General features: G+C 55.5%; 4 protein-coding genes across 26 annotated transcripts in view; 1 reads left to right on the forward strand and 3 right to left on the reverse strand.

The window, feature by feature from the left end:
* The first annotated feature begins 6092 nt into the window (after positions 1-6092).
* Positions 6093-17381, forward strand: HCRTR1 (hypocretin receptor 1). Of its 11 annotated transcripts, none has more exons than XM_079103362.1 (9): positions 6093-6306; positions 7261-7320; positions 7587-7799; positions 7976-8154; positions 9236-9479; positions 9710-9825; positions 11384-11610; positions 12746-12867; positions 14442-15555. In XM_079103362.1, the coding sequence occupies exons 3-9, from the start codon at positions 7601-7603 to the stop codon at positions 14630-14632; spliced, it is 1278 nt and encodes a 425-aa protein (XP_078959488.1). In that variant the 5' UTR covers positions 6093-6306; positions 7261-7320; positions 7587-7600; the 3' UTR covers positions 14633-15555. The 11 variants fall into 11 exon arrangements, 10 of the variants coding, with proteins under 10 accessions (XP_078959488.1, XP_078959486.1, XP_078959487.1 ...); XM_079103360.1 differs by having other exon boundaries at positions 6094-6306; positions 7467-7799; XM_079103361.1 differs by having other exon boundaries at positions 6094-6306; positions 7562-7799.
* Positions 17382-17565: 184 nt separating this feature from the next.
* Positions 17566-33158, reverse strand: PEF1 (penta-EF-hand domain containing 1). Its single transcript, XM_079103447.1, has 5 exons — positions 33041-33158; positions 23777-24077; positions 20920-21075; positions 20298-20441; positions 17566-18580 (listed from the first exon to the last, which is right to left on the reverse strand). Exons 1-5 carry the CDS (start codon positions 33062-33064, stop codon positions 18351-18353), a joined length of 855 nt encoding a protein of 284 aa, XP_078959573.1. The 5' UTR covers positions 33065-33158; the 3' UTR covers positions 17566-18350.
* Positions 33159-39453: 6295 nt separating this feature from the next.
* COL16A1 (collagen type XVI alpha 1 chain) lies at positions 39454-87274 on the reverse strand. The gene is made up of 72 exons (XM_079153109.1): positions 86947-87274; positions 85260-85366; positions 83244-83318; positions 83023-83140; positions 82181-82304; positions 81677-81943; positions 81041-81121; positions 80770-80895; positions 79985-80038; positions 79714-79740; positions 79091-79126; positions 78051-78077; positions 76967-77029; positions 76689-76730; positions 76539-76583; positions 76411-76446; positions 76030-76092; positions 75645-75689; positions 75471-75566; positions 75246-75284; positions 74638-74682; positions 74446-74481; positions 73736-73846; positions 73308-73343; positions 73055-73090; positions 72871-72981; positions 72527-72562; positions 70701-70736; positions 70508-70552; positions 70081-70212; positions 69300-69335; positions 68978-69085; positions 68566-68688; positions 68402-68455; positions 68166-68207; positions 67798-67833; positions 67656-67709; positions 67395-67463; positions 65175-65228; positions 65065-65091; positions 64323-64382; positions 64089-64136; positions 63896-63949; positions 60957-61010; positions 60701-60733; positions 58351-58467; positions 58224-58265; positions 58054-58140; positions 57348-57392; positions 56459-56503; positions 54763-54816; positions 54193-54246; positions 53668-53721; positions 52179-52223; positions 52022-52075; positions 51835-51870; positions 51466-51528; positions 49692-49763; positions 49479-49532; positions 48815-48859; positions 48578-48622; positions 48229-48282; positions 47856-47909; positions 45858-45908; positions 45434-45523; positions 43980-44015; positions 43035-43079; positions 42015-42203; positions 41615-41681; positions 40789-40965; positions 40556-40633; positions 39454-39844 (listed from the first exon to the last, which is right to left on the reverse strand). Exons 2-72 carry the CDS (start codon positions 85330-85332, stop codon positions 39642-39644), a joined length of 4869 nt encoding a protein of 1622 aa, XP_079009235.1. The 5' UTR covers positions 85333-85366; positions 86947-87274; the 3' UTR covers positions 39454-39641.
* Positions 87275-106303: 19029 nt separating this feature from the next.
* The window catches only part of ADGRB2 (adhesion G protein-coupled receptor B2), a 35430-nt gene continuing 3289 nt past the window's right edge, over positions 106304-138444 (reverse strand). For 2 of the 13 annotated variants that reach the window (XM_079151540.1, XM_079151543.1), the window contains 29 exons: positions 133871-134690; positions 122970-123053; positions 122515-122679; positions 121231-121395; positions 120446-120610; positions 120196-120363; positions 120018-120119; positions 119768-119874; positions 118813-119007; positions 118574-118642; positions 118382-118490; positions 117759-118089; positions 117358-117463; positions 117151-117194; positions 116763-116889; positions 116242-116345; positions 116053-116155; positions 115224-115374; positions 114985-115054; positions 114564-114630; positions 114321-114406; positions 113926-114024; positions 111722-111893; positions 111302-111397; positions 111000-111039; positions 109730-110349; positions 107687-107722; positions 107287-107385; positions 106304-106780 (listed from right to left, as the gene is read on the reverse strand). In XM_079151540.1, the coding sequence (XP_079007666.1) occupies positions 106595-106780; positions 107287-107385; positions 107687-107722; positions 109730-110349; positions 111000-111039; positions 111302-111397; positions 111722-111893; positions 113926-114024; positions 114321-114406; positions 114564-114630; positions 114985-115054; positions 115224-115374; positions 116053-116155; positions 116242-116345; positions 116763-116889; positions 117151-117194; positions 117358-117463; positions 117759-118089; positions 118382-118490; positions 118574-118642; positions 118813-119007; positions 119768-119874; positions 120018-120119; positions 120196-120363; positions 120446-120610; positions 121231-121395; positions 122515-122679; positions 122970-123053; positions 133871-134675 (4671 nt within the window). In that variant the 5' untranslated portion in view covers positions 134676-134690 and the 3' untranslated portion in view covers positions 106304-106594. Of the gene's footprint in view, positions 106781-107286; positions 107386-107686; positions 107723-109729; positions 110350-110999; positions 111040-111301; positions 111398-111721; positions 111894-113925; positions 114025-114320; positions 114407-114563; positions 114631-114984; positions 115055-115223; positions 115375-116052; positions 116156-116241; positions 116346-116762; positions 116890-117150; positions 117195-117357; positions 117464-117758; positions 118090-118381; positions 118491-118573; positions 118643-118812; positions 119008-119767; positions 119875-120017; positions 120120-120195; positions 120364-120445; positions 120611-121230; positions 121396-122514; positions 122680-122969; positions 123054-133870; positions 134691-135886; positions 136012-136810; positions 136844-138190 lie in introns of those variants that run through there. The other 11 variants (XM_079151542.1, XM_079151541.1, XM_079151535.1 and 8 more) reach the window with 11 other exon arrangements.

The following is a 138444-nucleotide window of genomic DNA, read 5'->3' on the forward strand; positions in this document are numbered from 1 at the left end:
TAACAAATTATCACAAGCTCAGTGGCTTAAAACAACTCATATTTATCCTCCTACGGTTCTGGAGGTCAGACATCGGAAATGGAAGCCGCTTCCAGTGGCCGCCTGCCGTCCTTGGCTCGTGACCCCTCCTCATCACCACCACTGTGTGCCTCCCTCGCACAGCCAGTTATGACTCTGGTTTCCTGTATCCCTCTTGCAAGGACTCTTGGGAGTATATTGAGCCCACCCCTACATTCTCACTTCAAAATTCTTAACGTAATCACCTCTGCAAATGCCATTTGGCCACAGATTCTAGCAGTTAGGATGTAGACATCTTTGGGGAACATTATTCTCCCTCCTACAGATTGATATTCTATGATTTTCATTTTATACATGGTGAAACCCAAGCACAGAGAAGGTAAGTAGCATGCTCAGGGTCACACAGCAAGTATGACCCATGATTTAAAGCCAAACAGTGTGACCCTGGCATCTGTGCACATAACCGTGATGCTCTTCAACCTTGGTATAATGCTGGCTTCCTGATAACAGTGGAGCCACCTTACCTGTTCCAGGTGGTCCACAGGGAGAAAGGAAGTTTGGTCTTTCTAACCCACTATCATTTGGAGGTAGTTGGGGGGCGGAGGTGATTCTTCATTGACAGTTATCAGTCAGTAGCTTCTCCACATAATTAAAAATCAGATTTTTCCCCCTTTATTCTGAATGGTTTGATTATTTTGCAAGGAAAATGTCTTCTTTATTAATTTCATATGTGTTTAAGCTTTAGAACAAGAGTGCCAGTCTGCCTGCATTGGACCCTCTCTCAGCCCCTCCAGGGACCCCCCGCCTTTGGGATGGATTGAGTCCAAGCTCCTCAGCCTACGCCCGAGGCCAGCACTTCACCTGTCTTTCTTTTCCTCCTTACCCCTCCTCACAGAAGCATCCAGGGGTCAAACTTGTAAGCTCGGAGGGTGTGGGGGGCACGGTTAGTGGCCAAATAAAATCAGACAGAAAGTGGCCGAAGCAAGCTTTATTGGAATTTGGCTCTCGGGTGAAATCCCCAGCCCCCCGGGGTACAGGTCAGGGTGGGGAGCTGGAGAAAATCGCACATGGTCCCGGCTGCCCAGGGTCTTTCTAGGCCGGAATGGGCGGGGGTCCTGATGAGTGACAGGTGGAGGTAAGGGTCAGTGGAGTTTTCCTGCCCGTTTGATTGTCACCGTGTGCTACGCTGCCCTTTGCCTCAGTTGCTCTGCTCTCCCTCATATAGTTGCCCAAATTCTGACCTAACAAAACTAGCATTTATTATGTCCCCAGAACAAACCTTTCACCATGCCCACCAGTGACCTGGGCTCGCTCTGTCCCCTCTGCCTGGAATACCACCCCTTCTTCCCCTCTCACTCCCGCCCAGCCTGTCTCAAAGCCCACAAGTGAACTCCTATTCATCCTTCAAGACCCAGCCTGTATTGCCTCTGGAACTTTTATCTCGGTCTGTCTCTTATGTGTTTAAGATTTTCCTTAAATATCCTGTGATCCGGGTCAGTTAGAAAACCCCCAACTCTCCACCTGCCCCAGGACACACACATGCGCGTACACACACACACACACACACACACACACACACACACACCTCCCAGGAAGAACAGGCCTCTCCTTTTCCTTCCTCTGGTGTGTTCCTGTGTTGATATAACCACGCAAGCACACTCTTACTATGATCATTGTTTATTACTGATATTGTTTATTATTTTAGGGTTTAGAGCTCTAGCAGCCCCCAGCACTGGTACGTGCTTCAAGATACAAACAATACCGATCCACCAGTTAAGGGTAAGGTGCTCAGCCCAGCCCGGCTTCTTCCCTGATGGCCAGTTTTAAAGCATGAACGCCCGTTGAATGGTTGTGCACCTGCTTGTTTCGGTCCCTGCCCCACGGCTCTGCACCCCTCTCTGGTTTGGGTCTCACACGACCTCCATGTGACAAAGGCTCCTGTTACAACCGATGACAGGGGGCGCTCCTTTCTAGCTGCTTCTCTAACAGATCACCACAAATTCAGTGGCTCAAAGCAACGCACCTTCCGTGATGAGCCCCATGGGGCTCACATGGAGAAATGGGCTGCGCTCCTTCTGAAGGCTCTGGGGCCCGGCTCTCGCCGTTCCAGCTCCTGAGGCCGCTGGTCCCTTCCAGCACTGGCATCGCCCCCAGCCCTGTGGCCTTCATCTTATCTCCTCTTTCTGACGCATCTGCCACCCTCTTATAAGGATGCCGGTGGCTCGCTGGGCCTCCCGGATGACCCGGGGTCCCCTACCCATCTCGCCGTCCTTAACTTAGTCACATCTGCAAAGCCCCTTTTGCCATGTAACATAGTCGCAGGTATTATTGAGACGTGGGTTTTGAGACGTAGGTTTCGTTCGTTTGTTTGTTTGTTGCAGTGCCAGGGGTCAAACCCAGGGCCTTGCACTGCTAGGCACGGGCTCTCCCACGGAGCTACACCCGGGCATGAGCATCACTGGGGGCCCAGATTCAGCCTGTCACGGAGGCTAAGGAAGTGACTAATGCAGGGTCACACAGTAGTGAGTGGCAGAGTGGGCATCCTAGGCCAGGTCTTTGTGGTCCTGAGGTCTGTGTTCCTGACCTGGACTTGGCACCTCTGGGGCTGTTGGTTTTCCCCTGGCTTCACAGGCACTACCACTGTTGGCCTCAATCCCCATCTGCCCTCTCTCTGCCTCCACAGGTGCCAGCCTAATGCATTTGGCAACCCCACCCCTTGACTGCACGAGGGCTCCCAAGCCTAATCAGCAGAGCCCCGCTCTGCGGCCTGCTGGGCGTTAGTGTTTGTGGGCGCAGGGGGCTGCCTCCTCCAGCCCTGGCTCCGGATGCTCCCTAGCTTTTAAGGCCCATGAGGAGGCCGGATTCTGGGCCCTGGGCTCCTGCTCTCCCTGTGGTGCCAGTCCCTTCGAGTCACCGAGAACTGACGGAGGAGTCTCTCCCTGAGGAAAGAAGAACGAAGGCTGGTGGTGAGGTACCTGACCTCTGACTCCCTCCCAGGGGCATGAGCGCAAGGCTAGGAGTTCCTGGAGGCCAGCGCCATGGGGCCCAAGGATAAAAACCCACGACCTGGCCTTCAGAACCCCTTTCTGGACCCACAGCCCAGTCCTGGCCGCCTCCCCCACCTCTGCTTGTTTTCTGATCTCTGTCCTTCGGAAGCATGCTGCCCCGAGTCTCCCGCCCACAGCCCCAGGCTGCAGCAGCATTAGCAAGTTGCAAACCCAATTACATTTCAATTGCTCTAGTCCCAGCCAGACAGAGGTTACTGTAAGTCTCATCAGAATTGGGATGGAGGGGGAGCTAGCACCTGGGGCCACTGCCCGGCTGACACTTGAAGATGGATGTGACAGGGACCTGTGGCTCAGAGGCTTAGGATTAGATCAACAAGGCTGGGGCTGGCTGGTTCCAGGAAAGAGGTCATATGGGCGCTGGTTGATAGACAGCTCCAGCAAAGCCAAGGCCTCAAGCTGGCCCTCCCTGGGTAGCGGAGGCGCCAGGCTGAGGGCCCAGCCTGAGATGGGTGACCCGAGGTCCCTGGGTCTCTTCTAGGCACAGGCATTTTGGCGGGAGCTCCCCAGGCCTGTGCCGCCACGCCCGAGGACTAAGCAACCAGGCTCTCCTGGGTCTTCTAGAGTGTCACCGGCCTTTTGGCCACAGGTTTTCCTCTGAGCACACCAGGGTGTCTCCCTCATGCACAAATAGGGCCACTGAATAGCTTCTCCCACTCTCAGGTGTAGCTGAGTGGGCCAGATTCAGGAGCAGAGGGACATGGGGCCCAGAGCCTCCTGCCTGCCCGGGTCTGATAGCAGAGGGAAAGAGATCTGCTTCCTTCAGGAGTTGCTCATTGTCCCTTGTCCTGGGGAGCAGCTATCTTTGGGGTACCAAAGGATCAAAGGGGGAAAGGTTGGCGGTTGGGAAGACCTTGTAAGAGGAGATGGGCTGTGTGAAATTGGCTATTCTGGATGGGGTTGGGCGAATCTCAGTTTGTCTGTAAGGAGTATGTGTGGCGGGGGCACCTGCCTCTCTCTGTGTATCTGAATGTGCACACATGGACACATGCACCCCCTTGCTCACTCCAGTCCAGGGTGTCTGGAGTTGTGGAGTTCCGGGTTTGATTTTACGCCTGGCTGTGCTGGGCTCAGCTAGTACCCACCGCCCACGCAGACGCACATGGATCTGTACCTTCCACATGGCTGGCTGTACCTTGTTTGCTGCAGCTGTCATTTAAGTGTCCCTGCAGGATTTGCCTCCCATCCCCCCATGTGCTGCAGCCCCCTCCCCACCCCTGAATGGCAAAGCCTGTCACAGTTCTTGGTGGGGGGAGGGGGTTAACATGGAGGGATGAGTCATCATCACGGGAACAGATGTACCGAGTTCCACATTCCCACACTCACAGAGCCATGGACACAAAGGCAGGACCACACTCACATTTTCACACCCACAGGGAAACACCGGCAAGCCAAGGCTAGTCAAAGCCATAGTGGCACATTGAGACCCACAAAAAGAGACAGACATGCCCACCCCCAACACACTCCTAACTGCCACAAACACGGAACACAGGGATACATCAAGATCCATACAGACGCATCCCCCCCAGGTGACCCCAGTCACCGACTCAGCACCTGTCCTCTACCCACATGCACACACACGCACCACCAGCCCCTCTCCTTTTGGTCCCTCATCCATTCCCCTACCTCTCCACACCTAGGGCAGGACAGACAGTTCTGGAATCATAGGGATCTATTACCCTCCAGGCCCATGCTGTAGCTCCCCACGGACAACGCTCTGCCTTAGGGTCAGCTCCAGGGCTCCTTGCTGTCTTGCAGAAGAGGTCACAGTGCCCATTCCGTGGCTGCCCAGCTCCCCGCCCGCGTGTTCCATGCCTAATGTGCAGGGGAAATGGTGATATCTCACAGCCAAGATCTAGGAGGGGAGGAGTGTGAGCCTCGGGATGAGAGAGGAGGGGGCTTTCATGTTCTGAGACAGGGAATGGATGTCGGAGGCCCAAGAGGCCACCCTTCACCTACCTGCCATTTCCAGAAAGTCCAACCTGCAAACCTTTCACCTGTAACTTCCTCTACCATGAGGACCCACTACCACCCCTCTCCCCTGCAGGCCACCTTCTTGTCCTTTAGCTCTCTGTGTTGGTGCGTGTCCTGCTCTCAGAAGCCCTGGCCCAGCCCACCTGCTCTGCTGGATCCCAAGCCCACCTCCCAGCTCTGTGGGAACCACAGGTGAATTCCCTGGCTGTGCACCTGCCTTCCTCCAGAACCAGAGAGCCTTCGGAGGTCGGGGAGCTTCTGGTGGGCAGGACTGGTAGATCTGAGAGGAGTACAGGCTTGAACCCAGCTCTGCCTCTGCTGCGTGACCTTGGGCAAATCACTGAACCGAGTGTGTCCAGGGTCCTCATCCGTAAAGTGGGAACAAAAACAGTCTCACCAGGTTGATGTGACGTTTACATGAGGTCACGTTTCATCACCCTGTAGGAATGGAGCTGTATTGTTACAGTTCTTTGCCCAGCACACAGTTGGTAAATATTTGTTGAATTAATGAGCCTCTCTGGTTCCCCCTCTCTTGCCTCCAACTCGTGTCGGTCTTGGGAGGGGGAAGTAGGCATGAATAGAAAGAAGGGTTTGGGGCAGATGGAATGAGAGATGAGCGAGCAGGGCTTTCTGGCATCTCTGGAGCCAGTTGCTCAGGCAGCACCAGAGCTTGGCTGGAGGCGGTGCAGGCATCCTTAACCCGAGACCCACCTGTGCCGTCATCCTCATCAGCTAGGTGAGGTAGCCAGAAGAGGTGGCGCTGTATCCACCTCTGCCCTGTGGCCCCCCAAAACTGCCCTGAGGGTGCACTGGATGCGCCCTGAATGCGGGGTGGCGGGGGAATAAACCTTGAATGAATGCCGAGGGTATGAATGAATGGATGGACGCATGAATGGAGGTGGGATGGAAGCGCGAAGTGACAGGCCAGGAGGAATGAGCTTCTCCCTCCGCCCTCCGGGTCTCGGGCTGGGAGACGGGCTGGGGCTCCCCTCCCCGCCTGCCCCTCCCGCCCCGGCCCCCCCTCCCCGCGGCGCGCAGCCCGGCGGAGCCCGCGCCGAGCCACAGCCCGCGCTGGAGACGGGCTCGCTCCCAGCCAGCGAGCCAGGCAGCGCCGCCTCGGGAGGGGGTTCCCCGGCCCCCTTCCCTAGCCGGGTTCTCCAGGCGTCGGGTCTTCCCCGGAGAAGGCGGAGTCCCGGCTGCAAGGTCTGGAAACCAGCAACCGAGAACGCCCGGGTCCCGGAGCCAACAGGTGCGGGGAGTGGGAGACCCCCAGGCCGGGGATAGGGGTTCCAAAGGACCTGCGGCGGGAGCTGGGTGGACCTAGAGTCTTCGGGAGTAACCTGAGTGCTGGGAGGCTGGGTCACCATCCGACTCTGCTCGCCTCCAGGCCGGCTCCTGCGGAACCCTAGGGGTCTTGCACCCTTGCACCCCCTTGCCATCAGCCCTCGAGGTGCAGGGAGGTCCCGCTGAGGGAACTGTTCGACCCCCTGTGCCCTCGCTCCCAGAGGGGTCCCGAGGGACCTCAACCCTCCTACACGTCCCGGGTCCTTTTGCCCAAAGGAAGGAGGGGTTTGAGGGAGGGAGGAGGGAGGGGCCGGGAGCGAGCACGGATTTATGAATGGAGAGCGCAGCTCGCGCGCCCAAGGACCCCTAGCGGCCGCCCTGGAGCATCGCAGCCCCGGCGATTCAAGAGGGGCCTAGCAGGGGGTCTTGAGGCCCCGGCCGCTGGGTCCTGGGCTCTCCTCTCGCTCGCAAGGAGGTCAACTGTTCCTCCCCGCACCCTTCCTGGTGTGTGCGTGCATGTGTGTGTGTGTGGGGGGGGGTGCGCGCCCCAGCCCACTGGGGCGGGTCAGGTCGCCTGGAGGGCGGGGCTGTATCTCTAATACCTGCCTCAATTCTTTTTCCAATCAAAAATTAAGGCCCTTGAGCTAACTCAAGAGAGAATCTTCGTAATCCGTACGGCTTCCCTGCCCACCTCTGTGGTGTTCGGTGTATTCAGACAGACCCGACTTAGTAGATTTGTGACCTTGAGCAAGGGGCTCGACCTCTCTGAGCTAGCATCTGCTCCTTCGCAAAGCAGGGCTCCCTAACAAGGGTATTCGGCAACGTCCGTGAGGCTGGCTTCCAGTGCCAGGCTCTGGGCAAAGCGCTTAGCACGCATCAGGACTCATTCATTACTCCTCACCGCCGTCCTGGGAGGTAGGTACCGTTATTACTCCGCTGGACTCCATTGAATGGGGAAATCGAGGCTGAAAGAGGCGAGGTAAGTAACCCATGAGCAACTTTGTGGAATTGGGATGCGAACCAGGTCTGCCTTCCTCCATGGATTTTACAGCTGAGAATTAAGAGGGAGCGCTTATGCAAAGTGCCAGGCACACTCCCTAATGTCTCCTTCCTTCCTTCCTTCAGGAAGTTTGGGCTGGGACCCCAAAGACCTGGGTGCGAGAAGCGGGACCCCTGAGGGGAGTGGGCTGAGGGCTGGCCGGGCTCCCCTCCCTTCGCAGAGCCCAGGGTACCCCTCGGCTGCAGCGGCTCCTGAGCTCATGGAGCCCTCGACAGCCCCAGGGGCCCAGACGGAGGTCCCCACTGGTAGCGGGGAAGCGTCCCGCGTGCCTCCAGACTACGAAGACGAGTTTCTCCGCTATCTGTGGCGCGATTATCTGTACCCGAAGCAGTACGAATGGGTCCTCATCGCAGCCTACGTGGCCGTGTTCCTCGTGGCCCTGGTGGGCAACACTCTGGGTAGGTCTCGGCCGGCCCCTCTCCGGTAATGCTTTGGCCTTCCCCCGGGGATTGGGGGCAAGTCCCGGGTCTCGCGGGCCTCTCTCCTCTCGCGGGGACCAGGGCTCGCTGGCAGGCGGGGCGGGGTGGGCGTGGCTCTGACTCCAGCTTCACTGCTCCCGGGCCGCGCGCTGCAGTCTGCCTGGCCGTATGGCGGAACCACCACATGAGGACCGTCACCAACTACTTCATTGTCAACCTGTCCCTGGCTGACGTGCTGGTGACGGCTATCTGCCTCCCCGCTAGCCTACTAGTGGACATCACCGAGTCCTGGCTCTTTGGCCATGCCCTCTGCAAAGTCATCCCCTATCTACAGGTGAGCTCTCCAGGCACCCGTCGCCAGCCCCTGTCGCACCTGCACAAAAACCACCACCTTCAGTAGGTGACTCTAAGGCTTGCCTTTCAGGCAGGACACAATGGCTAAGGACCCCTACAGAGTCATCCCCTACTGCCACCAAGGGCCGGTTACATTTGGGGACGCAGCCACAGCTCCACATGCTCATACAGAGAACTCCTCCTACTCACAGACATACACCGACATGTATGCATCCACAGTGACCTCCAGGTACACAGGGACCCAGTAGAGAAGAGAGGCACAAGCCCACAGTGACACAGACACAACACTTCCTGGGCCTGCCCCCGATTCCAAGGGGGGCAGATTTGAGGGGACCTGGTGGAAACTGTCCACCACCTTCCCTGCGGTGGCAGGGGAACCAGGGTGCCCAGATCAGGTTTGTGGAGAAGGAATACCAGCCAGAGGCTGATGGGACCTCTCAGTTGTATCTCCTGACCCCTCTCCCTGCACCACAAAAGGCAGCGGGCAGCCCTGGAGGCCATGCCTACCCACACTACTAGTCCAGACCCATCTCTCCTTCCCAGAATGAGGAGTTTTTCCTGACAGCTTAGAGAAGGGGTGGCATTCCAGGTGAGAGGAATGCTTCTTGCATTTCCCACTGTATCGAGGCTTTCCATTCAATTGATTAACTCTGGCGACTTTGATGAGAGACAGATGAGAGAATTTCATGCCCAGTTTCTTCATTTGTAACACAGCACCCACCTCCTGGGTTGTTGTGAGAATGAGGAGAATGGAGCCTGCCACACAGTGAGTTCCATAAATGGAAGTAATTATTCACAGTAGGGGGACACCCACTGTATGCAGGTCTCCGGCCGAGCATTTCCATTCACAATTTCATTGATTCTCAGGAGAATCCTGCCAGGTACATGGTATATTCCCATTCTGCATATGAGGCTCAGAGAGGGTGAGTGGCTTGCACAAATTCACACAGCCATTAAATGGAGTTAAGATTTGCACCACACTGGGATGCTTGTTGTCTCTGGGCTGTGCCCCCTTCACTTGCCACCCCTCACATCTCTGATGCTGTGTCCCCATGGGGCAGGCCGTGTCAGTGTCAGTGGCAGTGCTGACTCTCAGCTTCATCGCCCTGGACCGCTGGTATGCCATCTGTCACCCACTGTTGTTCAAGAGCACCGCCCGGCGTGCCCGTGGCTCCATCTTGGGCATCTGGGCCGTGTCCCTGGCTGTCATGGTTCCCCAGGCTGCTGTCATGGAATGCAGCAGTGTGCTGCCTGAACTAGCCAACCGTACCCGGCTCTTCTCTGTCTGTGACGAACGCTGGGCAGGTAATGGTGGGCACCTCTAGGACAATACCTGCAGGGCAAACGTCTCTCTATCCCTAGGGGGGTCCCTCCAGGATAGACACTGCAGGTGGGTGACTCCAGGCTCTCTCCCTGCCATGGTGCCAGCATGGGGGATCCAGCTGCACCCGGGTCTTGCCCTGGTTAGGACAGGTGGCATTGCCATCTGGGGCCCCCATGCTGGACTTGACCCTTACATCTCTTGGTCCCTACAGATGACCTCTACCCCAAGATCTACCACAGTTGCTTCTTCATTGTCACCTACCTGGCCCCACTGGGCCTCATGGCCATGGCCTATTTCCAGATCTTCCGCAAGCTCTGGGGCCGCCAGGTGAGGCCAACTCTGATGGCACCATCTGTGCTGGGTGCAGTGGGGGGCTACTGGCCTCAGGGAGTAGACAGCCCTCTGCCTTCAGAACAGGCTGTCCTGGCTGAAACTGGAAAGAGGCAAGGCCCAGGGACGTGGGGACCTGGGGGAACTTGAAACCCAAAGTGCCAGTGCCTAACCTGGAGCACTGCTCCACCACCAGCCACTGCCATTTATGTACCATCTAACCACTAATCCTGCAGCCTCTCATCCCCATGAAATATGTGAGAAAACAGAGACCCAGAGAAGCCGCATAATGTCCCCCAAAGCCCTCAGCTAGCGGGTAGAAAATCCGGGATTGAACCTGATCTGTGAGTCTCTAATGCTCACTTTAGCTCTGGAACAATAACAGCAGCTGAGTTTTCTGCCAGATAAAGCTCTGCATGCAGGGTCTTAACCACTACCTAAAAAAGAGGCGTTGCTGCCCACTGCACAGTGCTGAGCAAGGGCAGTCGCCTGCCAAGGCCAATGAGGGGCAGACCCTGCCAGTCCCGGGCCTGACTTCTTTCCTCTGTTACAAATGGCTCTGCAGTGGATTTCATGGTGGGGGTCGTGGGGAGAGGGGTGCTCAGAGGCCCTCAGCACTAGTAGGATTGAGCCCTGGGTCAGTGCTGGGCATCAGAGGATGCAGGCCAAAGAGTGACCAGGCTTGGGCAGGGACACTGGGTTCTGGAATGCCACCTACATTCCACACAGCGTTGACCTGCACCCAGGCCGTTCAGGGTGGCTGGTGGTGAGACGGATTGGTTGGACCCAAGCCCTGCCTTGGAGAAACACCAGGTCAGATGGGGCCTTTCCCCCTGCCCTGCCTGGCAGGCCCCCGACACCTGCCGTCTTCCCCCTCAGGCCCCGTGTCAAGCAGGGCAGAGGCACTGACCTCATCTGACAGACAAGAAACCAAGCCTTGGAAAGGTCACACAGCTCGTGAATGTTCCACGGGCCCTAGTTTCCTGCACTCTAGCCCCATTCCCCTCTGCTGCGGGGTGGTTCAGGTGTTGAGTGGCAGGAGGGCCTTGGAGGATGTCTCCGGCTGTTCCGAGAGCCCAGAACTACACCAGGGTTATGGGCATCGACCCAGGTGGGGGCCCATGCTCTGAGGCCCAGGCCATTCCCTGGCGCCCTCCTGCTTACCCCTCACCTAGGCCTCCCCAGAGCTCACCCCACCTGTACCTTGACCCCAGAGATGTAGCTGGAGATTGAAGGAGGATGAGTGAGCAGCCAGGAGGGGTTCAGACTCAAGGCTGTGGCCTGGGGCTCCACCTCTCTGAGTTTCAATGATCTCATCTACAGCAGAAAGCCAATAATGCCTTTTCAAAAGCATGCTATAGGTGGGTTCACAGCGAGCTAATGGGAAATGGAGTATATTGCTCACCAAGTCCTCAGCGTCATCTTTATTGTGAATATCGGGTTCCCTTGCCACCTCCACCCTGCCCAGGGTCCAGCCAGGAGCGGGCCCAGCAAAAAAGTTGGGTCCTGCCAGAGAGCTATGCCCACTGGGGCTGTGTGTGTGTGTGCTGGACAGATCCCAGGCACCACCTTGGCACTGGTACGGAACTGGAAGAGACCCTCGGACCAGCTGGAGGACCAGGGGCAGGGCCCCAGTGCACAGCCCCAGCCCCGGGCCCGCGCCTTCCTGGCTGAGGTGAAGCAGATGCGGGCTCGGAGAAAGACAGCCAAGATGTTAATGGTGGTGCTGCTGGTCTTCGCCCTCTGCTACCTGCCCATTAGTGTCCTCAACGTCCTCAAAAGGTGAGAGCACAAGGTGGGTGGGAGGGCGGGGAGGAGCGGTGGGTCAGGGGAGAGCTCTAGCGCTCCACCACTTCACATGGGGACAGGTCCTCTTCTGAGCCCCTGCACCTCCCTGCCCTCGCTCATTAAATGGGCATAGCAACAGTCCTGGCTCTAGGTCTGTCGTGCAAGCCTGTTCCTTCACTCCTCGGGCGTCCGGTTCTAGGGTGAACAAGACCAAGTACCTGTCTTCGTGGAGGCTACACTCTAGTGGAAGAGGAGGAAAATAGAAAAACTCATGTATGTTATCAGGCAGCGATCCTTGCTATGAAGAAAAATAAAATAGGCAAAGTGGTTTTTTTGTTTTAGTTTTTTTTTTTTTTTTTTTTTTTTTTTGGTAGCAGGGATTAAAGCCAGGGGCACTTAACCACTGAGCCACATCCCCAGCCCATATATATATATATTTTATTTATAGACAGGGTCTTGCAAAGTTGCTTAGGGACTTGCTAAATGGCTGAGGCTGGCTTTGAACTCATGATCCTCCTGCCTCAGCTTTCCAAGTGGCTGGGATTACAGGTGTGTGCCACCGTGCCTGGCTTGATTTAGATTTAATTAAAAAAAAAAAAAAACCTCCCCAAGGAAGTGACACTTGGAGACTTGGAGGAAGTGAGGGAGCCAGCCTGCGGGGAGCAGCCTGTGGGGATCTGGAGGGACAGCAGTCTAGACAGAGGGACACAGGGACACAGCAAATGAGGGGCTCAGAATGCTGGGGAAGTATGTGGGCTACTGGAGAGGAGACAGCCTGTTTGTGTGATCTTGGGACTTCACCTCTCAGAGCCTCAGTGTCCTCAGCTGAAAAGTAGATGATGTCTGTGACTCATCACGTGGCTAGAGGTTAGAGGAGCAGGTGGATGTGGACTCCAGGGACCAGGTAGCTGGAGACTGGGTGCATATACCGGTCTCTGTCCCTAGGCCCACTGTGGTCATGCTTTCTGTGCTTGAGAACCCAAAACTATGGGCAAAACCTCAGACCCAGAGGCCCAGGGAAGGGCACCGAGTGGAGAGAAGCGGGCAGTGGGAACCCTGCTCTTCACAGCCGGAGTTCTGTGAGTACCCCCTAACCTAGCCCTTTCTGACTCCTCCACCCTGACACTAGGGTGTTCGGGATGTTCCGCCAAGCCAGCGACCGCGAAGCTGTATACGCCTGCTTCACCTTCTCCCACTGGCTGGTGTATGCCAACAGCGCCGCCAACCCCATCATCTACAATTTCCTCAGTGGTGAGTGGGCTGGGCAGAGTGAATGGGGGTGGCCAGCAGTCCTGGGACAAGTCCCCCCACCCGCAATCCAGGGCCCAAGGGAAAGATAGTGGAAAGGTATGCCTGCTCTCTCCTGAGCACAATGCCTCTGTTCTGGGCACCTCCACTCAGGAAGATTGGGCTGTACCCAGAAACCCATGCTCCAGAATGGAGTCTGGCAGATCCTGCAGACCAGTGATTGTGTGGAAGGGCAAGGGCTGGGCCTGTTGCCTCCACTTCCCTCCCCAGACCAGGGGCATGTCCCTCTCTGGCCAATACAGGAAGAATAGTTCATTTTCCCCAGAGGGAGCCAGGTCTGGGGGAGGAAGGCCCAGGAGCCCCTACCTGAGGGGATGATGCATCATCCAGGGCTGGGGCGTGGGGGAGCTACCAGCAGAGGCAGCTCAGTCCCACAAAAGGGCCCCCCAACCCTGCCCAGCCAACACCCCCAGAATCTTGGGGCTTCCCTTGGATCCATGGGCCTCCAGCAGTGCCCTCCCATTCTCCTCTCTGGAAGTCAGGCCCCCCGGCCCTCATTTCTTCCTGTCTGTTTCCTGTAGTCCCCACCTCCACACTCCGAGGTCCAGCCTCAGAGGGTGGTAATGGCCTGACTCCACAGGCTTGGCGCAGTAGAAGTGACTCACTAGACCTCACATTTGGCACTCGGCTTCTAAGGAGCTGGTTTAGATGACTGTTCAAGCCCGGACACAAATACTTTTTCAGAAACAGTTACGAAGTTCAAGAAGCTCTCAGAGGTCAACATGTAACCCTCCATGCCCCACAAAATTACTCAACAAATGCTGCCTGGCTGGTTTCCAGCTTAGAGGAGAGAACACAAGAGATGAGCACTGCAGGGGAGGAAAGGCCGGCAGACTCCCTGAATCACATCCCTTTGTTTGGCCTGTTTACTGAGCACCTACTGTGTGCTTGGGCCTATGCTGGGTACTGGTGAGGCTGGCAGGCTAATGACGCATGGTCCAGGAGGGTTTGGTCCTGCCATTCCCCTGGTCATGTTGGGCTGAACCGGTGTGATGGTCACTCTTCTCTCTTGCTGGTGGCCTTGGGTAAGCTGCTGTGCCTCTGTGCCTCTCCTCTGTGAGGTGGGGATAAAGCACCGTGACCTCTCAGGGTGCTGGGATGCTCTGGGGGCAGATGCTGAGGAAGCTGGCACCATGCCTGGTGCAGAGGGACTGCCACAGGCAAGGGCTGCTGCTGTCATCTCATCATCATACGGCAGAGCTGGGGAAGCCGAGCAGCCGAGGAAGCTGAGAGCTGTCCATGTACACATAGAGCCAGACGCCATGCCTTGAGCCAGGCTCTGAGCCAGAGTGCAAAGAATCAGATGACAATCCCGTTTTTCCATGGGAACCCGCTTGGGCCTCCATCCTCACTCTCCCCTCAGTGCCCAGGTTGCCGGACCCTCCATCCCAGCTCTACCCCTCCCTCCCAGCCTCTTCTCAGGCAGCTCGGCTGGAGCTCTGTGGGTGTCCCTTGGACTCAAGGTCCCTTCCTGCTGCATTTGTCTCCTTATGGCTGTCTTTTGTCTCCCAATCAAGGCAAATTCCGGGAGCAGTTTAAGGCTGCCTTCTCCTGCTGCCTGCCTGGCCTGGGTCCCTGCAGCTCTCTGAAGGCCCCCAGTCTCCGCTCCTCTGCCAGTCACAAGTCCTTGTCCTTGCAGAGCCGGTGCTCCGTCTCCAAAGTCTCCGAGCACGTGGTGCTCACCAGCGTCACCACAGTGCTGCCCTGAGGGAGGGCTCCCTGGAGGCTCTGGCAGGTGCTGTGGGCCCTGCCTGGGCTGCTGCTCCGGCTCCTGGTATTCATCCCTGTGCCTCCTGGAGAGGCTGCTGGATGCAGTGAGAGGCTGGGGCTGCAGCCCTGGTTTCTCCCATGTGACTGGGCAAGTCATTCTCCCTCTCTGAGCTTGTGATCCCTAGGCAGGGTTGACATGAGGCTTAAGCATGCTCTAGAGAGTGGAAAGCTCTTTGTCAACTGTGAAGTGCTGTGGACTTGGTTGCTGTTGTACTTCTCTCACTTGGCCAAACCCTACGGTATCATCCACCCCCATCATCCTTCCAGAGCTTGGCCTTCCTCCCAAAGAACTTTCTCCTGCCCAATTATAAGCCTTCCCTGGAGTCTGCTCTAAAGGTCTCCACAGGTGTTTCCATCTGGTCCAGGGGCTCCCTAATGCTCAGGGCTGCACTTGGCCAGCTGCTTTGTGCCCACTGAACTAATCTGGACCCAGGCCTTCCCCGGTGGGCCCATGAGCACAGCCCCATGTCACCAGGTGCCCAGTACACATACCATAGCTGGAACTTGTTGCCTTTGTGGTGTGATAAAACATCTATGTGTGGCCATTCGGCTTGGAGGCCAGCAGCCCAAAGCAATTGTAATTAAAAGCCTGGCACTGAATGTTCCCTTTCCCTGTCATTACACAAAATCTGTGCTGCTTAGGTTAGGAGTGGAGGAAGGTGGGGCAGCTGCAGGAGGTTAAGACAAGAAGACACTGGAATGCTGCTATCTGTTGCCTCCTACCCCCATTGGATCCCAGATGGACTCAGAGTCAGGACTTGAGGACACTCAGTGCTGCCTCTGCAGTGGTGCCAAACCCGGTGCCCAAGACCTTAATCCTTGACACATTTGTTTGCTCCCCGCTTGGTGGTCTCTGGAAGGTAAGGGGATAGGGTGGGCAGACAGTGGGTTAACAGACTGATTTACTGTTCCCTCACCTTCTTGGAAATCAGGGTTTCATTTATTTTCTGTGAACTCACAGGATAAAAAGAGAAAGCCACAGACTTGGCTGGACGTGCTCCGGCTGCCACCAGGCTGATTACAGGGCTGCCAGAGGCCCTGATCCTCGTTGCCAGAGCAAGATGGGAGTGCAGTCTGGAGTGCTATCTGCTGAGGGGAATGGGGGGGCATCCGGCCAAGGCCGATGTGACCATGCCTTCCACCAGCTCTGCTTAACTTGATTAATGGTGCCTCGGGCTCCCCAACCTCACCCGTCAAGAGCAGGGCAAGCTGGGGGCCCAGCCCAGGAGCACCTGGGCGCAGCTTCTCTTAGGCCTCCCACCTTACCAGGAGCTGGTGGGCAGTGTGCTGTTTGTCACAGGCTCTCCACAGACTCACCAGCCCAGCTCCAGCTGTCAGCGGACCATGCAGTCATTTCCAGAGTGACAGGCTCCCACTACCCTTGGGGTCCGAGGCTGTTGGCAAAGTTTGTAGGCAGGGCTGGAGGTGCACGGTACAAGAAGCAAGTGTGAGGCCCAGGCTCCAACCCCAGACCCACCAGGAGAAACCAGGCCTTGGGCCCCTCAGCCTCCCTGAGCACAGAAATAGGGACTGTGATTGGCACCATTCTTAAAGATAGGTTGGAGCTAGGGCTGTAGGTCAGCGCTAGTGTCCTTGCCTGGCACGTGCAAGGCTCTGGATTTGATCCCCAGCACCATGTAAAAAGAGAAAAATAAAGATGAGCATCAGTGGACACTCGGCTCAGCAGGAACAGAGACAGCAGGCGCTTCCTCTAGCGGCTGCAGTTCTGCTCTCTGCTCTGCTAGCTGGAGCCAGAACCACAGGGGTCTTAGGCTTCCACTTTGGGGACTGACGAACTGGAGGACATCTGGTGGTGGTTGTAACCAAGATGCAAGGGGAGTGATGCTCAGTGAGGAGGGGTTGAAGAACTTGGGGTTTCCTTGACCTAGAGGACTTGGGGTAATGGTTAGCAGCTTTCGTATCCAGAGGACTGGCAGGCAGAAGAGGGAATATTTGTCCTGGGTGGCCCGAAAGATAAAACTAGAGCCAATGGCTGGTGTTTCCAAGGTGGCAGAATTAGGATCCACATCAGGAAGTTTCTACCAGTAAAGGAGGAAATGGGCTACCTGGAAAAGCCCTGAGTTTTTTGTCACTGGAGAATGGCAAGCAGAGACCTGACTCCCGGGGGTCCTGGAGGGGAACTAGCTCTGGATGGGGTTGTCCTCTGGGAACTAGCTCCATCTAATTGTGGGATTCCAGTGCCACAGAGCCCAGAGGAGAGGAAGAAGCCTGCATTGACTGAGCCTGCCAGGCCTGCCCAGCCTCACTGGCCTGCAGAGCAGTCACACTACCCCTCGCCCTCTGCAGGAAGGACAGCCCTGCTGAGGTCCTCAGAACTCTTATCTCCATCTCCAAAAGCCAAAGGCTAATCACACTATCACCTGTGATAAGGTCCCCCTGGTACACTAGGATGTCTGGTGTCTTCAGCTTTTGATTGAAATTCTATAATTCATTACAGACACCCAGTGTAGACTGGGTGTCATGCTGATCTAGAGATCCAACTGGCAGGTACAGACGTCTGTACTTAATAAAAATGGGGAGAAGTTCTGACTTCATAAATGAAGTTTGTCTGGAAGATAAAACTCAGACCTGAGATAATAAAAAGGCCGTGCTGTGAAAAGTTTGGGATGGCTGCTTCCAGCCCAGGCCAGCCCCACAACTTCCATGAAACAGTCGGACTCTTGGCTGATCCCTGACAGGGCCCAGGAGCTACCCAACACCTCAGGTTCACGCTGGCAAGTGAGAGGAGCCTGTATCGGTCCCAGGCCCCCAGGCTGCTGCTTTCTGCATGGCGTGGTATACAGTATGCACTTAAATATCCACTGAATGAAAAAGAATAAATGAGTAAATGAATGAATGAGTATGCAGTGGTGGCTGGGAAGTCACTTCTTTTATTGAAGCTTACGGTTTCACTGGACTTTTGGCCCCAAATGAAAGATCACACATTAAAAAAAACAAAACAGCATTGGCAGTGGGAGGTAACATCTGTCCTCCAGGAACTAAAGCAGAGCAGAGCATGGCAGGCAAGTGAAGGGTCCACGCTTCAGAGGGCAGTAGCCTGGCCGAAGATACCCAGAGGGCAGACAGTTCCAGCTCCCTGAGCAGGGACAGTCCCAAACAGAAGTTAATACACAAGGACTGGTGGGTGTGAAGGAGCAGGAATCCGAGCCACTGGTCCCACAGGCAAATCCCACTCAAGCTTGGTCAAATTCCATTTTGGAGAAGCTGGGCTCATCTGCAGGACAGCCTGCTGAGGGGAGGAGATGCTAACGGTAAGAGGCTGCTGAACACTGATCACTGGTGTCAGTGCACAGGGCAAAGCCCGAGGCCAGAGGCACAACCGACCAGACACTAACTCCACTGCCATGACTGGCATCTCTTGCTCTTGGCGCAAAGCTGTGCCCTTCAACTGCTCAGGCCTGTCAGGACATTCACTCTCCAGTCCTCTCCTAGCTCAGGCTCCTACCTGTATGGCCACAGTCCACTATTTGGTGGCTCTGATGCAGAATCCCCAACCCTCTTTGGGAACAATGCTGCATCAAGCAAGGGAGAATCTTTTTAGGAGGGGCAAGAAAAGAAGAGAGGCTCACATGCTTCTCCCACTCAAAGGAGCCAGAAAAGGTCCTTGGTGTGCTCCACTCTACAGACAGGCTGGGTCACAGCATCCGAGAGGCTGTCATGGTGACGAAGTCTTCGAAGCTGAGCCGAATGTTGCCCTGCACAGCGGTGTCCTTCTCTCGGAAGGCCTCAGTCAGCACCTGTAGCTGGGTGCACACCTGAATGAAGCGGTCGAGCTGCATGGCAGGATTGGCAGAGCGTGGGCAGTAGCGGGAGACCAGGAGCTGGGTGAACTGGGGGCTCAGGTTGTAGCCCATTTGGGACAGAGCTAGAGATGAGGGGCACAAAAAGCAGACACACAAAAACCTGCTTTGAGCACCTCCACTAACCAGCAACACCGGAGGACACAGATCAGGGGACTTCCAGGATATGGGCATGGAAGCACGAAGAGGACAAAGAAGTCCTAAGGGTCTGTTCAGGTGACCAGGCCACAAGAGAGGCTCTGTCTGGAGGTTCCCCTTCGCTGGAAGGTCCCTCTCCCTCTTTCTCCAAATCTCCCTTAGAGATGGTAGTGGTCCGTCTGTGATCATCTCAGATGTGTCTGCATACATAAGGCATTCTGAACCCCAGGGGCCGCCCTGCCTGGGGCAGCCATTAGAGGCAGTGCAGTATGCGGTTATGGGGCCGGCTCTGGAGTCAGAAAGCCCCTGGGGAAGTTGCTTGGCCTCACTATCCCTGTCTTATTACCACTAAAATGGGGCTGACACTTTACTTACCTCACGGATTATAGTAAGGATTAAGGAGTGGTTATGTCCTGTACTTAGCACGGTGCCCAGCACTGTGTTATTTTAATAAAATCATCATCTTCCTTCATGAGGTTGCTGGGCATTTCCAAAGTCACGGCCTGCATGCTGCTCCCTGTCCCACTGAGAAGCTTCCTGCCCTCATCTCCACATAACTTACTAGCCCAGGCTAAAGTCTCAGCTCTTGTTTGCTCTGTGGGCTCTTAGGCAAGTTATGTACTCTAAGGCTCAGTTTTCTCATTTGTAAAAGGCAGACCATCAGGGATCCCTCACCAAAGGGTGTGGAGTAATAAATAGGATGATAGCACATGGGAAGAATTAATTATATAAACCTATTAAAAATGTTTACTGCAGGGTCTGGAGCACAGCTTCATTCAATAAATGTTAGTTTTGTTGTTGTTAGTATCACTCTTACCAATGTTCATGACAGAAGCTGTCAATAGTGGTGCTAGTGCCAATCACCTCCCTCCCTTTTACCAGGGGCAGATATGGTGTTCTTACCACCCACACACCTATTTAGCCTGACTGAAACCCATGGCCAAGGCAAAGGACCAGATCCTCTGCAGCTTCTTCCCTCTCCTAGGTGACAAAACTCCCCATTGGGTTCTCACCCTTAGCTAACCCCATTCTAACAGGTCACATAAGCTACCTGTCGTCTTACCCACCGGTCTGGGCTCAGACGGCAGGCTCTGGTGCCAGAGTTAGATTAGAACCTGACCTGGAGCTGTGGTCTTCAGTCATCTTACTCAGCTTCAACTTTTATGTCATTCCACCTCCCCCACCCACCCCCGTACTGGGGACTGAACCCAGAAGCGCTTTACCAGCGAGCTGCATTCCTAGTCCTTTTCATTTTTTGAGATAGTACCCTGTTAAGTTGCCAAGGCTGGCCTCACACCTGCAATCCTCTCACCTCAGCTGAGATTACAGGTGTGCACCACCAAACCCGGCTCAACTGCAATTTTTAGAGTGCTCTGGATCCCAGAGTTGAAAAGGAAACAGCCTTCTGGAGAGGTGGCCACAAAACCCTTCTTTCTGAGACCCTGTGCAGGGCTCTGTCCAGTCTATATGCTAGGAACTCGAGGGAAGACCCATTCAGACTAGTCTCCAAGAGTGGGCCTGCACTAGGACAGTGTTTTGTGGCACAGGTGGACACTGGGCAGTAAGAGAACACGTGTTCTGTCTTAGGGACTGAAGAGAAGAGTCCAGCGCTGCTCTGCCCACCATGGCCCTGCACGGCCTTACCTTGCTGCAGCTCTGTGTAGCTGATGGAGCCCGAGTGGTCCCGGTCATACTGCTGGAAGAGGTTCTTCCACTGCTGGATGAATTTCCACAGGGCTGAGAAACCGTAGACATCAATGCGGCCTGACTTGGTCTTGTCAAACATGTCTGAGGGGGAGAGGTAAAGGAGGGGAAGGTTTTAAGACTGATGGCCAAGGGCACCATCAAAGCAGCCCCTTTCCCAGGCTGCAGCAGAAGACTCACAAAACTGTAGACCTGAGAACAAGCATCAAGGGCTGAAAATGCCCTGCCTCGGCCCCACCCAATCCAGAACTTCGTTTTCTCTGCAGGCTTGAAGGCTGAGCCCCAAGACCTGGATCTATGCTGATCCCTCCTGCTGTTTCCTGCCAGAGGTGGGAGTGCCCATCTGCAGAGTGGGAAACCAAATCAGCATAGGACTTAGAATTTGAGAAACACCCAAAGGAAACAGCTCCCAATCTAGGGAGCTTACCTTGAATCCCTTCATCCCTGAAATCTTCTCTGGCCGAAGAATTTTTCGACAGAGTGACAACCCACCCACACACTGTCAACTGTCAATGGCTGTGCACCAGCTCAATTCCATGAGGAAGGAAGGACTGGGACTCACTTATCATCATGAGGCATGTCTCATCATTGAATGAAGACCAGTTGGAGTTGACCAGGGCCTGCTTTAGCTCCTTGATGGAGATGTACCCACTGTGATCTGAGTCCACTGACTGGAACCAGGAGTAGGCCTCGGGATCCACATTGGGTGGGACACCACCTGGGGAAGGGTGTGAACCAGGGAAGTCAGACCCAGGCCTCAAGGCCAATCTGCAGAAATGCTGGGCAGGGCCAGCCGCAGTGCCTCCCTGGCTCCACGTTCTTCCTACCCACATCTCCCATCAAGTTAACATTCTTAGTCTGGTAGAAAAGGCCTCAGGGTAGACTCACAAGTATTTGCAGTTGCTTTCTACTCCAAGAGTACTTCAGACTTTTGTATAGTGCCCTAGTCACTTCTTTGTTTGAGTTTTGTTTTGTGTCCTCTTGCAGCATGTCAAGAATTCTCTGAGAAAGGTGAGCTGAGGGATTAGTGGCAGATGAAAGTAGAGAAGCAGAGAAGTCTATCTTAGAAAAAACTTAAGACTTAACTGTCCAGAAAAGGGGCTCCTTTACAGGTGAAATGATCATGGGTAGTTATGAAGGATGGAAACCACTGCCTAGTCCCTAAGGTGAAGCCAGAGGGGAAAAGGTTTGCCTGACCGAGGGGCTAGTCTGACCTCCTTGGATGAAATCCAAGCAGGATACACCTACCTTCCTAAAGCAGCAGTGTCACTAGGGAGTAAGAATCACAGAAAGAGACTTTCTGCAACCCACGTGGGCTGTGCGGTTTGTGGAGTGGAGCTCAGACTTTAGAATCAAATCCCGGCTCTGATCCTTATTAGTCTGTGCGACTTTAGGTAAAATGCATAACTTTCTGAGTACTGATTTCCCCTTTTTTGAAATGAACCTGCTTCCCAAGGTTGTAGTGATGATTAAATGAGATAATGGCAAAGTAAGGTTCCTTTAGTTAAGGAACTGGTATGGCAGCCATCGGAGACACTATCACTAAGGAAGGACTATTCCAACTGGGTCTGAGAGGATGACAAGGAGTGAGGTGGGGAGAAAAAAGGACAGATGGCAAAGGCACAGGTGTATTACAGCATTCCAAGGGGTCTTGGGTTGTGGGAAGGAAGGAGTGATGACAGATTAGGAGGCTGGAAAGGCCCTTCAGGATCCTCCTGGGCACAGAGGGGCACCACGAAGGGTCAGATCTGTCCTCTGGAGCAGCAGTGCTCTAACACTGGGTGTGGGGCCTCCCAGGGACTCCAGGGCAGATTGTGCCTGGATAATGCCTCATGGACTAGCTGCACTGTAGAGGAGCAGAGGAGGCACTGGCAGCCAAAGAGGGTAAGCAGCAGGAGGTAAGGAGCAGAGAGTCCGAGTCCATCCCCCCTTTCTAGCCCTAGGGATCAACGCTAGCCTCAGGCCCCTCAGGGCTGGGGGCTCATTTTCCTATGGGCTCAGAGATAGGACTTTTTTAAAGTGTGGAAATCTGTGGTGAAGTTGCTGAGCTGAAAACAAATGGCCAGACACTCTGGATTTTGAAAGGATAAATGCCCCTGGAGGGCCCTGCTCAGAACCCGAGGTTCATGCTCTCCCCTTGGACCACCTGCCTGGGTATATCAACTCAGACCTGCTTGCTTCCCAGCAGGGCCTTCCCTGGAGGTCCTTCCCATACACCAAAGTGGTTCCAGGCTTGGTGTCCTGGGAACAATCACTCTGTGAAGGAGCTGACTGGAATGGGTTTAGAGAGGAGGTAGGGGCTGGCACCCACTTTCCCTGGCCCTCTGTTTGAGTCTGTTCAGGTATCTTCACTGAGGCTGTAGCCCCCACTGAAAGCTCTGCTTCCACTGAATCTTCAAGTCCCTGTCCCTCTCCTGTCCAGTATCTCACCTCCAGTCTCTGATTTTCATTTCTCCTATCTCATTCTCCTGCCTCAGCATTTTTTAAAGGCAAGGCCTCTGCCGCATCTGCTGTCACATTAAATGCCAAATACTTCTTTGCTGAGAATGCCCTAGAACAAGTCCTTTCAGAGAATATTATTTAATGAAGCCCTTCCCAAGGGCTGGACACTGTGCCAGTAGTTACTTGTACATTCTCAGTGAATCCATATTAACGACTCATTAACCATGAGGTAGTAGCATTGTTCGATTTTACAGGTATGGGCACTGAGGCTCAAAGATGTGAAATGGTTTGATCAGGTCAGTAAGTATCCTGATCTCAAAAGACAAACTTTTGACCATTATGCCATCTTGCCTTTCTATAAATGGTGGTCAGTCTCCCTCACAGGAGAATGGGCTTCTCCCCTGGTACAATACTTCATTGTCTCCAATTGTTTGCTGATTTCCTCTTCCCTATAAAAGCATTATACGTGCTCTCCCACTCCCTGGTGACTTCTGTCCTCCATTACAGAAGCATCCATTCCCATCCTATTGATACCAGGCTTGACCAGGAGCTTTGGTGAACAGACAACACATGCAGTACTTCAGAGTAGACACTGAAAGAGACTTCAACCATCCCTGCTAGCTTCCTGATCCTTTTCTCTGTCACAAGGATGACATATTCCAAAGAGGGGATGCTCCTTCAGCCTGGATCCCAGAGTGAAAACACATGGAGCAGAAACTCAGCTGCCAACCTGCAGCTGCTGACACATGAGCAAGAGTAAATAAGCGTGAGTAAGCAATAGAAATAAATGTTTGTAAGCCAAGGAGATTTCCCACAGCAAAGTTAACCAGCAATCTTCTCATTCTGCTGATGCAGGATGAAGCTGCAAGCAAGATGTTACGGTGCCAGAAACCAGGGTGACCCACAGGAAGGACAGGATGGGCCATGGATAACTCAGAACCAGGGCAGAGGCACACAGAACCCAAGATCCTACTTACCCTGTCCATAAGGCCCGGGCTGCTGGGCACCATAGGAACTTGGAGGTGGCTGACTATAGGGGCCCCCTGGGGCAGCACCACCATATGGTCCTCCTGGAGTTCCAGAGGGGAGACCCCCAGCATTGGGGTATCCATAGGGCCCTCCACCAGCTGGTGGTCCATAAGGTCCTCCAGGGGCAGGACCTCCATAACCTCCACCAGTGGGTAGCCCACTGCCATACTGCCCTCCACCATGTGGGGGTCCAGGGTAGTAGCTACCCGGAGGGGCTCCGGGTGCCTGTCCTGCAGCTCCTGGGCAGCCCTATGGGAAGAACAAGATATCAGTCAGAATGACGGGCCAGAAACTAGCCACAGTATGGCACTTCACAGCTATAAAGTACTTCCACTGCCATTCTTTCAATTGATTCTATAGGTATGGTGCCCTTGCTCAGATGGGCAACCTGAGGCTTCTAGGAAGTGACAAGTTACCCAAGGTCACACCGCCAATGGTCTGCAGTTAGGGTTGGAATCCGCACTCCTGGCTCTCCTTTCTTGCAGACCAAGGTGCTTTACAAGGGCTGGAATCATGTCTGGTTTGCCACTATCCCCAGCAACCAATGCACAAAGGACGCTCAGTAAATACTTACTGTATGAATAAGTAGGCAAATGAATCAAATGGGATCCTAAGTGTTCACCATGTGGTACCTCCATGCCTATCTGCAGAACTCACAGCACAATGCAGATTCTGCCACACAGCCATGACCCTCATCAGGCACCAGTGATGTAGCCACAGCATGGATACAGCCACAGCATGTCTTCCTTAATCTACACCAGCTCAAGATGCAAGAACATCCTCCTATCCTCACTTGTGACTCTGAGGTAGAGGGAGATGCTATTCCTAAGGCAATATGGCACAAAGGTGAAAAATCCCCGTTCAAGTTCAGGTTCTGTCACTTACTAACTAGACTAATGACTTACCCTAAGCCTCAGGATCTTCTACTGTAAAATGGAAATAATAATATTGCCCAACGCAGGCCGCCATGTGAATGAAATGAGACCAGGCATGTGAAGGGCCATGACACAGGCCTGACACAGAGTAAGCACTTGATACACATTAACTTTAATTTTTTTTTTTTTTTTTAGTTGTAGATAGACACAATGCCTTTACTTACTTATTTTTATGTGGTGCTGAGGATCAAATCCAGTGCCTCACATGTGCTAGGCAAGTGCTCTACCACTGAGCCACAACCCCAGTCCCCGCATTAACTATTAGTGATATCCCCTGTCTACAGAGGAAGAAACTCAAGTTCAGAGAGGTCACCAACACACCAACTGTGTGGAGGAGCTGGGCCCAGAACCTAGGTCTCCTGGTTCAAAGGTGAGGGCATTAGAGCATATGCGGGGACAGTTCACTCTCTTGTCCACTCTGCATGCTTCTAGCCAGGGATTCCTGAGGCTCAGTGTTCCTCTGCATGTCCCTAAGTGGTCAGCACAGGGCCTGGCAGAGCAGAGCCCTAACCTATCTGCAGACCAGTTGAGCTCAAGGGCACAGAGGACAGCTGGCCCAGCTCTGAGGATCTGAGAATGGTACAGGTGCTTTTATGCGTGTGTGGTACTGGGAATTGAACCCAGGGGCACTATACCTGTGAGTCATATCCCCAGTTCTTTATATTTTTATTTTCTATTTTGAGACAGGGTCTTGCCAAGTCGCCAAGGCTGGCCTCAAACTTGTGAGTTGCTGGGATCAGGCATGTGCCACTGTGGCCAGCATGGTACAGGTTCTAGATGTGTTCTAGAGCAACTTGTAGATGCCCCAGTGTCTAAGCACTGAAAATTGGGGCTTTCTCTTTTTACTGTATCTGACAGTTTCTCAGCTACCCTCAAGACTCATACTTCATCTAAAAGGGGCTTGCTTGTCCAAGGGAGGCTTCACAAGGGAGGCAGGAAGCAGGCACTGCCATCTTCCCCGCTCTGCATCATGGGAACTCTTCCCCCTGGAGGCTGCCATGAGTAGTAGCAAGACTCTCACAGCGGAGTCACCATAAACCCAGGTTCAAAACTCTCTTCTCACCAGCTGAGTTCATGACTGTGGGCCAGTGGCCTAATTTCTCTGAATCTGCTTCTTTACAAATAAAATATAATAAGCCTTTCTGCATTGGTTATCCCATGAATTACAAAAAATAAACGTAGCAAAATTCTGTTAGTTTAATTTTTAGCTAAACAATCCTTTGATGACATAAAATAAATAAAATTGATCAAAGAAAGTTACTTTGGCTATAGCCAGGTAGAGTTCCAGAGCCTTGGTCACATGGAACTCCCTGCCTTGCTAGATTCCGAGAGGATTCAGAAGCAGCCTCAGAGTAACTCAAAAGCATCTGAATACCACTAAAGGAAAAAAACAGTTCTTACAATGGTGCCTGATATAAGGCAAATGATCAATAAATAATTCCTGTATTATTATTATATGAATTATTATTATCAGCAAAGTCCTGGGCCAGGCAAGCCCTGCAGGGTTTAAAGGAGAGTGGGACATTCTGAAGGAGCCCATAGTTAACAGACAAGCATGCAGATGCTCCATAACACCTAAAGGACCAACATAAGAAAACAGGTGTTTAACATGGACACATTTGCCAAAGTGCCATGGGATTTCAAAGAGGGTAAAATCAAGGATGGTTTTCCATAGGAAAGTGGCATTTGAGCTGGGATTGAAAGAATGAACAAAGCTGGGTATGGTGGCACACATCTGTAATCCCAGCAACTAGGGAGGCTGAGGCAGGAGGACAGCAAGTTTGAGGCCAGCTAGGGCAACTTTGTAAGACCCTATCTCAAAACTTAAAAAGTAAAAGGGCTGGGAATCTAGCACAGAGGTAGAGCGCCCCCAGGTTCAATCCCCATCAAATCACCAGTACCATTAACAACAACAATGACAAAAATGAACAAGATTCCCAAGGGGGTTGAGAGGTGTGACAGGAGAGGTACCCTGAAGGCCAGTTACATAACCTAACCCTCTTATTGTGCAGATGGGGAGACTAAGGCCATTCTGAGTTGAAGGCACAGGTGGTGCTGAACCACTCCCACCAGCCTGCACCTGAAGACTCCCCACTCCCTTGGCTACACTGCTCCTCCCTTAAGCAATGGGATTCCAGAGTGAGATGGGAAGTGGGGTGGGGACTCTGCAGAGTCTGGGCATACCCAAAGGACAGGCTGGACACCAAGCCAGGAAGTAGCTGCTGCACTATAAGCCTGTAAGCAAAGCCATGAGCTGTACCTCCCCAGGGATATCTGAGGCCCAGCCCTCCCACCTGGGAAACACCCCCAGGACAACAAGCAGGTGCACTCAGGCAGGTCTTCAGATACTACACTCCAGGGACCTGTGTTTCTGGGACAGTCTGAGAGTACCTAAATCCTCTTCTTGCATTTTACATACACAAATACTATTGGCAGAATCTCACCAACGATCCCCCGAGAAGATGTCAGTAGGCCTACTACTCAGATGAAGAAACCGAGGTGCAGAGCTGTTAAATGACGTCATTCAGCAAGCATTTACAGAACAACATCGTACAAGACTCTGTACTTGGCCCGAGAGCACAAAACTAAATGAGAACCTGCCTTTGAGTAGCCCAGATCTAATCAGTGTCAGCAGAAAATTCTACTTAAATGCTACGAAGGAATTTATTTTGTTTGCTGAATGAATACATAAGCAACCTATGAAGGATGCATGAAGTGAGTCAAGGAGGGCTTCTCAGCTGAGGCAGCAGTGATACTGGAGTTGGTCCGTGAAGGATGGCACTTCCCCAAAGGGAAGATGGTGAAGGATGCACCAGACAGAAGGCCGAAGAGAGATAAAGCACAGACTTATACGTAAGCATGCACACTGTGGTCAGGGAACGGGCTGAAGAGCAGAGGTGAGAAGAACCCAGTGTGAACCAAGAAAGGCAGGCCTTTACACACTCCTTGACCAGGCATGTCTCCTCCTGCCCCCTTTGCCACTGGTGCCAAAGAGGAGTTTCTGTCTGTTTAGCATCTCCCCAACCCAACAATAAACTCCCTGAGATAGATACTGGGCCTCATTCACCAAGGTACCCCAGGGTTCAGCAAAGTACCTGACACCTGCAAACCTTCATAAATATTTGAACAAATGAGCCACACTCTGAAGTGTTTGGGCTTTATGCCGAAGAAAACAGCTCCACACACGTGTGTCCAGTAGGGGAGGAACATGAGCAGAGCCTTGTTTAGAGAACCAGCAGCGATGTGGACGTGAGCTAGTGGGGGAGGCAGGGGCCCAGGTACTGGGCAGGCAGGGCCTGAACCAGACAGCAGACTTGGGGATGAGGAGAACAGGATGGATTTTGAGGCTATTTCAGAGATAGACTAGACATGACTTGACAACTAATTAGATTAGGCAAGAGATGGAGGGGGAGTGAGGAGAGGGAAGTGTTCAGAATGACTCAGGTTTCTAGCTTGCACAGATGACGGAGGTAGAGCCACCAACTGAGACACAGCCAGGATGGGAGGAAGTGTGGTTCCCAGGGTCACTGAGTTCTTTATGAAGGTCTGAGTGAGAAATGAAAAGCAGCCCTGACTCCACATTCTTTTATACTACTCTGTGCTGCCAACCCTTTGAGAGTTTTTCCAAATGGATTTAATAATGATAAATATAAGATTGTGAAAGAGGGAAAAAAAGGCAGGAAGAGTTCAGTAACCATGGTTTCTAAAGTATCGCAGAAAAAGCATCTCTTTAGCTAGTTGCAAAATAAGCTACATTTGATATATTAGTGGTCCGGGGGACACAATTATTAAAGCTCTGCTAGGTGCTTGCAGCTCAATCAACTTTCATTGATTTTCAGTTTAAGTACTATCATCCCCATTTCAGAGATGAGAAAATTAAGGCACAGAGTTTAACAATGGGTCCGAGATCATGAAGCTAGAATGGGCAAATTGGGATTTGAAACAACGTCTGCATGAATGGGTGCCTGGCATATTTCTGCACCAGAGACTGTGTGAAATGCCTGTAATCCCAGCAGCTTGGGGGCTGAGCCAGGAGGATTGCAAGTTCAAAGCCAGTCTCAGCAAAAGTGAAGTACTACGCAACTCAGTGAGACCCTGTCTCTAAATAAAATACAAAATAGGGTTGGGGATGTAGCTCAGTGGTAAAGTGCCCCTGGGTTCAATCCCCCAGAATCCAAAAACAACAACAAAATGCCCGTGTCAAATATGATGGCTTTCTACAGTGGAGAGGTTTGGAGGGGAAAGACTGGAGCAGGTGATCTTTCAGAGCCTTCAGGCCCAGAAATCAGGGAGTCTCAGAGGAATCTTGTTCTTTTTTCGTTCCGGCACCTAAGGTCCCGTTTGAAAGCCACATATTGGAAGAAATCCCAAAGACCCTTTAGTCCAGCCTCAGCTGAGTCTCTGCGGCACCCCCGGAATCTCTATTTGCACTCCTGCAAGTACAAAGAGCTCGCCCCCTCCCAAATAACCCACTCAGGAAGTCCTGCATACTTTTTTCTTCTTTTAGCTCCAAAGGCTCATTCTTCTACCTGCAAGACCTTGCGAGGCCCAGAGGTATCAAAAGCTGGTCCATGCTGAGTCCTGATGAGGAAGGAAGGAGGCTGTACTGCAAAGACAGGTCTACTCCCTGAAGCTGCCCGTCAAGTGTCTACTGGAGTGGCTGGAAGCCTCGAATAAGGGGTTGAACAATCACAAAGACATAAGGTACCTGAACTCATTGGCACAGTCTCCTAAAATATTAATAGGACAGACACATGCAAGCAAAGAACAATGAGCCAAGAACTGCCCCAAGACCACCTCTGTGCTTACACTCCAAAATCTTTCTCTGCAGCTGCAGACCTACATATCCAAAGACTTCCTGAGCTTCCTGCCAATCCCATATCTACCTGTGTTCCCATCTCCTGCTATCTTCCTTATGCCACTCAATCACCCAAACTCCAAGCCCTAGTGCCCTCCAGGATACTTCCTCTTCCCTCCCTTCATCACCTCAATGAAACACCAAGTTTCCATCAACTCTACCTCCTGAACACACCTAAAACCAACTTTCACCAGGTCACTGTTCTCTTTAGCCAAGATTACCTCAATGGTTTCAAAACGGCCTCAGTCTCTCCTGTTTCAATTCATTCTCATAGTGCTCCATGGTAAGAGTTACAAAGGATAAATGGGAAAACCTTTCACCAGCTCCCCTGCTGCTCTTAGAATTAATTCACACCCTACCCACAAGGCATACAAGGGAACTGGCCCTTGCTTATCTTTCTGGTCTTATCTTTTGCCTCTTTCCCCCCATCATTACTACTAGACTGATTTTATTTATTTATTTATTGAGATGGGGTCTTGCCATGTTGCCCGGTCTGGTCTTGAACTCCTGGGCTCAGATGGTCCTCTTGCCTCAGCTTTCCAAGTAGCTGAGATTAAAGATGGGTACCATCATGCCCAGCTAGACTGATCTTGAACTTTCCCCCAAATATTGAGCCTACTTGCTTCCTGGTTTTTGTGAAGTTATTTTCTCTACTGAAACACAATTTCTTTCTTTACCTAGCTAACTCCTACTGATGATTCAGGTTTTGGCTTAAGTCAACTCTTTTAAAAAGTTTTCTTGCACCCCTAAACTAAGGTATCCTTCATGCGCTACCCTCCCATTTAATACTTATCACACTGATTCTATAATCACCCTATCTACATACCTCTCCCACTTGCTAAGGACCTGATATGGATTATCACATTTAATCTTTATGGAAATTCTGAGGTAGATACTGGTATGATTCCTTTTGAAAGACAGGGGAACCCAACTTCAGACCTTTGCAACAACCTTCTGTTAAAAAGTGATAGAGCAGAGATTTGAAATCAAATCTCTCTGGCTTCAGAGACCAAGCTCTTAAGCAAAGAAATTCTTTAAGCTGGTTCTCCCACAAGACAGCAAAGTTTACTAGTCCAACATCAGTCCATGCTTGAATACCTTTGGCTGAGAGCAATGGAAAATTACAGAATTGTGACTCCTAGCAATAGGTGGGACCTTGTTGCAAGTGGAAAAGAGGCAGCAGTAACCAAACCTTTGGCTGCCTTGAACCAGTTTTCTTTCTTAGAACAACTGGGACAAGACAGAAGGTAAAGTAAGGTGGGGGAAAAAAACACCATTTCTTCTATTCCAGACCCCTTTCTCTCTGCACTCCTTTTTGACATTCCTCTCCAAGCATAAGCCCAGGCAGCAAGGCACTGTGAAAGTAAATGAAGAAGCAAAAGCTGCCAAGTACCAGCAATGTGCCAAACTCCTTACAGGTTTTGCTGTGTTTCAACCTCATTTCAGTCCTTTATACAGAAATTAGTTCTCCCTTCCTACACATGAAGAAGCTAAGCCTTGGAGCCCTTATATGGTTTGTCCCAGGGCACATAACTATTAAGTGATAAAGTTAGGATTTGAGTCCAGTTCTCTCTGGCCTGTCCCTGCTTCTAGGATGCATTCAAATCATCCCCAAAACTTAGTAACACGCAGATTCCTGGGTAAAAAACAGGTCTGAGGTGGGCCCTAAAAGTGTGTTCTTTCAACAAGCTGCTAGATGTCTCTGATACAGACCCACTGAGAAACAATGTACTATGACAATGTTTTCCCAAAATGTGTTCCTCTGGAATGCTAGCATCACAAAAATGACTGACATAAAACAAAGGAAAGGGGGAGTTTCATGGTCAAATGTGTTTAAGAAATATACATTCTACAAACTGAAACATGTATCCCATTTGTTTACAATAAAAATAAATTTAAAAAAAAAAGAAACACACATTCTATTCGTTTCTGGAAGGTTTACAATGTATGTTAGCAAATTAAGAATTCTAAGCTGCTCTATGATGAATAAATTCATTCAGCTTGACCCAGTGCTTCCCAAACTTTTTGGTCACAGAATTCTCCTATTAACATCTCACAAGACTCAGCAAATGGAATGGAGTTTGGGAAACACTGCTATGATACACTTCCTCCTAAACCCAGCCCATGCAGAGCTCTCTTCTTCCTACCTCTGCTAAGTATGCAATGAAAAGAATTCTAAATCCTAGCCCTGGCATCACCCTCACTTGCTGTGTGTGACTTTTAAGTCACTTAACCTCTCTGGGTTTGTTCCTCAGCTATAAATTGAGGGCGATGATCTCTACATGACACTGGGGCCTTTATGATAGGTGTAATGGAAGTCCAAATGCACTGTAAACTGGACAGGGGTACACTTCCTAGAATGATTCTTGCTACATTTTCTGGCATGCCTGTTGAGTTTTGTAAAATCCCATTTGATCTTGTTTTTCAATTTTTCCTGCATGACATTTATCTCCTAAAGTGCTATGTGATTTTGGACAACTCAGGACTCCTCTCTGGGATTGTTTCCTCCTCTGTAAAACGAGGGGCTGTTTTGAGGGCCTCCCAGGACTGACCTTCTTAGAAATCTAGTAAAAATCAGAACTCTAAAAGGCAACAAGTTACACCTTGCTATGTGCCACATGCTTTAAAAGCATCACCTCATTACTTTTCAAACCTGCTCTACGAGACAGATCGTATTATTTGGCCCTATTTTGGAGGAGGATCCTCTTAACTATCCTATCAACAACACCATGTCACCAAATAAAGAACTTTGGTCACAGAATCACATTATGGTGGTTTGAAATGAATTGGCAAGTAAGGAAGAGTTTGTAGACAGCCCAGGTTCTGTCATTGGCTCTCCTTCCTAAGTATGTGGTGAGTTCAGATAAATTCTGTGTCTCCTCTGGGTTTCACTCTTCCAAAGTGTGAAATGGAGATGATGAGCTACGTCAGTGATCAAACCAGCTCACTTGTGGACCTTGATACCACCACAATTTCTCCTGATTACTCTGAAGCAGTACGTGAGTAGGAAAACCTGTATTTCTTATCCGAAGCCCTAAATGACATCGAAGGAACCCGAGTGCTAAACGTCTTGTCAGCACACAAGACCCCGCCCAGGGCGTCCACGGGCGCCTTGGGAGGTTGTAGAGCCCAGGTCCGGCCCAGACTGGATCTGTGGGGTCCAGCCTGGATCTGTGGGGTCCAAGGTTCCCAAATCATCCCGTGCGCGACGTCAGAAGGGGCGGGACACGACCTCCTGGACGTGTAGTCCTGCGTGACGTGAGCCGGGTGCGACAGACAGTCCTCCCTCGCGCGAGGCCTCGCTGAAGAGAACCTCAGTCGGGGCGGCGCAGACAAAGCCGGGAGAAAGAAGAGTCCAGGGGCCTGGCCTGGGCTGGGCTAGGCCCCTACCTGCGTTCGCGGGTCCCTAGCACACTCACCTGCCCATACGGATAGCTGGCCATGGCGACTCTGACGTCATACGTTGGTAATAGGCGGGGCTTCCTGCCCTCAAAGCCACCCCTCAGTGGGTCTGGGGAAGAACCTGCATCTGAATGGATAGTCAGACTGTCAATCCTCGGAGAAGTTGGCCGACGGAAGTGACGCTCCGAGCGGTGGGCGGGTGCTTATCCACTTAACCAGAACCGCTAAGAGAAGGGTGGAGGGTTCCGGAAGTCTTGGGGGTTGTGCCGGCGCCCTTGTTTCTCCCTTTCCTGACCAGAACTAGGTCCCAGGGCTGACCAAGCCAGGATATTTAGTGAGAAACCTGGGTTGGGTGTTGCTGCGGTGGCCATGTTATAACCTGGCAAATTGGACGCATGATAATGGCGTATTGCTGTCGTCACTCCCAAGTTCCCGCCCTACGAGGGTCCCAACGGTTGCCGTGACTACGGGGAACTAACAGGCCTCCTGGGAAGGGTAGAGGCGAGGGCGGATACTCTTGGCTAGTGTCAAGACGCCGGTACCAGTGCCCTTGAGGTGGCATGGAGATCAGTGGTCTTTGGAGAAAACCTCAAACCGTAAGAGTAGGAAGAAAGGTTATCTGGTACCTCTTCCTAAATGGGGAAACTGAGGTCCGGAAAGGCAGTGACTTTCCCTAGTTCACCGTGAGATCGCGACAGAAGGTGGCCAAGAACTGGGGTCAGGATGCCCAGGTCTCAGCAAGGAAGTCTAAATTGGTTGCCTTGGTGGATCAAATCCTGTTCCTAAGTGATCTCAATGTTATGTACTTTTCTCTTGGAGTTCAGGTCCTACACTTGTTTACGTGCTTATTTGATTGTTTTGTTAACTTTTCCACCAAGACAAGGATTGTGTCTGTTTTTACCTGTCATTATATCTGCAGTGCCCACACTCAGTTTTTTAAATAGACAAATGAATAAATTACGGTTATGAGGTGTCACCTAGTCAGGTCCATCTTATCTAACCATCTATCCAGGTACTTTCCAAAATTACCATGCTGATTGTCTACTTGCCCACTGGACACTTGCAAAATAGGGCAAGTCTTTTCATCCTGGCACTCCAAGCCCTTCCTCACCTTTCTGATCTAAGATCTCACAGTCTATGTTCCACCTCCTACCTACAATTCCACTTTTGAGCACTCTTGTTTTAATGTGAGGATCTTGGTTTTATTAGTGTCTAACGATATGATTTTGGGCAGATGATTTATTCTAGTCTGTTTTCTCAGCTGTCAGAAACAGATATGTAAATTTTAAAATGAGCATCTTGTCCCTGCCCAGACTTAAGATCAGACCACTCCTTTCACCCAGACCGACTGCCCTCCCATCTCCAGCCCTCTATGCCTCAACTCCAATCCCCTCCCACATTCCCCCCAGCTCCAGAGTTAGCAAGACTTGCCAGTCTGCCTTGCACTTGGCACTGTCACTGTGCCATGTTCCAACCTGCCTTGTATAAGAGTTCTCTTTGATGTTTTCCTCAACATTCATTCCTCTCCATCTCAGAAAGTCCACCCAGTCTCTGAAGCCAAAAATCTAGGCTCATTGTTTGTCTGTTTGTTCTCGCACTCCCTGACTCCATTTGCTCTAGTTAAAAAAAAAAAAAACATGAGGGCTGGGGAGATAGCTCAGTTGGTAGAGCACTTGCCTTGCAAGCACAAGGCCCTGGGTTCAATCCCCAGCACTACAAAAAAAGAAAAAAAAAAATGCCACGTTTGCTCTTTTCTCCCTGTTTACACTTTCGCTTCAGTCCGAGACACCATCATCTGTAGCCTGAGTCACTACAACAGCCTCCTGACCAGTGTCCCTGGTTTCACTCTTTCCCCCACACTCCATTTCCATAGGGTATCCAGAGTGATTGTCTTAAGCTCTGAGTCAGATGTTATTCCTTGTCTTAAGCTGCTGAGGGCTTCCCATTACTCTCATAATAAGACCTGAACTCATCCTTATGGCCTTGATGGTCCTACATGACCCAGAACCAGCCTCTTTACTTCCATTGTTGTCTTTCTGGGTTCGCTCCTGCCACGTGGGCCTAGTCACCACCCTGGAACACACTGAGTTCATGCCCATCTCCAGGTCTTTGGTTTAGCCCTTTCCTCCATCTGGAAATTTCTTTTCTTGACTTTCCACTGGTTGGCTCTTCCTGGTCATCCACGTCTCAGTTGAAATATCTCCTTGATACCACATTGAAAGTACTCTGCCTCCCCACACTCATTCCAGATGTCCATCATACCACTTTATCTTATTTTTTCATGCTCGTCACTTGAATTGTCCTCTTTTAAGGTTTGCCTGCATATTGTAAGGTTTACATGTGCATAGTAAGACTGTAATTTTCTTACTCATTTCTCTCTCCAGCACCTAGAATAGGGCTTGGCATGAATTCCATAAGCATTAATGGTTTTATTATCATCCTTATGTATTGAACATACCCCAGGTGTGAGAAATTGTGCCAAGTACCATGTGGTGTTTAATTTTTGACACAGTCTTTTGAGTTAAATACTTTTACCCATTTATAATGCACAGCTGAGGTTCAGAGAGGCTAAGTGACTTCCTTAATATCAAAAGGATACATGGAGCCAGGTGCAGTGTGGCACACGCCTGTAATCCCAGCAATTTGTGAGACTGAAGCAGGAAGATCTGGAGTTAGAGGCCAGCCTCAGCAATTTAGCAAGACTCTAAGTAGCTTAGTGAGACCCTGTCTCAAAATAAAAAATAAAAAAGAACTGGGCATGTGGCTCGGTGGTTGAGCACCCCTGGGTTCAATCCCCAGTAACCCCCCCCCCAAAAAAAAAAAAAAAAAAAGATCTCAGAAAGAAGAAGTTCTGAAATATGGGGCTAAAGATGTAGGGAATATTTTCCCAGAAAGAGAGTAGTGACCTCTGGCCTGCAAACCGAGATAGCCTGATGCATATTCATCTATTCCACGCACAGATTAGCCTACGGAGTTCCTACCACTTGCCAGGCTCTGTTCTAGGTGCTGATTCACCGCCTTTGAGAATTCTTTGCCATTATTCTCTCTGCCAAACAAAAGCCTTAGTAGAACTTTCTGTTGGGGGGCAGGGGCAGCCAAATCTTCTCTCAGGCTGTCAGAAGTCAGCCAAAGCCAACACCCAGGACTGTGCCTCTGAAGACCTGCAGCAGGCCCAGGTGTGTTTATTTTGGAGGGGACTAGATGAAAGAGAGAGCAGGATCTTCCAAGGATTGAAAAACAATCCCCTCATTTCCAAAACCTCAACTACCTGAAGCAGACAGAGGTGGGTGGGGTGTTCCTGTTATTGTTTCAGTTTCAGCCAAAGGGGGAAACTTGGATTTCATCCCTTTTTAGAGCACAGAGTACCTTCCGGAGTTCATGCAAGCCCTGTGGTTGACCCATCCGAGGTGAGGCAGAGCTTGGAAATGGAAGACTGTCCACTGGAAAATATTGCCTCCCCAAGAGATATCATCCCTGTTGCCTCCTAGCGGGGCTCTGTACTCCTGCCTGGCTTACTGAGAAGGAATGCCAACACCCAATTATTATGGAATTAGTTCTTAGTACTCTAACCAGATCCCATTCTGAAACTTAAATTCCAGGTGAATTTTTGTGGATTGGAGAGTGATTTGCAGCTTTCCACAGGACCAAACGAAAAATGAGAACAAAAGACATGGCAGTTTGGTCACATTCCCTTCCATTGTGGGATTGTAAGGAGGGTACATTGATACATTCTATTCCTGAATGATTCAGGACGGCAGCAACCAAGATCTAATCTCGCAAGGGGTTCACAGACCACATGTGAAGGAGTCTAGTTAGATTCTGTTGAATTATGATGACAGAATAAATTATTAGGCAAAGAGAAATATTTAAATTCCAGAAAGCATTGAATTTGGGATATTTCTCTGCAGAATAAATACGCAGCAGCCTTTTCTCTATCTTACAGAAGAGCGTTTCTCAAATTAAGGCCCTCAGTTCATTCTTCACGTTGCCAGCAACAAACTCCCCACTAGGCAAACCAGATTCAACTACCTTTGTGTAGAACCCATCAGTGGCTTCTCCCCTGCGAACACTTGGGAGTACAACCATACTGTTCCCCTCACTCAGCCTGCTGTGCTCAGCCATCTCTGGACCTTGGCGCATGCTGTTCCCTCTGCTTGGACCCATTTCTCTCTGTCTAGACACAGATAGGTTCCCCATGCAAGGCACACCCCTGCCCCATCATCCCCCTTTGTCTTCTGTCCCTGTAGACACCATGGGGGCAGGGAGCATATGTATCTAGTTTGCCTTCAGATCCCCAGAGCCTAGTACATTTCCTGGCATAAAAGAGTCCTGGAAATGGACTCTTCAAGTTAGACTTTGTCAGTCTGAATGATCTTTGGGTTGCCTTAAAAGCCTGGAATAGACTAAGAAATGAAGATGGAAGAATAACAGAAGCTGCCTAAGAGAAACAGAAGGATGTACCCCTCCTCCTTTTCCCTCCAGCTTATCCAGCTCTTGAACTGATGAGCAAGATCCACAGATTTTTTTTTTTTTGCTGACCACAAAAGAAGAGACTATAAAATTCAGCTTCCCATCTGGTTCTTCATGGTCCAAGAAAATACAGCAATTTCAAACTCCAGGGAGACAAGCACTCGAATCATGAAAGCTTAAACCTAGCCTGCCGTAGAGTCCCCAAAGAGTAGCATGAATTTGACTCAGGAAGAAAAGCGAAGGAAACATCATTTACTTTATAAGGATCGATTCCCTGGAGACCCTCAAAGGGGATGAGTTTGATGTTTCCTTATGGCAATTTCCCCCTCTGGCCTTCGGAGCCAACCTGCTTAATTCAACAGCTGGCCCTTGCTTCTCGCTCTTTCTACTCACGCCAACATGCTCCCAATCTTGAGTCCCATCATCCATTCGCTTCACAGACTGGACTGAGAGTGGAGGCTGGCTTTCCAGTGGGAGTGATTTAACATCTGTCCTCATCCACTGTCCAAAACCTGGCTGCTACTTCAATGCAAAGATGATATATTTGCTTTTTAATGTTTTCTGTTAGAACCCGGGTTAACTGAGAATTGCTGGTGAGAGATGAAAAAAGAATCGACTCCTCCTGTATCTAAAAACAGCATACGAGGCACTCAGGCGTGCTTGGGAGTCTGTCTGCCTGATTTCATTCCTCTGGCCATGGGCACACCTCTGTCCCTGACAGGAAAAAAAAAAAAAAAAAAATAGGGCAAAGGTTCTGAAAAGCCATCCATAGGCTGGTCTCCTGGAATTTGGGGCCCAATCAGAGAAGGGAGTGCTCAAATATGTGCAGGCCAACGCTGGAGAGGTTTGACAGCCGGTTTGAGGGCTTCAGGCAGTTTGGATAAACATCTAGACTTTGAGTGCATTTCTGAGCCTGCTCTGTGATCCCTTTGAAGTTTATCCAAGTTGAATAAACCTTCCCCAAATCTGGGGCCAGTAAAAAAGGCTTTCTTTGGAAGTCCCCTGGCCGTGCCCTGTTGCTTTCTCACAGGGCAGCCACAGCCCATCAGGACACACGATCTGAAAAGTAGAGAAGGAAGAAGCTTGAGACAGAATGCTTTCTGTAATGTTCAGTTCACTCTTTTTTTCTTCCTATCCTTTTTACACACGGAGAAGGAGACAGCAGATGGGTCACCAAACCCGCATTGGACTTTGAGGACCACAAGCTTAGATCTGACTGTGGCTTGCCCCTGACCCTTTCTCACTGATCCAACCTGGCTGTCTCTGAAGCCCTAGGCTAAGATGTACAGGAAAAGCACCACACATGTTCGAATAACAAAAGATGCCATTTGCAGTCCGGAAAGTCATTGCCTGCAGCTGGAGAGCTGGTGACAGAGCCATGCATTGGTGCAGGCGGGAGGTTCCATCTCACTTCCCTGAGAAGCAGTCCCTGGTTGCCTAGGCAGGGGCTGGAACCTATCTTCTCTCCAGTTTGCCCAGGTTTTCTAATCACAGAATTACTGGAGCATGGAGAAGAGCCCTGGTGCTTGGGAGGGTTTCCAGTGGATGAACACACCTCAGCACTGGTTGGCATCTCTCAAGATACCAGCTGGATCGACTTTGGGTCACACTTAGGAAGTAAGGAGGGAGGGTAAGGATGAGTGGGGTACCAAACAGTGGTTCCTTTAGGGAAGAAACAGGGAGGGTCCTTTATGAGCTGGAAGTGAGGTCTCCAGACTTGCTTTAGGTTCACTTGTGTGGAAAGGCTGAGCAAATTCCTGACTTGGGGCAAGTGTGCCCCAGAAGATAGATAAGACACAGGCCTGGAGGACCAAAGGGTGAGTCGGAAGCACTGGGAGAGGGAAGCTAAGCTGGGGACATCCTATACAACAGCACCTACAGCTCCTTTGCGAGGAGCCTCTGTGAAGCCTTTGTGGCTCTGGGACCAAATGAGAAAAGGAGGGTGACAGGGAGCTGAAGCTGCAGCACCAGGGGATCCCACTGGAAGTGGGACTGCAGATAGTTTTCTTTCTTTATTGTTAAAAAAATATTAACAGCAATTAACAATAACAACATCAACAACACAGACATTCACAACCTATCACAGAGTCCTGAAAGTTTGGCCGTTTATTCCCAATGGAGTCCTTCATCTCATGGCGGGTGGTGATTTCAGCCAAAAGGTCCCTTCATGTTTTTCATGGGTGGGTACTGCTGCTCCATTGGCATGGCCCCAAAGCAGTCTGCGGGGTTGCAGTGGCCGGCCTTGCCTGGCTGGCCCATGGGACCTGGGGGACCAGGGATGCCTGGAATGCCTTGCTGGCCCATTGGCCCCGTTGCACCCATCTTGCCATAGCCTGGAGGCCCTTGAGGACCTAGGGAGGGAAAAGTCACAGAAAGAAAATCAGGAGACCCAGATCACAAGAAGAAATAACGGTCAGGATAAGTAATATCTACATTTGACGTGTATTTCTCAGGTCACAACCTGTTTCCACAAAGACCTGATCTGATCCTCACATGGATCTAACAAGGACCACCATACCACTGGCTCATTTTATTGAGAGCTTCTGTGACCGTGCACAGGGATGGGAGGTTTTTATGCCGCACAATTCCTTGAGCAGAGAACTATTACCTAATCTTGTAGATGAAGACACAGGCTCAGAGAGGTTGCACTTCAGGTTAAGTAATAGGGTTGGACTTCAGAGCCAGGTCATCAGACTTCGACTATTCTCTTTCAGGCTATATAGCCATATATGCATTTTTTAAAGTGACCCTGAGGACTTTTGTGACCTCTTCAAGATTACACAGCCAGTAAGATGCCAGACCAGACGTGAACTTGGGTTCCCAGAGCCCACCATGTACAGCTTCTCCCACTACATCATGCTAGCTCAGCTTAGAACTCAGGAAGACACTGGGTCTTTCTTTCCACTCCCAGCAGAGTGTCTTAACACAGTGACATTGCTGTCAATGGTGAATGATTGGCCTGCAGACATTTGGAGTTCTGCACACTTTGTTGTTGAAGGAACATTAAGAAATGGGATCTCTGCTGCTCTGGATTCGTGGCCTCAGATGCTGGGTTCTCCTACCTGGAGGACCGGGGAGACCATTTTCTCCTGCAATGCCAATACCAATGTCTCCCTTTTCACCTTTGGTACCAGGCAATCCTGGACAAAAGAAATAAGAAGTCTTATCTCTGAGCAGAAAAATGACAGATTACTTGAAACACACAAATGCCACTTTCACAGTAGACTTCATGGGATGCTCAGGTCAGCCCCCAGAGAGCTGCACATACATGTGGGGAACCAGAGGGCAGAACTACCTCTCATTCCTGGCAAACCCTGTCGTCCTTCTCTGCCAATCTGACCAGGGAGTCCAGGTGATCCTGGAGCCCCTGGCCGGCCCGGGGTACCATCCTTTCCTGGCGGCCCTGGCCGTCCGGGAGCTGCTGCCATCTCCATGGGGAACTGCATCCGGGAGGTGTAGTAAGCCATTCTCTCTGTAAGAAAGGAAAGGGCAGTTCACAGGGTGACCCAGGGACTCCCTGTGACCACAAAGGCCATAGACGTGCCTCCAGTATGGAACAGCCTTTTTCCATAGGACATCAGGACAAGGAACATGGGGATTGGTCCCCGATCTTTGGGGAGCACAGATCTGATTTCAGCATCTCACTTCTGCCCCTCACTGGTTCACTGCTGCCTTCAAAATAAGTTGACTCCTTGCTCCGCATGCAGTCTCCTTCCCAAGCAGGACGCCTGACCCTCCAGGACAGGGAGCACACTTCCCTCAGTCCCCAGTTGGATGAAAAGTTAAAATAAACCACAGCAGCCTTCTTCCAATTGCTGCTCGCCTCTCTGTTCACGGCTCATTCCCTGCAGGTGCATTTGAAATCAATTTTCTCGTTGGCCACCTTGATCAAGTGCGGACTGGGAGGGCAGGAGGGCATGTTTTTATCTTTGAACAGAGCAGGTGACAAGGAAGGTCTGATGGATAATTGAACATATGCTTGTCACCCGCTGGCCTATAAGTGTGTGGGGGACAGGCGGGGAGGACATTGAAGCTTTAAGGAAAAGGAGGCCAGGGCTGGGTGGAGAAGTAGCTGGGAAGGGCAAGTGGCACCCACTGCCACCCAGCCAGCTGCCACTTACCATCAAACATTTTAATGATCTCCTGTCTGATGAACCTCTTGATTTCATCATAATTCACCATGTCTCCCTGAGGGAAGAGAAGAAAACCTGCCTCAATTTTACACTCTCCCCTAGGAGCAGCCTTTATGGAAATAAAGGAGGGTAAAGGTCCGGGATCCTCCTACAGATTTTAAATCCAAAGTCCTGCCTGCCCTGAGATGACACAAAGCACTCTGTGCTGAGCATAGTTGGCTGGGGAGAGGGCCTGTAACCCCCACCCTCCCCATGCAGTTAAGATCCACCTTTACAGGAGGCATGCTTTTTCCTGAAGAAAGTCAGCAAGAGCTTCTAAAATGGCCCATGCTCCATCCCACATGCCTGCTCTGTGGGACAGTGCCCATGGCTGCCAGCCTCTCCTTACCATGGAGCCAGGTACACCAGGCAATCCAGGGCTTCCTGCAGGACCTGGAGACCCAGGGTGGCCTCTCTCTCCTGCAGGACCTGGTGGCCCAACAGGCCCCATAGAGCCACTCTTGCCAGGTCCGCCAGGCATGCCAGATCTTCCCTTCTCTCCTGCCTGGCCCTTCTGGCCTGCAGGTCCTGGATCACCCTACGAGAGGAAGTCACAGCACAGTCCAGCGTCACCAAGCACCATTAAGACTGTGTCACTATGTCCCAGCACTCTACCTCCTCTTCTCCATGTTCCCACCATGTCTCCAGTATCTCCCCCTGGATTGTGGCCTCAGTGCCACAGGTCACTCTGCCTCACTGTCACGAAAGCAGTCCTTCTAGAAGTCAGTCCTCATGGTGTTACTCCCTGCTCAGACGTCCTGATGGCTCCCAACTGCCATCAGCATAAAGGCCCCACTTCCCTGCCAGGCATTCAGGGTCATTCATGACATGGTCCTGGTCACACCTTCCTCAGTCTCACCTCCCTGCCCTCCAGGTCCAGCCAGCCCTCACTGGTTGTAATTCCCTGGTTCTACCATATATCTAAGTCCTTCCTGTCTAGACATGCTCCCTCATCTTTACCCAGGGCACTCCACCTCCCTGGCTGAAATACTCCTGCCCTTTACACAGTCTCTCTCAGCCCCGAATCCCACAGTGCTGTGTCCGATCTTCTATAAAACTTGCCCTACTCTAGCATCAGTGTGGCTGGACTACAGGTAGCATCATTGTTCAGGGACCTCTTTTTATTCCAGGCCAGGAAAGGGGTCCTGGAATGTGGGTGAGGGCAATGCTGTGGATCGAACAGAGATTTCCATCCCCAGCCACAGCTAAGAACTCTGGAATGGCCCCGAGTGAGGCATGCTCAGAGGTACGGCTGTTCCAAGTTGTGCCCACCAGCCTTCCCATGTCCCTTCTGTAGCTAACATGTAGCTGAGAGCTGGGTGAGTTGACACGTGAGCAATTCCTCACAACCCAGCCAGTGCCCACTCACCTTTGGACCAGGGGGTCCATAGAGTCCCTGTTTTCCAGGGGGTCCCTAGAAGAAACCAAAAGTCAGGGGTCAAGTCTATTCAGCATCTCTGAGACCTCTGGGGAGGTCGGTGCAGTGAAAAGATCATCTTCATTGGCTCAGGCCCCAGGCTGTATCTAGCAGGCTCTGTGTAAGACGAGATGATGGCCTCTCTGCCAACAGAGGGGCTGACAGCTGGAAGGGAGAATGATGTCCCCTGGGGCATGGCCTTTTTGATCCTGTTAGCTGGGTCCCTCATCACAGATGAAAAGAAATAAAGAGAAATCAGAATGAGAGGACCAGTCTGAATCAGCGGAGGGCCTTGTCTGATCAGGCGCCCAGGGAACGTTGTTATCATTCTGTCTCTTTTTGACCAGCTACAGGGTTAAAAAAAAAATGTATAAAACAAGACTCACTGCCATCCTTGTCCTTGTCCCCTAGTCTCTAGTTCCTCTCACCCTGAGCAACAAGAATTCCCAGTTTCCTGAATCCACAGGGGACTGTTTCAGGACCCCCCCCCCCCCCATGGGCACCAAATCTGTGGAAACTCAAGTCTCTTGTATACGATAGTGTAGTATTTGCACCAAACCTATGCACATCCTCCTGTGTAGTTAAAATCATCTCTAGATTACTTATAATACTAAGACAATGTAAATGCTGTGTGAACAGTTGGGATACCGTAATGTTCAGGGGATAATGACAAGGGGAAAATCTATATATGTGCAGTCCATTTTTTTTTTTTTCTGAATATTTCAATCTGCAGTGAGTTGAATCCACAGATGTGGAACTTGCAGGTGTGGAATCTGCTAGAGACGGTTTGCACACGCATGCAGTGTTTACTGAATGAATAAGGAGGGACCAGGGCAAGCTGAGAACTAAGAAAACCAAGCAGCATTCCCAAGGGTAAAGGAGCCAGCTTAACAGTACCTCTTTTCCGGCTGCACCGTCCGTACCAGGTTCACCCTGGGAAATAGAGAGCAATGGAGCTGTGATGAGCTGTGACCCAGTTTGGCCCCACACACCTCACCTTGCCCACCAGGCACACCCGGCCCCCACCCTCTGACACCCCACACGCCGCCAGCCTGGTCTGGGAGCCCACACTGATGGCTTCCAGCTGCCTCCTTGACTGAATTCTGCATGGGAAGAACAGACTGTGCCACTTCGCTTGGGATCCCAGCACCTTGCACACTCCCTGGCTCTGAGTGCGTGTTAAATGTCTGCTGTAGGAACACTTGAACTGGGAGCCTCTGTCCTCAGTGAGATTTGCCAGGATGCGCCTGAGCCAGCTTCCTCCCCACGAAAGGAGAGGCTGCCCACACCCTGCCTATCCGCCTGCTTGGAGGGCCTCTGGAGAGGAAGAATCTGTGATAGCCCAGCAAGTAGCAGAGTCACCCAGGGGGTCTGGGGGCTCCTAAGGGAAGGACCTGCCCAGGCTCCTTGGCAGGAATCAGAATGAGCAGCCGTGGCCACCTAGGTTCTCCTGTCACTTGGAATGATGGACCCCCTCTATACCAACTGGGGTCATCCACCCCATCCCAAGCCACCAGTCCCAGAGTCACTGCTACTGTGCCCTAGAGCATAGCCCACATGGTGGAAAGGACCTTGGTGGGGCCTAGGAGACCTGGGCCCCTGTCTCATCTCTCTTGGGAGGCTTTTCATCCCAGAGACTAGCAATCAGTTCCACCTGATGTGGCTCACCTGTCTGAATATTGTGAAAGAGGTAGTTTTGCACACTGGTTAAGGACTCAAGTTCTGGAATCAAGCACGTTAGGGATCAAGTCACAGCTCTTCCACTGACTCTGAGCAACCTGCTTAGCCTGGCTGAGCCTTGGCTTCCTCATCCGTAACACAGGGCCAACCAGATCTACTAAGTGGGACTGCAGATTAAGACAAAATGTGCATCGAGCACCGAGCTCACCATTCAGCACATGGTCAGTGACCAATATAGCATCACTCAGTGCTAAACATGAGCTAGAGCATGTTGTGGTTTCTGAGGAGCTCAGAAAGTTACAGTAATAGCACTGCACTTCTGGTTCCTGACATTTTCAAAGACTTTCCGTGGTTACTGGCAAGCATCCCTGGGGTGGGTGGGGGCAGGGGCAGAACAGGGACTGAGTCTCCTCTGATCCCTCACTGAAGGATCTGGATGAGGTTGGTGGTACATCAACAGAGGCAGTGACCTGTGTGCTCCTGGCCCAGCGTTGGCTGGCAGAGTTTGTCATTCCCAGTGTGCAGTTACCTCAGGCATGGGCTCCATGCTGCAATCCTGCTATGCTAACGCTTCCCCTCCCCTGGAGACCCCAGGTGTGCAGAGCTGAGCCCAACTGGCAACGCCAGCTGACCCTTTCCTCTGGACTATGCTATACAATAAGGGGTCTTACCGGAGGACCAGGGTGTCCAGGTGGGCCAGGCTGACCTGGGAGGCCCACCAGGCCCCTTTCTCCAGTGGCTCCCCGGTCTCCTTTCAAGCCCTAGAGAACAGGAAGAAGAATGGTGGGTAGGGGTAGAAGTGAACCCCACCAAGCCAGAGGCAGACACCCTGTCATGTACCAGGGACCATGTCCCCACTTCCCAGGCCCCACATGAGGAGGTGGTGCTGCCTGAATTTGCAGCAGGGCCCTGGGATGGCCTCCAGCCTGGGATGTCCTCATCCCATCCCAGAGAGGGGAGCTTCAGGGTAGGTAAGGCTGGTGGCAGAAGCAGGGATGGAGACAAACTGTTTTCCATTGCTCTGGATGCCTCCAGAAGGAACCCACAGCAGAGCAGGGCAGCAGGGAGGAAGGGACAACGGGAAGTGTCACTCACCACTGCAGAGATCCCAGCTGGACCTGGCTGGCCTGGAGGCCCTGGAGGCCCCTAAAGAGAGATGAGTCAGTGGGACGGAAAGAGGCTCTAATGATGAGGGCAGAGGGCTGAGAGCAGGAGCAGGCCCTGAACCGCACCAGTTCCAGGCCCTTCCTGAAACCCTTCCTTCCCTCCTGGCCTAGCACTTGAACTTCTGACAGACGATCTGTACCCAGAGCTAGGCCTGGGGTTCCTGAGCACACAAGAGCTGAGCACACAGCTAATGCCCACTGAGTGGCACACCTGGGAGCCATAGCCAGAGGACAAGGGCAAAGGCCTGAGAGAACGAACTCCTGGCCAGGAGTTTTCTGAGACCCCTGCCTCCCTAAGGTCAGGCCCACTTCCTGCTATTCTAAGGAGGAGGGAAGACCAGGAGCTGTGGGTCTGTTAGCAGGGGGCGAAGGGTGGGGGCTCAACCTCAACCCAACATGCACACAGAGCAGCTCAGTAGCCAGGACGCAAGCCCAGTCTCCTAGTACTCTCTAACCCCCAGGAATGCTTCCTTCTGCTGGGCTGTCCCATCTCTGATGGCCCACATCCTTGTCTCTGAGGCACAGCTCAAATGTCACCCCCCAGAGAAGACTGGCACCTTCTCTGAATCCCACGGCACTCTGTTCTCTCTCAGATCACCTTCCTCCACACTCCCAGATGGAAAGTTCCAGAAGCCATGGCCTCTATTCCACTCATCTAAGACTCCTGGTATAGAAATGTCCAGCACTGGAATTGTCATGCAGTAAGGGATCTGGGCTGCACATACAGGGGCAGGAAAAGGAGCCCTGTACCTCCCACCGCTGTCCCCAGTCCCCTGAGTCTCCACTGGGGCCACAATACAGAGTCCTTTCATCTGTAATGTGAGGAAGAACTGGTCCAGATCTAAGGTCCCCAGTGGAGGGCTTCTGGACCCTTTCAGGTACATTAAAATATCGATGGGGACTTGAGAGTTCGTTTTTTTCAGTCATGAACTATTTTTAACGTTTCCAAAGCCTCCTGGAAATTATGCATCCAGCACAATAGGACTGCAATAAACGCCAGTGTATTCGCTTTCTCTGGAGCCCTATCAGCTTGGTGCCATCACACTGATCAAAGGCACCAATTGGCAGCCGTCTGGGCTACTGATGAGTAAAGTGGATGGGAAATTCATTATTGCTTCATGAACGTCCTCTCCAAGTCTCCCCATCTCAGTAAACACACCACCTACTTACCTCACCCAGGCCAAACATAGGAATTGTCCTTAATTGCTCTTTCTACCACTCCACCCAGCTCCTGCCCCAGACCTGCACCTCCAAGCACATCCTAGATCCCATCCTGAGACCCCTCTCCACTACAGCCACCCTTCCACCACTTCTTTCCCACGCTCCTGACTGCACCTCCGGGGGCCTCCGGTATCACATGACATCCTCTCAAAGCTCAGCTCTGACCCCACTCGCCCCCATGCAGACCTCCTCAGGGTTCCTCGGACACATCAAGCTTCTTGCCGCTTTGGCCCTGTGCATCCACAGACCCCTCTGCCTTGGGCTCTTCCCCAGGACTGCTCGTAGCTGACTCCTCCTTTGATTCAGGGCTCAGTTTGAATGTCACTCCTCCAAAGCCGGCTCCCGGCCCTCTCTGTAACATCACCTCTCTGCCTGATGCTTTTGCACTAGCCTGGTGCCTGCCTGAAAGCACCATGAGCTCAGGGGAGCCGTCTGCCTTGCTCACTGCTGTCACCCCAATGCTTGGAACAGTGCCTGGCAGGGAGCAGGTGCTTGATAATTATTTGTTGACTAACTGAATGCCCTTTGTGATAAGTGAGCGTGGATGTGCCCAGAAACCAGGAGGTGGAGAGCTTGGGAACCACTGAGTCGGGTGAGCCTGAAGCCCCCCCATAGCTCCGTATGTTTAGGGATGCTCCCTTTCAGGCCATCGGTGGCTTACCCACCAAATACTCTTAGAGGCAGAGACGAAAACAGTTTAACTCACAATGTGGCCAGGAGGGCCAGGTCGTCCCTGGGGTCCCATGGCACCAGGTTCACCCTGCAGGAGCCAGAGAAAAAAGATGGTACAGACACGGATTTCCTGGCACACCTGTGGCTACTAGGTGGGAGAGGGGTGAGCAGGGCAGGTGGGAATGCCAGTGGCCGGAGGAGCATGCTTTCCTTTTAGGTGAGTGGCCCAGCCATTTCCTGGGAGGGGGCCAGTTACGACCCTTGAGAGGGAGAAGGGGAGATCTATGCAGTGTTGGGTGAAACTGCCCCAGAAGGCCAAGGGAGAAGGCAGCCGCGTTGGGCTGGAAGCAGCTGCATCCAGATTGAGAGCCCGCGTGGATCAGCTGTGAGCGCAGGGCCCACCTTACCTCTGCGCCAGGCCGGCCACTGCTACCAGGGGGGCCTGGTTGGCCACAGTCACCCTAGAAGAGAGAGGGGTAGCCAGAGCTTGGGAACCCCACCCCAAATGAACCCCAAATCAAAGGCACCCTGCCACCTCCCCTAGCTCCAGCTAGAGGCCCTCTGGTACCCTCAGACCAGAAGGTGGCAAAGCCCTGACACAGCCTGCTAGGCCGGATGGCCCCAGGAGGCTCAGAAGCTGGGGTCACATCTCTGCCAGGGATTCCATGGCACCTCCACCCAGGCAGGGCTGCCGCGCTGGCCTGGAGCAGGCCTGAAGAGAGCAGAGAAGACTTGCTCTCCAGAAGTCACCCTTACCTTGGGTCCTGGGAGGCCAGGGTGTCCAGTTTTCCCCTTGAAACCCTGGAAGAAAAAGCAGAGAGCTATTGCGTCCCTCACCTCAGCCAGGGGCTTTGCCCGGAGCCTCCTCCCTCGGGTTAAACAAGTGGAACCAATCCAGCCATAACGTGGTGCAGAGGATCCGGAAGATGGGAGCTGCCCAACCACCCAGGCTGAGGCCGCAGCTGCTCAGCTCCTTCCTGCGGTTCAACTTACCGGGGGTCCCATGAGTCCAGGGGGGCCAGCGGGACCAGGGTCTCCCTAGGGAAAGAGACCAGAGCATTGAGGCGGGGGTTTTGCCTAGCTTGTAGCCAACTCATTCACCATTGCCGTCCCTTCCCCGGCCACCCCAGGATGGTGGCAGTGTCATGTGGGGCAGAGAAGGAATCTGAGCCTCACTCAGCCTCTCACTGGCTGTGGACCCTGAGTGAATCCCAGACCTCTCTAGGCCTTAGTTTTTCTTCTGTCGGGTTTAGAAGGGGGGCGATCATGCTGCTCTGTCCTTTGCCATGGTCCTATCCTCTTCAGTCGCCCCAGTAAAACTCCACCCAAGCAGACGGGGCTTGCTCAAGGCCTTCCACGTCCGCGCGGGGATGCTCTCTGAAAGCCAGCCTAGTTTCTTTAGTTGTCTGAGTTTCTGGGTATAAATGTCACTGTCCTGCCTTTGGCCAGTCCCAGCTTGTCTTGCCTGGTTAAGGCCACTAGGAGAACCGAGAAACCAGGGGCTCAGGTGCCACAAGGGAGGGTGTAACAGGAGAGACCCAGGGAGAGTGGACATCCCCTGACGAAGGGGAGGGCCACTACAGCTCCCTTCACCAGGGAGCTTTGGCTCTTTAATAAGGAGAGGAAGGGGTGCCTGCCCACCCGGCTGCCATCTCACCCTCAAGCCAGGCTTGCCATCCTTCCCGTCTAGACCGTCCAGGCCGGCGGGGCCCTAGAGACAGGAAAGAGGCAATTCTGCAGGCTGTGTCAGCACCCTAGGGAGGGGGATGGGACCCAGACCAGACTCTCTCTGCCCTCACCCCACTCCCACCCGCTACCACACGCACGCATGCGTCCATGCCTCCCCTCCAGGCTGAGGACACACACTTACCTGAATCCCAGGGGGTCCTGGTGGCCCAGGGGAACCAGGCAAGCCTGCCGGGCCGCGAACCCCTTCACTGCCCTGGAAAGCAGCACCCCGACAGTCAGCAGGGCCTGGCGCCATTGATGGATACTAGGCCCAGGGTTCAGGGACCTCATTCTGTTTTGACCTAACTGATATATTCCACACCCAGGAGAAAGATGAAGATTTGGAAGTGGTCACACACCTACTGACCAGGGTCTCAGCCTGTGTGACAGCAGGGCAGGAGAGGAGCCAGGGGGAGTCACAGCCTGATTGAAGGGTCCTGAACGCCACGCTAAACCTCATCAAATAGACAAGTGCCTTTCAGACCGTACTTCTCAGAGCCCTGGGGTGGGGAGGCCCTGGGGTGAGGGACCTGGAAGCTGGGGAATGAAGTGGGGACCCAGAGGGTGGGACCCAGGCCCCTGTCCTTGTTGTAGCCACAGAAGCTTCGATCTTATCTGTCTTATGGGCCGAGGTTCAAGATGAGCTTCTGTGTGGAAAAAGGCTCAGAGACTACAAAATAACGTCTCAGAACTCACTAGAGGCACTGGGGAGCCATTGATGGTTCCGAGCAGGGAAGTGATGGGAACAGATGTGTGAACTGGAATGTTTACAGAGGAAAGAGGGTGGCGAGAGGCTTAGAGGGAAGGGCTGCTGCCTTCCCCAGTGGGGAGACGGGGGCTGTCTTGGGGTAGTTGGGGTGGCTGTCGGGGTTGCCCAGCAGAAGAGGGAAAAGCTGGGGGGGGGGGGGGCGCATTGCAATGCCACCAGCCACCAGAAGGGGTCAGCACAGCCCAAGTCAATGGCAGACCCCACTGGGAGTTGAGATGGAGATCCACAAGCCAGAGTTTGGGATTCTCTGCGGTGATCAGCCTGGGCAGGGGCTGCCACCTGGGTCCTCCACAGAGAAGGGAGATGAAGGGAGCTGGCCACCTCCACTCCCCCAACCTTGACTGACGGTCACTGGTTCGGGGAGGCGGGAGGGGCTCAGGGCCTCTCCTGAGCCAGGAGAGTCTCAGTGCTGTTGCTAACGTCCTATGTGCCCTGGGCTGCCCCTCGCTGTTGGGCAAGTGAGAGGTGGATTTTGTGGTTTCAAAGGAAAGAGGTTCCTGAAGCCACAGGTCTCCCGCCCTCCCTCTGGGCCCAGCCCCCACCCAAGCTCAGCAGTCAATCTTGGGGCCTCTTACAGCACCTGCCCAGCACATCACATCATGGGAGCCCAGAGGGTGGGTGACACAGGGATGTCAACCCCAACCACAGCAAAAAGCTCATCGGGCCAAACCAAGAGGCAGCCAGTGTGAGGGTCCCCAGGTCCCCAGGCTGCTGCCCCATCCCACACTGATCAACAGACCACAGGCTACTTCTGCCCTCTCCGGGCCCCTGGGGACAACCTTAGCACTGCTTCCGGAGGGAGGCCCACGCCTCCTCCAGGCTGGTGTCCTCCCTCGGGGCTTTCTGATCTCAGATGTGCTTCCCCCTCCGAGGAAAAGCAGCTCTACCACACCCCTCTGCCTCCTCCCACTTCCACCAGCCTTTCCCCTCTCGCAGCAGATGGGAGCCAGGGTTGCTCAGAGGCCAGGGGGTATGCTGGGCCCAGGGGCATCCAAGGACCATTGGCCTGCACAGCCTCTGTCCTGTCCAGCAATCGCCAGCTCTGATGCCATGACTTTGTTTCCGGGGCCTGATGTGCAGGGTGGGATGGGGGCATGGAGGTTACAGGGCTCAGATCCATGACTGGCCACCCTGGGGTCCTGCTTACCTTCTCTGCTTGGGGGCCAGGTGGGCCAGGTGCTCCAACTTTGCCTGGGAATCCAGGGGGACCCTGTGTTAACAAAGAAGCAGGCAGGGGTGGAAGTGGGGATGCAGGGGGTAGCACCCCTTCCTTCTTCCTCCTTTTCATGCACATCTTAGTGTTGTTAAGGGGTGGATTTTCACTTCCTAGAAACACCATCCAGCACACTTTACTGCCTGGCCCTCTGGGCCCACCCAGGAGGCCCCATCTCCAGGTCTTGCTTCCTGGAACCAGGCCTGGCCACCCAGGCTGTTCCTCCCTGCCTCTTCCCTCCCCTCCCCGGCCCTGCCCCTCCTGAGACCACGTCAGACAGAGCAGTTCTGTGTCTTCACTCACCGGAGGGCCGGGAAAGCCTGGCTGGCCTTGAAATCCCTAGAAGAAGCAAGGGACAGTCTGCTGTGTCACTCCTCTCTGCCTGGCTGCCCAGGTGGAAAGAGTGACAGGGTGAGGCAGCCTCAAGCCCAGGAGGCTCTGGGAGGACGGTCAGCTTCCCTGCGCCTGCCAGGACCCAGTCCTCACTCACCTGGTCGCCCTTTTCACCTGAGTTCCCTTGGGGTCCTCGCTCTCCTCGGGGACCCTGTCACCACAGAGAAAAATGAAGTTGGGGTCCTGTCCTCAGACCCCAGGGTAGGCCAGGCAGGGTCCCGTGTCCACATCTCCCGGCCCTCTCCCTCACTCACAGCTGGGCCTGCGGGGCCTGGGAGGCCTTCTGTCCCTGGAGGGCCCTGGAAACAGGAAGAAGCAAATCACTCTGGGGCCATGAGGATGGGCTGGGGGCTGGGCTGGGGGCTGGACTGGGCATGTGGCGCGAGGCTGACGGAGCAGCAGGACTCCTCCGCCTGGTCTCTTCAGGCTCCCCTCTTGGGTGACCTGGGGTACCCGACTCTTAACTAGTCCTGCCACTCCTGGCTCCCCCCGATCCGGTCAGCAAATGGCTACCACCTTCTCTTCCGCCAGCACTGCTCTGATTAAGTCACTCTCTTGCTCAAAAACCTTCCACGGCTCCCCTCTGCCAACCGATTGAGGTGCACAATTTCCACCAATGCTGGGTTTCGAGGCATCCTGCAATCCTGCGCCACCACCCTCTCCCGCCCGCTTCTGTCCCCCCTTCTTCCACCCCGCACGGTCACGTCGCTGTTCCCAAGCTCTATCCACTCATACCTGGACCTCGGTACTGCTACCCCTCTGCCTGGAATGACCACCAATCCCCACTCCTTCTAGCTCTCCTGAAACCCTGTGGAATCAGTAGATGGCTCCAGGCTGTTCCTACAGTGCCCCACCCATGGCCTCTCCCCCTGGGATTCCCCAGCACAGACAAGCATGTGACTCCCCCCTCCCTCCAGTCGGATCCCTGTCAGCTCAAATGCCCCTGCTCTGTGAGGACTCCCTGGCCCGTCCCTGTCTCCGCACACCCTGCACACTCTTCCAGCCCCTCCCTGCTCTGTGGGCTCAGAGGGTCTCATCTCTGGTTGCTTTCCTGTCTGTACATGGCGGTTGCCTGCTTGCTCACCACCTAGCCTCAGAAGAGAGCCTGGCACCCAGCAGGCCCACAAGACATTTGTTATTGAATAAAAGTGTGACTGAGTGTGTTGAATCCTCTGAGGTCTCACTGAAATTTGTGAGGGGGAGAGGTAAGACCCCAGTCCCCGTGGGGCTGATCCCAGATCTGAGCTCTGTCACCAGATGGACTTGGGACCCAGCCCAGGCTCCGCCACTAACTCACTAACTGGCTGCAGGACCCTGGGTGAGTCATGACGTTTGTGAGCCTGTCCTCATGTGATAGCAGCCCCCTGGCTCCTGTGCTCAGCGTGGGGCCTCTGTGAAAGGTGGCTGTGCTGGGGACAGAGACTCGGGCCCTGGCGCTCTCTCAGGCTGGCCCTGGCCAGCTTGCCTTGGCAGGAGCAGGGGGGAGGGAGGAATTCTCTGCCAGCTGACTCGGTCCTCCCGCAGCCTGGCTGCTTGAAACCTGCTGGGATTCTCCTCACAGCCTCCGCCTCCGCAGCCACCAGCCGGCGCTGAGACGCAGCTGGAGCCATTTGGGGGCAGGGGCAGCAGGGGTCATGGGCTCCTCCTCACAGGCTGCTAGGAAAATCTCCAGCCGAGGTGGTGGCCTGGCGGAGCTGGCTCCTTTGAAGCCCTTCCTCCGCCCCCGCGGGGGCCGCTACTCACCGACTCGCCCTTCTCTCCGGCAGGCCCCGCGTAGCCGCGCTCCCCCTTGATGCCCTGACGGTCGCAGAGAAAGAGCAGAATTAGCACTAATATGAGGGGTGGAGACTGCGGCAGGCACCCAGACTGGCACTTGGAGGTCAAGGGCGTCAAGGGAGATGGCAGGGGAGGGGAGGTGCGGGCCTCCCACCTGCCACTGTGGCCCTGGGTGGGAACAGGAGCACACCGCAGGCTCCTAAGAGGCGGTGGCACCTCCCAGCTGTCTCCCCAGCTCTCCCAACCCCCGGAGGAGGACCTCAGTTCTTGCTGAGTCTGGGACTCACAGAGACTGGCCCCAAGGCAGAGTGGCGGGGACAGGCCATGCTTCCAAGGGGCTGCAGTCGGGCGTGCAAGGGACCACACCACTGGCCTGGTAGAGGCCACGGCTGAAATGCTCCAAAAGCAGGAGCCTGCTACGGGAAGCCAGGGGGTCCTGCTCTGATTACCAGCCCGGCCTCCCGCGCCCTCAGAGATAGGGCCCTTACTCACTGGCAGTCCCGGGGGGCCTATGGCTCCTGGGTAGCCAGGTTGTCCTGGAGGACCCTGCAAAAAAAAAGACAGACGCAATGAACAAGTTGCCCCCAATTTCTCTTGAGCAAAAAGGTGGCCTAAGCCGGAACATCTGGAGCCTCCGCCCAGCAGGTGATACCCAACCCAGGACAGTTCCCACCTCAGCCTTTCCCCCAAGCCCCAGGTTCTTTTGGACATAACCATCACCACAGACCTGGCCATGACAAGCCCAGGCTGACCAGAACCTGGGAACTGAGCCAGAGAAGGCCCAGAATGGGACAGGGAGTGCCAGGGTGTGGGGGCAGGGACATGCTGAAAGCTGCAGGCCAAGGGACGGAGAAGAGCCCCAGGGATGTGGAGAGGGCAGGACAGAGCTGTGCGCCTCACAGGGGTCAAGGCACATGGAGATCAGATCTCAAGGGGTGCCAAGACCCCACGCTGAAGGGCTCAGGGCTTCTATCACCCAGCTTCCGCTCAGCGGCCATTGCTCAGGACCCAACCTATCTTCCAGGGCTCCTTGTCCTCCCAGCTCCTGCCGCCTCTTCTTACCGGTTCACCTTTGTCTCCTGTCAAGCCCCTGAGGCCTCGCTCTCCTTGAAGGCCCTTGGAGAGAAAGTTCATGAGAAACTGCAGAGGAGGGCAGTCCCCGCCCAGGCCCTGCCAACCCCTGCCCAGCAAAGGTGGAGGTCGCTCTGGCTTGCGGTGCCCCAGGCAAGGTGATCGCAGAGTCTATGCTCCAGAAGGTTGGCTCTCAAATCCCTACATGTGGGTGCCTTTCAGGAGCATGCCCCCAAGACAGCTGGCTCTAGAGAAATGCCCCTCAAGTGTGTGATTCCCAGATGGCACCTCTCACGTCAGTGTCACCTGTGTGTCCTACCATGGTAGCTAGCTGGGGCATACCTTTAAAAGGGTGACAAATCAGATACAACCTCCTTCTGAGGGGTACCTGTCAGCAGAGGTGCACCCAGAACAATGCTCCCCACAAAGCCTACCAGACACTTACCTGTCTGCGTCCCCACCCAAGCCCCAAATCACCTCCTTTTAGGGACATAGGGGAGAGGCACAGAGGGCTCCCTCCAGAGTGATCCCTGTCACTCAGCAACGTGGAAGGGATGTCACTTTCCATCCAAGGCAGCGCCCCACCCCTCACTCCTCACCCTGGCCTTCGTAGACTGGCCACGCCCTCAAGAGCACCTTTGCTCTCCCTTCTCCCTCGACCCCTCCAGCAACGGCGCCCAAACTTTTCCACAACACAAGACAGATGGCTAGACAGACAGATGGCCCCTTCACCCAAGCAAGCAGAAACAGACAAGGCCCGGCCAGAGATGAGGACGTGAGGACAGATGGAACTGCAACAAGGGGGGGCCCTGCTCCCGAGCCTCCATCACCAGGCCGGGGAGGAGAGGAACACGACTCTGACAAACAGGAGGTTAGCTTCCGTGACCCGGGAGGGAGCAACAGTGAGGATGGGGGTGACTTAAACACACCTGTGACGATGACGAAGGCAGAGCAATTAACGACACCTGGCAGAAGGAGCGGGCCAGGGTGCCGGGCAAGAGGGGCAGAGCCCCACGACACCCAGAAACCCAACGGTTGGTATCACATGCCCGGCCTTCAAGCAAACTGGGGCTGGAGCCAAGGAAGAGGAGGAGAGGAAGCTGAGGGTTTCCTCCCGCAGGAGGGAAGTGCAGGCAGGGCTGCCTTCGAATCCCTGGGGGGCCTCTGGACAGCCCTGCCAAGCAGCAGGGCAGCCAACCTGTGCCAGCCTGCAATGTGAAGCCCTAAAGCTTTGGCATCTCTGCCGGGCTCAGAGCCAGGTGCCTGGCAGGGCCCCAAGAACTACTTTCAGCAAATCTTCAGTGCACGCGGCAGGTGGCGAGAGGCGGGAGGCAGGAGCGAGGAGGGCAGGATGAAGGGCTCCTGGAGGCACCGGCTTCACGTAAGAAGCTAGGAGAGCTCAGAGGACGCAGCGTGGCAGGAGGGGAGGGAAGGAAAATAGGAGGAAGGGAAAGTGAGAAGATGGGAGAAGAAAAGCAGGAGGAGGAGGGAGAGTGGGAAGAAGGCAGAGACTGGGAGGACGTCCAACTGCCCGGACCTCAGGGAACCTGTGTCGTTAGCTACCGTGCCTGCATGGGACAAATGAGACAACGAACACAGAGGTGAGGGCGCGACGGGCGGGGACACAAGCGAAAGCCACAGAGACCTGGCTGGCGGGGAGGGGGGCGGAGCAGCACTAGGTTCTTACAGGCAATCCGGGGGAGCCAACAGCACCAGGAAAACCTGGGGGGCCCTGGTGGGAGAAACAGCAGGTCACATCTCACAAGCATGGCCACCCTGGACCTGGGGGGCCAAGGGGAGAGGAGATCTTGGGGTGCTTTCAAGGCGGCTGAAGAAGAGACTCATCGACCTCCGTAGCCCAAAAGACAATTGCTCCTCTGCGTGGCCCAGGAAGAATGGCCCCTTCATTGGCAGAGACGCAGAACACACCCCAGAGTCCAAAAATCCTTCCCCAGTCTTCCAGAGTCTGCTGAACGCCCCGCTGAGTGGAAGCCCATTCCTGTGGGTCTCGCCCAGACTGCCTGCCACCTGCCCGTGCCCGCCCTCCAGTAGGTAGCTCCAGGCCCTAAGGCAGCTCCCCCCGCCGGCCATTTTTCTCCAAAGAACACGGTGCCAGTCCTTCCACCTGTCTCATCGTTTCTCCTTTCCTGCCTCATCAACACCACGCAGGACTCGGGTGGACGCCCCAGGGCTGCGCTTTATAGACTTGTCCTAGAGATGGCCCCACAAGCAACCCAGGGCCCCTCCATCTCAGCCCCCGGCCCTGCAGAGACTGGTATCACAGGGCAGAGAGATCTGGCCAGAAGGACACCGGCCTCCCTGGCTGCAGAGGTGAAGATGTGCCCGAGGACCTGCCCTAAGCAGGGCACAGGCAGTGGGACAGAGCTGGGCAGTTCCAGGGGACTTGACAGTGAAGAGCACGGTCCCCAGAGCTGCTCTCAGGAGGGAAAGGCAAGGGCAGTGGGTGTCGCCTGTTACCCTGCTGGGCTTCTTGGGGATAAGGTGACAGATTGACATCTGCGTGCTATGACCCCTTGGAGAGCTTCTCAAACAGGCCAGGCACCACAGATACTTACGACTGGGCCTGGAGGACCTGGGGAGCCCCTCATGCCAGGCGGACCCTATAAAGGAAGCCAAGGGAAACAGATGAAGAGGGTGGGGCCTTAAAGAGCCCCAGGTCACAGCAGCCTCCCTCCTAGCTTGCCACAGCTGGAGGCAACAGAGGGCTGATGTCAAAACAGGACCATTTAGCTGATATAAAATGGGCTTTCATCTGGTTCATTCAGTCACCCAACAAACATTTATTGAGCAGCTATTATGTACCGGGCACTAGTCCCGGAGCTGAGAGCACAACTATAAACACAACATAAAAATCCCTGCCTCATAGCACTTATATGCTAGAGCGAGGGGGCCTGTAACAAATAGAACAGGGGTGGCACATAGTTGGTGCTCAGTCGATATCTCTAGAATGTTCCTGAATGAAGTAAATACAAGGCATGGTGGAGGACGGTGACGGATGGTCCAGGCAAGGTGCCAGGGGTTCTGCCGTTGTGTGGGGCGTCCATTTTAGAGAGGGCGGTTGAGGACCGTCTACTGAGGGGATATGGACCTGATGGCTGAAGACGTGTGGGAATGGGCCCCAAGAGGCACAGGAAGCAGCCAGGAGCCAGGGTGCTGGGGAGCAGGGAATCACTCAGGCTGCCTGAGGCCCTGAAGGGACATCTCCAGGGAGATGGGATCTCCGACCTCCCGCCTGGACGAGGGCCCGGTTCCTGGGCTTACCTCTTCTCCTCTCTGGCCTGGCAGTCCTGGAGGACCAGGCAGGCCAGGGCTCCCCTCACAGCCAGGATCTCCCTCGCTGTTGTCCCCCTGCAGATGGGGCGGAGGCGGTGAGTGAGCAACCAGGCCATCTCCTCATGGGGCCAGAAGGAAGAAGAGAAGAGCCCACTCACCCGAGCCTCCTCGGCCCTTGGGCGCTCGCGCTCTGAGAAGCACTGCAGAGGACAAGAGGGGCTCTGTCAGCTAAGGCAGCCTGGGAAACCCCCTGCACGGCACGGGGCTGTCCCAGCCCAGCCCTACCCGAGCGCAGGCGTCCAGGCCTGGCACGCCAGGGATGCCCTGGTCTCCTTTCTCTCCTTTCTCCAGAAGGGATGCTGGGTGGGCTGCCTGGCCCTGGACACAGTTCCCGCAGATGCTCTGATGAGAAAATGGGAGGTTGGTGGGGCCTGGGTCAGAGCTCAGAACCCGGGCCGGGGCACCCTGCCCAGCAGCTCTCTGCCCACACGCCTCCCTCCCCAGCCACATCCCAGCCGCAGCTCTGCTTCATCCTCAGGGGACCCAATCCCAACAATTGGCTTTGAGCTTCCTCAGGAAGAAGCTCTGGTGGCCAAGCCCCAGCACTTTGCAGACAGGCGTGTGGGAGGAGGCGCAGGTCCCCGCAGAGGGACCATCTGTCCCGGCTGTTCGTGCAACCTGCACCCACCGTGAGGACAAGCCACGAGGATCTAGGCTGAAAAGACTGGCTCCAAAGTCAGTTCCTCTGCCTGAGGGAGCCAGGGAAACGGCTGCCGGAGGAGCAGAGCCCTGGACAGACCCTCTGGGGAGGGCCTGCCCGCCACAGCCAGAGACCAACTGTCAGAGGCACCCAGGAGGACGAGCCTCCTGCTACCCTGGGGGTCGCCACCTGCTTTGAGTCGCAGACCTCTTTGGTCCTCTCTTCCAGAAACTAAAACCCACCTGTAAAACCGGCCTGCAGTTTCAAAGGACTTGGGGCCCTGGGGTCTCTCTCTGGCCTGGCATGGTGCCAGGGACCCCAGGCAGGAGCCCCAGTGTCACCTTCACTGTTCACTGCCACACCCAAGGATAATGCCGCTATTCACTCGGCATTGCAGGGCCAGCCATCCTAACGGGGCTTGGCACGTTATCACAGGCAACCCCAGGGCGCAGCGAGGCGGGTGACCTTATGGGCATCATGGAGGTAAGGGAGCCTCTTCTGAGAAAGAGGGGATGAGCTTTATCTAGGTAAGCGGGAGCCTGGATTGGCCTGTCCGACTGCAGCCGAGGCTGTGCTTCCTCTGGGGTGTGGATGCAGCAGTGGCCGGGGCTCCTGGAGCCACCCGGGCTGCCACCTGACCCCTTCTATGGGCTACACTCAGATCCTGTTGGGGGCCCTCTGTTGAGCACTTGATTATGAGCCAGCAAGCGAGATGCTATAAGAAGCAACATCAAATCCTGGGTTTGACATGATTTCTGCTCAGGAGCAGTGATTAACAGAACCCAGCGTTGACAGAGCCTAGGAAAGGGACTGGGGCTGCGGCTCAGGGGTAGAGCACGCCTGCCTAGTATGTGCAAGGCTCTGCAAAAAGAAAAGAGAAGAAGCAGCAGCCTAGAGAGACGAGTGGGGGCCTTGCTGGCACCAATTACTATGATCCAACTCATGGCGGCTGCCAGGACAGCCAACCTCCTCTTCCAGTCGCTTCTGGAAACCTTTGAATTAGAGCAGGGATGGACCTGCCCTCCATCGCCGGGACACCGGCTGTTAGAGGCTCCTCAGAGGCTCCCCAGGTTGCTGGGCCTCAACAGGCTTCCTGAGGCACCCACATCCTCCACCCTGACCAAGGCCTACCCGGGAATGGAATGTCCAGGACACTGACTAGACAGCCAGTGCCAGGAGAGGGTGGCCAGGGTGGGGGTAAGGGGAGACTGGAGGCCAAGGCCCAGGCAGGTCTGCCAAGGCTGCTGGGCTGGAGGAGGAAGTCCAGGTACCAGAGGCGACCTTCAGCAATGATGTGCTCTCTAGAGGGGACTGAGCAAGGGAGGGCTGGCGGAGCCTCAGTTCTCAGGTCACTCCTGTGGGCATGGGACGCCAGACCAGGCCACAGCCATCTGCTGGGTCTTACAGCTATTCACAGGCCCTGACACGTACTGACTCTCCTCCCAAGCCCCAGGTCCCCTTTCTTACTGCTAGAGTTGCTTCTCAAATCCCTCTCCTCCCTGGACCACCTAGTCCGGCCCACGCAGGGTCTTCGGAGAACCTGACCTTCATAGCCTCCTGCCACTGCATTGTGCCTCCTGCTGGAAGCTGCCAGGCCCTGCCCTGGTACGACCTGAACGCTATAGAAACTCACTGCCAGCTGCTGCAAGCAGCCTTCAGGGTTGGATTCTGCCACCAGCATCCACCATGTGGGAACCTTCACAGGATTCCTTTGAGCACTCATTCAACAAATGTTGCCTGGGGGTCTGTTACAAGCCAGGCACCAGCCAGGCCCTCTAAAGACAGATGCTTAGAATGCATCCCCTTTCCCTACGAACAGGGAACCAGCAAACTCAATCTGTGCGCGCCGTGAGGTGCACACGGCAGAGGGCTGACTATGAGAATTCCCGTGGGAGACAACCCTGCCAGCTCCTGCCACCCCCTGTGCCCTCTTACCTTAAGGAGGTGCTGCTCGATGGGTAAGGAGCCCTGCAAGAGACAGATGTGTGGGTTCTGGCAGGTGAAAGGAAGGGGAGGGAGACCTTTGGGAGCAGGTGCGGCCTCAGGAGGCATCGGTCCACCTGGGCCTCTCCCAGCCTTGGAAGGGGGAGGAAAGAGGGACCATCATAGCTGCTAAAGGGATGGGCATGGCCAGCTGAGGCCTGGAAAGGTGATGGAGGGCGACGGACAGTGAGTCCTGGCTGGTACCCACCAGTTCTGCAGTGAGCCCGGGCTGTCCTGGCAAGCCGTTGTTCCCAGGCACTCCCTGTGCAAGAGACAGATGCGAGTGAGCAGACCCCTCTCTGGCCCTGCCCTGCTCTCCCTCTCTTCAGCCCTTTCCCTCATCCTGCAGAACTGAGAGCCCGGGCCAGCACAAGGCTGTTGTCTATTCTTAGCTCGAAAGTTTCCAGGTGGCTTGGAGAAGGAGCCAAGGAGCGCAGAGGAGTGGCCACAGCCTCACTGGAAGTACCTTCCCTACACGGCAGGGGACGGTCAGATATTGGTCAGCGGGTCTTCCCTAGAGTAACCACTGTTTTTTTCTTCACTAACTTTCCTGTATTTTCTCGTTTAACTGCAGCTGTCTTGGTGAACTTGGTGCTTAATCTCATCTTAAAAACAAAGATCTCAGAGAAGGTAAATAATGTGTAAAAGATCACAACTCAAGCAGGCCGTGGAACTGAGAATCAGTGACGACCACCAGTTCCCAAACCTCTTTCCCACTATTTCCACATCATCCCTCAAAAGACATCTCCAGATGCCAATCAGTCCCGGCTAGGCCACACCGGCTACACGTATAGCTATGGCAGGTCACGTGGAGGGGCAAGCTGCAGTTTCCTTGTCTGCAAGACAGTGATTGTTTATAGCTGCAAGGGGCTTAGTACACAGCTGGGGATGCGTTGGGACACTCTTGTTCACAGTGCCAGGCAGCCGCTCAGCTGCCCTTGCAGATTCGCCACACACATTTGCATATTAAATATGCTACAGGGGCGGGGAGTACGCTCCATTTTGAACCCCAGTGCCCAACGTGGAGGAGTGTGCATTAAATATGTGTTGAGTGAACGCGCCGCTGCTCAGCCTGCTCCTCCCTGTGCAGGATTTCCTTGGCCCACTCTGAGATCTGGCCTCCCTTCAAGTCCCAGCTTCCAGCAACGGAACCCCTCACCTCCTCCTCCTCCTCCTCCTCCGCACCCTCCCGCCCCAGGGCAGGCACTACCAGGCCTGGGTCAGACCTGCAGCCAGCCTCCACCCAGCCCGCTCCAGCCCCAGAGCCACCAGCATTTAGAACCGTGCCCGGCACAGGGACTTGAATGTGATGACGACGGTGGTGATTCACCCCTGCTCCATTCTTCGGGGCTGGCGTGTTAGTCTGAGCCTGAGACTTTGTGATTCTTTTCCTGTCCTCCCAGAACTCAATGTCCCTGGGTTGTTCTACTGTAGAAAAGTGCAGCCCAAGTTTAAGTCTGGACTCGACTACCTACTAGCTAGACTCTCTTGGGCACATGTCCTAACCTCTGTGCCTCAGTTTCCCCATCTATGAAATGGATCCGGATGAGATGCAGTAAATAGGCACCAGGGCTCTGCAGCCTTGGGCAGGTGAGGGTTGTGCATCTCTGAGCCTCTCTCTGAACCCGAAGGGAGGAGCTGCTCGGCCCTCCTGTACTCTGCCTGGTGCAGCACAGGTGCTTGTCAGCACAGCCTGGCCATGGTCTCTGTCACAGGCGCCACATGAGGACCAGACTCAGCAGTCAGGCTGTCCCACCCCGGCATGGCTTGGCAGGATCCGCACCACGTCAGCTCTCACTTGCTACTGGGTCACCTCGAAATTATTCCCAGCCTCCCCAAGCAAACTGCAAGCCCCCTGCAGACAAATCACTACTTCCTGGCACTGCACAGAAAGTCTGGACGCTTTCAGCAAATGTGGGGCTGCCAGGCACATGGTGTGGCTCTCGTTCCTGGTATGCACTGTCCCGAGAGGCTGGGAACAGAACGTGCTCTGCATGGGGAAGCCCCAGGCCAGGTTGCCCATTCCTGGGCGTGTGACCTTGGACACCACACTTTACTCTCAGAGCTCTGCTTGCCCAGCTGGGATAACACCACCTTCCTCTTGGGTTTGATGTGGGGCTCAAATGAATGAAAGAATGGATGTAAAACAATAAAAGCAGCCATCATGACAGTAATGGCAGCTGACGCCTCCTGAATATTTATTATGTGCCAGCAACAGTCTATACTTCACCTGGGGTCACTTTTTTAATACCCACAAAAATTCCTCTAAGATCGGTGCTGTAATTATCCCCAGATGAAGGAACTGAGACAGAGAGAGGTTAAGTAACTTGCCCAGCATTACACAGCTAGCATGGCAGAGCTGGGATTCCAATACAGGATGCCTAGCTCCGAAATGCAAACTCTACTAAAATGGCACACATTCCTCAACTCCCCACTCCCTATCTCTGGCTTCCTTGTTGTTCCTCAAACACATCAGGCACCTTCCCACCTCTGGGCCTTTGCCCTGACTGCCTTCCCTGCCAGGAGCCATTTCCCTGACGGGTTCATTCTGCATTTGCTAAGTATTTATTCAAATGTCCCTGACTTTTCACAAACGTCTTTCCTGCCCTCCTGCTTCCTATCCCCACCCTGCTTTATTTTTCTCCTGGGCACATACCACTTGCTACAAAATACTACATTCCATTTCTTTATCTTGCTTATTGCCTGTCTCCTCTAGTAGGATGCAAGTTCCGAGAGGGCAGACGTTTTTATTTTTGTCTGATGCTGTATCTTAGCACCTAACACAGTGCCTGGAAAATAGCAGACATGCAAAATGTGTGTTTCACGGATGAATGAATGGCGAACCCTGCTCCAAAATGGCGAGCTCTGTACCAGGGTAAGGGACTTGGATTTGACCCAGATTCTGGGTTCCGGGAGGCGACCAAGGCCTGAGCTTAGTACCCACTGGTGAGGTCCCTGGGTGTGTGCACAGCCTGGCCTGAGCATCTATGGGTCCTCCATGTCCCGCTGGTAGGAACACGTGACCAGTGAGACAAGACAGGCAAATGTGGCGAGTGCAGGGGATCAGCATCCTCAGGTCCAGCATGGAGCGGTCACCAAGTGTGCACAAGCCTGACCCTGAGTCCCTCATTCTCCTCTCCCTCTTACCTGCAGCCCGGGCATTCCTGGGGGGCCTGGAGGTCCAGGGACACCTGGGGGACCCTGAGGGAGAGACGATAGAATCAGAGCCAGAAGAGAGAGCTCCGCCCCATGGCTGGGGGCAGCAGTGTCCAGTCCAGGTGGGCAAGCCGCGGGGCGCTGGCGGACAAGAGGAGAGACAGAGGAGACAAGCGACACACACCTGCGGGCCCGGCTGCCAGGAGCTGCCCATCCAAAGTCCCGGAGCACCCTGGGTGGGAGTGGGAGTCGCAAAAGAAGGGGAGAGGTTACAGGCAACGTCTACACCAAGCGCAGGGCTGCGGGGGCGGCGGCTGGCTGGGGCGCAAAGCCCTGCGGGGCCCTCGCACACTGGGCACCAGGCGAGGCTGGAAGCCAGGCCTCTCCCCCAGCGGGAAAGGCTTGCAGCACCACTTACCGGCATCCCAGAGAAGATGGGGTCTCCTCGAGGGGGGCAAGTGCACTCCCCTGGCTCGCCCTGGAAAGACAAGAGCTTGGTGAGAGGCGGTGCCCACATCTGCGAGTCAGCCTAGGCTCTGGAGATAGAGAGCCAGGGCTTAAATCCAGAATCTGCCCTCAGTGGACCTCAGTGTCCACCCGTGGGCCTCAGTCTCCTCATCTGTGAAATGGGGATAATGATTTGGCCTGCAGAGGCTCTCATGAGGACGGAGCAGATTAATGTGTACAGCAGCTTTGCCGCATGACAAGCATGCACAAGGGACGGACAGCCGCCACCGCCACTGTTGTCATCTGGTTGCATCACTGCCTGCAGCTGCACAGCTGTCCTACCGCAGCTTCGCCTGCTGCAGCCCGGCTCCTCCAGGGCCTTCTGCCTGGACCCTCACCTCCCTGCCTTCTCCCCTCTAGTTCTTCCCAATTCACTTCCTGCCCCATCCTCTGACTCGGACTCCATTTGCAAATGCAGCTAGTTCTTAAGAGGGCCTTGGAGTTCTCCAGCCTCCTGCGATCCTGGTTAAGTCCTGGGAAAACATGTGAAGTAGGGAGTACCTGGGGCCCCTGGACAGCAGGGAGTCCGGGCTGTCTCCTCGGCTCCTGTCCTCCGGTCTGGGGCCGCCACCATATGCACAGATTCCCCTGGGTGTGGGGCTCGAGGGGCTGCTAATTCCCCCAGAGCAGTGGCCACAGTCCTTGGGACTTACCTTCTCTCCTCGAGATCCCTTTTCGCCCTGCAGAGAAGGAGCAGGACAGTGAGGAAATGGGTGCAGAGGCAGGACCGGCTGTTTCCTGCCGCCCACGCCACCGCGCTCACCGGCATCCCTCTGGCTCCCGGAAGTCCAGTCTGTCCTTGCTGCCCATCACGGCCCTGGAGGGAGAGAGCCCAGAGTGAGTGGGTGGGGTTGGACAGCAGCCAGCCATCTAGCCGGCCTCAGAGAAGGGCAGTGGGGACAAACAGAAGCAGCCAGCCTTGCTGGCCACCATATTCTGGAGGAGACTGAGGCCATGAGCAAAGAAGAAGGCCATGAGCCTGGAAGAAGGCTGGCTGGGTCCACTCCACCCGTGAGAAGTCGAGGCTGGGAGAAACTCCACAACAGCACCCAGGCTGTGGGGCGAGTCCCTGCTCCCCTTTCTCACTTGAGTGCCCGATACAAAGCTCCCTGTCACGAAAGCCACCTCAGCTGACTGAGCTGGGAGAAAAGGATTTCAGCCCCTCTTCTTATCACCGAGGAATTGGAGACTCTGAGACGTTGTCACTTGCCTAAGGTCACACAGCTAGTGAGTATGGGGTGGGACTGGGAAGCCTCCTGTGGGATTCAGGGGGAGAAGAGGCTGAGAATGCTCCAGAAGGGATAGTGGCTTGAGAATAGGTCTGCTCGGGCCCAGAGTCCAGTCAGGATGCGCAGGAGGCGTCCACAGCGGCCTTCTGGGGGACCCTCCACAGTCACACCCGGGGCACAAAGCTCCCTCAGGACCAGGACCCATCTCTGCCTTCACCCTGCAGCTCCCTGGGACTGGGAGGAGCCCTGCCGCCCCGCTCTGTGGAGCACTATAGACTGGCCATGTGGACCTGGGCAGGTCCCTGCCCGCTCTGGGCTTCGGCCCCTCAGGAGGAATCCATCAGTGATTCCCAAACTGGAACAAGAATTTCTCTAGGGATCCACAAAGATAGAAAAGGATGCGGTTCACTGGGCTATTTTCAACATCACCAAAAGCTCAAGAAAAATTATACATTTGCCCACGACCCAGCATGGCACAAGCTGGCTGAAAGGTAGCATTTCTTTGATTTAGGCTAAAATTATATCATCTTGTAAAGTTCTAGTGGGTTCACATGGAGTAGAAGCTGACTATTAGACAGGTCTTTGATGACTAAAATGAGAAAATGCACTTATTATTACTTAATCTATGCAATTTGTTCAGTGGAAATGTCTTTGTAACACTGGGATTGTTTCTTGGGCAGTGCAGAATGGATCCAACCATTCTACCCGGCAATACCGGTATAGATGGTCTCTAATGGCTCCAGGGTTGGAAGTATAGGGCAGGTTTCAAGTTTTTGAATTTGCCCCTTGGTCTCTGGCCTTCAGTTTCCTTATCTAGGGAACCGGGACAATAACAGTTGCCCTCAAGGGCTGTTTTGAGAAGGAAGTGAGTCTGTGTCCAGAGCTTAGCACAGGGCCTTAGCATGGCTGCTGCTCAAAACACAGCGGTGGGCATGTTCTCTCCTCTGCAGAAACTAAAAAAGTCGATCTCAAAGTTGAAGAGAGTAAGCTGGGCATGGCAGTGCACGCCTGTAATCCCAGTGGCTTGGGAGGCTGAGGCAGGAGGATCTTGAGTTCAAAGCCAGCCTCAGCAAAAGCAAGGTGCTGAGCAACTCAGTGAGACCCTGTCGCTAAATAAAATACAAAATAGGGCTGGGGATGTGGCTCAGTGGTTGAGCATTCCTGAACTCAATCCCTGGTACTCCCCCACCCTGCCGCCAAAACAAAAGTTGAAGAGAGTAGAAAGGTGATTTCTAGAGGTCAAGGGGGAAGGACAGAGGGAGGCTGGTACTAAAACTCAGGCAGACAGGAGGAACCATTTCTAGTGCTCTGCAGCACAGTAGTGGCTACAGTTCACCATGACCTATTAAGTATTTGAGAAGAAGCAGAAGAGCTGAAGGCTCCAAACACAAAGAAATGAAGAGGAGACGGAAATGCCAAGGGCCCTGACCTGAACGTTACAGGCTGTGTGTGTGGACTCAAATGATCATGCAGCACCCCACAAATATGTGCAACCATTACATGTGAATTGAAAGGAAAAAATGATAAAAATATTTCTAAAAAATAACAGAGCGGAGGGAAAAAAAGGGCAGTGATGGTTTTTGTTACAACCCAAGGGCTCTCCCCCGCGGCACCTTCCTTCCCCTCGGCCGAGGGATGCTCTCCTCCCTTGCTCAAGCTGTGGGACAGGCAGGGTCAGCTCCGTGTCCTCCTCCCAGCAGCAGAGTCGTGGTTCCAGCAATATCCCCAGCATGGAGCACAGAGGGGGCTCTTACCGGAGGTCCAGAGACACTGGCACCAGGGGGTCCCACAGATCCGGTGGCTCCTTTTGCCCCTGGAGATCCCTGGGGAAGAGAGGACACAAAGGTTGCAGGGGCAAGATGAGAGGTCAGCATGATCCAGCAGCGGTGATGTACCAGGCTGGTCTTGGACAGTCCTCTGGTGGGCGTCATTCAGCCTCTGCCCCCAAGTCCCCTGCAGGGGTTCGGACACCCAAAAGCCCCGAGGGTCCAGCACTCACAGAGGCAGAGGCTCACCTGGTCACCCTTTTCGCCAGTAGGGCCAGGTGGTCCCCGAGGTCCCGGAAATCCCTGCAGATGGAAACACGTCAGCTATCTCTGATCCTCCGAGACTGGCCCCTTCCCCTGCCAGTCTCCATCAGGCCCGAGGCAGACGTACCTGAATGCCCGGTGCGCCCTGGACTCCAGGTTCTCCCTGTAAGTCAGAAAGGGCGGACTGAGACACGGCAGCGCCAGCCAGCCTGCCCCACTGGCCCCACCCCATTGGCAGACCTGGTCTAGTGTGGGGTATCTACCAGCCCAAAGTCAGGGGAGCTCCCCAAGGAGACCCCGAGGGTCAGAGATGGGGGTTAAAGCCATGACCCTGACAAGCAACAGCAGGCCAGGGCTGCCGTCCCACACCTGGTCCCAGAAATGGGCCCTCGAGTATCTGGGGGCAGCAGGGTTTGTGTTTTGGGGAGTAGATGGGAGTGGGCTGGCTGGTAGGCAAAGGGAGGTAGGCAGGCAGAGGTAGGGCTGGAGACTCACCTGGGGCCCCTGGGCTCCCATTCCCGGAGGTCCTGGCTCCCCCTGAAGAGGTAGAGGTACAACCCCTGACTCAAGATCCGTAAATTGCCCTTCCCCCTCTCCCCAGCCCCTTCCCCTTTACCTTCTCAGCCTTTACCCTCTCCCCACTCTGTACCCGTCCACATGCCCCTCCAAGCCCTCGACTTCAAATGTCCCTACCCTCATCCACACAGCTGCAGTCCAGGCCCCACACATACCTGTATGCCCTTCAGTCCTGGGGGTCCTTGGACTCCTGGTAGACCAGGCTGGCCCTGAAAGGCACAAGGGAGCCTGTGGAATCACCACAGGGAAAGCGGGGCAGGAGGAAGAGAAGGCAAATCCCGGGCAGGGAAGGACCAGAGGGCAGGAAGCTGGAGCTCACCGGTTTGCCAGGCCGGCCCACACCTTCCGGGCCCTGCTCTCCTTTGGGGCCAGGCTTCCCAGGCAGCCCAGCCATGTTGGTTGGCGCCCCCTGCAGGCTGGGGCAGGCAGTGCAGCCTTCACCCTGGCCAGGAATAGGTAGACAGGAGCCAGTGAGCCAGGGCTACAACCAGGTCAGGAAGCACTAAAAGGGGGCCCCATGTCCCTCTGGAAGTTCTACCTCTCTACTGCCCCAACCTCAGCCTGGGAAATCAAAATAGGTCCCCGATGCTCAGAAGTGGAAAGAGCTTCAGAGCCTCCACCCAGTGACTCCGGCCTCCTTTGAGGCTCATGGCTTGTCCTGCAATTCTCCCCTCATTCACGCTCCACCTGGTTTCTTCCTGCCCATGCAGCGAACTGCCCCCTTGGCTGACCTTTTCTCCTTTCGGCCCTGCAGGGCCCCGAACCCCAGGCTCTCCTGACAGTCCCGGCTGTCCTGTGGTGCCCGGTGTTCCAGGGTCTCCAGGATTCCCAGCATCACCCTTTAAGAAGTAGAGTTCAAAGAGTGTGGGGGTGGCCCAGCAGGGGGTGGGTTGCCCCCTTAGGACCTGTGGGCACTCACAGGCACTCACGGTCCCTCACTGGGGCTGGGGGCTGGGAAGGGCGCGCAGAGCGGACACAAGTCAACCAGGAAAAGAAGGGAGGAGGGCATCTGGAAGAGCTGGCCACCCCCACATGCCCCCCGGGTTCTCTCACCTTCTGCCCCTTCAGTCCACGCTCTCCAGCCTTGCCCTGGGGAGAGAGCATTCCCAGTACCCATTCACCCAAACTGGACACGCCTGAGCACCCAGCACCGTGTCAGACCAGGGGACACCACAGAAAGCAAAACAGACACTCTGCTCTCAGCTAGTGGAGGAATCTGTGTAGGTGGAGAGGAGATTTGAGCCACACTCCTTGCCTGTGTGATGTGAACGGATTACCCTTCCCATGTGCCTCAGTTTACCCATCTGTTGAATGGAGGTGATAAAATAGCAGAAGCTTCTGCCCCATGGGGTTCTGGTGAGATAAGTGAGAAGAGCTGATATGTGTGAAGCAGCACATGGCACATAGCATCCCCTGGGCCGCCATTTGATGTTACTATTAAAGCAGTAACAAGAGTGCCCAGGGCCCTCAAGGTCACTTCTGCAGTGCCTGTGTCTGCTGCTCACTGCCTCACACGTGGGCAGCTTTACCACACTCCACAGCAGAACACAGAGGCACAGAGAACAGAATTGATGCGTTCAAGCCAAAGATCCAATAAAAGGCAGAGTTGGGATTAGAAGCCAGGCCTGTCTGGTTTGAGGGTGCTGCTCCTCCTGCCGGCCCTCCTGTGCTGTGTCCCAGGACAAAGAACAGAGCTCATCAGGATACCTTGTGCAAGAGACGGGGCATCGACCCCACTGCTCTCCACTGCCCAGGGAGTCAAGAGACGCAGGAAGTACTCCTCCACTCTCTCCAGCCCTGCCCACAGCCACCTTCAGAGGCTCCCCGGACCCACCTGCTTTCCTGGAAGGCCAAAGCCTGGGAGCCCAGGCTCCCCCTTCTCTCCAGTCGGGCCAGGCAAATGCACCACTCGGCCATCCCCATCCTGAGGCTTGGACAGTGCTAGGCACGGCTCACAAGGCTCCCCCTGCAAGCAAGGAGGCCAGTTTAGGGGTCCATAGGCCCTGGGGCTCTAGGGCTCCACTTGGGATCCGGGGCTGCAGAATACAGCCAGATCTGACACAGCACCTCTGCTGGGAGAGACTATGGGGATGCAGGAGAGAAATCAAGGTGGGGACCAGGTCGTCAGAGTCTTGACGCCATGCTAAGGAGGTGGATTTTACCCTACAGGCAGTGAGGAGCCCATAGGATGAACAGCAGAGCAAGACGAGTGTCTATCTCAGGTGTATGTCCCGCTGCACACGGGGATGCCCCAGACTCACCTTTGCCCCTTTGATACCTGCTGGTCCCACAGGTCCTGGGGGCCCCTACATGAGAAGGAGTCACATGTGATGCCAGCATCACCCTGGGCCATGCAGAGGCACAGCCCAAGCCCATCAGCTCCCGGGCAGTGGGCAGAACCTCCCCCCTTGCCCTCCTCCTGACCCGAGCTGCTGCCATCCAAAGCATCCTTACCGGACTGCCAGCTGGTCCAGCATCCCCGAAATTACCCTGAGGGTCAAATGAGAACAAATGGTCAAAGGCAGGATGAGGCTACAGAGAGTGATCCCAAGCCTGGAACCACAAGAGCAGCCCCTTGGGACGTTGAGGCCACCCTCTTATCTCCTGCCTGGAGAGGGAAAGGGAGTTCCCCAAGTCCCCAAGAGAGTCGATGGCTAGTCACTGCCTAGAAGCTATGTTTCCACTTTCTGTCTCACTTCAGAAGCCCAGAGCCACCCTCACCCCAGACCCAGCATCCAGAGGGCACCCGCTCGTTTATCCAGCTGCTGTTTATTGAATGCCCTTCTGCACTGTGCACGGGGCTAGGTGTTGGGTATGTGAACAGCTTGGAACCTTTTAAACAATGATCATAAACAGTGACGAATGCTATGAAGGGGACAACCAAGGTGAGGACAGAGGAAGACACGAGCTCATTTTAGACAAGGTGGTCAGAGAAGTAACAACGCGATTATTACCTGAGAGATGAAAATAGGTCAGCTGGTAAAAGATGAGGGGGGAGGTGAGAGGGGAAAATGTTCTAGATGTTTCTGGTAGGAGAATTTCACAGGTGGGAATGGTCTCGAAATATTCCGGACAGAAGCGGGGCCAGTATGGCTAAAGCACAGTAAAGCAGAGGAGAGAAAGACCCAGACAGACTTGGAAAGGAAGGCAGGGCGGGGTCATCCAGGGTGAAGCCCAGCAGGACTGGTGCAAAGTCGAGTCCCAGAAGAATTGTAAGCAGGGAGAAAATGTGATCTGAGTTCCTTTTTACAAAGCCACATCAGCTACTGGATGATAAATGGACTGTTGAAGGGCTGCAGTGGCCCCAGGCAGGCCAGAGGAGCTGCCGCCATCCAGGTGAGAAATGACGGGGACCCAGACGCAGGTGGTGGTAGTGGAGGTAGAGAGGAGCAGGGGAGGCTCAGGGAGACACTATGGCAGAACTGCCAGGGCCTGCCGCTGGATCGGACGGAGGGGAGGGTGAGAGAGGGAAGGGAGGACTCAAGGATGACACCAGGTTTGGGATTTGGGGATCTGAATCGATGCCATTTGCTGACATAGAAAAGATGAGAGAAGAAGCAGGTGGCGGGGCTGGGGGAAGGGGGACATGCAAAAACTCTATCTGGGAAATGCCGAGAGGGTTGCCTGTGAGCGTGGAGCCTGCACACGTATCGCTGAGCACTGGTACGCCCCCAGAACCCCTCATTTGAGTAACACCCCATTAGAAGTTCAATGCTGTCATTTGTCTCTAACACAATCATAAATACAAACGTTAACACGGGCACTGAAATTGAGTGACCCGGCCGAGCAGTGAAGATTATAGACTCTGGAGCCAGACTTCTGGGCTCCAATCCCAGTTCTGCATTCAAACACCCATGTGGCTTTGGGCAGCTTACTCGGCCTTTCTCTGCTTCTCTTTCCTCATCTTTAAAATGGGAATAATAGCCAGCTTCCCCACAAGGTTTGGGAAGGATAAAAAAAAATTAATATACGTGCAAGGCTTGGAACAGCGCCCAGCACATAATAAGCAGAAAAGAAGTGCTGAATATTATTTTATTATAAGGTAGTATTGAATGTGCTTAATAGTTTTAGATTATCATTAAACACTATGGAAATATCCCGGAGAATATGAAGGCTCTCAGAAATAAATTCTTTGACTGTGGTCTGCAAAACACTGATGAATGCATTTCACTGTGAATTTACAGCTTGATCTCTTACCCCTGTGCCCTGCCCAGGGCCACCCCTGCCCTGCCTCCCTGCCAAGAAGCCCTGGCACCCCTGGCATCGAGCCCAGGTCTCACCTTCTCTCCTTTTAGCCCTGGAGCCCCAGATTTCCCCTGAAAAACAACCAGGACAGAGTCAAGGCACCTCCCTGTTCCCAAGACCCCAGTGTCCCAGTGTCCAACCAGAAAGAGGAAGATATGAGGCCCACCCTGCAGATAGCTGGACAGTTTCTTCTGCGCTACAAGTGGCACTTCAAGGGGCTCAGAGGAAGCCGCAAGGTAAATAGCCCAGGGCAGCCCAGGGATGGAGGGAGGGATCAGGATGCAGGCTCAGGACACCTGTCTCATGGTCCCCCCGCTCCAAGACTTGAGGCCTGAACAGCCAGGAAGGCCACCAAGTGTGGCAAGTGTGGGTCACTCACCGGAAGGCCAGGCAAACCAGAGCCAGGAAAGTCCATGTCTCCTATAGCCCCTGTAGAGGGCCCAAGGTGCTGGGCCCCTACAACTAAGCCACAGGATGAACACGGTTCCCCCTGGGGAAGGAAGACAAGGGATCAGAAAGGCCCCGAGTAGGTGGAGGGGCAGCCAGGGCAGGGGCTCCCTCACCTTCTCTCCCTTGATGCCTTGGATGCCAGGGTCTCCCTGCAGAAAACAATGGTTTACGGGCTGAGACTGGGCATGTTGGGGCACCCCAAATTCCCTGGCCATATAGGAGGACAGCAATGTGACACAACACGAACCCTTCAAACACCCAGGGTTTTGAGGTCAGCACCCCAGAAACATAACTTGTCAACCCATGGAACCAATGAGGGAAATGAGGCCAGGAGAAATTACCCCAGTGGAAAGCTCCGGTACGTACCCTATCGCCTTTCTGTCCGACAGTTTGCAGGCCCTCCTGAAACAGAGGATCTGTGAGAGAATTGGGTGGGAGTCCAGGCCAAGACCCCAGCCCAGCCCAGCCCACTCCCTTCCTTCGCTTCAGCCAATGACAGACTCAGGCACAGTTTCATTCACAATAAGGGTCGGCTTTACCCCAGCTTCCCCAAAAGGCATCCTAAAGTCTCTTGGAAAGCCCTAGGAAGTTGCCATGGAGACCTGGGGTGACACTCTAGTTCAGCCCTAAGCTCTATGGTTCATATCCCTTATCACCTTGACCTTCTGCCCATAAGCTCTGCGGCCATGAGAAGCACCTAGTCCCTCTGCCCCATTCCTCTCTATGATCATGCCCCCAGGGTTGGTCTCTGTGTGTGAGGTGTGTGTTTGAGGGGTGTCCCTCAGGGCACTTACCCTGGCTGGTGCAGGATCACCAGGTTCCCCTTTAGGCCCTGGCTTTCCAGGGAGCCCCACAAAGTTCTGGAACCCTTCAGGCAGCGTTGGGCACACTTCACAGGGGTCACCCTAGAAAAAGGAAAGACCACAAGAGGATGGGATGGGGCTCAAAACCTTGGAGAAGGTCAAGTGCCTCCCATCTGCAACAGCTCTAGACACTGGGTAGGTGGCCAGCACACTGTCCCCAACATTGAAGTAGATGGCAGGGTTGGGTGTGGTGGCGTGGGCCTGTAATCCCAGCAGCTTGGGAGGCTGAGGCAGGAGGATGGCAGGTGCAAAGTCAGTCCAGCAACTTAGTGAGGCCCTAAGCAACTTAGCAAGATCCTGTTTCAAAATAAAAAAATATAAAGGGCTGGGGATGAGGCTCAGTGATTAAGCACCTCTGGGTTCAATCCCTGGCACCCCTAAGATACAAGTCCTGAACACCACAAAACTACATCCCCACAGCAAGCTATAAAGAAGGAATGTGTCCCATTGACAGATGCAGAAGCTCGGGCTGAGAGAGAGCTAGCTAATCACCTGCCTCATTCACAGACCACCTGGATGGCAGAGCTACATGTCACAGGCTGAGAAAGGCTGAGCCTGGGCCCAGGCCCTTGAAGCTGTGTCATCTGCAGAGAGGAGCTTCCATTCCCACCCCAACCTTGGGCAACAGGCCTGGGACTCACCTTCTCTCCCTTCAACCCTGGCATCCCTGGCTTCCCCTGTTGGAGAAGAAGCAGGGGACATCAGAGACAGGGAGCAGGACTGGAGTGCCAAGAGAGGTTCCAAGGACCTAGCCCCCACCCTCTGGAGGTCTTGAAGAACAGATGGGACATGCTGGGTAGGGGCCCCTCTCCCACCAGATCAGGGTCACTCACAGGTTTCCCACCAGGGCCCTCCTTTCCTGGTGTCCCAGAGTTGCCCTGTGGTCAGAAGAAAGTTAAACGATGTGACCTTTCCCATTCTCCCCTTCCCCACCCAGTCCCCTCTGTGAATGGCAAGAGAATCTCTGCCAAATCTCCCATCTCCATTTGGTCCATCTGTTTGGCAAACCTCCCTTCTTATTCCCTGTCCTTCTCCATGTCTAACTAAAACAAACGAAGGTAGAAAAGGAGGCCTCTGTGTACCCTTCGCCAGGGTAACGGGTGAGGAGGTGTCCCGAGTGACCTCAGAGAAAGCTCAGCAGATAAGACATTTCCAGGGCTTTCTGCTCATCAAGACACAAGGCCCTAAAGTGGGTTTGGGCCCTGCAATAAAAGCCAATTTGTCATTACTAGGTTTAGGTCTGCCTGTCCGCCCATCTGGAACACAGGCCAAGGCCTACCTCAGTGAGCACCAAGGGCCTGGCTGGGCTGAACTAAGCCTCCTCAGCCAAATGCCTGACCTCTTCCCTGGACATGCTGCAGGAAGCCCCTCTTCCCGTCTCCTCCTCCCTACCTACTGAGCAATGAGCTGCCCCATATGCCCACACTCTGCCTGGGCTTACCTTGTCTCCCTTCCGGCCTGGAGGGCCACCTGGGTCCCCCTGAGTACAGAAAAATAGAGTGGGTAAAAGTCTCCCAGGGACCCATCACTATTGCACAGTGAGATCTTTTACCCTAAACCCCTTCCAACCAGGACCTCTGGACAAGGCCTTACCCTCCCCAGCCCTGACCAGGGTAAGAGAGGGGGTCTCAGAAAAGGACAGCAGGAGAGGCAACGGGGTACTCACGGGGGTTCCAGGCAGTCCTATCCCAGGGGGTCCAGGAAGACCAGGGGGTCCAGGTTCTCCTGCCAGACCTTCAGGCCCGACAAAGCCAGGGTCTCCCTGGCACAGACACAAGTGAGGGTGAGTCAGTGACCACCTCAGCCCCACTGCCCTCTCTACCTCCAGACCCTCACTTACCTTCTGCCCCTTGGGCCCAATGACACAGATCTCTCCAGGACGGCCCTGTGGGGAGGGAGGCAGGGTGGAAGGACAGACTGGCACCTCCCCACTGGGACAGGCAAGGAAGTAACCCCTGTCCATTCTTGCTGCTCCCCGCCAGCACAGACCCCAACCCCATGCTCCAAGGTTGTCAAACGTCATTCTTAGGACACTGAGGCAGGGGCCTGGAGGCCTGGGCTGCAGGCCTTTTCGTCCCCATTCTTGCTGTGCCTCTGGGCATAGCTGCTCCCCTCCCTGGCCCGTGTGCCCGCTGAGCAGGGAGGTGGGCGTGGGAAGCCTGCCTAAATTCTCACGTTTCCACCCAGGCCAGGGACATAGTGGGCGAGGGTCCCCAGCAACATACATCGCGGCCTGGCTTTCCAGGCAAGCCCTTGATGCCTCCGTCACCCTTCTCGCCTTTCTGGCCCTGGGGAAAAAGAGACAAAGTGACTGGGAAAGAAGAGGCTGGGGCGTTCCAACTGCACTCCGGAGCCCTGGTCTCTGCCTCCCCTGAAAATGGATGGCTTCCCAGGAGGGCAGACAACAGAAAGAGACTCAAACCCAGCAGGCCCCTAGTCAGGAGGCTGTGGCATTTCTCTAGGTATGGTGGTGTGGGGATGAGGGGAGGGGCTGGAGCCGTGGGAGGGGGACTGGCCATCTTCCAGGAAGCCCCTGGACACCTCCCTCCTCATGCTGCAGGGAACAGGCCACCCGACACCCACTACTCCAAATCCAGGCCTGTTACCTTCTGGCCTGTTGAGCCTGGGAGTCCTGAGGGTCCCTGAGGTGAGGAGGGGCACAAAAGAAGTGATAAAGGGAGGGAGATGCTGGGCCAGTACCGCCACCCTGCCCCCTCCCTGGTCCCACACTCACCAAGCCTCCAGACTCCCCCTTCTCTCCTTTTGGACCTTCTGCACACTGAACAGGGAGACAAGGTGTTGAGCGGGCCCAGGGCTGGTGTGACGGGGTGCGGAGAAGCTGACCCGTCTTGGCCCTGAAACGGGCCTCACCTCCCGGTCTTACCTGAAGTGGAGCATCCGGGGAGATTCGAACACAGTCGCTGCCCTGGGGGTGAGGAACGGGATCTGAGCTGGGACCTCCCAGGGGAGTCACCCTAGACCCACTGTGCAAGGAAAGACCCAGATATCCCTAGAAAATAGAGGACTCCACATACTGACCCCTAGAAGGACCCCCTCAGCCCCCACTGGGCCGAACTTCCTGCTGAGAGGATGGGGTGATGGCTCCCATCCTGCCCCACCCAGGGCCCAGCTGGGAAGGGTACGGGTATGGGGGCCACCTACCCGTGCTCCCTTCTCTCCTTTGGGGCCTGACAGACCCGGCAGGCCTCGTTCACCTTTCCCTCCCTGTGGGTGAAGCCAGAATGGTGTTCGTGACCAGAAGGAGCACAAGGGAGCCTCCAGAATGTGCTCCCCACTCCTGGGCTCCTCCACCCAGCCACCCCATGAATGTGCACCCCCCACACACATGAACGTGCCAAGCATCTATCCCTGCCACACCCCCCACCGTGCACGCAGCACATGGACTCCACATCATCCACATGCTCCTGCCACCCCGAGAGGCCATATATGGCAAACCTATAGTCTCATGGCAAGGGTATCACTTCCCCCACACCCATGTGCAAGCTCACAGCTCACAAGCAGCACATCGGAGCAGTACACAGACACAGATTCAAAGTCACACACACACAGGGTGGCAGAAACCCGCCATGGCTGAGGATCAGGCTGTCTGAGTTCACATCTTGCCAGCATGTGACTCAGGGCAAGTCATGTCACTTCTCTGAGCCTCAGTTTCACATCAACTCCTGCCTCAAGGGTTGTGTTGAAGGGAGAATGGGATGTGCCAGAGGCGCGACAGCACAGAGCCAGCCCGCAGCCCACTCTCCATGAGGTTGGCTCTGAGAGGCACCTCACATGAGCACACGCAAGAGCAACTCATCTCTCGCCTGCCCACCCCACCACTCAGCTCTGTGAACCACGAGGCACTCAGGGATACGGGCTCGACACCCGGTCCAGTGGGCTACACATGTGAACATGTGTCCCAGAGATGCACATAGCTGCGTCCACACACAATGGCTCTGACGCACCCAGTCATATACACGTGCACACGGCAGGGTCTCAGTTTCCCCTGGAGGACAACGAGAGTGCCCTGGCCCTGGGCCTAGCACACAGTAGGCCTTCAGAGAAGGGCAGCTCTTGACATCTTTGTACACATATGAGCCCCTGCTCTCTCCAACACACACATGCTTAATCACCCCATGCTCAGTCTGGTCCAGACAGTCCTGATATAAACATACGATCACAGGGCTACATGCTATGGGATGGGATGGGGCCACCGAAGAAGGCAGGAGCACCTGTCAGGACTCACCTTGGGGCCAGAGGGACCAAGTGTGACCTGAGGGGACAAAGAAGAGAGTATTATACCTTAGGGAAGAGGGAGGAAACCAGGGGCCTAGCGAGGGCAAGCAATTCAGCCAGGGTCACACAGCATAATGGCAGGACCCCAGAGCCTGAATCCCAGCCCCTTCAGTATGCAGACTCTATTTCCATGGCTTTAAAACTGGGTCAGTGGGAAATGAGGGGCAAGACTTGTTTTCTAGGATCTTGCAGAGGGGTCTAATCTACTTTCTCTAACTGCCTGGCTTTGCCTAGCCCCACCCCCAAGTTGCTGGGATAACATGGCACTCAGTTGCCATGGTAACCTCTGCACATCTGGGGACCATCAGCCTTACTAGATTTGGTGGAAGACGGGAGAGAAAGCGGAAAAGGCAGCAGAGAGGGTACTTCCTGAAGTCCCTCAAAATCAGGGAGGCTTGGAGCTAAAGGGAGATGAGGTTGTGGCATGTCAACTCAGAACGTCAGGCTGGAAGAGCATGCTGCCCAAGGAAGAGGCACAGGTGGGTACCAGCTGGGCTCACATAGAGCCCCTCTCCCTTGTCCTTCCGGACCCCCAAAGGGAGGCTGGGCCAGCGCCAGTTATCAAAGGAGAGGAGGAAAATCCACTGAGGCCCTGGAATAACATGTGGCCCTGGGCTGTGCGTTAAGCCAGCCCTTCCCTTCCCTGGGCCTGCAAGGTGACACGTGAAGCCTTCCAAACAGAGCAGGCCAGACACCCGTGGGGAGCGCAGAGCCGGGATCAGCAGCCAAGTCCGATCCCATCCTACCAGCCACCACCCCATGCCCATTCCACCCTGGACCCCAACACAGGGCAGGAGGCCATCTTCTGCGCAGACCTTGCTTGGCAGGGTGGGGGTGCGGTTGGGCCTAGCTCAGGGAGACAGGCAGGGAGGGAGTGCAAACATACACAAAGACCCCCTTGTCCTCAACCAGGAGGCAGCCCAGCCGACTCCAGGCAGTATCCACTCCCAGCCCTCGCCACCCCACCCTGCACACCCTCCATTCACTCACGTTGCTCTCCCGGGCTCCGTGGACACAGGGTGGGCACTGAAAGGAGAGAACAGGCATGGAGGTCAATTCTGAGCCCTGGGGATCAGCCCTCCACACCCTGCCCCTGCCCAACACACACACACACACACACACACGCACACGCGCCACCCCAAAGAGCTTCACACGTGGTGTCCTGCATATGATCTGAAAGCAGCATGAAGACAGGAATCCTGAAAACAAGTCTGGCCCCTCATTTCCCACCCACCCAGACCCACAGCCATTTTGCCATTTCCAGAGGAGGAGACAGCAGAGCAGCAGTGGGCCCTGGGTCCTGCAGCGTGTCAAGGCAGAGTGAAGAGCAGAAATGAGGGGTTCCATGACCAGGGCTTGGGCTCTCCCAACTGGCCCATGGCCAGTTGCTGCCAACTCAGCAGGAATGTCCTCCAGGGCTACTGTCTCACAACCCAAGAAGAGGCAGGGGGCAGGCATGAGCAGGCGGCAGGTCCCTGAGGAACGTGGGGGTTGTGTAGGCCTCTGTCACCCCCATGCCCAGGCTACAGGCCCCAGGCCCCAAGACCTTGTCCAAAGGGTTCATGTGTACCCCCTCAACCAAGCCTGTTAGCCAGCCCCCATGGGAGGCTCACCTCATCAGCTGCTGTCTCCTGATGGGCCTGGGAAGAGAGGGACATGGGAGTGAGCAGGAAACTCAGGGTTCAAGCACTGCCTCCAGAGAGGGCCAGGTACTGTGTCTGTCCCACCCTGTCTCTTTCCTGCTCAGAGCTGGCACCTACGCAGCCTGAGCTCGGTCCAGGCAGGAAGAGTGGGGGTGGAGTGTCTTCTCCAAGGGGTTGCACGGGGCACCTACAGGGCAGACAGAGGGCACCACAGGCTCCTCCCCCCGCCCACCATCTCTACCTTCATTCCCCTCTCAGCCTTCTGGTTGATTCTTCCTGTCAGCTGTGCCTCCACCTGGACAGACAGGGCAAAGGGAAACACCCTGAGGCAGTTCTGGGGCCTGTGCGGAAAGGGGCACCCAGGCAGGCACGTGGGCCCCAGGTATCTCCTCAGCCTGGCGTCTGGCACCTCCCAGAGTATCAAGGGCCTACTTAGGTCCCTGAGGCCACCCCCACAGACGGCCCTTTCCCCCCCCGCCCCCTGGTGCCCATGTGATGTCGGAGAAAATAAGGCTGCGAATCAATGGGATTCTGTGTTCCTGCAGCCAAAGGCTGGCATGAAGCCCGGGTGGACAGGGATCAAGGGCCCGGCCAGGAGGCGGGGCTGAGGGAGGAACCAGGCTTCCCTGCCACCTCCAAAGAACCTGGGAGTGGACAGGGCAGCTGGCCATGGTGCTGGGCGAGTGAGAGAGCCCAGGGGAAGCGGCACGCCCAGGCCTCTGACTCCAGGTATCCCTGTTCTGGAGAAGCTACCTGGGCAGCAAGACTGGTCTTGGTCTCACCAGAAGGGTCTAGGTGGCATCCTTGAGGGTCTGAGCAGTGCCCAAGCTAGACGGGCACAGCTTCAATACCAACAGGTGGGAGGGGACAGGGTCACCCAGTGGGCTGCCTCCCTGAGTCCTACAGGGTGGTGTACAAATGGACAGGGCATCCAGTGCCCTTCACCACTTGGCTAACTGAGTCTGGTGGCAGACCTTGGTAGGTCAGGGGAGGAGCGTCTCTCTTGTGTCTGCCCTGCCCACCCACCTTGCTATTCTGAGGCTCCTCCAGGCAGAAGCAGCGAGTGTAGACCTTGCCCTCCATCTGTGGATTGATCTCGATGAGCTCATTACTCTGAGTGTCTCGCCGGGCCTTGGAGGACTCCAGGGGGCACTGTTCAGTGCAGGGGAAGGACTGGGGTCAGTACAGAGGCAGACTCTTTCTAAGACCTCCCTTTCCAGACCCCCATCCTGTCTCCAGCACATGGTGCCCCTGGGCAGTGACCAACCCCCACCAGCTGTGTGTGGCCACCACTCACCCCCCCTGGCAAAATCTCACAACAGCCCTCCTCCAGCACAAGCTCCGGGTCACAGTAGATGTGTGCCTGCTGAAGATCAAACTGCAGAGGACACACAAGATAATTTCATTTTCTTTTATCAAAAGTTCTATATCCTGCATGCCTCCCCCCATGAGGCACAAAGATGTCCACCCCACAATTTGACCTCAGGGTGTGTCCAGTCTAGCTTGGGAGACCATCAAGAATAGAGCTGTCACCAAAAGCAAAGCAAAACTGCATGTACAGGAAAGAGGGAGAGGAGGTCCACGCAAGCTGGGCCTGCTTAGCAGAGAAGGACAGTCTGTAAGGAAAGTCAGGACAGGCAGGGGTCCCAGTGCCGGCAAAGGCATGGAGGCAGGAAAGTACTCGGTGAGCGGGGTGATGAGGAGGGAGTGGACCAAAGCAGAGCTGCACAGAGAGATGGAAAGAAAGATGATGCTGTGGACTCTGTAGAAACCAGAACATGGAGGGCTTAAAGGCCAGCTCAGGCTGCATCTGGAGGCCCATGGAGAGCCAGGGAGGATTTGGGGCAAGGGAAGGACCTGGCCAGATACAGACTGAGCTCACTCAGGCTCCCAGAAGGTGGAAGCAGAAGCAAGGGCCCAACCTAGCACTCACCGAGACTGGTTTGCCCTGCTCAGAATCCAAGCCCAGAAATACATGGCCCACAGGCCGCATGGGTTGCCGGGGCCCCAGAGGCTGGGAGGAGGCTGAGATACAATCCACATGGACGGAGGCCACGCGTCCAGCCACGCTCAGCATCAACTTGTGCCAACGCAGGTCAAAGAGCTGGGGCACTGGGAAGATGCAGGACACGAAGTCGCCGTCTTGACCCCGCGCCCGGAGTTCCAGACTCCGCTCTTGGCTGTTGACTTCTAGGGAAATCTGCGTGGAATTGGGAAAAGGGCAGGACAAAAAGTCAGAGCCCTAGAGCTAAAGCATAGCAAAGTCAAGGTCATTTCACAGGAGGGGAAACTGAGTAGTACCTCCTAAAAGAATAGGGTGGACCCTGGTGGGAGCAGGGAAGCCCCAGGAATCCCAAACTGATCTAAAAGCTGCATTGGACTGGCACTACGCTGACGCCCGCAAGGAGCCATGAGGGCGAGGAGGGGCTGGGCTTACCTGGGGGTACCCATCTGCGTCGGTCACTTGGAACAAATACCACGTGTTCTGGAAGGTGTGCTTCTTCAGCAGCAAGGTCAGCACCAGCGCGAACTCCTCTGGTAGGCCCCGAGGGAATATTCGTCTGGGGATGGAACACAGAGGGTGCTTGAGGCTCAGGACTCAAAAACCTCCCCAAGACACACACAGGCACACACCTCCAAACACATGGCGCTCCTTCACTCTGCACACATTTATGGAGGCCTTCGAGATGTCAGATGCAGGACTGGGGCCTTCCCCGCCCGGGCTCAGCCTTCAAGGCTGATGGTGGAAGGCTGAACGGAGGAGGGGGATCATAAACAAAGAACCCCCAGAAAACGACTATTTCACTCCACTCGGATTTGGGTGAGGGTTTCTGGGGACTCCAGGATGCCCCGTGGTGAAGAATTGGGCTGGGGGTGGAAGGAGAGATGCTGAAAGCAAAAGAAAAGAACATGGAAAGGGCTGAGCAAGACCAGAGGTGCCCCAGAGAGAGGAGCACCTGGGGAGTGGCGGCCCGAGGCAAGCAGGGCCAGGACACCCAGGGACAGGTGGGATTTGGACTTCACACGCAGACCTGCAAACACTCGAGAGCTTCCCACCCCCATCTTGGTGTTCTCATGGTGCACAGGGGGTGCAGACCTGGTCCCACCCACTGCTAGTCAGAGATGGCAGCCCACCCTGCAAGCCCCAGAGTGGAGAGAAGGTTGATTCCTGGCAGGGGGAGGGGTGACATGACCTCCAGAGAGGTCCCTGGGCTTAGGCCCTGCATTGAGTGGCTGGGGTGTGGTCCAGAGGTCCCAGGGGTCACACCGATGCTTTACCGAGTGGGCTGGGTCAGGGGAGCTGCCCCCAGCCGCAGGATGAGAGGCCCCTTGGGGTTGCGGATCTTCTTGACGGCAGAGGTCTTCATGAGGTTGAGTCGGCGGATGAGGTTGAAGCCTTCAGGAGAGACACCGGAGGAGGAGCTCAGCGGGCAGGTGAGGAGGGAGAGCCTACTCTAGGAAGACGGCAGAGGGGACAGCAGGGTGAGAGGGACACTCACCAGTCACATTGGCTGATAGGTCACTTCTGTGCTCCAGCTTGAGCCCTTCTTGCTGTGAGGGTGGACACTGCTCACCTGGAAGAGAATGGACCAAGAAGCTTGAGGGGGACTCAGGCTGGGGTACCGCCTGGCTGGGCTCCTGGAGAACCTGGGAAGGGGCAAGTTGAGAGACCTCATTCTGGACCTTTAGCCTGGTCCTGCCTAGAGGACATACTCACACTCTGGCCCTGGCTGCTCAGGGAGCCAGAAGGAGCCCAGTGTACAGTTGGGAAGACTGAGGCCCAGCCCAAGGCCACCAAGTGTGCCAAAACCAGGATCAGAACTCCAGGAACCCGTATCTCCCACCACCCCCAGTCAGGGTCCAGGCAGCAAGGCAGGGAAGGAAGACACTCTGGGGAGCCCCAGAGCACAGGCACGTGGGAGCCATAGATATCCACGCACTCCCTCCACAACACACAGCAGGTGGGGGCACAGGAAATGTCAGGTGCGTGCACACTTGGTGCCATGTGAGAGTGCATGTGCTCATCTGCACATTTGTGAGTTGTGGATACTCGTGCCACTGGAGGTGCCATGTGCAGCTGGTACACATGTTCTCTGTGATGGGTGGGGTTCACTTCCCACATCCAAAGCAGACAAGCAGGCCAGACACAAGTCTCAGCTAACAGAATGACTTTTCACCTAGATAACCATCTAGTGAAACAGGGAGAAGAGACAGAGGGTTGGAGAGGACCACAAGCTCAAGAGCACCACCAGGGCCTCAGGTACCAGGCAGGCAATGCTAAGGGGGTAAAGGTTCCTGAAGAGGGGGTAACTGAACGCAAGTCTCCAAAGCCCTGAAGGGACAGGCAGGCAGCCATGTTGCCTCTCCCTGGGGCTGATTGGGCAGAGAACTGGAGGAGGTGCTACATCAGACAGAGAGGCTAGAATCAAAAGGCCTTACCAGCAAGGTAGCTGGGGAAGCCAGGACAAGACTGTAAAGTCAGTTCCTAGAAGCTGGCAACCCCCTGGAATCCTGTGTTCCTGAGCATAGTGACCCCACTGGCGTCCCCCAGCCCCCAGGTCTGGCCAGAAAGACCATCACTGTCTTCAGCATCGCAGCAGCAATGGGTGACTCACCCCTTGGCAAGGGGCCCAGATTCCTTACAGATGTTGAAATTTTCTGCCCCAGCCCCCAGGGGACCCGGTGAGGGAGAGGAGAGCAAGCTCCGTACACACATGCAGAAACACATGTGTGGGTGCGCACATGCCCTCTCTCATGCACGCGCACACACTCAGAGCGCATACGAGTGACAGTCACATCTACCCCCGCAGTACGACCCTTTTTCTTTTGCTTCTACACCTGGGTTTTTCTGCCCCCTTGGCTGGCTGGATCGGAGTTCTAGGAGTTCTGCTCCCGCCTGGCTCGGCAGTAGAGTCACCGAGCCCAGAGGGCACCCAGCAGGGCTGGGCAGGTTGCCCTATCAAATTCCCCTGGCTTTGAATCCTCAAAAGTGGCACCTCTACTCCAACCAGAGTCTGGGGCAGACTGCACTTCTGGGTAGCCCTCTGTTGAAGATCCAGGCTGGCAGTGAAGGAGGAGCGCAGGGCCGGGGCATGGATTTTCCACCGTGAAAAGGAACACTGGGGCACTCCCAGGATGCTGCGCTGCTTTCTGCAGAACACAGAGCCGGCTCCTCCCCACCTCACTGGCCACAGAAAGCATGCAAGGATGGGTTTATGTCCTGGAGAGGGGACTGTTCTCTCCCCAGAGGCCCAGGGCTGTGTATAAATGTAGGGCCACTCCAAGATGCAAACACAGAGGTGCTCAGGGACAGAAACATACACAGAAACACACGCACACATGCGCCCAGCTCACTCTCTGGGCAAATGCTCAGGCCATCCTAAGCCCAGCCCCTAGACTCTCCCATGAACACCCACATTACTGGTACATACATGATCACTTGTGTTCACAGACCCCGGCACCTCAGGGAGCTGGTTGCAGACCTGTGGTTCCCTGGCCCTCCTGTATTATCTCACCTGTATTTGCCCCATGGCTGAAGGTGGCCCAGAGACTTAGCAGCCACAGCCCAGGAGCCAAGGATACCCACATCCTGGTCCAGAGGGGTCAGCCACAGCTACAGCACCTGAAAAATCACAGAGACCAGGAAGGCAGGTTCCTGAGTTCCCACAGCACAACTCCACATGCAGCCCAGGTTCTGGTATTGGGGTGGCAAGAGTTCTAGCCAGGCATCAGTCTCTCTCAGGGGCCCAACACAGGCTGGGGGTGAGCATCTGGGCAAGAGTGATAATCAAAATATTTAACCACCAGTATGGCACAAACACCGGCCAGCCAGAGCCAAATACTGGGCAGAGCACTAAAACCAGGCCCTGGAAGCCTCTGGCTGTGCCCATTGAAGCGGGGTGGTAGTTTTCAGGATTGAGAGAGCTCTAGAAGGGTCCTAGAGGGCCAGGAACGTTGGGGTAGTGATGGAACTTGAAGCAAAGGCTGTTCATCAGAGCAGTGAGAAGCAATCAGTACTTGAGTACCATGCCGGCAGCAAGCAGCCTGGTACCTGCCTAGCTCTAGCACCCGGCTCAGCACATGCAGCCCTGCCAACACCTACAAGGTCAGGGGCTGGAGAATGGGATGAGTCTCCTGGCAGGTATTCCAGGGCTGTGTGTGGGCCAAGGAAGCTTCCCCCATGGGTACAGTAGGCAGTAGAGCAGGTCGCCAGGGCTCCAGACCTTGTTGCCAACCTCCCCTACTGATGGATGCTCGTCTTTTAGTTTTATTAAACCCTGATGGATGGGCCCAGATAAATCAATGCAGGCTCAGCAAGCGGCCCTCCAAGCTATATATCATCCCGCCTCCCCCAGGACAGGCAGCTCAGGCACACACCCACACAGAGCCAAGTATGTGTCAGCTCAACACATGCAGATGCACAGGCACAGACACACGTGGTACCGGTGCATGCATACAAGCCTACCTGCACACAGGTGTGCTCACAGACACATAACACCAGATAAACCCAGACATACCAATTTGCACATATACACATGCACACAGCCAGCCTGTGACCACCCCTCCAAAAGGCCTTCCTGTTGGGAAGTTCTTATACAAGTTTGACCTCATTCCTTCCAGTGCAATCCTACTTCCCCTCCCCTGGTCCTGGATAGGAAATGAGAACAGAAGGGGGCCCTTGTCCCAAGTACTTGGAGGCAGGCTCCTGCCCCTTCTCCTTAGGACAGAAGTGTACCCCCACCCTATTCATCCTGGCCCACCAGAGTGCACATCCCACCTCTCAAACCCTATCCTGGCCTCCCTTCTGCCAGCCAATGGTAGGGCTGCCAACTGTGGGTGGCGTGGGTACATGTGGAGGCGTAAATTTGGATGTGTTCATGTCCTCTTCTGGCTCCCAATCTCTGATCTCCACTCCAGGTCCCAGCCTGAGTGGAGAGCTACAGGGACCAGGGATGGAGGGAGAGAGAGACTTTCAAGGAAATGTCCCACCTCAACACAGAGGCACAGATTTGTGGGCAGGGAAAGTAGAACCAGAATGGAGATGAGAGCTCATCCCTACTTAGCGAAGAGGCTGAGGCTCAGAGACCGGATGCCACTTGCCCCAGGACACACAGCAAGTCAGGGGCAGAAAGGGTCGTTGAACCCAGAGCAGAGAGGAAGCCCAGTTCGTGCCCACTTACCGGTGGCCGGGTATGCCCTCACCTCACTGAGCGATCCAGGCAGCCTCAGGGCAGCTGGCCAGGGGAAGCAGGGCCTGGGCTCCACCGGCTACCTGGGGTTCCTCGATCTCTCCCTGCCGGCCGGGCCCCCAGCTCCCCGGCGCCGCAGCTCTCCCGGCTGAGTGCAGCCGGCACACGCCTGCCGGGACTGCCGGCCACTCGGGTGGGGGAAGAGGGGCGGTTCCAGGGGCTGGGGACCTGCCAGCGCGGCTAATGCATCCCAGCTGGGCCGGCCCGCCAGGCCCGAGGAGGAGGGAGGCGGGAGGGGCGGCGGCAGCGGCGGCCGAGGCTGCTGGCCGCGGGACGGACGCACAGCCCGCTCCCTCCCGGCCTGGCCGAACGCCCGGGTCCGCCCCTCCCGCTTCCCCGCCAGGTGAGCCGCCGCGAGCGGGCGAGGCGGGACCTGCGTGCCCAGAGCTGCCCTGGAAGGGGCTCCCGCGGGCGGGGAGGCCGGCTCCTCGACAGCCAGGCCTGGCATGTGCCCGCCTCCCCGCGCCCCCCTCCTCTTCCCCGGCCGCCCGAAGGCTGGGGGGCGGAGACCCTCCTCCCAGGATCTTGGAACCCGTGACGTGGCTGCAGCCCAGGCCTCGGTGGTCAGCTTTTTCCAGTTCCTCGGCCTAACATTCCCAGTGTGTCCCTCTGTCTGTCCGCACTGGAGCGGGCAGAGGATCTCACCCACCCCTGTGTTAAATTAACCCCTTCTGCTCTGGCCTCATTCCTCGAGAAGCAGACGGGAGAATTCCCAGGTCCTTCCCCACCCCCGCCGAGGCTGGAAGAGCTGGCATCCCCGCCCTCTGCTGTGGCTTTGCGGCCTCCAATGCACAATTTAACTGGGACTCCACTTGCACATCTGTGAGATGGGGTCAGGATGGTATCTGCCTCATAGACCTTTGTTAAAGGAAATGAGCTAAAGTCTGTAAAAGCACTCAGACATGGCCTGGCACCTCAGGGGAGAAACATTTGCTGCTGTTTTCATTATTAGTTTGATCCCTGGCAGGGGATGGTGGGGGTGGGGTGGTTGCTTTATACCTAGGGTCTAAGGAAGCAAAGGAAATTGAGTTGGATAAAGATGGGACTTCTGGGGAGGGAGGAGCAGGGGAGGTTGACTAAGGTGAGTCCATGGACACAAGGGTCTCCCCCCAGGAGGCAGCAAACAACTTTCTTGGCACCGAGATTCAGGGGCCATGGAGAAATGGGTTCACGAAGCCTAGGAGTGATAAGGAATGGATGTGGGGCTGAAGGGGGAGCAACTCGACTGCCTTGATTGCAGGGTGGGCTTCCTGTTGAAGCAGCCTGGGGGTAGCCCCAGCTCTGTGGCTCCAACTAACCCAGGCAGGGGGAGAACAGGCCTGGGATTTCCCGTCTCCAGATGCACAGGCGCTGAGTCAGTGGAAACCCCAACTACCTCACGCCACAGAGGCGCCCCACTGTGGTCCCTGCAAGGAGCTGGGCCCAGATGTGGCGGTGACAGTGGTGGGGCCTGGGAAGTGCTGAGCTCAGCAGACAGGAAGTGCAGGGGGTGGGACTTTCTGAGGCTCTGGCTTGAGGAGTGGGCAGGCACAGGCCCAGCCACCAGCAGAATACTACCCGGTGCCGGGCACTTGGGAGTACTGGGGAGCATATATGGGTCAGGCTGTTTGCACAATCCCACATCTGCTGGCTCCTTTCATCTTTACAGCCACCGTGTGAGGCAGAATTCTATGCTCATCCTCATCTTGCTGTTGGGAAACCTGAAGCACAGGAACAATGTAACTAGTCCAGGATCACGCAGCTACTCCCCGGTGCAGCAGAGACCACCATGCATTGAACCTGGACATCAGCCCGTGTCACCCTGGTCACTCCCACCCTGACCCTGCTCATGCTCCAGGCAGTGGGCAGCTAAGCCAGGGCAGCCAGAGTCAGGGACCCAGGACCTGAGAAGGGGGAGTCCAGATGCCTTCCCATAACACACCAGGCACACTCACAACAGCCAAGCCTCGGACACACCCTCTGCTGGGATCCACCATCATAAACGCAATGTAAAAATGTGCCCACGTGCCTTCCTCCCCCCGACCTTGTGCACACAGTCAGATGCGTTCTCTCACAGCACTTGGGTTGCACACTCCACATGCATCCATAGACACTCATGTTCACATGCACAGCATATGTCCTCCTAAACAGATACACAAAGACATATGTAGGAACCTGGGGACCTCACAGGAATCTGTCCCTGGACATACCCCAACAGAGGCACTTAATTCTCAGAATGTATGCACACAGCATACAACACATATGAAGGTGCACACACAGTCATGTGTACACACGTGTGCACACATACACATAGAAATTATGGCCACAGGTTAATTACTCAGCTATGCAGAGACCCTGCAGACCTGTGGCACATACACACATGTGGCAGACACAGGTGGCAGCACGGACAGGTGGCAGCATGGACTCAGCCCCCACAGGAACACCCAGTCATGCACACACTGACAAGTGTGTGCATATACATACATACACCGATGCATTATGTGCATTAGGCCCTAGAAAGCCCTGCATGCCAGCAAGTGGGGTATCCCGTGGGGCCAGGCTCAGTGCCCTCACCCCAGATGGCATCGCAACGAGGTAATCAAGGCCGCTAATCGCCACCAGCTGCCCTGGAGCCTGCCTGCCGCTGCCGGGTAGAGCTCCCAGGGCCTCCTGGGCCTCGGGTAATATGCCCAGATGTTGGCAATGCTCAGGGGCCCCCCATTACCCCAGCTGGCTATTGGGAATCCCCATCTGGCAGTGGCAGACCCTGGGGCAGTGGGGGAGAGTAAAGAGCCAAATGGGGCCTGGCCACGGGATAGACCCAGGAGCCTACACATCCACGCAGAGGTGGCCTGCATGTCTCTGGTCTGCAGTGGTCCTGGACCTCCGAGTGCACACACACACTCTTAGGACTTGGCATGGGTGCAGCAGGTGTGCACACAGATGCTTCGCATGTGATGGATTGCTCTCTACAGATCTGTTCCTCCCTGGTTCCTCATCCTGTAAGCATCACCATAATTCATTTGGATGCGCAGGCTGAAAACCTAGGCCTGGTTCCTTTCTTCCCCCACCCCTCCCATCCAATCCTGTCCCTCTACCACAGGCCACATCTGTCCACTCCTCCCCGCGTCCACTGCTACCACCCTCGCTGAAGCCACCATCATCTTTTTTTTTTTTTTTTTTTTTTTTTGTGGTGCTGGGGATCGAACCCAGGGCCTTGTGCTTGCAAGGCAAGTGCTCTACCGACTGAGCTATCTCCCCAGCCCCACCACCTTTTAGGGGGCCCACTGCAGGGGCTCCCTGCTGCTCCGCCCGCTGCTCAGGACCACTGCTTCGCACCTGCCCTGCAGCTGGGAAGACGCTCCCTAACCTCTACCTGTTGGTTTCCAGGTCTCGGTATATCCAGAATAAAACCCCAGATCTTTCCCTCAGCCTTACCAAGACCTTTATGATCTGGCATCTGCCTTCCCATCTACCATCTCACCCCAAAACCGTGTCCCCCCACTTCCTTCTCAGCCCTGAATTTACCACACTGTTTTCACCTCAGAGTTTTTGACCTGCTCTTCCCTCTGACTAGGTTGTACTCCCAGTCTTAGCCAGGCTAGCTCCTTGCTGTCCCTCCTGAGCCAGCTTCTCAGAGTGGGTTTCATTACCTCCTGGCACGAGTCGCCCAGTCACTCCCTACCACATGGCCCTGGTGGAAACCCCTCTCAGCTCTGGTGTGTGTGTGTGTGTGTGTGTGTGTGTGTGTGTGTGTCTTTCTGAGTGACCCTGGCCACCATTACTACTGTCCTACTGATCCTGGAACCCACCCAGGCACCCATTTCCCTCTGCTCTGGAACACCAACTCTCTATCTCTTTATGTCTCTGATCTCTATCTCTGTCTTTTTCTCACATTCTCTGGGTCTTTCTGCCTCTGTCTCTGATTCCCATGCCTCCTCCTCTCTGCTTCTCTATCTAGCTATCTGTACCTGACTCTTCTCTCAGAGGTACCCCTCCCTATCCCTGTCCCTATCCTGTGTCTGTTTCTGCCTAGGGCTCCACTCTGGCCCCGCTTCCCACTCCCTCCTTCTCTCTCCCCCTCTTTCTGTCTTTCATCCCCACCCCCCGCCCCACTCTTTGCCCTAAATCAGCACTGCCACCTCGTCTCCACAGCTGTCCGCGTTCCCGTGGCAGGGAGACCCATCTTTCATCTCTGGCTGGCAGCTTTATGGTCCTAGTGGGAGGGCCAGCGCTCCACCCTGTGAATGCCCCCTCTGCCCTACAGGGCCATGGCAAGCCCTCATGGACACCCCGGGCCCTGGCAACATTCATCCATCACCCAGGCCCAGTCACCATGTTTTATTTCAAGTCACTCATGTTACCAGGGCATCTGCTCGGTTTGACTACCCTGGAGCTGCTGGAGATGGACCCTGTTGGGCGTGGCTGTGGGCGTGGTCAGGGCTGGGGGATGCTGGGGGAGAGAGACACTCCAGGTATCATGGGCTCCACCTGGGTTGTTCCCAGGCTCTGCCACCTGTTCTGAGGGACCTATGGAGAGGTGGCAGGCACAAGAGTCTTCCCTCTGCCCATTGTGTGACCCTGGGCCTCAGTCCCTGTTGTACCATCAGGTAAACTGCAGGATCCCAGCTTCACCCACCTTACCTGGCATTAAAGCACCTGAAAGCAGCTCCACCCCTGTGGTTCTCCACAGGGAGGCGACGCTCCCCCCTCCCCATCCCGGAAATATTTGACAGTATCTGGAGACATTATTGATTGTCACAACAAGAGGAGGAGGAGGAGGGAGCTGCTGGCGTCTAGAGGGTACAGGCCCCGATGCAGACATCCTGTGAGGCACAGGACAGTCCCCTCTCAATGAAGAATCTGGCTCCAATGACGGTAGTTCCAAGGCAGAGAAGCCCTGCTCTGCCCCCAGGGGAAGCTTCAGCTCTGCGGAATCCCACGTTCCTGTCCTCCTTTAAACGCTTAATCATACTCTGAGCAGGGGTGGGAGTCATTAGAAGACTCAGGACACCAGAGTTTGATCTCGGCTCTGCCTTCAATAACAGCAGCTGGCATTTATTGAGTCCTTCGGAAGTGCCGGCTGGCACCATTCATGAAGAAACTCAGTTCAGCCTCATGTGACAACCACAGGAGGCCCAGACACTACTGCTGTCCCCATTCTCAGGGTGAGGAAACAGAGAAGGCAGAACCAGCTCAAGGTCACACAGAGGACACAGACAGAGCCTGGATTTGAACTGGTCACTTGGGGACAGGTCCACCAGGCAGAGTACTGACTGGGAAAGAGCCCACAAAGGTGCCAGGGTGAATCCTTCCCCTCTGGACCACCTTTTTTGTCTGTCAAATGGGCTCCACTATCTCATTTAACCTACAACGTTCTAGGAGGTAAGGTGCCGTTATGGTCTCCACGTCATCAGGAAGGCCAGGATTCAAAAGCACAGTCTCCATGTCCGGGGCTTGGGAACAGAGATCCTAACTCAGTTCTGCTTGAGCAGAACTCAGTTCTGTGGCTTGTAATCTCAAGCAGTCAGCCCACCCACAGGCTCCCAAGTGCTGTAAGCAGGAGGGCAATTCCTACACTGGGAGGACTTGGTACACACCAAGTCCTGCTGTGCTGTGTGACCTTGAGCCAAACCCTATGACTCTCTGGGCCTTAATTTATTCTCCTATAAAAATTAAGTAAGGGTTATACTGTTATATTGTGTTCATGTACAAATACATAAAATGAATTCCACTGTTAGATATAATGAACCAATAAAAAGGGAAACATTTCAAATATGATTTTATAATAAATTAATTAGGAACTTAGCATAGTGGCTAAAGGTGGGGGCTCCAGCCCTGGGATAACTGGGTTCGAATCCCACGTTTACCATTTGCTAGCTTTGGCCTTTTGACAAATGACTGCCTCTCCTGGAGTGAGCCTCAGTTTTCTTGTTGGTAAAATGGAATTTTCCCTCCTCAGAAGGATGTGGTGAGGGTCACTGAGAGGGTACGTGTAAAGTGCTGAGCTCGGCTCCTGGAAATCAGCAAATGCCAGTTACCCGGACAGACAATGAGTGTGTCTAACCCTCACTGCCACAATGCATGCAGTCTGTGGCTGGCTCCCCTGCCCCTCTCTGTCTGCAGCATTTAGCTTTGAGACTGTCTTCGCCTCCCTTCCCACTTGTGGGTAGGGAAAGCAACAGGGACCAGTTTCTCAGAGTGGGTAGATCTGAGCAGAGGCTTGGAGGAGGCAGGGGTATAATCAGTTATGGGTCAGTGGTGTGTTGGGCTTCTAGTGACTGACCAGCTCATATGGCACCAAAGGACCCGCTTTGCTACCATTTCTCCCAGAGCCCTGAAGAGCCTAGGTACTTTATAAATACTTGCCGCTTGAGTGAAAGGGACACTCAGCATCTCCTTCAAGAAATGCAAACCGAAAAGCCTCCAGGCAAGGCTTGGGGAGGAGAGGAACAGCCAGGGGATCCCAGATTCTTTCTTTGCATGCAAGCGCCTCAGACAGTTGGACAGTAATTCTTCAAATCCTGGAATCTCCGGGCGGGCGGTAAGGCGCTTTGGCTGCTGCTTGGCGCCTACCTCCTCCCAGGAGTGGGTGCCTGGGGCTGAGCTGGGGAGGCCAGACGACTGGGCTAGCTAGATGGGCTGCCAAAGCGGGGCTGGGGAATGTTCAGGGTGCAAAACCAACTGGAAAGGCAGAAAATAAAATCAAAGATCGGCCGGGCGTGGTGGCGCATGCCTGTAATCCCAGTGGCTTGGGAGGCTGAGGCAGGAGGATCGTGAGTTCAAAGCCAGTCTCAGCAAAAGCGAGGCACTAAGCAACTCAGTGAGACCTTGTCTTTAAATAAAATACAAAATAGGGCTGGGGATGTGGCTCAGTGGTCGTGTGCTCCTGAGTTCAATTCCTGGTACCTCCCCCCAAAAATTAAAAAATAAAATCAAAGATCAGAGAGGGTCTGATCTTGGCTCTGCTATTTCCCTGGTGTTGTTCTCTTTACCTCTCTGACCCATAGGTTCCATATCTGTAAAATGGGGAGATAATAACATCTAACCACATGGAATTGTAATGAGGATTAAATGAGATAATGCATGAAGACTGAGCCAAGCCCACAGGAAACACTCAATTATGTTAATTATTATTATTATTATTATTATTATTATTATGAGAGGGCTAGTAATTTACCAGGGATTCTTGCTCTGCATCTCACATCTATGTTCATCTCAGATATTACCCCTCCCTACCCACCCCCCGTTTCACTATTTACATAACCGATGTCATGTAGTTTCTGACAGACATAAGATAGAATTTTCTGTGGAGTGGCCTAGATAATACGTAAAATGATAAAACCAGCCAGAATATTTGTCTTCCTTGACCATTCAGAAAGGGCCTGATGCTGGTATTTTGAGGCAAAAGAGGAGAGCTGGTTGTAAGATGTGGGATAAGACTTTAGGATTGAGGAACTGGGTTCAAGGCCATGATCTGCCTAGATGCATGTGGTTTTAGGAGAGGTTGAACTTGGGGACTCTTGAGCCCCTTTCAAGTTTCAGAGTCTTAAATCTGTAATGGCCCAAACACAGTCCCTCCTTGGGATGGGGAACGGGGTGAGGTAAGCCAGACCTGTATGAGGCCCAGGATGCCACTCCTCCCATCCCCGCACCTGGGCTGAGTGTACCCCTCACAATGTACCATCTGTTCTGTGTCCACCCAGTCTCCCCACACCGTCACAGCTGCAAGGTAGGGGGCTGTGCCGCATGCCACACTCATTAATTCTCTTCTTCCGTACTGGGAGGAAAATAGGTGCCAGAGGTGGTAACTAACTTGCTGGGCTGGGGCTGGATGAAGTGTAATTCAAAATATGATTTTTAAAAAGTCATTTTAATCAGGTGGTGGCACACATCTGCAATCCCAGCAATTTGGGATACTGAGGCAGGAGGATTGTAAATTCCAGGCTGGCCTAAGCAACTGAGTGAGACTCTGTCTTGAAATTTAAAAAGGCTGGGGACCTAGCTCAGTGGTAGAGTGCCCCTGGGTTCAATCTCCAGTCCTGAAATATATATCATTAGGAAACCGGCCTGAAATGAAGTTAAGCGAGTGGTCCTCTTTGAATACAGGGCTATCGCAGCACACTTTGCAGTGTGGTGACTCCCTTCCTCAATTCGGAACTCTGTTTTCTATCTGTAGAATGGGGATGTTTGCTCAGATATTCTAAGATCCCAGTAGGGACCTTTGGTCTCCACCCAGAAACCTAGAACACACTGGTGAGCTGAGGCGGTGGGGAAGGGCAGGTGCAGACGTGACGGTCCCGCCAGGCGGGGGCGCCGCCGCCAGACACACAAAAACAACCAAATAAATCAGGCCAAGGAACTCCTAATCCTTCCCGGCTGTGGCTGCTGCCGCTCGCCCGGCCTGGGAGGAGGGCACCGCACAGCCAAGAGCGCGGAGGCGAGCCAAGAGACTCGGAGTGATGCCCGGCCATCAAGACGGCCTCAGCTCCCGTGGGGGAGCGGGGGTAGGCCCTCCCGACTGGGTGACTCAGGCCTCCCTGACCCGCTCCTGGGTGGGCATGTTCCGGCGCCCCGGGCTATTTTTAGAACCGGCTGGGGCTGGAGTAGAATGGCTGGGAAGTGGGGGCCTCGCAAGCGCCTGAGCAGCTCCTCCCTCTCGGGCCTCAAACTCCTTGCCCTCCAGCCGTCCACCTAGGAAAGGACAGAGGCTCGCGGGGCAGGGGCGTCATCACCTGCGCAGGGGGTACAGCCTAGGCCCCGAGGTGCGTCCCGCGTTCACCCTCCCTGCAAGGTCTGGCAGTTCCCGAGAGCTGGCGTGACCTCCTGAGGAACGACCCCTGTTAAGTTGGGCCAAGCGGCCTCCAGATAGTGAGTGTTCCAGATGGCCAGTGTCTGCCTATTGGACTGCAGGACAGGGCGGGCGGGGCTGTGGTGACTAAACTGTCCAGGGTGGGAAAGAGGAGGGACCTGCCTGGTTCACGGGATCCCGACCTCCTCCCACACCCCGCGCAGTCGACTGGGGCACCTCCTTACCCTGACCACGCCCCCATCGGCCACGCCCTCGAAACGCCTAGGGCTCCGCCCACAGCCCTGGTGCGGAAGGCATCCTAGACCCCGCCTCCCAAGCGGTACCGCCCAACCCAAGCCAACCTTCGATCCTTTCCCAGGTCCAGAGAGGCCTGGATGCAGGGAGCTGGGACAGGCGTGAGGGGAAGGAGGCCCTATCCCCCGGCTTGGATTCAGGGAGGACAGCGTCGAAGGGAGGGCGGGAGGACACGGTTACTCGAAGCCTCTAAACTGCAGGACCTATCTGCAGGAGCCAGGCAGTATTGGAGGCCAGAGGGACCGAGAGCAACAACCTTGGATAGGTGGGCACGGGAGGCACACGTGGCACTTGGGCAGAAGTATCTCGTCACATTCCCCTACTTATGATCCTTGGACACTGAAACCACTTCCCAGGAAGTGAGGGCCGAGAACACATGTGCTCTCGTGGCGAGTTCAGGGACCCGCGTTTGGGGGGGCCAAGTCGAGGCCCATCCTTCTGCGGGAGACGGTGGAGGATGGGAGGCGGAGCCCGTTCTCCCGGCACCATCTAGTGGGAAGTTTGGGAATCGCGCGGCGCAGAGGTCGGGGTAGGGGCGCCGGTAATAGGTCTCCTGAAAGTCCCTCCCGCCCAGCGTGCTTCAACTCCAGAAATCTCCCCAGATAGAACGGGAGCCATCCTAAGGCCTACCCCCGCCCTCCGCCCCCAGCCTCAAGTCCTTCTCATATCTCTGGAACCTGCCTTCTCTCCATCCCAGCCACTGGTGCCTGAAGCATCTGCCAACTGCTCTCCCTGCCTCCGATTTTACTCTCCCTCATCCATTCTTCATAGCCAAGCCGTGTTTCTAAAACAGAAATCTGGCTGTGTCGCTCTCTTGATTAAAATATCTCCATGGCTTCACATGGTCCTGATAAACTCCAAATCTTGGCTCTTCACCACACAGCCCCTAGTCACTCACAGGCTCTTTCCGCATTCCACCCCATCAGGGTGTTAGTTTCTGTCTCTTCCTGGAACACCCTTCCCGTCCAAATCCACCGTCTTCAGGGCTCAGTCTGCCAGAAAATCCTCTCCTTGGGAGACCTTTCCTGATCCCAGGTGGGAGTTAGGTACCCTTGTCTGAGCTTCTACAGCGACCCCCTCGCTCTAGAGGCAGGACAACTTATTGAGATGTGAACCTCTTTGCCTCCCTTTATTCCCCTCTCCCCTTCCAACCTGGTAGCCACAGCCTTTGATTTCCTAGCTGCAGGCAACTGTTGGGCCGAACACAAAAGCTGCTTGAAGCTAACCTTCTGGAAGGGACTGTGCTAGGGGTTCCCAAGGGACAAAGAGAAGAGGACAGAGAAAGGAGAGTGGCAATTAGCTGTACAGGGGGCAGGAGTGAGGGTCCTATGAGTGACAGGTGATGGGAGCTGTGGGTTGGGTGGAAAACGCCTGCAGAGATCCCTGGGGAACAGCTGAGTCACTGAATCTCAAGGAACCATGTGGACTCGGACTCTGAGCATTGTGACCCAGGACAGGAGGCACCTCCTCCTCACTTAAATGAGGTTGGACCTTTAGGTCTTTGTACACCTATGGAGGAAGAGGGAGGTGTCCCCCGTTACAGTTGAGTTTCGGATTTTCTGCCAACTTGTCGGAAAGGGCTTCGATTGAAACACACTGGAGTTGGTTTAAAGAGAGTATAGACACAGGGTATTTCCTGTTCGTTTGCCAAGATTCCCACCTGGTGCACCTGTCTGTATGTCTCCAACACAGAGCCGATCGCATGTGCCTCATTCAGGACTGTCTCCTCGGGACCCAGGGTAGTGCCTGGCACAGTCAGTGCTCAAAACCTATTTGTTGAACTCACTTTTCCTTGGTAGCTATAGAAATTCTTCTAGAACCCGTCTGCTTCAGTGGTTCCCCTGTAAGCCTCAGAATAAAATAAAGTCCAAACCCCTAAGGTAGCCCTGAGGCCCACTGGGATGTCAACTGCCCCCTCACGGGAGGACTCTGCAGCCCATCCTCCCCGTGCGCTCCTCTCCAGCCCAGCCACACTATCTGCAATTCCCCAAACTTGCCAGGTTGTTTCATGCCTCTGTGCCTTTGCTTATGTGGCACCCTCAGTCTGGAGTGCCCTTTCCCCTTTCTCTGCCTGCTGAGCTTTCAATTAGTTCTCGAAGCGCGGTGCAAGTGTTTCCTTCTCCATCTTGCCCGGCTCTCCCCGCCAGGCAGAGGCGGGCCCCTCCTGCTCTGGAGCATACTGCTCATGCCGTCTCCCTCATCCCCAGCCCAGCTTCCTAGACTGTCGGCTTTTCTGGCGTAGTGAGTCCCTAGTGCCTGGTGCAGTGTCGGGCACGCTAAAGGCTCTCCATCCATACTCACTGTTCACTGAGCTGCAGCCCTGATCCCACAGCTACGATGCGACCTCAAGCATCTTTTCCCCTCCGGACCTTAGCTTTCCTCTCTGCACAATTGGGGAGTGAAAGTCTACAGTTTATAAGGGCCATTCTGTCTCTCAGCTGAGCTTGGAAGTGATGGCTTATTAAACCCGACCCAACCTGTGTACCCAGCAGGCCAGCTAGAGGCCGATCCTGCTCAGAAATGCTACTCGCTCCGCACAGTACCATGCACGGCCACCTGGGAGCAAGCCCCTGCCTAAAAACAGCTGTGTGTGACACTCACACAAAAGCGTATGTGGCCTTCTGGAAGCAGATTCTCTGTCCTCCCAACCCCCATCCCCAGTCAGCTATTGGCTTTGACAGTGAAAAATTCAGAAACAGTCAGGGCTGCCAGTCCAGCAGTGAGTTAATATTCAAGGAATGAGCCTTCTGCAATATGCATGCCCTGAGGCTGGTGTCCTGTGGGGCTCTCCCCCTCCCAGGTCTACACAGGCAACAGCCTCCGACCCTACCCCACCCCAGGCAGAAATGCAGACAGACTGCTTTGGGCAGGGCGCCCAGGCCCAGACCCTCAGCACCAATTGGTTCCTGGACATTCCTCCCCCAATATCTCCCCCTTCTTTCCTTCCATTCTTCCTTCCTTCCTTAATTTGGCAACACCTTTTAAGTTCCTATCATGTGCCAGGCAACAGTATGTATGTCAGTGAATGTGACCCTCTCCTATCCTCAGGGGCTCACAGTCCAGAGGGGAGACACACATAAACAGGAAATAGGTGATATAATTTCCGATCTGGAGAAACAGTACAATGGAAGGATTAAGATGATGTGATTAAAACCAATTATTCAGAGAGGACAAGAGGCAGGCAAGGCCTTTCTGGGGAGTGTTGGAGCGGTAATCAAAAGAGGAAGAACCAACAAAGGAGAAAACCAGGACAGAGTCTTTCAAGTGAAGGATAAAGCCAATGCAAAGGCCCTGGGGCGGAAGAAACCATGAACTATGTTGAGGATCAGACAGGAGGCCACATATCTGCGACTCAGTGAGTGGAAGAGTGGCAGGAGATTCAGTCGGAGCTGTAGGCGAGAACCTGATCATGCTTGGCCTCTTGGGCCATGAGAGGAGACTTACCTTCCTTTAAAGAGCAATCAAAGACCCCAGGAAAGAAATTCAATCCCTTCTCCCAGCTCTTCACCTCGGTATCCTTACAGACAATGTCTTCCTTGGCTTCAGGTTGTCAGTGCCTAAAGCACAAAGCCCAGCACAGACAGTGTTTACTGAATGACCGAGTCAAGGCTGAACTCTGGCATGCAATTGGTCACCTGGGCAGCTGGGGAGTCTTTGGGCAGCTTAGGATGGGGTTATCTGGGATAGATGAAGACATGTAGATGCCTATTGAAAAGTTTGGCATTCCCATCCATGATTCTTAATGGGAATTATACTATTGCGCGAAGCATAATACTTTTGCATATGATGAAACAGAAATGACTTCTTTTGGGATTTTCAATTGCAAAATTCTGGATAAGTTCATTGAAGCAGAATTTCTTTCTGCTTCTCTGTGTGTACACATGTGCTATTGCTGCCTTGCTGGTGTTCCAAGCAGAGCTCAAAATCTCCCTTGGGTGGCCCAGTGCTATAGATCAGGGCTCACCTGAATGTCCCCTCCGTGAGGTGATGTTGGTCCAAGGGGCACCGCCCACCACTTGATGCACAGAGCAGAGAACAAGGTGGAACTCCACCACACCCAGCCTCCAAGTGTGGCCCTGCCCTTCCTCCATCTTCCCATTTGCTCCCAGCTGGGCTCTAAGCCTGTAAGCTCCATGCCACCTCCAAGTCCCTCCAGGTTCCTCTCCAGGACCTAGAGACAGACCCTCATCTCAGGGTCCTCCTGTGAGGTCCACAGTACCACACAAACACACTGGGCACCAAGGAAGAAAGAACCCAGGAAGCCTGAGCCTGCACAGCCCATGGGCTCTGGGTCTCAGGGACTGTCCTCACTTCTGTCTCACAGTGGCATGTATTAGTTTTCGTCCTTCCCTCACCCTTTCAACCCCAGCATCAGCTGCCTTGTGTTTGGACATGAAGGGAATTAGTCCCAGTTCCCAGGTGGGAGGAAAGAGCCCCCTGTCCCCCTCCCTTATTGCCCTCCTCAGGGACAGGACTCGGGAACCTCAAACAGCAGATTAGTGATTGTGCAGGGGAATGGGCAGCTGGGCAGCTGGGGGAAGTACCCCCACTCGCAGGCTGGTTTCCCCAATGCAACTCTAGGCTGAGCCCTGACTCTGCTGGGTTCCAGCACCCCACCCCTCTCCCCAGTGGGTGCGGTGAGTGGGAAGTGACAAATGAGCCTGAGGAAGTCGGGGGAGGGGGTGGCAATCGATAGCATTAACATGGTGCCCAAATTAAATATTGACTTTCTTGGTTGACTCTAGGGATGCCTGGATTGATGGCCGGGGCCCAGTGGTGCCACCACAGGAGATGGGGACATACCAGCCTGGAACAGGCCCTGTGGGAAGCTGAACCCTGCAGGGAGGGCTCACTCCTGCTTTTGCCTGCTCTGGAGAAGCAGGGGCGAGGGCTGCAGGGGACCTGGGCACTGTGCCTGCACCTCCATCTGTGCCGGGAAGCTTCCTCTTGGAATCCAGAGCTCCCTCCTCTCCAAAGGTTCAGGAGTCCAGGCTTTGTCGAGTGCCTTCCCGCACCCCCCTTAGCCCCCCACGATACTCCCTTCATCCCCATCCAGGAACTGTGGCTGGCCCGCAGCCCAACAAATGAGTAGAATCAATCTCTGTGATGATATCCATTACTGGGTCTCAGGACCCTGCCTCCTAGGGTGGTAGGGCTGGTTATTTTTGGTCTGTCATTTTGTAGGATCTTGGGGACAGGGTAAGGACATCCTCTACAGCTAATTTACCTTCAGAGCCTACAGTAAGTCCTGAGTTTTCTTTCCTGCTTCCAAAGTTCCACTTCAAGAATCATCTATACTGCCTTCATTCCTTCATCTCTCACTCACTCAAAAGCCCACTATCTTGCTTCCTGCCATGTCTGTGACTCGAGCTGGGCCCGCTCCTGAGTTCCAGCCCTGTGTGTCCAACCACCCACTTTCTGCTTAACATCTTAAAGTTGATATGCCCAAGGTCAGATTCACAATTGACTTCCCCAAAGTTGATCTTCTTCCTGTACCCATAAGCCAGTGGCAGGGTGGGTAAGACAGAAGCCCAAGAGTCATCCTTGACTCCTCTCCCAATCCCAGTCTACCCCAGGGGCCAGGAGTTCTGCCCCTGCCTCCTCCATAGCCCCCTGCTAAGGTCTCCTCGGTCTGGTTGGCCTCTGAGCTCTGCGTCCACTCTCACTTCAGTCCTCCCAGTTCATGTCACATCCCCCAGGGAAACGCTGCTGATATGTAAATCTCATCCTGCCTTCTGGTTCTCTGCTCAGATCCTTCCTGGCTTCCCACTAGTCTTAAAGGCCAAAATCCTCAGTGGAGTCTGCCCTGGCCTAGACACTTAGCTTAGCATGTGTCTTGAGGGCCTGAGAGGGTGGCAGTCTTCCTGGAGTAGGTGGCCTTGGAGGCGTGGAAGGAATATAAGGAAGGGGTCCTAGACACTGGTCCTAGAAAATCCCAACTGTGGGCCCCATGAAGCTGCCAGGGTGGGCATGAGGAAGCCAGAGAGAAACGAGTCCAATGAGGCAGAAACCAGCAACTTGCAACCCAGGTCCTCCCTCAGGACACCCAGGTCACCTAATTTCCTTTTAATTGTTGCTTAATGAAAGCGAATTAAACCCAATTGAGTTTTAATGTGTGTGCTCGAGTGCCAGCCCCAATCTGCTTCCCTTCTCCTTGGGTCTGGGGCTGTGGCTGGGAGAGAATAAGCAGGCTCTGGGGGCAGGAATGGGGGGGCACACCCTTCCCCCGGTCCTGCTGAGACAGGTCTGGTATCAGCCTTCAGCCTCAGGACCCTCCTCTGCTTTCCCGCCCCTTCTTGGGACCTCATTGAAGCTGTCACTGTGTGGGGAGTTTTCCTGCATCATCCCCTGGGACCCTCTGGGACCCAGGTGAGGTAGGTCACAGTGAGCTGCCTCCTTTTCACAGAGGAGACTGAATGAACTTGCCCAAGGGCACAGCCTTTGGTCTGCCTAGAGCTGTGCCGTCCAGTGTGGCAGCCACCAGCCACCTGTGGGTACGGAGCACACACAATGTGGCAAGATGTGTGCAATACAGCCAGGTGCATGGCACACACCTGTAGCCCAGCTCCTCGGCAGGCCAAGGCGGGAGGAATCACAAGTTAGAGGCCAACCTCAGCAACTTAGTGAGGCCCTGTCTCAAAACGAAAAATAGAAAGGACTAGGGGTGTGGCTCAGTGACTAAGTGCCCTGGGTTCAACCCCCAGTACCAAAAAATGAAAAATAAACACACACACAAAGGGCCGGAGATGTGGCTCAGTGGTGGAGCATGTACGAGGCCCTCCGTTCACACACACCCACACATACACACACACTCCACTTCAAGGACTTGATACCACAAAAGGAATGTAAACCATCTTGGTAATTTTTTATATTGATTAGATGTCAAAATGATCATATTTTTAATATATTGGGTTAAATATATTATTAAAATTAATTTTAATTTTTTAAAATAAAAAATGGCTACTAGAAATTTTTCAATTATGTATGTGAATTACATTGTATTTTCTTGGACAGCCCCCAGGGCCTGGCCTCATGAAGGCAGGGACCCAGGATGCCATAGCCCGGAAGCAAGCAAAGATTGCACCTGAGCTTGGGTGGGCCTTGCAGTCTTGCCTCCTCTCTTGGAAGAGGACAGGCCGTTTTCAGCACCCTGGACAGCATCCCACTTGAGGACGTGGGAAAGCCCTGAGGCTGGTAACCACGGAGGAGTAGATTCTAAAAAATGTTTCCCAACCTTCCTCCCACCCCCAGGGCTAGGGATTGAACCCAGAGCCTCACATACCAGGCAAGGGCTCCACCACTAAGCAACACTCGCAGCTGGTAGAACACTTGCCTAGCATGCACAAGGCTTGGGGTTTGATCCCCAGCACAGGAAAACAAACAAACAAAATTCCACAAGAATCATCTTGAGTCATTCTCCAGATTCCAGTGAGGAACATTAGGTAGGCATTATCATTATGCCCATTTTGCAGATAAGGAAACCAAGGCTCAAGGAACTTTATTCCATTTTACTCAGGTCCACTGACGCCTGCTGTATGTGATCCATTTGAGTGCCCACTGAGCCAGGTGGTCACAGATGGCAGCCACTCTGTGTGATCAGGGCAGGGACAGTGTGTACCAAGGGCTGTGGGGGCCCAGTGAGTGCTGGGCTGGGAAGATTCAGTGACAGCATCACAGAGAGGGCTGCCTGGGCTGGGCCTGGTGGGACCAGGGTCTTGCCAGTTCATCAGGAGAGAGTTCAGGCAGAGGGAAACACGGGCACATAAGCACAGAGGTGAGAGGTGGGCCAGGAGAGGGAGAAAGCAAGAGCCATGTTACTAAGGGTCTTGCCTTCTAGGCTGATTCTAGGACCCACAGAAAGGCATGTGAGCAGCGCTGTGGCCCCACCAGATCTGCATTTTGGAAAGATCCTACTGGGCCACGTGGACAAAGAAGTAGACGCTGGAAGCAGAGAAAATAAGGAAGACTACGAGGTGAGAAATTTATGCCCAGGGGAGAAATGGTTGCTGGAAATCAGCCCAAATGAGAGCGCTCTCAGGCCCACTCACAGATAAGGAAACCCATCAGACAGGGCCCAGTGACCTGTCCAAGGTCACATGTCCAAACAGTGCCTAGGGGAGCAGGGATGGGGGGGTGCACAGCCTCCGCCTCAGGAAAGCTCAGTTCCCCACCACAGAAGTCGTGGGTGTCAAAGCTGTCAGAAGCCTCCATTGCCGCCTGTGGCTGCTGATGGATCAACAAGATAGACACACGTTCCTCCTCAACCAGAGGCAAAGCCAGAGCTACAAGAGGAGAGGGAAATGCACTCAAAGCTCAGCCCCTGGTGGCCCCAGAGGTGGCAGCCAGTGGAGTCCAGGCTGGGAAGGAGACAGAAGCACAGGGAAAGGCACTAAGAAGTCCATTAGGAGGTGGCAGGGGTAGCTCAGAGGAAGCCCTGGCCGGGTGGAGTAGTGTCCGCTGGAACACGGTCAGGGACAGGGGCTTTGTTTGTGTCACTTTCTTCTAGGAACAAGCCCCCCTCTTTGGAGACTTGCTCCCCTCCCTCTTTGCAGGGGCTCCTGAAGGGGCTGCCAATTCACAGTGCTTGAGGCCAGTCAGAGCCTTCCTTCCTTGGGGGTTTTTTTAACTGGGATTCAAGAGAGAAAGATTCTATCCCTCTAGGGGCAAAGTTGAGTGGCAGAAGCTGGCAGGAGGAAGCCTGCCTCCAAGAACAAAGCCCACACACACAGAGCAAGTGAGCAGGGGCAGAACCTCCTCGGACACTGGACCCTATCACCCAGGGCCAGCCCCACATGCCCAGGGACCCATGCGTATGACCAAAAGTTCCCTTGGGCCTAAGCTGGCTGGCATTGGATTCTACCTCTCCCAACCACATTCCAATATAATAATGGCTTGCAACCTGTGGGAGTTTGGGAATATCACGTCCCCTCTCTGAGCCTCCATTTTCTCATCCGTAAAATGGGAACCGCAATAACTCCTGGAAGAATCAGTTAAGGTGTGCCTGAGTGAGCACTTGGGCCTACCCAAGAGGAGGGAGGCCAAGGAGTCACCAGAGCTCAGAGGGCTAGGCACACAGTCCTGAGAGGACCCTGCCCACACGCCTCCTCTGATGAGGTCCAACCGCAGGCAGGATTTGCAAGGGACTGAGAGGAAGCCCACGCCACCAAGGCCTGCAAAACTCCAAAGGGGCTACCGCCCTCGTCCAGCCTCATCAATGAGGCCAGCAGCTGTGATATCCCACCCTAGTGGTCGGCCCCTTCTTCCTTTACCCACCAAGGTTCCTATAGCACCTAACCTCTCCTTCACCTCTCAAAGGGCCTTGGTCTGTATTTCAGAGTCCCTAGGAATGGCTCAGAGGTGGCCATTTTGCTCGGTGGCCAGGCCAGCAGCAGCCCTGTGGCCCCTAACCGCTCCTGCTCCAGTTGCTATCTGACCATAGAAGAGCTGCTGGCAAGACGATTCCACATGCTGGCCCTATGCCCCTTATTCCTGGGTGCCCAGGAATCAACGGGTGTTCGCTCTCTGAGGTGTGTAAACAATGCGACGGGCATTGAGTCTCTGACCTCTGCCTGCTGGCACCCAGCCAGTTGGGCTTCTCCACCTCCACCCAGCCTGAGCCCTGCCTAGCTGACACGAAGGCTCCACAACCCAGCTCCCTGCAGCAACCCTGCAGTCATGAAGGTCAAGTCCCAAGAAGCCTGGATGAAGTACCACCTTCACTAGCCTGGGTCTGAAGTCCCAGCTCTGCCTCTGAATGTGGCCTTCAGCAAGTCACTTCCCATCTCTGGCGTCATTTCTCTACATAAAATGGAAAACCTAAAATCCTCTGGCAAGGTTGCTGTGAGCAGCTAGGGCCATGTGTGTGCCAGGAGCTTCACACCCGTGGCCCGAGCACTCAGGACACCCCAGCCCAGGCAGTCTGGCTCTTTTGCCCCAGTGAATGCTCCACGACAGCCAATAGGGAAGGCCAGTCGTAGGGTCCCATCCCACACTCCCAATCTTACGGGTCCAGACTGGGGATGGGACGTGCAGTGTTACCCTGGAGTCAGAGGTACAGCTGGGGTCAGAGCCCAGCCAGGCTCGCCCAGCCAGGGCTGACCTGCACCCATCATCCCATCTGGTGAGCCCAAGTGAGGTAGACCGAAGAATAAGGTGGGGACCCAGGGCTGGGCCTTCAGCGGGGAGGGGAGCGGGAGAGCGAACAGCTCAGCAGACAAGTCCACAGATTGAAGTTTATTCTCAACAAAGTTCCCCTCCCCCCTCCCCAGCCCGGGACAGGGACAGACAGGCCTGGGGAGAAGATGGGGCTCCGGTGGCTGAGGGGCCTCTGAGAAACAAGGAGGGGCCCTGGCCCCCAGGCTACGCCATATCTGGCTTCCCCAGCCCAGCTGAGTCCTCTGCACCTCCTGCCCAGCCCTCGGGAGGGGAGGGGGCGCTGGCTCCTGGGTAGTTCCAAAGTGGAGTGTGAAAATAGAGAGATATATATTTCTGTGCAGTGGGCAGTCCGGCGTGGCACTCACACCTCTGTCTGGAAGTCACCATCCGGTGGTTCTGTGGGCTCCCAGGCTGCTGCCCGGTGCAGGGTCAGTCGTTCTCGGGGCTTGGGAGGCAGCGATCCCAGGGTCATAGATTTGAAGGTGCTCCAGCTCTGATGCCGCCGGTGTTGGGACAGGCTGGGACGCTCCCCGGGGCTGGGCTTTTCCTGTGGAGGGAGCAGAAGGGTCTGTGGCAGTGGGCCGGTACCTTCTTACCAGGGCACAGAACTGGTGAGGAGGCCCAGCAACAGCCTGTATTGCCCAAAGTGACGGAACAATCAGGGGTCAAAGCAGAGTTCAAATGCAGATTTGCCCAATTCCAGAGCTGGGGCTCCGGAGGCCCACGTTCAGCCCCTCTAAAGTGCCACCTATCTGCTCACTCTCCCTCCGGATCCTGGTGGACCCTGACAGTGCTCCCTGTCCACGGTGCCCCCCGACCCCTCCTGCAGCTCCAGGACTTTTGCTCACGCCCTGGGTAGGTCACTGATGCAGCCAGCTGAGGTTGCCAAGGAAGGAGGGTGAGGGCAGGAGTCCCCACCCTAGCCCAGGGGGACTTAGGCTGCACATGTTGCTTCCAGCAACCCTGCCAGAGGACACACTCCACCGCATCTCCTTCTGCGGCTGGGACCCTGCACCAGGTCAGGCCCTGTGCTTCAGTCTGAGGAGGCCTCACCTTGGCTGAGGACTGGCTGCGGTAGCGGTCGAAAGTGTGGAACTTCTGGTTGAGCTCATGGTAGAGTTCTGAGTGCCGTTTCCGGGTGTGCATCACCTTCTAGGAGCCGGCGGGCGTCAGAGGAGTGCTCCCCTGGGGCAGCCCACGGACCCCCCCCCCCAGGGTGCTCAGTGCCCTGCGCCCCACCCACATCCCTGCCTGCTGTGGCCCCTCTAGGACAAGGCTGGCTTTCCTTTTCCCCAGAGCTCTGCTTGGGCAGGAGAGGATAGTGGGAAGATTCTACAGAAACCACAGGCTTGACATCACAGAGTGGTCAGGCTCTGCAAAGGAGCTTGGCCACTTTAAGAGTGGACCCTCCAGGGACAGATGACCCGCCCTCCAACACACACACAGTGCTTACCTCAAAGTCCAGGTCTGAGTACCGCAACTTCTTTCGCTGGTGGGGAGCAACGAGGAGACAGTGAAGGAAAGCAAAGCTCTTTACCTCAGACAGGACTTTAGGGACAGGAAACCTGTACCCGCGTCTGGCTGCAGTATCTTCCCCAACCCAGGCCCCAGAGCATGGGGCAGGCTTCGGGGTTGTGGGAACAGGAGCTGAGACCTGCCACAAACACAGGCTAGGCACATGAACAGGCGCTCACGGGGAGCACGCCGCGGTCAACGTGGAGCAGTTTTCCAATACGGCAGGAACAATCACTCGCACGCGAGGTCAGAGTTGACACTCATCCTCCGTGCCCCAGGCCCCATCTCTCCTGCCCCATCTCGCCCCTCTCTGTACGGCACAGGCTCCTCTCTCTGGAACCCTGTACTCATCCTGCAAACATAGGGATCCAGGCTTGCTTCTTCCTGCCCAAACAGGCCCTGCCTCCCCCACCTCCCCAACTCATGCCCAAGACTTCAAGGTGCTGACAAGCTTTGAGAAATCCAATGTCACTCAGGAGGACACCTGAGTGTCTTAGAACACTGGCACTGGGAGGACTCATGAGACCAAGGCCAACTTTCTCAGGTTCCACAGGGAAACCGAGGCCCAGGAAGGGAAAGAGATCTGCCACTTGTCTCAAGGCCCTCATGGGTGAGGCTATGACCACCATCTAGATCTCCCAAGTCCTGACCTGGGGGACACCCTCACCACCACTGGCCCCTGACATCACTCTCTTCATTTTCCCCACCTGCCCTTCCTCTGCACCCAACTCTAGCTTCTCTCATTAGACCTGCACTCTGCCCTGGACCCTCTACTGCCCAGTACCATGCATCTGGGTGTCCTCCCCATCCTGGTCACAGTTCCTTCTGGAAATATCAGGACACCTCTCCTTGACCTCTGAGGCACTGCACACAGCTGCCACCAATGGAATAAACTGCAATCCTCTGCCTCGCCCTATAACTCCCCCTCCTCTGCCACCCCCCGCAGTAGGTGCCCACACGATTCTGTACGTCATTGCTGACCCCTCCAACTGCTGCCACATTTATTCCTACCTCCCACAGTGGCCCAACCATGGGCAGGTGTCCACAGAGCAAACCTGCCACAATGCTAAGCGCACCCCTCTCTAACGTCACTGTCACATTTTCTGTCTTAGTTACGCCTTCCCTTTTTTTTTTCCATCTGTGGCAGGAGCAGGCACCAAATGTTCAAGAAACATTTTAGGAAAAAACTAAACTTGAGGCCCCTCTAGCCACTAACTTAATTTTCTTTGTTCAGAGGACAAGAAGAGAATTCTGAGGCCAAACGTGAGCAAATCTTCTAGAGTTCTACCACCTACTTGCACCAGTAAGACTCTGCCGGAAAGGTGGACCAGCAACAGCAAACACCTGGGCAGGGTTACCGAGGGGAAGAGAGGGTCCCTTATCATAAGACATGGGGAGTACCTGAGGCTGGTTTCAGGGATGATAACAGCAGCAACCCCAAATTTTCTAGCACTTTCTACTTGCTCCACACGGAAATAAATGCCTTACATCACTCAATCCTCCAGACTATTCTACCAAGAGACTACTGTTACCCCCACTTCACACACAGAATACGGAGGCACTGGGAGATTAAGCCACGTGCTCAATTTCTCATTGCTGGTCAACAGACCAAGGACCGGAACTCCACATGACGTGGAAGCCCAGACTCGGCCTACTATGCAGCTTCCCTAACAACATAGCCCCTGGCCCGAGCCAGTCTCCTTAGAGGAGGACACATCCTAACCAGTAGGCACGAGAGCAAGTGAATGAATCCAGGTGTGCCCTCCGTGCGTGAAGTCCATGCCCGTCGGAGGAATTCAGGCTCACCAGGATTTCCCGGAGCTGCCTGAGCCCAAGCGGAGGAAGAAACACATGGTGACCGGCTGAAGGTGCTGTTTGTGGAGGGCGACCGCTGCCCCCTCCTGACTCCAGCCCATGACCTAGGTGTGGCCTCAGGTGCACAGTGGGCCGACCCCAGTCCCCCTTCCCTGCAGCTGCTCACCTCCAGGGAGCCCAGCTTCATGGTGGAGCCGGGCACGGTGCGGGGCATGGTCCGGCTGCGCTCCCCTGGCTCGGGCACTTGTCGGGCGCTGGGTGTTGGAGGTGGCGGTTGGAAAGTCATCCCATAGGGGTTCTGTAGAGACCCGTAGGCAGGGCCCAGCCCCAGGCCCGAGTGGTCCACGGGCAGGAAGCTGGGGTAGCCTTCAGTGTGGGCCAGTGCCTTGGCAGCCCGCCGGGGGGTCCCCTCGGGCCGGGCCCTGGGGGCATCCTCACCCCCTCCGCCCCCACCACCAGGCTGCAGGCTCAAAGTCCGCCGGGGCAGCACCATGTAGTCCCCCTCGGAGCCTGGCTCTGCCGGCCGCAGCCACGTAAGGTCCAGCTGCCGCAGACCACCCTCCCCACACATGTACACGGGGTTCGCCTCCTGTGGGGGCGGTGGCTCCCCCAGCCCTGGCGAGGTTGCCATGGGCACCAGGATGTTCCCAGGCAGTGGTGAGAAGCTGAGGCCGCCCTCGGGACCCACGAGGCAGGACTTGGGCTCCTCATCCTCATCCAGGGACAGGCGGGACAGTGTGCCCGTGATGGTAGACGGGTTGCAAGTGTTGACCTCCTTGAACAGAACTGGGGGCAGGAGTGGGAGGGAGGAGTGAGTCCTGAGAAAGAGGAGCCCCCAGAGGCTCCTGCCCCAGCTGGGCAGGTACCAAGCCCCTGAGCTTGGATGGGGAAGGAAAATGTCACCAGAGGGGAAGACAACTGGCTCAGAGGTCCCCAGGGAGGTAGGGCAAGAAACAAAGCTAAGGTCCAGCTCCCTTGGTGCCCCGTGCATGTCCTGACCTCTATCCCAACAGGCCCAGGTCTGTCAAAGGGCCTTGCTTCTCCCTGTGTCCTGGGCAGCATCTCCCCAGAAGACAGGAGTGGAAAGAGGTTCTGGTAAGAATCATGGAAGTGAAAAAGTAGCAGCCTGTGTGTGCCCAGGCTCCTGCTGGGCACATACGTCCCCTAGTTCACTAGGCCCCAAGCCTCCCTCGAGTCTTCCCTGGAGGAAGCATTCTCTCCTGCGCAGGTATGCCAGGGGAGGCTCAGAGAGGGAAGGTGTTTACCCAAAGACATACAGTAGGTGGCAATCACAGACTTGAATCCAACTTGGGGCTGTCTGATGCCCAAGCTGGACTCTAGCAGCCAGGCCCCCACTGGGGCCTCCCAGGACAGGGAGTGGGGACCCATTCACGCCCATCCCTGGGACCATCTCAGCTCCACACCAGCAGGCTCACCTGTTTGACAAGCCAGATCCACGTCCTTTTCAAAGTCTGACTATAGGCAGAGAGGGCGAGAGCAGGTGGGCAGAGAGAGGATCGGTGTATCAGGTGGGAGGGGCCTGGCCCAATCGCGCCGTGTGCCAGAGGTGCTGCCCCTGCCGCCCCGCATACTGCCCAACAGAGCCCCACGGGATGGGTGGGAAACCAAAGGGTGAATGAGCCTGAATCAAACCCAGCCTCCGTCCCCTCCCTGTCGTGGACAGGGAAACCAAGTAATTCAGGGCAGGATGAGTGAGAGTGTCAGTGGCCTCACTCACCAGGATCTGCAGCTGCCCGTTCTTACACGAGTCGGGGGAGTCTTCACTCTCATCGGCCCGACACACGCCCATCTGGCACTTCACCACATCCTGGACCTGGGGGCAGAAGGCACCTGCTGGCCTGAAACTGCCGCAGGCCCTGACAACCACCAGTCGTGCCTCCCGCCCCAGGCACCCAAGAAGGCGTGAAAGGGAAGATGGACATTCAGCCTTGGGGAAGGTGAGGCCACCCAGGCTGGGCCAGAGGGGGTGAAGGACCCCCCCTGTGGCCAGGAGGCCAAGGACACGGCTTCCCGGGCTAACAGCAGCCACACCAAGGGTTATCCTGGGGGGCTGCTCCCAATTCCCCTGGTCTGCACAGCAGGGAGAAGCCAGAGGCCTGGAATGGTGGACAGGCGGGCATGGGAGGGTCCAGCCTACCTCTCGGCGCAGGAAGCAGTGCACGGCAGTGATGACAAAGCCCTGTGCGGAGTTGAAGACGGCGAAGAGGGCCTGAAAGAGGACTGAGCGGCGGTCTGTCATGGCCAGGACAGCAGACATCCAGGTGAGTGCCAGGAGGGGCAGCACCACGCAAGAGCTCCAGAGCGAGGCCCTGAGGGGACAGTGGCAGAGTTCATCAGAGTGGCTCTACAGGGGACAGGGTGGTAGGAGCCTAGGCCTCCACTTGGCTTAGGGACCACCAGGGTCTCAAACTCCAGGCCCTCAATAGTTTCCCCAAGAAGAGAGGGTCTGAGGAGCTGGAGCCAGAGAGACAGAACAGAGACAGAGAACTGCAGGCCAGAGCAGGGACGAGGAGAGATGGAGGGACAGACGCACAGACACAGTGGGACTGAGCCAGAGGCAATGTCAGGGGACAGAGACCAAGAAGGAAGGGGCAAAGGGACAGAGGAGAAAGGCCAAAGCAGACAGACGCAGGCACAGGGAGTTTCAGAACCAACTTGCACAGAAGCACCTGGAGTGTTATAGGCCCAGCCACATCCGGACTCCACCTGAGTGGGCTGGGCAGAGGAGGAGGAGGAGAGGAAGAAAGACCAGAGCACGACAGTCACAGAGGGAGAGCACGAGACAAACAAGACACACCCAGACAGAAAGATCAACCAGGCAGAGAATCGGGAGGACACCGAGCACAAGTCCTTGGGGAGAACCGGGGAGGCAGAGGCTGTACCCCGGCTCCCCACAGAGGAGCTGCCAGGCTCCCAGTGGCTGCTCCAAGTCCTGGGCAAAAGGATCCCAGCTGGTGCTGGGGTAGCTGGGGTCAGGGCCAAACCTCCATATCCCCAGCCTCACTGCCTGGGGAAGGCAGAGATAAAAGGCAGATGGCCCAGGCCTTCATGTCTCCCCTCTACACCTGCCACAGCCCACTAGGGACAGAAGGACTGCCTTGCCCTACCGGGTGGGATGTCACACCCAGCCCGTGGTGACCCACAGCACACACCACGGGGAGTCAAGACAGGGCAGAGTACGGCACCATTCTGTAGAGATAGCCAGAAAGGCCAAGGCGGAGAGATGGGCAGGGGGCCAAGACCTGTCCTAGGAAGAATGGTGCAGGGCTGTTCAGCCCAGCAGGGGGCGGGCACTGTGGTCTCTGTTGCCCCCGGAGGCAATGCCAAGATCAAGAGAGTCTAATCACAGTAATAAGAGCTACCATTGATTAACCATCAATTCTCTGCCAGGCCCTAGACTGAACACTTTACATACATTATTTCAAATTGTGATCAAAACAACTCCAATAAACAAAACTGGGGGCTAGTACCCCAATTTACAGATGAGGAGACTGGAGTGCGCCCAGCTGGGCAGAGAGGAGAGCTGGGACACAAATCCAGCTTGGCCGGCTCTGAAGGCCAAGCTTTTAACTGCTGGTTCAGCAGACTTGGGTAGAGGCAGATGGCAGCCCAAGGAAGAGGGAGCACTCTGCTCCTCGGAGCTTTGCAGTGATGGTGCCAGCCACCCCCCGCGGGCCCTGGAGGTCTGTAAGATAAAGCTGGACCTCACCGGTCTGGAAGGCTCAGCTGGAGTTCCAGCCCTGGGTGGGAGGCTGGCCCCGAGGTCCTAGTGGATTCACTCTACTCCTACTTAGCCGGGATTTTAAGATTCTCAGCTGCTGGGGAGGGGGCGGGGGTCTTGGTGAAGTAATTGTTCACCTCCATGATTCTGTCTACAATTGATTGTGAGATTCAATGCCTCTGGAATTCTGAGTCTCAGATTCTATGACAGATGATAAGACTGTGATTCACTCATTCTAATTCTTAGCTTCTGATTGTCTTATTCTAAGATTCTATCATTCTAATTCAAAGGTTCTATAGCTCAAGAATTCTAAGGGCCCAAGACTCTGAGCCTCTGCAGGTTGGTGGCGTGAGGAGGAGGAGTCTACAGCTGGGCCCAGAGAGAACTGGGGGAGGGAAGGGTGGGCAAATGAACCCAGCACCTTGCGGGAGGCACAGTCACTCCCCGTCATCCTCTGCCACCTCATCCCAAGCCCTGGAGAGTGAGTGGCAGCTGGCGGGCAGGGCAAGCTCTCCAGGGCACTGGGCTGACAGTCCCTCCCTCCCCCCCCGACCATGGGCACTGCCCCCCCATTCCTTTGCCCCCACCCACCCCAACCACCCCCAGGGGGCACGACTAACATGGCGTTCCTGGCCGAGGCTGAGCTGAGCAGGGGGCTGGGGACCGCTCCACACGCTGAGCAGGGGAGGAGCAGGCTGGCCCAGGGGCACCGCTCCGACCTCAGGGGCGGCACAGACATGGGAAAAGGGGGAAACACACGGGAAGCCGGGAGATAGGGGCAAAATGAGCCCCGAGAGGGGTGGGGGGGAGGGCAGACGAGAGAGAGAGAGCTGGGTTAGGGTGGGCGAGGGGCTGCAGCTGAGCACTCCGGGGCCCACCTTGCCTGCACCCGTGATGCACCAAGGTTGGGGAGTCCCGGTTGGCACCCTGAAGCCCTGAACCTCCAAGAGTGCCCTCGGCCCTCCCTCCTTGCACATTTCCCAGGAAGGCCAAGTCACAGAGACCCTCCCCTTACCCGGCCCTCTGCTTCTTGGATTTGTCTGAGATGCCATCACGTGCCATGAGCTTGTTGAAGACGATGATTCCGATGAGCATGTTCACCTGGGGCCCGGTGGAGTGGAGCGGGGAAGACAGGATCAGCAGTGCCCTCTGAGCAGGGAGGCCCCCGGGTGGGAGCCAGCGGGCAGGGAGGTGGCGGAGGTGACCGGATGGCCCTCTGGGGCTACATCCCTCCCAGGACACCGAAAGGGACACATACCAGGACGATGACAGCTGCCGGACCAACAAAAGCATATAGCAGGCCACCCTCCAGGGAGAGCCAGCAGCTGAGATGGGGAAAGAGAGCGTCAGACACTCATAGTCTCCCTCCCCATCCTCACTGTCCCCAGTACCCCCTAGACGGGGTGAGATGAGCTACAACTGTCAAGAATATCAGGCCCAGCCCCTGGGGCTACTGTGGGAATGAACAAAGGCCAAGCCCTGAGCTCAAGGGTTCTGAGAGACCATGCAAGCCAGCACGTCCTGTCACAGTCAGGGGAACGGAAGCTCAGAGATGGGAAAGAACCTGCCCGAAGACCGATGACGAGCACGGGCCACAGTCACCTGAGAAGGCCTAAAGCCCGTGCTGCTTCCTAAAAGGCCCACCAACCCCCACCGCCTGCCACAGGAGGCCCACGTACTAGCTGGATGTACCGTATCCCTTGGTGCGGGTGAAGCCAACAGATACGGCCACCACCAGGGCAGGCAGACCTGGGGAGCGAGGGAGCAGAAGTGAGATGGCTGTGGGGGTTCGGGGCCCAACGTTCCTCCAGCCCCCAAACCCAGACCCCTGGCGCCCAGAGAGCTGGTCAGGGCTGAGCCTCTTGACTTCCCCTGCCCCCAGTGCCCACCAGCAGAGTCCAGCACTGGCCCTGCTCACCCCAGCCCAGGCAGAGGAAGCGTTTGCGAACGAGGCGGGTGCGCATCCGCCCAATGACAGCCAGGTAGGACTGCCAGGCCTCCGTAAGCACCCAGCAAAAGGAGGACAGAAAGAAGAAGTGCAGGAAGGCAGCAGTCATGGTACATACACCCTGCAGGGGGAGGGAACAGGAGGGAGTGGCCCTGAGCAGCAGCCAGGGTGGGAGGCGCCAGGCTCCCCACACTGTCTGCTGGGCGCCGCAGCGGCCAGCCGCCCACCTGAGCCCCGCCTCCCACAGAGCCCTGCCAGGCACCCCCGCCTTCCTGCACCCACACACAGCACGACACAGGCCTGGTGACATGCATACAGCACTCGACATCCGGGGAGCAGGCGGGCAGGCCACCCCCACATAAACTGGGCCGGCAGGGTGGGGGACAGACAAGAGCACCTGCTACATCAAGGCCAAGTGGGTCCCATGCCTGGCCCTCACAGTGCAGAGAAGGCAGACAAGGCAGGGGGGACAGTCAGCACAGGTCATCCACAGGCAGGTGGCAAAGGAGGCCTCAGAGACATAAGGAGGCCCAGTGCCACCTACCCCCCATGTGCACCCACTCAGCTCACGCACACGTTCACCAATGCACATAAACACTCCTCTCTGAGGACACACCCCCATCTGCTCACACACACTTCACACACACACCCTCACCCCAGCCCCCAGCTGCAACGCACCCGTATCCACCCCTGACAGGCATCCACGTGAACACACAACATCCCCTGCAGACGTTCTCCACCCACACCCGACCCCTCCCCAGCAGACAACCCCCCTGCACCCCCTGGAGCTTGCACCTGCCTTGCTCAGCACCCGGGACTGGCCCACGAGGATCAGAATGTTGGAAGCCAGGATGGACAGACAGAAGTTCAGCAAGATGATGGAGCGTTCAGATTTGATGAACCTGACAGGGCACAGTGGGCAGAGGCGGAGATGCTGGCTGCCTGCCCAAGCGGGTGGCTGGCCGCCGCCCCACAACATTCAACCTACCTCCAGAAGGCAGCATAGATGGCGAGCAGTGTGAGCAGGGCCATGCAGGACACCGCGCAGCCGATCACCAGGGGGACTGATGGGGCCCCCGCCAGCTCCAGGGTCTGTGAGAGATGAGTTGCTGGGAGAGGGCAGCGGCAGTGTGCCAGATCCTCCTATCTAGTGCAGACTGGCACACCCACAAGCGGACGGGCTCTCACCATTGTTCTCACAGGCACACAGACCAAACCCAGTCATACTTTGAGACACATATTTACACTCAGTCACCCAGGTTCTTCCACACACAACCAGACACACATGTGCGCACACACACACACACACTGCCCATTGCCACACCCCCAGGCAGGTGCCATGGCTGTGAACACCATCCCAGGGGCACAGGATTCTGGTGCAATCCCACAAGTGCACCTGTACGGAGGCACATCTAGCATCATCCAGGTGCCTGACAACACTGTCACAGATAGCCTCTGGCAGCCCAGTCAATCTCCTCTGCCCAGCCCAGGAGCTTCTCTCCCACTCACCAGGTCCTTGGGCGGCTGGGCCAGGACAGCAAAGGTGGACGGGTGCTGACACTGGCAGCGGGTGTGGGCTGCCTGGGTCTCCAAGGTCTGGCAGCTCTCAGTGTCCCAGTCCCCTGAGCTGGCATCTCTTGGGTGGGGGAGAGGTGGCGTGAGCCCTGGGCCCAGCTCCACAGCCCTGCCCCCAGTGCTGGCCACAGCCCAGGGACAGGTGAAATCCAGGGCAAGACTACATCCATGAGGTGACAGCAGGGAGTCCCAGGATATGCTCTTGACCCCTCAGACCAAAGATGGCACCAAGGAATCTTCTTGCCTTCCAGGCAGGAGACCCTTTCTGAAGAGGGGTTCTAGGGCTGCACCCTTCCTCACCCAGGGCTGCCACCCAACTCACACTTTGGAGTAGTCCCAGCTGGCGCAATGGGGGTCCGAGGTGCCCTGGAGAGCAGAAGACACTCGTGCAGTCTAGGGTGGAGAGCTCCCCACCCCCAAACATCCTGCCACAGCTACTGCCATCCACCCCGTCGGGCTCCGCCTTCCATGGGGACGGACCACCTCCCGTGAGACGGGCCTCCGGCCTCCCGCGATGAAGTGCACTCACATTGATGATGTAGGACAGCTCCACTGTGATGAGGGGCTCAGCTGGAGGGTGGGTGGGAGGCCGCACAGTCACTGTCATCACCCTGGAGGTGACAGCTAGCGGAGGCCTGGTGGACAGGCGCTGAGGTCAGCTCCTGCCAGCAGGTGTCCAGACCTAGTCAGAAACTCCAAAGCTGCTTTGGATGGGGGCCGGGGGTTACCAGAGGGCCAAGATCCAGGGAAAGGCCTGATGCTCAGTGGGCCCAGGATTTGGGGTGAGGTCTAGAGCCAGTTCTCCCAAGCCCTGGATGCTAGCACAGCCTCTGAGAGCTACGTGTCCAGAGAAACAACTGTGTCCAGAGCCAGGCAAGGGGTCCCAGAGAGTGCAGGACTACCAGTGGATCTCTGCTCAGGTGGACTCACCTGGGAGGTGGCAGGATGAGGCCAAGGGTGCGGTAGAGCACAGCACCGATCACAAAGTAGGAGGAGGACTCCTCAGGGTCTGCTGGGAGGAGGCGCTGGTGGGAGTGGCCTGGGCCTGGGGGCACTGTTCCTGGGCCCCTTCCCCTGCCTGGGCCGCCTGCTGCCCCAGGAGCAGCTGGCTTCCCTGGGGTGGAGAGGCTGAGCACCTCCTTGGGCAGGAAGAGGCGGTCCTCTGAGTGCCGCACCCAGTCCTTCATGCCCCGGCGGCCCCGCATGGGAAACGTGATGTCACTGGACACAGCAGAGACAGGCTCTCGCTGAATGCTGATCACTTCAGGGGGTCAAGGGTGGGCAGACAGAGTGGGCAGACCAAGGGGAAGAGACAGATGTTGGGGAGACACCAGGGAAGAAGGCAGATGCAGAAACCAAGGTTCATACAGAAAACACAGATGGAGAGAGGAAGAAAGGTGGAGGGAAAGAAACGAACATGGGATTAAATGGGGGGAAGATGGGGCCCAGAAAGGAGAGAGGAAAAGGGAGAGTCCCTGGGAAACCCTCCCTCGGTCACAGCGGTCTGGGTTCTGCTACATCCAGCACCCCCTCCCCAGTCTGCCTCCTCGTACCCAGATTGTCCGTGACAATCAGAGAGCTTTGGAAGGCCTTGAGGGCATCGCCCACCAGGTGAATGAAGTCCTCCACAACACGGAGCAAGTGCACAGAGCCAGGGGACACCTGGAGACAGAGGAGTGTGCAAAGGCTGAGGTCCAAGGTGGGGACTGGTCATGAGAGGGGAAGCTGGGAGGCCAGACCCTCACCTGCTGAGCATCATCCCACTTGTCCTTATTCTCTGCATCCACCATGAAGCTCACCACTTGGAAGAAGCGCTGGGGAAAGAACAATGAGGGTCAGGAGTTCCAGTCCCAGGGAATGTGGGCTTCCCCAGTACAGCCACACTTGCTGTGCCCCAGCTGCCTCTGCCACAGGGGCTCAGACTCCCCCTTCTGTTTGGGACTTCTCCATCCCCAGCCCCTCCTCTAGAGGCACAGCGTGGTACCTGCACATCATCAGCTGAGGGCACATAGGTGGCCCTCTTGAAGGTGTCAGTGACATTCCTCAGAATATCCACGGAGAAGAGCAGGTCCCCGCTATAGTAGGTGCGCCGGGCCAGTAGCTCCTGCAGGCTACGCACCACCTGCGACATGCCCTCGCCTGCTAGCATGCGCTGCCCTTTGGCCAGGTGCTCCCGAAGCTGCAGGGGACACGTAAGCCCCTGTCACTGGAGCACTAGGAGCTGGGACCGGACGCTGGCCCATTCCATTGCCATCCACCCACTGGCTGCATCCAGGAGAAAGGGCATATGAGGTCAGAGAGAGGCTCAAAGGGGCTCCCAGTGGAGACAGAGTCCAAGGAAGAGACTCCGAGAGCAAGAACCCCTAAGACACTTTAAAAAGACAGAAGCAGAAACACCTGGAGAAAGAAGGTGCTCGGATGTACGTATAAAAGGTGATGAGCCAATATGCGGGGCACCTCCCACCCCGAAGGGGTCACACACCTGAAGTGCAATGCACATGTGCTCTCCCCCACTCCCTAAAACACACACAGCCAACATGTGATATAGCCAGAAACACGCACACACAGGCCACATTCACCAATGCCACCCTTAACCATGGCAGGCCCTGGGGTGGGCAATGGGGACACACAAAAAATTCAACTTCATCCCTGCCTTCAAGTCTAGTGGAGCACGGAGACACTCAGACGCACGTCCTTAGTACCTAATGGCTGAGAAGTTCAGGGCAATAGGAGTGCAGGGAGGAGGACACCAGGGATAAGGGAGAGTCAGGCACTGAGGCATGAGTAGGAGTTTGCCAGACAAGGAGAAGCGTCACCAGGCAGAAGTGGGCGCAGCGAACTCCAAGGCCCATGGGAATGACCGAGCCTCGAGCTCCCTCCACTCCCTTCTAGGGTCTGGGATAGATGTTTGGCACCCCAACCCAGCTGGGCACACTCACTGACAGATACAGGTAGCGGTATTCATGAGAGATGCAGCGGGCAAAGCTGGGCAGTCCCCAGTATGCCACGCCCTGGGCACTGAGGAGACAGCGGCGGCTGGCAGACCCTGCAGGGGGACAAGACAGAGGGCTGAGGGTGGGGGCCAAGTCTCACCCACTCCCTCAGGATGGAGACTCAGAGAGGCTGGGGCCCAGAAGTGGACAGCGAGAAGCGCAGGGGGAGGGTCTGCAAGAGAGCTGCCCCCCTTACCCGAGGCATTGGGGGGACACTTGTTGTAGATGATCTCGCCGGCTGCGGCCTTCTTCCATGTCATCAGCATCACATACTCATCCCTGCACATCTCGTGGAAGGCTGTGGGTACAGCGGGGGGCTCAGCCAGGCTCACAGGCGTGCCCCCAGAGCCCCAGGGCTGTGCAGGCAGTGGTACCTGGACACTTCTTCTCACTGCAGGGCTTCACCTCCTCTCCAGTGCCCTCGCAGGGATAGCCCTGTGAGCCCGTGGCCTGGCACATGCGGAAGCGCCGCTGCCAGCCCGTGTCACACGTCTTGGAGCACAGGCTCCATGCGTTCCACGGCCCCCACTTGCCATCAGTGGCTGTGGGAAAGGGGGAGTGTGAAAGTCTGAAGGTGCCCCAGGGACAGGGCTGTCCCCTGCCACCCTCATGCTGAGCACTCACCCGGACACTGAAGGTTGCTGCACTCTCGGGTGTCCGTCAGAGCACCCGTGCATGTAGCCCAGGCAGGGCCTGCCACGCTGCACTTCCGGCTACGCTGCTGGGTCCCATTGGCACAGGATGAAGAGCATGGGCCCCAGGGACCCCATTCTAGCCACTGGCCTTCCACTGCATGGGGAGACACAAGCAGGGGTGGCCGTTGAGCAGAACATGGGTGGACTGTGAGGACAGAGTACCACCGGGAAACTGCAGAGCCTGTCAGGCACTCAGACCTGTGCCAGGCCAGACCCACTGGAGGAGGGTATGTGAAGGGGACAGGAGTGAGCAGGTGGTGCCTGGGCCTCCTCCTGCCTGCCTGTCACCAGCTCCAGGAACACAGGACACCTCCCCACTCAGCATCAAAGTGGGGGGTGTTCTTCTGGCTGAGGGCAGGGGCTGCAAGGGTGCCTTCTCATCTTTGCCCACACTTAAGCCCAGCTTAGAGTCTTCTCAATTCCGGCCGCCTAGGGCACCCAAGTGCTATTAACAACAAGGGTAGCCCAGGGCTTAGAGGAAGGGGTACTGGCAAGTAGCACCCTTTTGATAAGGTCACACTGTCAACCCCCTAGTCAGGATGGGGGCTGGCCTCCCACACTGGCAAGTATACTTCTCCATCTTCTCATGCTTGGTCAACATACGTGGGCCCCCCAAGCTCAGGGTGTGGGTCCTGACTGCCTCCCCTGGGCCTCCCAACCCACCCGACCCCCAGGCTGGTAGCGCCTGCCTTGAAGCCCCTGGGTGCTACTGACCCGGGCAGGCGGCCATACTGCAGAGCTTAGTCTGCAGCTCGGGACCCTCGCAGGCCTTGCCGCCGTGCTGGGGGGGCACGCAGGTCCGCATCCGGCTCCGGGACCCCCGCCCGCAGCTGCGGGAGCACAGGCTCCAGGACCCCCACTCCTCCCACACGCCGTGCACTGCAAGGAAGCACGTGGCCGGTGGCTGGGCCGCACCTTGGCCCCGCCCACTGCCAGCGCCTGCCCATCCACCCACCAATCAGGAGCTCCGCAACTCGGCGGCCTCTCCTCATTGGCTCTGCCTTGGGTTTTGTTGCCAGGTAGGGCCCCAGGACTCTGCCCTTTGAGGGAACACAGGCTTCTGGTCCCAACTCACACAGAACAAGCCCTGTAGACACTTAGGGAGAACAGGGCCAACCCAAGAAGCAGGAGTTCAGGAAAACCCAGGAAGGGACCCAAAATCCACTCCATCCGGCCTCCCCACCCCCAGATCCAGAGCCTGACTCCAACATGGCAGGCCTGGGGCAACAGAAGTGCCCCTCCCAGCCCCAACCTCATGGACACACAAATAGACATGAACCTCTACAAGGACACCGACACAGAGCTCACACGCTGGACACAGCTTTGCCCCAGCCCTTTGCAAGCACCTGCCACACCCCACGTACCAGAAGCCCTCCCCACATGAGCCCTACTCTAAGTTCACAGCCAGGCACCACTTCTCTCCATCTGGGAGCAAGGAGCAGGACTACCTGCTTCTGCCCCTCACAGTCACCACCTGTCCCAGGCAGGCACATGCATTTCCTCAACAACTACATGCTTAACTGAAGAAGGCATAAGGGTCTACGAAGCCTTCCTGGGGAGTGGGATGCAAAGCCCAGAGGAGGAAGGGGCCAGTCCGAGAGGATTCATTTTAAAATAAAAGTAGCAGTCATCTTAGCTTCTGCAGTACGGGCCGAATAAGCAAATGCAGGGAGGTGGGAAAGTATAAGAGGTGCTGGTAAGGCCAGGACTGGGGACACAGGGCAATGCAGGTGAGGATGAGCCTTGCCTACCAGGATGCAGGCGTCAGGGGAGGGAGGTGCTCAGAACTGAGCCGGTGGTGTGGTCAGATTCTGCTGTGTCCCCAGTGCCCTGCACTGAACTGGCATAGTGTGTGGGGCTAAGGCATGGTGCAGGGACAGGCAAGTTAGTTGAATGGAATGAGGTGGCAATCAAGCATTTTTGGAAGATTCGTGTGCCCGAGTCCCAGGCAGGACCTAACCCTGCAGGCAGATGGGGTGGGGAGGGGAATGGGCCTACCTGGGCAGGTGGCTGAATTGTTGCAGGGCCGGGTCTCCCGCAGGGGCCCGCTGCACAGGGTCCCATAGGGGGAGGACACGCAGGAGCGGGTCCGCACCTGCAGACCCTGCCCACACGTCAGGGAACACACGCTCCACGGGGACCACTCCTCAGCCGCTGGGTCGCCTACGAGAGAGGGACAGCGTCGGCGGCAGGGGGTACCTCCCAGGCACTTAGTTTCATAGGGCTGAGGGACTACCAGCAAGATGGGGGCAGGCATCAGAGGGACCTTCCTACCCTGACCCCAAGTGGCAGGCTCTTTGGAAGGCAACCCAGCCCTGCCCATAGGCCTCACATGGCAGAGACGCGACTGAGCTCCAGGACATAGACAGACGGGCACACGCCAAGCACACATGCCACCAGACGCCACACAGTCGGGCCCCCGCCACAGAGCAAGGGAGGCGGGCCCGAGTTACCTGTCTGCGCCATGTATAGCCCAGGCTCATCTGCAGACCTTGGCCACTGGGTTTTCACCTTCGGTTCCTCTTCCGGCTCCTCACCTGGAACACGGAGGCAGTGGCAGGGGTTCAGCAGAAGCCAGCTTGGTCCTGCCACAGTGGCACAGAGAGGGCAGCCTTGCTGGTCCTCAGCCTGAGGGCCTGGAGCCAATGGCAGGCAATGCAGAGAGAGCATCACATCCTGCCCCCTGGCCCACACCACCATTTTACAGGAAACTGAAGCTCAGAAGGCCACACAAGACTCACCCAGGGCCTCACAACCATCTTTTCCATCTCTCACCTCAACCAGACAGGGAAAGTGGAGGGGAGAGGTTGCCCAAATTAAGGAGCTGTCAAGTCCTGCCCACACCTATCCCCTTTAATCCTCTTGGTGGGACGAGGGTCTGCTGAGAGACATGGAATTTGAGAACCATAGAGAGGAAGTGACTTGTCAAAAAGCTCAGAGCCCTCTGAGCCAGAAGCTCGGGCATTCTCCCTTCATGGGTTGGCTCGAAGGGGCTCATAAAACAGCCAACTCTCCCCCCACAATGTGACTCATGCTGGATCCAGGACCCAGTCTCTCCGAGAGCAGTAATGGACCATGACCTGGAGGCACAGGTCAGAATGCCACTCCTCTGAGGCCCAAGAGGCAGGGGCTTACACCCAACAGATGCTCCTCCCACTGCCTTCGCAGCCAGGAGAGCAGCAGGTGCTCCTGGAGGCTGCTCTGCCTTGGCCCAGCTCCAGGTGGCCTGGATTTGTGTATCTATCTGGTCTAGGCTTGGTGGCAACACCAAGTCCTCCCACCTGCTGACAGGGGCACCTCCAGGCCTCCCCTTCTGCTAAAGTTTAGATGTAGAATGTCCCCCAAAGGCCTGCATGTTAGCAGTTTAGTACTTGGCTTGGTACTGTGGGACTTTAAGAGGCAGGGCACAGTGGGAAGCTTCCACTCATTGGGGGCTTGCCCTGGAAGGGGATGATGGGACTCCTGCTCCTGCCTCTTCCTTTCTTTTTCCTTCCTGGAAGTGAGGCACATGGGCTTCCTCCACCACACACTCCCACCAAGATGTGCTCTGTCCTGAAACCTCCAAAACTGTGAGCCAAAATAAGCTTTCCCTCTTACAATGATCATCTCGGGTCATCGTTATACTAATCGAAGGCTGTGTTGTCATGTCACAGCCTCAGACTAGGAAGTGAAGGTGAGGGACAGACAGGAATGCAGGGTGGGAAGGGTCCAGCCCAACAGACTGCTGGGCAGGTAGGATTAGAACAGCATTTGGGGACAGGGGTCAGGTTATGCTGTTATGCTGTCCCCAGATGAGATGGTACTGCCCTGCCCTCCCACCCCAGGCTCTCGCCTATTTCTGAAAGCTGGGTCAGCAGAGTAGGCACCAGAATTTGAAGGGACCCCAGAGGGCTGGACTCCTCCTGCCCCCTGCTGTCCAGACCAGGCTCTGCAGCTGAGAGAAAGCCCTGCAGCAAGACCACCGCCCCCCAGCAAACTCCAGGGAGCTCTGAACAGTCCCCCAACGCAGCTTCCAGTCTCATCAACTCCTGGGCCTTTCCCTTCACTTTAACCACCAGTCCCAAGACCTAAGCCATGCTGTCCCTGAAACTTCACCATCTCTGAAACCCAGACCCCCCCAGGATAGTAACCCTGGGTCCTGTCTGGGATGCGGACATTAACCAGCTGTGTGGCTTTAGGCAAGTCTCTTCACCTCTCTGACCCTGCCTTCTCCTCTGGGGAGCGGTGCTCATAATGCCCCGCCTTAAGGGCTGACGTGGGGACGCTCTGACAGGAGGCTGTGAAACCTTTGCCCATACCCTGCACGTGCTGAACGCCCAGAAGGCAATACCATGGTGTGGTGTGTCTCTGTCATCTCCCCTCTTGTCATCTCCCCCTCGTCTCCTCTCCAATCTCCACCTACTGTGCTCTACCTTTTTTGCCTCACAATGTCCCCTCCACCCCTGCCAGGTCATCATGCCTCCTTTAGAGCAGCATCTGTGGTCCCTTCTGGCTTCACTGCGAACCCTGCCTCTGCCAGACCCCAGAGGAGGAGCCAGGGCCACACCAGCTCCTCAGTTCCCCCACCCAGCTCTTCTACCACGCCTGCTCAGCCCGTCCCCAGCCTGGAGCTTGTGACAAGCCACCTCCTCCACTCCCACTCCCAGGCTGCTGAAGAATCTACAGCTGTGCCAACTGGCACCATGACAGATTCAGGAGCTCCACGCCTGCTGGGTGCCCAGGATTTCTCGGCCACCCTTCTCAGCTTCGTTCCTTCCCTGTTGCCCTCTGCAGCCATGCTGGGCCACCCCTCAGGTCCCCTCCTCCCACTCCCTCAGCCCTGACGCGTGGAGAGCAGGAGCCAGGACTGGAGCCCTGCTGTCTGCCATGTCTCTTCACCTCCCCGCTCTGCTGCAGCTGCCCCTGCAAAGGCCACTACCTTGGCTGGCCTGCCCCTGCACATCCACCTTCTGGGGAGGGCTCCTCCATTGTCCCCTCTCTCAGCATCCTCTGCCTGTGGCAGCCCATGACCCACCCAGCCTCCTTCATTCTGGAAAGTCCTCCCTACACCCTCCTTCCACCGCTGACTACTGCCCCCTGGCTTCCCTCCACCACCAGTGAGTGATCCCCAGCTGGCACTCCAGTTTCTCACCTGCCACTCACTTCCTGGCTCAAATGTCACCTCCCCTGTCGATCCACTGCAGTCTGGCTGCTGCCCACATCTTTCTGCTGAAACCATTCTTGACAGAGTCATCAACGCCCTCATCGCTGCTGACTCCCGCGGACACTCACAGGCCTCCTCTCGCTGGACCCTGTTGACCCCTCCTGCCCTCAGTCACTCCCTGCCCTGACTCTTCTGGTTCCCTCTCACCTCTTTCTGGAGACTATTCTCCCTCATCCCCTGGGCCAGTCTACTTTCCTGCCGCTTCCTACACAGCAGCCTGTTCTCACTGCATATTGGCCCCTGAGGCTGAATGAATCCCTCTGAGCCAACACTCCCAGTCACTATGCCCAGCCCAGGCCTCTCCCGCGCTCCACTGCTGTCTTGACCCTCAAAAAGCACATCCAGAATGCGACCCTCATCTCCTCTCCTATCTTCACCTGCTGCTTCCTGCCTTTTTTGCCTGGAAAACTCCTACTCGGCCTTCAAAACCTACCTCAAACCACCTCCCCTCCATGAAGCCCTCCGGTTGCGCGCTCCTCGGGCACAGCAGGCTGTCTCCCCCTCTACGTGGTGTGCCCCTTCATCACAGATGGTTCCATTTTCTGACTGCCTCAACTACCCCCTCTCCCCACCATGAGCTGCACGTGAGTCATCTCCCTAACCCTCATGAACAGAACCTGGCCCAGAAAAATATAAATAAATGAACACCAATGCCTGCCTTGCCCCTGGCTCCCCCCAGCAGGGGTCAACAGATACTTGGAATCTTGACTCCCCTGCAAGGCTTCAGCTCTGCCCTGTGGCTGACATGCCAGCCTTCACTGAAGGGACTCCAAGGTAGGCCCTGGGCAGGGCTCCCAAGCCCTCCCCACAGAACACCCTTGAGCTTACATGCAGTTATCAGTAAGTGCTCTGGGGACTGTTCAGCCTGTGAGTGTGGCACCTTCCTCTCACCCAGCTCCTGTTGGGTGTCTGCCCACCACCAGGTCATCACCCCTTCCACTCCAAGGACATCACCCCTTCCACTCCAAGGTCCACTGAACTAGGACATGCCAGAGACCAGCCTGACCCGTTTGTCATGAACTTGCCCTGCTCCCTGTGGACTCCATCTTCTCCACTCCCAGCCATTTTCTGGTCAGCCCCACGATATGCCCAGAGGTAGGGTTAGTGGTTTCCAGAATCTACTCTATTTGAAAACTGTCCCAGGCCCAGTGTTTGGGTCACTCTCCCAGCCTTTGGAGCTGGGTCAGAGAGGGGAAGAAACAAGCCAGGCCTACACAGACTGCCCTCCCCATCTCCCACCCACCTCCCTCAGCAATTTACTCCCCCACAGGGAAAGCCAGTTCTCCCGCAAGGGGAAGAAGACAGATAAGACCAGGTGGCATTTGCTGCAACAAACACTCATTCAGCACATATGCACAGGCCCCAGGCAACTCTGGTTCTAGAACAGGATCAGCCTGTGGGGAAACTGAGGCAGACAGAGTCCAGGAGGACAAGCAGGGCCTGGGCAGGGTATAGCACCCAAGTGCCCTGAGGGGCCCACCCAGCAGCTCAGCAGGCTTGTTGGACCTGGGCCCTGGTGCTCACAGACCTGCAATCTATCAGCTGTCCCCTCAGCTGCCAGGCCCAGGCCTAGGCGAACCTGCTGCCTGGGACACATGTCCTCACTCGACCACCTGACAACCTCTTTTGTTTTGGATAAGGTAACACAAACAACCCCAGATGCCAATCACCATGCACGCTCCTACACCCAATTCTCATGAGAAGCATTCCGCCATTTCACTCAGGATGAATGAGGCACAGGGTCTCCCGCTGTAGAGAGGCAGGGTGGGATTCGCAGCCAGGCTTGGTGACTTGGAAGGCCTGCACTGGCTCTGACTGACTGACACAATTCCTCCCTAGCTCCCAGCCCACCAAAGCCCCTGGTCCTTGCCTCCATTACCCTGTTTTCACACAATGTCTAATTTTTCCTCTGTGCATCTGGTCCCCTCTCTCCCACGTGAGCCTGAATCTCCTCTGTGGCCTCAAATGATCCTCTGGGATCCCAGCCCTGGCCACACAACTTCCCTGCTGAGGAGCTTTCAATGGCTCCCTGCTGCTCCAGCCCAGGAGCCAACCTACAGCCCTGGTCTTCCCCTTCCTGCTGGGCACCAAGCACACTGCGAGGCCACATGGGCCAGCAGGAGGGCAGACTCTGCAGTCAGACAGAGGACGCTTCCACAGGGCTTTGAGTATGCTGGCCCCCTCTTCTGTGGCCTCGTCCCCAGCTTGGCTCCTGTAACAGCTCTGCATATCCTGGGTTCATCCTGAGGGAGGGCCTCAATCTCTGGCACCCCTCTTGCACAGAGAACCTAGATTCTGGGCAGCCAGGCACAAGACAGACATTGGTGGACATGGGCCAGATATTCTTGGGGATTCCTCAGTCCCAACCAACAGGGGCCACCCTCTTCTAACCCCTGGTACCGTCAAGCAGGGTGTGCAGGTTCTTGGGGATACCTGCCATGCTGTGCTCCCCACCCAAACTCCATGCAGTCCAGCCCCCTCAGCCTCCCATGTCATGAATGTGTTAAAAATAACCACAATAATCACCACTTCCATGGGGAGAGGGCGTTGCAATTTACAAAGCACCCCTCACTTCCCAAGGATCTTCGCATCCTCCCTGAGGCTGGCCACAGAGCCCTAAGTGGGCACCAACTGGTCCCCCAAAACATGGCTCTGCTGTGTCCCTCCATGACTCCCCAGGCCCAGCAGGGCATCTAGTACCCCACAGTGCATCAGAATCCCAGGGGTGCAGCGAGAGAGGGGGGGGAGGTGGATTTGAAACAGCCAGGCTCCACCCCTGCAGTCCAATGCAACTGAGTATCCCTGTGAGACCAGGAACCCAGCCAGAAAATCAGTCCCCTTCCAATGACTCTTTCTCCTCTGGCTGCGGACCTACCCCCAGGCTCCCACCAGAGCTGGCTGGGTCACTGCCACCTCCCCCATGTGGCCAGAAGCTCCTGGAGAACAGGGACTATCTGACTCAGCCTGCCTCCTCCACAGTGCCCAGTCTTCTCAATGCCCTCAAGCCCCCAGGCACCAGGATGTAGTCCCAGTGTCTTGAGATGGCAGTCCTAGCCCTTGGCCCCGTCTCCTGCAGCGGGGCTGCCATCCGGCAACTCGTCTCCTTAGAGCTCCTACCCAGCATGTTTTGCGCCCCCACGCCCTTGCACAGGCTGTCTCCTCTGCCTCTAAGCCCTGGCGAGCAAGGCCTCCCAAAGCAGGGGGCGGGGATGACGGGGGACAGCTTACAAGATCCGCTGGGTCCTGGACCGGGGAAGTCAGCCCCTTCGTAGTTCTCTCAATCAGGGCAACAAGTGGCCGATCTGTCTGGGGCGGGGGGGGGGGGGTTGTGCCTGTTGTCCAGAAGTAATGAACAGTGCCCACCCCTTCCCTTCATGACCTCAAGTATCCCAGCTGAGATGACAAGTTATACGGGCACCTTGATTCTAATTCTTCCAGCTCTGTGACAGATAACGTCTCTGTGTAATCCCAGACTTTCACACGTCTCCACCCCTTGCTAATTTCTCTTTCTAACAAATGGAGAGGCAGGAAGAACAGCCAGCTAAAATTTAATAACTTGCATTGTTTTCACTGCGGTTGCTTCTTTGGTTATCTTCTATTTCAGATAAGTGATTCTCTTTCCATTAACCATATGAAATTTTTTTAATACGTTAAATTTACAAAGCAATTCAATTTACGGAGCAATGACAGAGGCTAGTGAATTCCTATTCATTCCTCAAAACCCACCTCAGAGTCACCTTCTTTAAACTGCCTTCTTGCCCCTTTGTGGCTCGATCTCCCTTTGATCCTTCCTTGACATCCAGCATGGGCATGGTCGTACCTACTACACTAAATGATGACCACACAGCAGCCATCTGTCATGGATCTACCATGTGCCAAGTGCTGTGGTTCCAATATGGGTTGCACATCTCCCTAGGTTTCCCGTGTTGACATTTCATCCCCATTGTGAGGTTCTAAGAGGACAAAAATTTAATCTCACTATGGTGTTCAGAGGTGGGGCCTCTGGGAGGTGATTTGGGTTAGACAAGGCCATCAGGGTGAAGCCCCCAGAATTGAATCTTGGTGGCTTTATATACCTGTGCACATCCTGTCTCTTGCCATGTGATGTCCTGCACCACCTACGGACTCTGCCAGCCAGATGTCCATTACCAGATAAAGGCCCTTGACCTTGGAACAGAACTGAGAGCCAAAAACCTCGTTTCTTTCGAACGCACCGTCTGTGGTATTGTGTCATTAGCAACAGAAGACAGACTGATGCAGCCACACACAGCGCTAAGCTTTGCACACATTCCCGCACTTGATTCTCCCCATTACCCTGTGGAATGCCTCTCACTTGCCCCGTTTTACAGGTGGTGAGATGTAACTTGTCCATGGTCACACAGCAAAGGCAGTGGGGAGGTGAGAAATTGAACCCAGGGCTGGGCCACTTCAGTGTGTGGCCTTAACCACCATGGTACACCAGTGGTCACTCCACAGCACTGCAGGGCTTGCAGTGTGCCTCCACGCTGATAGACATGATGACACGCGTGAGGCCTGGCTGGAACTCGGTCCCTGATGAGAGGCCTGGGGGAGTCTGAGCCCCACTCCTCATTCTCGCGTAGAACCGTGCTCCGGTGGCACATCTGGGCCAAGAGGACCTTCCAGGAAACACCACTGTCACCAGGTACTAGGTCTCCCTAACCCTGTGCTGACAGGGAGTCCGCCTCCTCACTATCAGAGTCCTGAACAGGCAGGACCTGCTTCCTGCATCAGGCCAGGCTGGTCAAAGGGAGCAATGGAAGCCCTTCCTGGTGGAACAGGGCTTGAGCTGGGCTTAAGGGATGGGGAGTTCTGGAAAACGAAGGGCAGAGGGCATTCCAGGTGAGGGGAACAGCCCCAGAAAAAGCAGGAGGACTGGAAAGCAGGGGACTCTGGGGACATGGAGGAGGGCCGAGTTAGAGGGGTAGGAGTCAGAGAAAAGGCCAAAAAGAGTGTGGCAGCTGGGTCCGGGATGGGGCTGGAACGTGAGGCTGAGCAGAGCTTTGACAGAGCTGGGCAGGTCTGGGGCACTGGATCAGGGAAGTGATGCACAGAGAACTGGGGATCCTGAGGTCCCAAGAGGGCAGCACCTTGTCCAAATCACACTCCAACAGAGGCAGGGTTAGGGGTCTCATCTCCCAGGAGACCCCAGGCTCACCTGATGACCACACTTCAGGAATGGAACCTGGATGATGGAGAAGGTGGGCCAGCAACATCCAGCCAAGGAGGGGAAGGTGCCCCAAGGGGACAACGGGGGACAGTCAAGGAGGAAGGGAGGCACATGGGAGCTCTTTCTCCCAACTGTCATCCAGCACAGCCATCCCAGGGAGCTGGTGCCCCCTCAAGTCTGGAGTGGAACTGCAGGCTGGTGGCCAGCCCTCAGGAGCTGGGCTCCACAGCTGGCGCATCTCTGTGACCCGCCTTCCAGCCTTGGCCTTGCCAGCCTCCGTGCCAGTGCTCCGTGAGCTCCTTCCTGCCTGCCTTCCTTTTCTTCCTCTCCCCACACTTAACAGATTGCGGCAGCAAGATGGCACAAATTTATGGCTCAACTCACCAAAAATAACAAGAGATCTATCAAAGGCAGTTTGCGTGAAATTAACAGGCGCCTGTACCCTCTTGTCTAACGCACTCAGCTCTGAGGAGAGCCAAAGCACCTTACTTGGTCACTGCCTGCAGCCCCCGGCCTCTGTGCTCCTTCAGTGCCACCCCAAGCCCACCCTGCTTTGACTGGCTCACAGGAGTCCCACCGCAGGTAAACCCAGCTCCCCTGCCGGGTGGCTGGAAGAGGGGCCAGTATAAAGGTCTCACTCTTCTGTCGCCACCATTTCCGCAGGTCTTGCTGTCTGGCAGCTCCATGTGCCAGCCCACTCTCAGTAGCCTAGCAGGAGACATGGATGGAGGGCATTGGAGAGGGTCCGAGGGCTTGGCAAAGGTGGCACTGCCATCAAGCACAGAATCCTCCAGGTCCTAAGGATGCCTCAGACCTGCAGACACACCCTGACTAGTGGCACAAACCGAGTCGCGTGCTTGCCGTCTCTCATATCAGAAAGGTTGGACACGAGGAAGGAGGCGGCAGAGCAGAAGGGCCTCCTGCTTGCCAGGGGAGAGGACGAGACTAAAGCAGCCAGGTCTTGGTACCAGGGTGCAATTTGAGCTTACTTATGCCAGCTGATGCCACTTCGTCCCATGCCAACTCCCCAGAGGCGCCCTCCCTAAGGGCAACCACATGGAGACATGCCAAGTAGGACGGGGAAAGAGCATAGGTCAAGCTTGGGAACAGATTGGAGCTCCAGCTCAGGGCTCCCTGCTCAGAAAGGGCACCAGGCCTCATGCCCAAGGACAATCAGCCATCCAGTCTCCATCTACCCCCAGTCCCCGAGGTCCCTGCAGAGGCTCTGATGATGCCCTTCCACCATCAGCCCTCTCTGACCCCCCGTGATACCCCAGTTACCAACCAACTCCTGCTTCCGGCTTCAACCAAGCCCAGCTGGCTGCTCCTGGCTCAAGCCCCACATGGCAGCCTGCCAGCGGTGCCTGCCCATGAGGGCAGAGCCTTGCTTCTTTCACTGCAGACCACTGGGCCAGTGGACCACAGGGAAAGTCAGACAAAAGCATCTGCCCTCTGCTAAGCAGAATGGGGGAGGCCCCCACAGAGTGACAGGCAGTGGCAGCCACGCAGGAAGAGCCATAAACCTCCTGATATACGCCTGGCGCTCTCCGCCGATGTTCGACAAAGAAGCAAAATTCAATTTCTTCCTGCAGGCACTAAATCCCAGGCCAGCCTCCAGGGCCTGTAACCTGCCCACGGCCTGGCTGTCACTCGGACGGCTTCATCGACCGCTGTTAAGAGGCCAAGCTGGCCTGGGAGACAGGCCACAGCAAGGCCACTGGGCACTCACCATTCGTGGGCACGATGCCAGATGTCTCACGGGGTAACCAAGAAGGTCCCCCTCCAAAGCACTGGGAGAGACTGTGTCATTGTAACACTCCCTCTAACTAATTCAGGGATATCTCCCCATTTTACAGACAAAGAAACTGATACCTTTGTTATTCACAATAAAGAGTTAAAAGCAGTGCCCAGCTCCAGGGTCTAGCCTAGCCAAAGCTAGGATGGGGACAGGCCACACCCTCCAAATCTCCCTGCAGCCCTCACATGAAGCCTGACCTCTCATGAAACCCAGATGCCCCTTCCAACTTCCACCCATGCGTCCTCTTGCAGGTCGATCAGCACTTGTTATCCAAATGGGGAAACTGAGGCCCAGAGAGAGGAGGGGATACCTCTAGGGGGACCAGCTCCCAGACCTGCCCTCCCTCCCTCCCCCATGTCCTTGACCCCTGTTCCCTGCCAGGCCCCTCTGGCCAGTCCCCAGCCCAGCACTGTTCAGCAGGCATGCAGGGTCCAGCTGAGGGGCTTGGGGCTTTTGAAGCTGCAGGAAGCAGGTCAGTGGTCATGGTCAGGGAGCTGGGGTGGTGCGGGAGCAGGCAGGACTCAAGGGTTTACAGAGCTTTTGCCCAGTCAGCAGGAAGCTCCAGCAGCTGGCGGCCTCCGTCCCAGAAGACATGGGCCCAGAGGGGGGAGATGGGATGCTGGGAGTGGAGCCAGCCCAGCCCTCTAAGGCAGCCTGGAAGCTCAGGCCTCTTCACCCAAGCACACTCTCCCTTGCTTCCTTCTGCCCCGACCCTGGGACACTGCCAAAAATCACTGACCCGTGTGGGCAGGAATACATCTCTGCTCCCTGCCTACTCCAGCCTCCAGGCAAACTTGTCAACTTGCAGTGCCAGGGCCTGCCACGGCCACTCCGAGCTTTGGGCCTGGAATGCCCTCGCTATTCCTTTGGCCATCTCTCTCCCACTTGCCCTTTGGGTCTCTGTTCCTGCTCCACTCCCTTCAGAAAGCCGCCCCTGGTCTCTTCCCTGGGTTCCAATATCACTGCACTGTCTCATCTGCACCCATTCATCCTCCAGACTGAGGTCTGACCCTGATGACCCCAACATCTGGACAAAGCTGAGCAAAGGCAACATCTGTGAATGACTGCACAAATGGCCTAGGATCATTATGGTGTCCGGATGGACACCAACGGACACCATAAGCTCCCTCGGCACTCCATCCCATCAGCCCCTGCTCAGACTCACCATATCTCATCTCGGTGGTGAAGAGGTCATTGCTGCTTCCCGAGTGCAAATCGGCCTCGGCAGGTGGGGCTGGGCCCCCAGGCACCAGAGCATTGGACAGGGTGTGGGCAGCAGGAGGACCAGGAGGTGCGGTAGTGCTGGGGCCGGCCCCCGCTGCCCCGGGGCAGCTGCAGCCTGGCTGGGCAAAGCCACAGGCCCTGCCCGCGGCGCGGCCGCACTCCTCACTCCAGCGGCAGAGCACGCCACAGGTGAACTGGCTGGAGTTGTTGTTGTTGATGAGCAAGACCTCGACGAAGCGGAAAGCCAGGGCGGCGGGCGCCAGCAGGCGCGGGGCCTCAGAGGGCTCTGCCGACAGGCACAGCTGCACGAAGTTCTTGTCGAAGTGCAGGAAGGTGAAGGGACCTGAGCCTCCACACAGCTCCAACCCCGCTGCCGCTGCAGCCTCCTCCTCCTCCTCTGGCCGCCCCACCTCTGACTCTGCCTGGGCCACCACCTCCTCAGGGCTAGGCCGCAGGCAGGTAAAGTTGACCAGGTAGTGGTCCAGGGGCAGCAGGCGGGGGGCAAAGTGGGCGCACACCTGCTCCTGGCGGTTGAAGCGCAGGTAGAGGGAGTACTTGGTGGGGTCAGGGTTCTCCAGGGTCCAAGAGCAGCCCGAGGCGATGGTGGGAAAGAGGTCCTGCAGCGAGAAGGCCCCGTAGAGTACACCCGAGGCCAGGGCGGAGCAGGCACTGGGGGCAGGGTCGAAGGCGGTGGCCAGGCGCAGGGACAGAATCACAGACAGTAAGAGGGGACAGGCTGGGGTCATCCTATGTCCCTTGCCCTGTGGAAAGAGACAGAGGTGAGAGGATTCCCACATAGCTGGCTCTGAACCTCCTTGGCCATCTGAACACAGAAGGCGTCTGGTCAGTCAGGTCCACCTGTGTGACCTTGGACAAGGGACATGACCTCTCTGAGCCTCAGTTTCCTTACCCGTAGAACAGAGTGATGGCAGTACCCCCTCGCAGGTTTCCTACAAGGGTGAAGTAAGATGAGTGAGGGAGGGCCCAGGAGAATGCTGGGACCCTGTCAGGCCTTACGTCTAAGGCTTTAGTGTCGTCACTGTCATCCTACGGATCCTCCCATTAGGCTCATTAACCACAAGCGTCTAGGCCTGAGGCTGGGCTCCAGCACCATCCCCACCACCCAACCTTTATCCTCCATGAGTGTTGCTCTCAGTCACAGCGTGTCGTGATCAGCTGTGAGGAGTGTCATGCGTAATCCAACAGTAATTGTCAAAGTGCTGATGTTTGACAACGATTTGCTTTTTTATAAATCAGAGCAATTCAAGGTTATTCTGGGAACGATGTCATTCTCACTCTTGTGCTTCACTGAGTGGGAAGAAAGGGGTGGAGTTAGCCAATGAGCAAGGGCCATGCCCAACCTAGCCATGCCCACAGGAGGCAGTGTGAACGTCAAGCATGCCACTGTTGTGGGTTTCCTGGTTAGAACAGGGAGGAGAGACATCCAGCCAGGGCATGCTAAGCTTGAGCCCCAGCCACCTACTGACCAGGCAAGCCTCAGTTTCTTCATCTGCACAATGGGTATAGTGCTTCCCTTCTTACCTCCCTCTTCCCCTCCCGTTCCATGGGATTATCCTCCAAGGTTTGGCACAAGGCCTGCTACCGCTGGTAAAGCCACCAGCTCATCATGACCCCTATTCTTCACTATTTCCCTAGGGTTCAACTCATGCTCCTGAGTGGGGACCAGAGTTTATGGACTGCTACCTTCCCTCAAAGTGCTGCTCTAAGTTGAGCTGCCAGCAGGTAGGAATGTACTCTAGGCTCAGGAGGGTGACCAGAACCCTATCCTAGGGCAGTCAGGCCAGAGGGGATAGGAGCTGAGCAGGGGAGAGATGCAGGTGCCCTCCCACCCACCAGGCCAGGTGGAACCACTGCCCATAGTCTCCCAGCCTCCACCCCACTGACCAGAAAATGCAGCCTGGTGTGAGGTCTGAATCAGCCCCTTTTCCAGGCCTACCCCAGGAGTGATCCACCGGCTCCCTCTTCCCAGCCACAGCACAGCTCACAGCCCTGGATGGGTCCCTGGAGCCCAACTCTTCCACATTAGAGGAGAAAAGATGAGGCTTGGAGAAGGGAGGCCACCTGCTCAAGATGACACAAGAGTGGCCCAGCTGGGACTGGAATCCAGGACCTGAGGCTCTAGGCCTCCTTTCTCTTTCCCACCAGCAGCCCCTTGCTCCTTCCCTCTGCTTGTTGTTCACAATTCAGGCCAAATGGACAAGCTATGCACTCTGGGAACTGAGTCGCAAGCGCAGGATAATACACAGGTATGGCTAGATTTCCCCTAGACACAGCTGCTCCCTGGGGACAGATTTCCCCTTGGCAGTTCTAAGCAGTGGGAGGGGGCGGCGGCAATTATCATTCCAACCCTTGCTGCAGTATCCACGACATTCCTCCATGCCCCAGATCCCAGATCCCCACATGCGGCTCCTCTGAGCCAAGCCTAAGCCCAGTCACAAACACAAACAAGCACCTGCCCCTCCCCAGCCATGCAGGGGGTAGGAGGAGGGTGGTGGAGGCCAGTTTAGGGCAGACCTAGTCACTGAGGAGGAACAGCACTACCCTCCTCCAAAGGCCACCAGAAACTAGAACAGTCTTGGTCTCCCCAATACTCCTCATCAGAGCTAAAAAAAAGGGACTCCTGACCTTCCCCATCCCATATCATGCCTGTCCCAAACTGTTCAACCCACCCAGCATGCAGCAGTACCAGTGAAGCCAGCGGCTGATGATGAGTGACATCCAATCCCCCCTGCTGCCCCCAATTATTTTTAAGCAGGCTGCAAAATTCAGGCCATGGCGCAGCACAGCAGAGAAGAGGTAGGGGCTCATTATAACTGGCCTCCCCTCTCCCACAGGACAGGGAACCTCTCCCCCTACATACCTCAGCAGACGTGGGCTTGAATATCCTTGTGCCCTGAAGACACACACACAAAAGCATGCATGCTCAGACATGTGTATAGACAGCGTCCACAGGTGTTCTAACAGAGGAGCACACACAGACGTGCACAGATTGGTGAAAACCAAAGTGTGATCTCACACTTCACAGGAGTGCACACATATGTGCCCAATGTAGAGACACACACTTGCACACAGAGATGTATGCAAACTCGCAGGTGTGAACACATTGAGGTTCAGCAAGTGACAGCTAAGTGTCAGGCTGGATCTGCCCCACTGCCCCTTCCCTGTGTTCCTGGAGCCTGGTACCTCGGCTGCTCCAACCCATCAGGAAGCACCAGATCCACAACCTCCAGAGCCACTGCCTGGCTCCTCCCGAACTGAGCCACCTGTAACTGCTGCCTGAGCCTCCCATCCACTCAGCCCCCTCAAGCATTTTGAGATTTCAGCCTGGGTGTGTATCACCCTCATTGTTCCTGCTGCAAGCCCTTGAGGGGGCTTTTTATATCACTTCCCACCCCTCAAAATGAGACAAAGATCCAATTCCAAGTTGAGTCAACGATCGCCACTGATTCACTGAAGACCCTCCAGGATGTGTGTGCCAGGGCCCATCCTGGAGAAACTGGTCCAGAGTCCTGTCTTTAAGCCACCCCCAGAAGGGAGTTCTCTTCCTGCCCCCTCTCCTTCTCAGATTTTCACAGAAGCTCCCCTTCTGCCTGCTGAGGTCCAGGTCACTGCCTCTGGGAAGGCTCTTTGGGTTGAACCCTACGAGTGGCTTTGCCAACTCTGAGCCCAGGAAGACAACAAACCCCCAAGGCATAAGAGCCAGAGAGAAGTAGGGAGGTCAGCTATGAGGAAGAACTTCCTGAGGTCAGAGGAGGCTGATGGAGGATCAAAAGGGCTCCTCCCTCTGGACCTCTCTGGGCTGACAGAGGTGAGGAGTTACCTGGAGTAATCTCAGTCTCAAGAACCCTGTCCTCCAGCTCAGGCACCCCCAGCAAGCTCTGGAATCCCACTCTGTCCAAGTAGTTAGGTCCCCTTCCTCTCAGACCCCACAGGCCCGCCCAGCCTTAGACTCCCCCTCTGTACCAAAAAAGGAATCCAAGGCTTCGCAGCAGCTTTGAAGACCAAGTCAAGGCTGGGTGGGGGGTCGCATAAAGCGGCAGGGAAGGGGCGCCTCGGGGTCAGGGTCTGCCTGGCCAGTTGTGAGCAGGGACGCTGGGCGGCGGGGAGCCCCAAGCCCAGGCCGCGGGCGGGGGAGGGGGAGGGGAGGGGGAAGGGCGGCTCGCGGGGGAGGGGCGCGGCGACGCACATATCCGTCGCGTTTATCCACCTGGCAGCTCCAATTCGCCCGCCCGTCACTCACCCTCCGCCTCCCGTGCTCTTGCTGCGGGGCTGAGCCAAGGCCACCGCGCAGGCGGGGACCCCCACTCGGGGCCTCCAGGTCCCCTGCCCAAGCACCGACTGGAGGGCAGGGTGCTCACGGACCCCTCTCCCGCAGCTGTGGCACGCAGGAAGGCGCGCGCCCTCCATCCTGCCTCGAGCTGGTGGGCGGGACCGCGGGGCGCTGGTGCTCCCGGTGCGGCCCTCCGCCCCTGACTGGCACCCGGGGTCGCTCCG

This window comes from Sciurus vulgaris, assembly GCF_902686455.1.
Source record: "Sciurus vulgaris genome assembly, chromosome: 1".
Lineage (NCBI taxonomy): Eukaryota > Metazoa > Chordata > Mammalia > Rodentia > Sciuridae > Sciurus > Sciurus vulgaris.

Coding starts and splice junctions, on each gene's coding strand:
- HCRTR1 (XM_079103353.1), top strand. CDS start 7,442: ATGTCTCCTTCCTTCCTTCCTTCAGGAAGTTTGGGCTGGGACCCCAAA. Junction 7,800..7,975: donor CCTGGTGGGCAACACTCTGG/GTAGGTCTCGGC, acceptor CGCGCGCTGCAG/TCTGCCTGGCCGTATGGCGG. Junction 11,611..12,745: donor GTCCTCAACGTCCTCAAAAG/GTGAGAGCACAA, acceptor CCCTGACACTAG/GGTGTTCGGGATGTTCCGCC.
- PEF1 (XM_079103447.1), bottom strand. CDS start 33,064: ATGGCCAGCTATCCGTATGGGCAG. Junction 21,076..23,776: donor GCCCGGGCCTTATGGACAGG/GTAAGTAGGATC, acceptor ACCCTTCCCCAG/GTGGTGTCCCACCCAATGTG. Junction 18,581..20,297: donor CTACACAGAGCTGCAGCAAG/GTAAGGCCGTGC, acceptor CCTCATCTCTAG/CTCTGTCCCAAATGGGCTAC.
- COL16A1 (XM_079153109.1), bottom strand. CDS start 85,332: ATGTGGGTATCCTTGGCTCCTGGGCTGTGGCTGCTAAGTCTCTGGGCC. Junction 74,482..74,637: donor AGGGCCCTGGTGGGAAACCT/GTGAGTGACCCT, acceptor CTTCTCCAACAG/GGGAAGCCAGGGATGCCAGG. Junction 49,764..51,465: donor CTGGCCCCCAAGCAGAGAAG/GTAAGCAGGACC, acceptor GCTGCTTTCCAG/GGCAGTGAAGGGGTTCGCGG.